General features: G+C 43.7%; 2 protein-coding genes across 4 annotated transcripts; both read left to right on the plus strand.

The window, feature by feature from the left end:
- Positions 1-46,882: 46,882 nt before the first annotated feature.
- On the plus strand, positions 46,883-64,409 carry pnp4a (purine nucleoside phosphorylase 4a). The gene is made up of 6 exons (XM_072277372.1): positions 46,883-46,983; positions 49,871-50,034; positions 52,939-53,042; positions 55,866-56,041; positions 58,835-59,025; positions 62,779-64,409. Exons 1-6 carry the CDS (start codon positions 46,958-46,960, stop codon positions 63,015-63,017), a joined length of 900 nt encoding a protein of 299 aa, XP_072133473.1. The 5' UTR covers positions 46,883-46,957; the 3' UTR covers positions 63,018-64,409.
- Positions 64,410-87,602: 23,193 nt separating this feature from the next.
- c2h20orf96 (chromosome 2 C20orf96 homolog) lies at positions 87,603-120,550 on the plus strand. 3 transcript variants are annotated; one of them, XM_072277396.1, is made up of 11 exons: positions 87,603-87,660; positions 97,824-97,897; positions 99,665-99,827; positions 100,397-100,518; positions 102,381-102,539; positions 103,048-103,147; positions 104,890-105,047; positions 106,135-106,236; positions 109,749-109,835; positions 111,023-111,141; positions 120,366-120,550. In XM_072277396.1, exons 2-11 carry the CDS (start codon positions 97,838-97,840, stop codon positions 120,424-120,426), a joined length of 1,131 nt encoding a protein of 376 aa, XP_072133497.1. In that variant the 5' UTR covers positions 87,603-87,660; positions 97,824-97,837; the 3' UTR covers positions 120,427-120,550. The 3 variants fall into 3 exon arrangements, with proteins under 3 accessions (XP_072133497.1, XP_072133506.1, XP_072133488.1); XM_072277405.1 differs by lacking the exon at positions 104,890-105,047 and adding an exon at positions 104,119-104,207 and having other exon boundaries at positions 87,610-87,700; XM_072277387.1 differs by having other exon boundaries at positions 87,610-87,700.
- The last annotated feature ends 1,346 nt before the right edge of the window (positions 120,551-121,896 follow it).

Raw genomic sequence — 121,896 nt, forward strand, 5'->3', positions numbered from 1 at the left:
GGTCTTTGCACGGTGATGATATGTCTTGGCAAATTTGTCTACAGAAGTGGTTTGCCACTGCCTTCTTCTGGGCAGTTTCTTTGCAAGACAGGTGACCGCAGCCATTATCAATACTCTTCCGAGATCGTCTCTGGTGTCAGTGGTCGCATAACCAGGATTTGTGATATGCACCAGCTGTTCATACGACCATCCACCACCTCTCCCATGACTTCATGTGACCCTGATCAGGGGGTTAAGCAGGTGCTCCACGTTGTCCAAGGGTGACCTGAAGGCTAGTGGAGGGAAGGAGTGCCTTACACTTTCTTTAAAGATCGCATGAATGAACTACAATTGTTCATCCCAGTTTGGCAAAAGAATAAATCAGGGAAGGCAGTGCACCCGTGGCTAACAAGGGAAATTAGGGATAGTATCAATTCCAAAGAAGAAGCAATATACAAATTAGCCAGAAAAAGTGGCTCACCCGAGGACTGGGAGAAAGTCAGAGTCCAGCAGAGGAGGACAAAGGGCTTATTAGGAAAGGGAAAAAAGATTATGAGAGAAAACTGGCAGGGAACATAAAAATTGACTGTAAAAGTTTTTATAGATATGTGAAAAGAAAAAGATTGGTTAAGACAAATATAGGTCCCCTACAGACAGAAACAGGTGAATTGATTATGGGGAGCAAGGACATGGCAGACCAATTGAATAAATACTTTGGTTCTGTCTTCACTAAGGAGGACATAAATAATCTTCCGGAAATAGTAGGGGACAGAGGGTCCAGTGAGATGGAGGAACTGAGGGAAATACATGTTAGTAGGGAAGTGGTATTAGGTAAATTGAAGGGATTGAAGGCAGATAAATCCCCAGGGCCAGATGGTCTGCATCCCAGAGTGCTTAAGGAAGTAGCCCAAGAAATAGTGGATGCATTAGTGATAATTTTTCAAAACTCTTTAAATTCTGGACTAGTTCCTGAGGATTGGAGGGTGGCTAATGTAACTCCACTTTTTAAAAAAGAAGGGAGAGAGAAACCGGGGAATTATAGACCCGTTAGCCTAACATCGGTGGTGAGGAAAATGTTAGAGTCAGTCATCAAAGATGTGATAACAGCACATTCAGAAAGCAGTGAAATCATTGGACAAAGTCAGCATGGATTTGTGAAAGGAAAATCACATCTGACGAATCTCATAAAATTTTTTGAGGATGTAACTAGTAGAGTGGATAGGGGAGAACCAGTGGATGTGGTATATTTGGATTTTCAAAAGGCTTTTGACAAGGTCCCACACAGGAGATTAGTGTGCAAACTTAAAGCACACGGTATTGGGGGTAAGGTATTGATGTGGATAGAGAATTGGTTGGCAGACAGGAAGCAAAGAGTGGGAATAAACTGGACCTTTTCAGAATGGCAGGCAGTAACTAGCGAGGTACCGCAAGGCTCAGTGCTGGGACCCCAGTTGTTTACAATATATATTAATGACTTAGATGAGGGAATTAAATGCAGCATCTCCAAGTTTGCGGATGACGCGAAGCTGGGTGGCAGTGTTAACTGTGAGGAGGACGCTAAGAGGATGCAGGGTGACTTGGATAGGTTGGGTGAGTGGGAAAATTCATAGCAGATGCAACTTAATGTGGATAAATGTGAGGTTATCCACTTTGGCGGCAAAAACAGGGAAACAGATTATTATTTGAATGGTGGCCGATTAGGAAAAGGGGAGGTGCAACGAGACCTGGGTGTCATTATACACCAGTCATTGAAAGTGGGCATGCAGGTACAGCAGGTGGTGAAAAAGGCGAATGGTATGCTGGCATTCATAGCAAGAGGATTCGAGTACAGGAGCAGGGAGGTACTACTGCAGTTGTACAAGGCTTTGGTGAGACAACACCTGGAGTATTGTGTGCAGTTTTGGTTCCCTAATCTGAGGAAAGACATCCTTGCCATAGAGGGAGTACAAAGAAGGTTCACCAGATTGATTCCTGGGATGGCAGGACTTGCATATGATGAAAGATTGGATCAACTAGGCTTATACTCGTTGGAATTTAGAAGATTGAGGGAGGATCTTATTGAAATGTATAAAATCCTAAAGGGATTGGACAGGCTAGATGCAGGAAGATTGTTCCCGATGTTGGGGAAGTCCAGAACGAGGGGTCACAGTTTGAGGATAAAGGGGAAGCCTTTTAGGACCGAGATTAGGAAAAACTTCTTCACACAGAGAGTGGTGAATCTGTGGAATTCTCTTGCACATGAAACAATTGAGGCCAGTTCATTGGCTATATTTAAGAGGGAGTTAGATATGGCCCTTGTGGCTAAAGGAATCAGGGGTATGGAGGGAAGACTGGTACAGGGTTCTGAGTTGGATGATCAGCCATGATCATACTGAATGGCGGTGCAGGCTCGAAGGGCCGAATGGCCTACTCCTGCACCTATTTTCTATGTTTCTATGTTTCTTTGGTGGAGACGTATCTCCACTCCACCACCCAATGGCATTGTATGGCATTTTTCCAACAACAAGGTGACCAGACTGAACACAATACTCCATATGGGAAATTGTTAACTAATCTGCAACAATATTCTACAAGACCCGTGGATTCTGTTAGCAAGTGTCAGGAGCAGGGATTAAAACTTCAACCTCTTGGCAGATGTTGGACCATTGCCACAGAGTTAACACTTGGCATATGGTAACTTGTGAAAATGAGTTTAGTTCATGAGCCACTGGATGCAAAAGGGAAAAACTGATAGATTGTTCAGAAAAATGAACTGAACAGTGATGTTCTTCAGAGGGAGGAAAAGTCTGCCCTCTCTGGTCGGATCTCATCTCCTTGCTTATTGTTTATTTTTATTTGCTTATTTATTTATTTATTCATCGGAATGGAACAGAACCTATTGGCCCTTTGAACCATGCCGCCCAACAATACCCTGATTTAACCTTCGCCTAATCACAGGACAATTTACAATGACCAATTAATCTACTAACTGGTACACCTTTGGACCATGGGAGGAAACCAGAGCACCCAGAGGAAACCCATGCAGTCACAAAGAGAGGGTACAAACTCCTTCCAGCCAGTGGTGGAAATTGATCTCCCCGTTCAGGTATTTGTATTACTTATTTACAATTTTTTTTGTTTATATTTGCACAATTTGTCTTCCTTTGCCCATTGGTTGTCAGTGTTTTTTTCTGTGTAGTTTTTCATTGATTCATTGACGTTCTGTGAATGCCCACAATAAATTGAGTCACAGGGTAGTAGATAGTGCAACATCTTTTGATAATATATTTACATGAACATGGAACTTTTGCATTCGGTCTAAGATATCCAGAATTTTATAAACACAAGAGATTCTGCTGTTGCTGGAGATCCAGAGCAAGACACACAAAATGCTGGAGGAACTCAGCAGGTCAGGCAGCATCTATGAAGAGGAATAAACTGTCTATGCTTTGGGCTGAGGCACCTAATTATGAATTATAAAAAGATATAGGAGCAGAATTCAGTCATTTGGCCCATCGAGTCTGCTCTGTCATTTCATTATGGCTGATCTTATTTTCCTCTCAGCCCCATTCTCCTGCCTTCTGCCCATATCCCTTCATGCCCTGACCAATCAAGAATCTATCAATCTTTGCCTTAAATATACATAAAAATTTGGTCTGCACAGCTACCCATGGCAAAAAATTCCACAGATTCACCACTCTCTGGCTGAAGAAATTCCTCATCTCCTTTCTGAAAGGACACTCCTCTGTTCTGAGGCTGTGTCCTCTAGTCTTAGACTCTCCCACCTTAGGAAACTTCCTCTCCACATTCACTCTATCAAGGCTTTTCTCCATTCAAGAAGTTTCAAAGAAGTCACCCCTTGCACTTCTGAATTCTAGTGAATACAGGCCCAGAGCCATCAATTGCTCTCATATGACAAGCTATTCAATCCTAGAATCATTTTCATGAACCTCCTTTGAACCCTCTCCAGTTTCAGCAGATACTTTCTAAGATAAGGGGCCCAAAACTTACACAATGCTCCAAGTGCTTTATGAAGTCTCAACATTACACCTTGCTTTTATATTCTAGTCCTCTTGGAATGAATGCCAACATTGCATTTGTCTTCCTCACCACAGGCTCAACCAGCAAATTAGCCTTTAAGGAATCCTGCACAAGGACTCCCAAATCCATTTGTACCTCAGTTTTTTGTACTTTCTCTCCATTTAGGGAATAGTCAACCCTTTCATTTCTTCTAACAAAGTGCATGACCATACACTTCCCGACACTGTATTCCATCTACCATTTCTTTGCTCATTCATCTAATCTGTCTTAAGCCCTTCTGTGGCTTCTCTACTTCCTCAGAACTACCTGTCTCTCCACCTATTTTCATATTATCTGCAAGCTTTGCAACAAAGCCATCAATTCCATCATCCAAATCATTGACATATAACGTAAAAAGAATCAGACCCAACACAGGCCCTGTGGAACAGATCTAGTCACTGGCAACCATCGAGAAAAGGTTCCCTTTATTCCCACTCTTTGCCTCCTGACAATCAACCACTGCCCTTTCTCCTACCTCTCAACTTTCTTGAAGAGTGGAAAGACATTTTCAAATTTCTAGTCTTCCGGAACCATTCCAGGATCTAGTGATTCTTGTAAAATCATTACTAATGCCTCCACAATCTTTTCTGCACCTCTTTCAGGACACTGGGGTGTACACCATCTGGTCCAGGTGACTTATCCACCTTCAGGCCTTTCAGTTTCCCAAGAACCTTCTCTCTAGTGATGGTAACTTCACACATATCATACCCCCTGACATCTGGAGTTTCCACCATATTGCTAGTGCTTCCACAGTGAAGACTGATGCAAAATACTTATTCAGTTCGTCACCATTTTCTTGTCCCCCATTACTACCTCTCCAGCATAATTTTCCAGCGGACCGGTATCCACGCTCGCCTCTCTTTTACTCTTTATGTCTTCTCCATGGATTGTCACCTTGTCGTGGTGGAGAAGCTTGTGTGGTCCTGTGATCCCGAGAGCTATGCCATCTGGAGCTATGCTTCTGGTAGGGTCACCCATGGCGGTAAGGTCAAGGGTGAGGTCCCTGACAAAGAACAATCCAACCAAGTCCTCAATGGTGGAACAGGCGGACGCAGTTACTTTGAACTCAACGGCTGTGAAGGCGAATGAAGGCTGCAACAAATCCATCAGCTCCAGTTGTCGTGGTTTCCATGCCATTGGAATCAGTTGGTTGATTTGTGAAGTATCGTGTGCTTCTTGAAGTGCAACATCAAGTACACGTTAAACAAATACACACACAGGCGTCTTCGCTCTGTGGGCCACTTCAGAACGAAGACCACCATCCTCGCCCTCGAGGGATAGCCACAACGACGACGACTCTTTATGTATCTGAAGAAACCTTTCGTATCTTCTTTAATATTATTAGCTTGATTATTTTCGTATTCGATCTTTACCTTCTTGCCACATTTTTAATTGCTTTCTGTTGTTCTTTACAAGCTTCCCAATCCTCTATCTTCCCTCCAATTTTTGCTCTATTATATGCTCTCTCCTTGATTTTATGTTGACTTTGATTTTTCTTCTTAGCCATAGTTGTGTCCACTTTCGTCCAAAATACTTCTTCCTCTTTGGGATATGTATATCCTGTGGCTTCAAAATTGCTTCCAGAAATTCCAGCCATTGCTGCTCTGCCATCATCCCTGCCCATGTTCTTTTCCAGTCATTCTAGCCAACTCCTTCCTTATGCCCCTGTAATTCCAAAAATCAGAGGTGCAGAGAGACGTGGGAGTCCTCATACAAGACCCCCAGAAGATTAATTAACAGGTTGAGAATGTAGTAAAGAAGGCAAATGCAATGTTGGCATTTATTTCAAGGGGAATAGTATATAAAAGCAACGAGATAATGTTGAGCCTTTATAAGACTTATTTTCCATCTGGCATAATTTGTATTTTGGTGTTTGATTGTTGTGGTTTTTGTATTGCTATATTTACGCTCTATTCTTGGTTGGGGCGGCTGTAACGAAACCCAATTTCCCTCGGGATTAATAAAGTATATCTATCTATCTATCTATTTCCCTTTACTCCATTATAATACCAATACCTCTGACTTTAGCTTCTCCTTCTCAAATTTCAGGATGAATTTAATCATATTATGATCACTCTCCCTTAAGGGTTCTTTTACCTTTAGACTTCTTATCAATTCTGGTTCATTGCACAACACTCAATCCAGGATAACAAATGTCACTCCACTCCATAAGAAGGGAGGAAGGCAAAAGAAAGAAAATTATAGGACAGTTAGCCTAACCTCAGTGGTTGGGAAAGTGTTGGAGTCTATTATTAAGGATGAGAGGGAACTTGATGATGGTGAGGACAATATGAGTGAGGTTGATGTTCTGGAGCATGCTGATATTAAGGGAGAGGAGGTATTGGAGTTGTTAAAACACATTAGGACAGATAAGTCCCCGGGGCCTGACGGAATATTCCCCAGGCTGCTCCACGAGGTGAGAGAAGAGATTGCTGAGCCTCTGGCTAGGAGCTTTATGTCCTCGTTGTCCACGGGAATGGTACCGGAGGATTGGAGGGAGGCGAATGTTGTTCCCTTGTTCAAAAAAGATTGTAGGGATAGTCAGGGTAATTATAGACCAGTGAGCCTTACGTCAGTGGTGGGAAAGCTGTTGGAAAAGATTCTTAGAGATAGGATCTATAGGCATTTAGAGAATCATGGTCTGATCAGGGACAGTCAGCATGGCTTTGTGAAGGGCAGATCGTGTCTAACAGGCCTGATAGAGTTCCTTGAGGAGGTGACCAGGTATATAGATGAGGGTAGTGCAGTGGATGTGATTTATATGGATTTTAGTAAGGCATTTGACAAGGTTCCACATGGTAGGCTTATTCAGAAAGTTAGAAGGCATGGGATCCAGGGAAGTTTGGCCAGGTGATTCAGAATTGGCTTGCCTGCAGAAGGCAGAGGGTGGTGGTGGAGGGAGTACATTCAGCTTGGAGGATTGTGACCAGTGGTGTCCCACAAGGATCTGTTCTGGGACCTCTACTTTTCATGATTTTTATTAACAACCTGGATGTGGGGGTAGAAGGGTGGGTTGGCAAGTTTGCAGATGACACAAAGGCTGGTGGTGTTGTGGATAGTGTGGAGGATTGTCGAAGATTGCAGAAAGACATTGATAGGATGCAGAAGTGGGCTGAGAAGTGGCAGATGGAGTTCAACCCAGAGAAGTGTGAGGTGGTACACTTTGGAAGGACAAACTCCAAGGCAGAGTACAAAGTAAATGGCAGGATACTTGGTAGTGTGGAGGAGCAGAGAGATCTCGGGGTATATGTCCACAGATCCCTGAAAGTTGCCTCACAGGTGGATAGGGTAGTTAAGAAAGCTTATGGGGTGTTAGCTTTCATAAGTCGAGGGATAGAGTTTAAGAGTCGCGATGTAATGATGAAGCTCTATAAAACTCTGGTTAGGCCACACTTGGAGTATTGTGTCCCGTTCTGGTCACCTCACTATAGGAAGGATGTGGAAGCATTGGAAAGGGTACAGGGGAGATTTACCAGGATTCTGCCTGGTTTAGAAAGTATGGATTATGATCAGAGATTAAGGGAGCTAGGGCTTTACTCTTTGGAGAGAAGGAGGATGAGAGGAGACATGATAGAGGTGTACAAGATACTAAGAGGAATAGATAGAGTGGACAGCCAGCACCTCTTCCCCAGGGCACCACTGCTCAATACAAGAGGACATGGCTTTAAGGTAAGGGGTGGGAAGTTCAAGGGGGATATTAGAGGAGGGTTTTTTACTCAGAGAGTGGTTGGTGCGTGGAATGCACTGCCTGAGTCAGTGGTGGAGGCAGATACACTAGTGAAGTTTAAGAGACTACTAGACAGGTATATGGAGGAATCTAAGGTGGGGGCTTATATGGGAGGCAGAGTTTGAGGGTCGGCACAACATTGTGGGCCGAAGGGCCTGTACTGTGCTGTATTATTCTATGTTCTATGTTCTATGAAGTTTCGGGGTACTTGGAAACAAATGATAAAATAATTCAATAGTAGCACGGTTTCGGTAAAGGGAAATCTTGCCTGATAAATCTGTTAGAGTTCTTTGCGAAAGTAACAAGTAGGGTGGACAACGGAGAGATAGTGGATGCCATTTACTTGAATTTTTAGAAGGCATTTGGTAAGTTGCTACACATAAGGCTGCTTAACAAGATAAAATCCTATTGTGTTACAGGAAGTATACTGGCATGGATAGCAGAATGACTGGCAGGCAGGAGGCAGTGAGTGGAATAAAAGGGCCTTTTCTGGTTGGCTTCCAGTCGTGTTCCTCAGGGGTCAGTATTGGGGCTGCTACCTTTCACTTTGTGGCAAAGTTTGCAGATGATATGAAGATAGGTGGGGGTAGAAGTGCTAAGAAAGCAACGAGATTTCAGCAGGACCTAGACAAATTAGAAGAATGGACAAAAAAAATGGCAGCTGAAATACAGTGTTGGGAAATGTCTGATAATGCATTTTGGTAAATGGAACAATAGAGCGGACTGTTTTCTAAATGGGGAGAAGTTTCAAAAATCAGAGGTGCAGAGGGACGTGGAAGTCCTCATACAAGACCCCCAGAAGATTAATTAACAGGTTGAGAATGTAGTAAAGAAGGCAAATGCAATGTTGGCATTTATTTCGAGGGGAATAGTATATAAAAGCAATGAGATAATGTTGAGCCTTTATGAGACACGGGTCAGGGCAGCACTTGGATTATTGTCAACAGTTTGGGACGCCTTATCTCAGAAAGGATGTGTTGTCATTGGAGAGAGTCCAGAGGAGGTTCACGAGGATGATTCTGGGAATGAAGGGGGTAACATGTGGGGAACGTTTGGCAGCTTTTGGCCTGTTCTCACTGGAATTTAGAAGAATGTGTGGGGATCTCATTGAAACCTATCGAATGTTGAAGGGACTGGATAAGGCGGATGTGGAGAGGATGTTTCCTATGGTGGAGTTTCCAGAACTAGACAGCACAGCCTCAAAATTGAGGGGTAACCTTTTAGACAAGAGGTAAGAAGGAATTTTTTTTTAGCCAGAGAGTGGTAAATCTGTGGAATGATTTGCCACAGACTGCAGTGGAGATCAAGTCCATAGGTATATTTAAGGCAGAAGTTGATCGTTTCCTGATGGGTCAGGGCTTTAAAGGGTATGGCGAGAAGGCAGGTATAAGGTGTTGAGTGGGATCCAGGATCATTCATGATGGAATAGCGGAGAAGACTCAATGGGCTGAATAGCCCGATTCTGCTCTTATGTCTTATGGTCCTATGATCCCACAAAAAGAGCATTCAACTATCCTACCTGGAATCTTTACTATCCTAGTTGAGCAGATACAAAGAAGGGAAGGGAAAAAAACTTAACCGAGAGCTTTTCTTTTGCTTTCTCTGACTGAAGCCTGTCTTCGCAGAAGCTTCAAAGAGCTAAAGCCTCAAGATCACCACTCTGCCTGTCTACTCAGATGATGGCCGCTTGCACTTGCTCCTGCCTTCCTTTAATTTCTCTTGCTAATCAATCCCAAACGTCAGTTGGTTGCTGGTCAAAGCTCTTTTTCGCTGTACCGACCCGCTGCTGTCTTTTGTATTCAGGCAGTGGACCTGATTGAAGTCCCTTCCTCTCCAAACTTCTGATGCCTGGATTGGCTGCTGATCAAAGCTCTATTATACTTTTAAATTTTTTATAGTTTTATTAACTTCATTAAAGTCCATATTCCAAAGAAAATTGTCCTTATCTATTTAATCTTTTCACACAGCTAAAGTCCAGATTAAGCTTCAAATTCCATATTGTCATGGTTCCATTTTGTACTTATGATTTCAAGTGTGTTAAGAGATAATTATTTCATCATCATGGACTAGGATTATAGTTATATAACTGTTATAGCACAATTATTCAGCCCATGAAGTCTGTGTCTGCTGTGTGGAAAGCAATCCAGTCAGTCCCATTTCCTCATTCTTTTCCCATAACCCTGTGAAGAATTCCCTCTCCAGTTTCATTCCGATTCTGGAATGTTTCTATTTCCAGAATCCACATAGGAAGTGAGTTCTAGATCATAAATCCATCTTGGGAATTATTTTTCCCTCCTATCTCCCTACTAACACTTACTTAAGCCCATCACCCCTCTCGGGACATCAGCCACCGACAGCAGCTCACCGGAGTCCTCTGTTCTGGGACAGCCTTTCAAACTGTCCCCAGGTGTAGCCCACCTTCCTCTCCCAGGGACGAGATCTTTGGAGCTTCTGTCGGCATGTGTATAGCTCTGGGTTTTTACAGGATGTTATGTTACTTCTGTTTAAACGTACTGTGGGTTAACAGTAAAGAGTCATATTCTGGAAGAACTAGAGAACTTTTTACAGTAATAAACAAACACATCTTAACCCAGCCACGTGCTGGAACATTCTGGCAATCCCGCGCATGCTCAGTGCTCTGTCCAATCATGTACTGGCACATCATTGCACGTGATATCACCACGCAGGATGTGGTTGCTAGCCCCAGGCCCAAACCCCCTCCTTTCACAGCTGGTCTTCGGAACATCCATGGCACACTTCCCCTTATTAATGGATTAGATAATTTACTTACATTTCTGAGTTTATTACTTGGGTATTGAGAAAACTCACATACTACCTGGCACAACGATCTCACTGTTATGAGGCTTTTGAATGGACCTGTTCTACACTATCGATAAAGATAAAGGTTAGCATCATTTGTCGCACCTACATCGGAACAAACAATGAAATCCGCAATATTTGCATCAACGACCAGCCCAGTCCGAGGATGTGCTGGTGGCAGCCACAAACAACTCCATGTTTCCAAAACCAACATATCATGCCCACACTTAGACCATAAGACATAGGAGCAGAATTAGGCCATTTGGCCCATCGATCCTGCTCCACTATTCAGTCATGGCTGATCCTTTTTTCCCCTCCTCAGCCTCACTCCCCGGCATTCTTCCCTTAACCTTTGATGCCACATCCAATCAAGAACCTATCAAGCTCTGCCTGAAGTGCACGCAACAACCTGGCCTCCACAGCTGCCTGTGGTAACAAATGCCGCAAGTTCACCACCCTCTCCACATCTCTGTTTTAAATGAACGCACTTCTATCCAGAGGCTGTGCCCTCTTGTCCTATAGTCCCCCACCATGGGAACATCCTTTCCACATCTACTCTGTCTAGGCCTTTTAATGTTCAAAATGTTTCAATGAGATCCCCTCTCATCTTTCTAAATTCCAGCGAGTGCAGACCCAGAGACATCAAATATTCCTCGTATGATAACCCTCTCGTTCCCAGTGTCAGCCTTGAGAACCTCCTCTGAACCCTCTCCAATGCCAGGGCATCTTTTCTTAGATGAGGAGCTCAAAACTGTTCACAATACTCAAGGTGAGGCTCACAAGTGCCTTATAAAGCCTCAGCCTCACATCCCTGCTCTTATATTCTAGACCCCTTGAAATGAATGCTAACATTGCATTTGCCTTCCTCACATTCAATTCAACCTGCAAGATAATCTTTAGGGTGTTCTGCACAAGGACTCCCAAGTTCCTTTGCATTTCAGATTTTTGGATTGTTTCCTCATTTAGAAAATAGTCCGCACATTAACTTCTACTACTAAAGTGCATGACCAGCATTTTCTAAGCTTGTATTTAATTTGCCACTCTCTTGCCTATTCTCCTAATCTGTCTAAGTCCTTCTACAGTCTACCTGTTTCTTCAACACTACCTGCCCCTCCACTAATCTTCATATCATCTGCAAACTTGGCAACAAAGCCATCCATTCCATCATCTAAATCATTTATATACAGCAGAAAAAGAAGTGGTCCCAACACCAACCCCTGAGGAACACCACTAGTCACTGGCAGCCAACCAGAAAAGGATCCTGTTATTCCTGCTCGCTGCCTCCTACCAATCAGCCAGTGCTCTAACCAAGCCAGAGACTTCCTTGTAATACGTAGGGTTCTTAACCTGGGAAGCAGCCTCAAGTGTGGCACCTTATGAAATGCCTTTTGAAAATCCAAATATACAATATCCACTGCATCCCCTTTATCTATCCTACTTGTAATCTCAAAGAATTGCAACAGGTTCATCAGGCAAGATTCCCTTAAGGAAGCCATGCTGACTTTGTCCTACCTTGTCCTGTGTCACCAAGAACTCCTTAACCTCATCCTTAACAATTGACTCCAACATCTTCCCAACCACAGAGGTCAGGCCAACTGATCTATAATTCCCTTTCTGCTGCCTTTCTCCCTTCTTAAAGAGTGGAGTGACATTTGCAATTTTCCAGTCTTCTGGCAACATGCCGGAGTCCAATGATTTTTGAAAGATCATTACTAATGCCTCCACAATCTCTAGCACTACCTCTTTCAGAACCCTAGGGTGCAGCTCATCTGGTCCAGGTGACTTATATACAGTTATGGTCTTTCAGCTTTCTGAGCACCTTCTCCCTTGTAATAGTAACTACACTTACTGTTCTTCCCGCACGCCCTTCAACATCTGGCACACTGCTAGTGTCTTCCACAGTGAAGACAGATGCAAAATACTCATTGAGCTAATCTGCCATATCCTTGCCTCCATTGTTATCTCTCCGGCTTCATTATCTAGCGTTCCTATATCCACTCTCATCTCTCTTTTATTTTTTATATACCTGAAAAAGCCTTTACTATCCACTTCGATATTGTTTGCTAGCTTGCTTTCATATTTCATTTTTTCCCCTCCTAATAATTCTTTTAGTTGCTCTCCATAGATTTTTAAAAGCTTCCCAATCCTCTGTCTTCCTGCTAAATTTTGCTTTGTTGTATGCCCTCTCTTTTGCTTTCACATTAGCTTTGACTGCCCTTGTCAGCCACAGTTGAACTATTTTCCCATTTGAGTATTTCTTCACTTTTGGAATACATCCATCCTGCACCTTCCTCATTTTTCCCAGAAACTGACATCATTGCTACTCTGCTGTCATCCCTGCCAGCATTTCCTTCCAATCTAGTCCACCATACCACTATACCATTTTAATTTGATACCACTATAATTTTCTCATACCATGATAATTTTCTTCACTCCACTGAAGTACTGTGAGGTCACTCTTTCTTTCTATCAAATTTTATTTTGGATATCGTGATTACCACCTCCTCAGGGTTCTTTTACCTTAAACTCCCTCATCAACTCCAGTTCATTACATTGAGTATAGGAATAGAGTGAGGTGGAGGATTACTATGTGGCTGAGGGATTGGAGCAGGGGCAGGGATGCAGATTCCTGGATCATTGGGACCTCTTTTGGGGCAGCCGTGTCCTGTACACAAAGGATGGGTTGCACTTGAATCCCAGGGGGACCAATATCCTGGCAGGGAGGTTTGATAAGGCTATTGGAGCTTAAACTAGGATTACTGGGGGGTGGAAACCAAACTTAAGAGACGGAGGAAGGGACTGTTGGCTCACGAATAGAGAAAGCTTGGAGACAGTGCGAGAGGGAGGATAGGCAGGTGAAAGAGAAGGGATGCGCTCAGACCGATGGTTTGAGATGTGTCTATTTTAATGCAAGAAACATCATGAACAAAGCGGATGAACTTAGAGTGTGGATCAGTACTTGGAGCTACGATATTGTGGCCATGACAGACTTGGATGGCTCAGGGGCAACAATGGTTAATTAGAATGCCAGAAAGGACAGGGAGGGAGGCAAAAGAGGTGGGGGCGTGGCACTGCATATCAGAGATCGTGTCATGGCTGCAGAAAAGGAGGAAGACAGCAAGGGATTGTCTACTGATTCTCTGTGGGTAGAAGTTAGAAACAGGAAGGGGTCAATAACTCTACTGGGTGTTTTTTATAGACCACCCAAAAGTAACAGGGACATCGAGGAGCAGATAGGGAGACAGATTCTGGAACGGTGTAATAATAACAAGGTTGACGTCATGGGAGATTTTAATTTCCCAAATATTGATTGGCATCTCCCTATTTGCAAGGGGTTTAGATGGGGTGGAGTTTGTTACATGTGTTCAGGAAGGTTTCTTGACACAATATGTAGCTAAGCCTCAAGAGGAGAGGCTGTACTTGATCTGGTATTGGGAAATGAACCTGGTCAGGTGTCGGGTCTCTCAGTGAGAGAGCATTTTGGAGATAGTGATCACAATTCTATCTCCTTTACCATAGCATTGGAGAGAGATAGAAACAGACAAGTCAGGAAAACGTTTAATTGGAGTAAGGGGAAATATGAAACTATCAGGCAGGAATTTGGAAGCATAAATTGGGAACAGATGTTCTCAGAAACGTACGGCAGAGATGTGGCAAATGTTTAGGGGATATTTGCGTGGCATTCTGCATAGGTACGTTTCAATGAGACAGGAAAAGGATGGTAGGGTACAGGAACAATGATGTACAAAGGCTGTTGAAAATCTAGTCAAGAAGAAAAGAAAAGCTTATGAAAGGTACAAAAAACTAGGTAACGATAGAGATCTAGAAGATTATGAGGCTAGCAGGAAGGCACTTAAGAATGAAATTAGGAGAGCCAGAAGGGGCCATGAGAATGCCTGGGTGAGCAGGATTAAGGAAAACTTCAAGGCATTCTATAAGTATGCGAAGAGCAAGAGGATAAGATGTGAGAGAATAGGACCAATCAAGTGTGACAGTGGAAAAGTGTGTATGGAACCAGAGGAGATAGCAGAGTTTCTTAATGAATACTGTGCTTCAGTATTTACTATGGAAAAGCATCCTGGCGATTGTAGGGATGACTTACAGCGGATTGAAAAGCTTGAGCATATAGACATTAAGGAAGAGCATGTGCTGGAGCTTTTGGAAAGCATCAAGTTGCATAAGTATCGGGGACCAGATGAGATGTACCCCAGGCTACTGTGAGAGGCGAGGGAGGAGATTGCTGAGCCTCTGGCGATGATCTTTGCATCAATGGGGATGGGAGAGGTTCCAGAGGATTGGAGGGTTGCAGATGTTGTTCCCTTATTCGAGAAAGGGAGTAGAGATAGCCCAGGAAATTATAGACCAGTGACTCTTACTTCAGTGGTTGCTAAGTTGATGGAAAAGATCCTGAGAAGCAGGATTTATGAACATTTGAGGAGGCATAATATGATTAGGAATAGTCAGCATGGCTTTGTCAAAGGCAGGTCGTGCCTTACGAGGCTGACGGAATTTTTTAAGGATATGACTAAACACACTGACGAAGGTAGAGCAGTAGATGTATTTTATATGGATTTCAGCAAGGCATTTGATAAGGTACCCCATGCAAGGCTTATTGAGAAAGTAAAGAGGAATGGGATCCAAGGAGACCTTGCTTTGTGGATCCAGAACTGGCTTGCCCACAGAAGGCAAAGAGTGGTTGTAGACGGGTCATATTCTGCATGGAGGTCAGTGACCAGTGATGTGCCTCAGGGATCTGTTCTGGGACCCCTTCTCTTCATGATTTTTATAAATGACCTGGATGAGGAAGTGGAGGGACGGGTTAGTAAATTTGCTGATGACACAAAGTTTGGGGGTGTTGTGAATAGTGTGGAGGGCTATCAGAGGTTACAGCAAAACTGGGCTGAGAAGCAGCAGATGGAGTTCAACACACATTAGTGTGAGGTGGTTCATTTTGGTAGGTCAAATATGATGGCAGAATATAGACTCTTGGCAGTGTGAAGGATCAGAGGGATCTTGGGGTCTGAGTTCATAGGATACTCAAAGCTGCTGTGCAGGTTGGCTCTGTGGTTAAGAAAGCATACGTTGCATTGGCCTCAATCAATCATGGGATTGAGTTTAAGAGCCGAGAGGTAATATTCCAGCTAAATAGGACCCTGGTCAGGCCCCACTTGGAGTACTGTGCTCAATTCTGGTCGCCTCACTATAGGAAGGATGTGGAAACAATAGAAAGGGTGCAGGGGAGATTTACAGGGATGCTGCCTGGATTGGGGAGCATGTTTTATGAGAATAGGCTGAGTGAATTTGGCCTTTTCTCCTTGGAGCGACGGAGGATGAGAGGTGACCTGATAGAGGTGTATACGATGATGAGAGGCAATTGATCATGTGAATAGTCAGAGGCTTTTTCCCAGGGCTGTAATGGCTAGCACGAGAAGGTACAGAGGAGATGTCAGGGGTAAGTTTTTTTTACGCAGAGAGTGGTGAATGTGTTGAATGGGCTCATAACACGCTGGAGGAACTCAGCAGGTCAGGCTGCGTCCGTGGAAAAGATCGGTCGATGTTTTGGGCCGGAACCCTTCATCAGGACTGAAGAGGGAGGGGGCAGAGACCCTATAAAGAAGGTGAGGGGAGGATGGGAAGGAGAAGGCTGGTAGGTTCCAGGTGAAAAACCAGTAAGGGGAAAGATAAAGGGGTGGGGGAAGGGAAGCAGGGAGGTGATAGGCAGGAAAGGTGAAGAAAGAATAGGGGAAAACACAATGGGTAGTAGAAGGAGGCGGAACCATGGGGGAGGTGATAGGCAGCTGGGGGAGGGGGCAGAGTGACATAGGGATAGGGGAAGGGAGAGGTAGGGAATTACCGGAAGTTGGAGAATTCTATGTTCATAGCAAGGGGCTGGAGACTACCTAGAGGGTATATGAGGTGTTGCTCCTCCAACCTGAGTTTAGCCTCATCATGGCAGTAGAGGAGGCCATGTATGGACATACCTGAATGGGAATGGGAAGCCTAGTTGAAGTGGGTGGCTACCGGGAGATCCTGTCTGTTGTGGCGGATGGAGCGCAGATGTTCGACGAAGCGGTCCCCCAATCTGCGTTGGGTTTCACTGATGTAGAGGAGGCCGCACCGGGAGCACCAGATGCAATAGATGACCCCAACAGACTCACAAGTGAAGTGTTGTCTCACCTGGAAGGACTGTTTGGGGCTCTTAATGGTGGCAAGAGAGGAGGTGTAGGGACAGGTGTAGCACTTACGCTTACAGGGGTAAGTGCCGGGTGGGAGATCAGTGGGGATGGATGTGTGGACCAGGGAGTCGCGGAGGGACCGATCCCTGCGGAAAGCAGAGAGAGGTGGAGAGGGAAAGATGTGCTTAGTGGTAGGGTCCTGTTGAAGGTGGCAGAAGTTGTGGAGGATAATGTGCTGGATCCAGAGGCTGGTGATATGGTAGGTGAGGACAAGGGGAACTCTGTCCCTGTTGTGGTGGCGGGAGGATGGGGTGAGAGCCAAAGTGCAGGAAATGGAGGAGATGCGGGTGAGGGCATCATTGATGACAGCAGAAGGGAAACCACGATCAACTTCGGCTCTCACCCCATCCTCCCGCCACCACAACAGGAACAGAGTTCCCCTTGTCCTCACCTACCACCCCACCAGCCTCCGGATCCAGCACATTATCCTCCGCAACTTCCGCCACCTTCAACAGGACCCTACTACTAAGCACATCTTTCCCTCTCCACCTCTCTCCGCTTTCCGCAGGGATCGGTCCCTCCGCGACTCCCTGGTCCACACGTCCATCCCCACTGATCTCCCACCCGGCACTTATCCCTGTAAGCGCAAGTGCTACACCTGTCCCTATACCTCCTCTCTTGCCACCATTCAGGGCCCCAAACAGTCCTTCCAAGTGAGGCAACACTTCACTTGTGCGTCTCTTGGGGTCATCTATTGCATCTGGTGCTCCCGGTGCGGCCTCTACATCGATGAAACCCGACGCAGATTGGGGGACCGCTTCGTCAAGCACTTCCGCTCCATCCGCCACAACAGACAGGATCTCCCAGTAGCCACCCACTTCAACTCTGCTTCCCACTCCCATTCATATATGTCCATACATGGCCTCCTCTACTGCCATGATGAGGCTAAACTCAGGTTGGAGAAGCAACACCTCATATACCGTCTAGGTAGTCTCCAGCCCCTTGCTATGAACTTAGAATTCTCCAACTTCCGGTAATTTCCTACCTCTCCCTTCCCCATTTCACTTTGCCCCCTCCCCCAGCTGCCTATCACCTCCACCATGGTTCCGCCTCCTTCTACTACCCATTGTGTTTTCCCCTATTCCTTCTTCACCTTTCCTGCCTATCCCCTCCCTGCTTCCCCTCCCCCACCACCTGATCTTTCCCCTTACTGGTTTTTCACCTGGAACCTACCAGCCTTCTCCTTCCCACCCTCCCCCCACCTTCTTTATAGGGCCTCTGCCCCTTCCCCCTACAGTCCTGACAAAGGGTTCCAGCCCGAAACGTTGACTGATCGTTTCCACGGATGCTGCCTGACCTGCTGAGTTCCTCCAGCATGTTGTGAGTGTTGCTTTGACCCCAGCATCTGCAGATTATTTTGTGTTTGCGTTGAATGGGCTGCCAACGACGGTGGTGAAGGCAGATACAATAGGGTCTTTAAGAGACTCCCGGATAGGTACATGAAGCTTTGAAAAATAGAGGGCTATGGATAACTCTAGGTAATTTCTAAAGTAAGTATATGTCCGGCACAACACTGTGGGCCGAAGGACCTGTATTGTGCTGTAGGTTTTCTACGTTTCTGTGTTTCTATTACATAACACCTAATCCAGTATAGGTGATATCCTCATTGGCTCAACGACAAACTGCTCTAAAAGCCATCTTGTAGGCATTCAACAAACTCGTTCTCTTGAGATCGATTTCCAGCCTGATTTTCCCAATCAACCTGCATGTTGAAATCTCCCATGACTATCATAACATTGCCCTTTTGACACACCTTTTCTGTTTCCCATTGTAATCTGTGGTTCACCTCCCAGCTACTGTTGGGAGGCCTGTATATATCTTCCATCAGGGTCCTTTTACCCTTGCAGTTTCTTAACTCAACCCACAAGGATACAATATCTTCTGATCCTATGTCACATCTTTCTACTAATTTGATGCCATTCTTTACCAGCAGAGCCACACCACTCCCTCTGCCGACCTTCCTATCCCTCCAATATAACGTGTAACCTTGGACATTCAGCTCCCAACTACAACCATCCTTCAGCCATGATTCAGTGATGGCCACAACATCATACTTGGCAATCTGTAATCGTGCAAAAAAGATCATCCACCTTATTTCTTACACTCTGTGCAGTGTGATATAACACTTTGAGCACTGTATTTGCTACCCTTTTTGATGTTGCATCCCTAATGCACTGATACTCACCTTGCTGGCTGTGATTATGTCCTCTCATCTGCCCTGCCCTTCCTGATAGTCTGACTGCAGGCTATCTTTGCTTTTTTACCATCTGTCCTATCCTGAGTCACTTCACTCTGGTTCCCACCATCTTAATTTACCCCCCCCCCCCACCAAAACAGCTCTAACAAGCCTGCCCACAAGGATATTGGTCCCCCTTGGGTTCAGGTGGAGCCCATCCCTTTTGTACAGGTCATACCTCCTCCAGAAGAGATCTCAATGATCCAAGAACCTGAAGCCATTCCCCTTGCCCTAGCTTCTCAGCAACACGGTTTTCTGCCTAATCATCCTGTTTGGACCCGTACTGATGTTTGGCACAGGTAGCAATCCAGAAATTTCTACCCTGGAGGTCCTGCTTCTCAGCTTTCTCCCTAGCACTCTAAATTCTCTCTTCAGGACCTCTTTGCTTTTCCAAGACATCTGGCTGCTCTCCCTTCCCCTCCAAATGTTGTGGACACAATCTGAGACATCCCTGACCCTGGCACCAGGGGGGCATTATACCATGTGGGTGTTCCATTCACGTCCACAGAATCTCCAGTCTGTCCCTCTGACTATTGAGTCCCCTGTCACTACTGCTCCCCTCTTCTCCCCCTTTCCCCTCTGCACTACAAACCTCTGCTCAGTGCCAGTAACCTAGTCTCCATGGCATTCCCCTGGGAGGTCATCCCCCATAAGAATATCCAAAACTGTGTACTTATTATTGAGGGGAATGGCCACAGAGATGCCCTGTGCTAACTGCCTGTTCACATTTCCACATCTCCTGACAGTCACCCAGCTACTTGCCTTTGCAACTTCGGGGTGACTACTTCCCTGTAACTCTGATTGATTATCTCCTCACTCTCCCGTACAAGCTGAAGGTCATCCAGCTGCTGCTCCAGATCCCTAACATGGTCTTCAAGGAGCTGCAGCTGGATGTACCATGCAAATGTAGTTCCCTGGGAGACCCCGCGTCTCCCAGGACTCCATCTCCATGAAGAACACACAACAGCCATTTACTATACCAGGTACAGTAAGAGAGAAAATAAAGGGAAATTTTACAGAAACTTACCCAAAGCCAACACCTCTTCCGAGCCAAAGCTTCCTTTGAGCCAAAGTTTGACACTCCTTCTCTCACACCACTGGCCTACTCCCAACAATGATGACCACAGCAATGGCCGCCCCGCTTGTCCCTTTTGTACCTTTATTTCATTTGGTGTGCTCTGCTCCCGCTGCCGATTTAAAAATAAATCAAATGATGGAAACACTCATCCTTACCCTAACCCGTACGTCTTCGGAAGCTGGGAGGAAACCAAAGCATCCAGAGAAAACCCACATGGTCATGGGGAGAACGTACTAACTCCTTACAGACAGCGGAGGAAATTGAGCCCCGATGGATTAGCGTGGGTACTGTAAGGTGTCGCACTAATCTCTATTCAATCTACTCGGCATGGCCTTGGACTTTATTTGTCTACTCGCTCTGAAACTGCAACACTATATTCTGCATTTTTACTTTTTGAAACACTTGGATATATTTCTCCATGTGTCTGAAGGGCACATAAACAGAAATATCTCATTACACATGACAATAATAAACCAATTACCAATGATCAGCTTTGGCTCCAATCTCTGCAAAGATTTACACCTCTAAACAGGAACAGTTTACCTTCCCCCAGGCTATGAGACTTCAGAACACATTGTTTATGACAGAGTCATTAGCAGCAATGCTGTTGTATATTTAACTATATGTTGTATCTGCACTTTCTGTCAACTTTTATATCTGCAGAATTTTTTTTATCTGTTAGTATTATTGCCCCTGAGGAACGTTGTTTAACTCAGCAGTATACATGTAACTTCTGGTTTGGTCGCCGGCCGCTCGACCACGCTTGGAGAGATTTGGCAGGGGGCGGGCCCCCGGCACTTGGCTGGGGGCCGTGGTTGAGTGATCGTCAATTTGGGCCGGCTCCCCCAGCGGATTTAGTCTGGTGAGGAGGGTGTGAGGACACCCAGCAGGACCTGCCAAAGGGTGGATGAGCTCCTTGTGAGCCAACGGCCATCTTCCGTGGAAGAGATTACAGCCTCACCATGTATCTACGAATCGTATGCTATGCACCTAGTTAGAAGAGACCTGATGAACTTGGGCGCTGCACCGTGTACCTGGACCTGCCCAAGGCCTCCACCTAAGGAAGGGCTGAGCTCGAAGAAGCGGCCGCAGCTGGATGCCGACATGGCCTCGGGCTGGAGTTCGGCGGGGGCAGCGGCGGGCAGTGCCAAGGCGGCCAGCGAGAACAAACTAGAGGAGAGGCTGCACTCGGTGCTGTTGCAAGATTGAAGAAGATGGAGGTGCATAGCCGCCAACCCCAGATTCGGGACGGCACCCACTGACTGACTGACTGATGCACGTGTACAGGAAATTAACTTGAAGATTGTTACCATAGATGCTACCTGATTTTATGAGTTCCTCCAGCATTTTGTGTGTGTTGCAGAAGATTGTGGGCTCTATTCTTCTCTGAGAGATGAGTGCCTGATCAAGGTTGAGATTCCATAACACCATAAGACATAGGAGCAGAAACAGGCTATTCAGCCCATCAATTCCACTCTACCATTCCATCACGGCTGATTTATTATCCCTCTCAACCCCATTCTCCTTCCTTCTCCTCATAACCTTTGACACCCTGACTAATCAAGAAACTATCACCCTCCATTTTAAATGTATCCCATGACCTAGCCCTTCCAGCTGTTTGTGGCAATGAGTTCCACCGATTGACCACTTTCTGGCTAAAGAAATTCCCCCCATACAAAAGGTTCAAAGGTCCAATTTAATATCAGAGAAATATATACAGTATACATCCTGAAATGCTTTTCCTTCACAAACATCCACGAAAACAGAGGAGTGCCCCAAAGAATGAACTGCAGTTAAATGCTAGAACCCCAAAGTCCCTCCCAGCCCCCCCCCATGCTTAAGCGGCAGCGAGCAACAATCCCCCCTCCCCCACCGGCAAAAAAAAGCATCAGCCCCCCCCCACCAAGCACTCAAGCATGAGCAAAGCAACAGCAAAGACACAGACTTGCAGTTACCCAAAGACTTTGCATTTCACCCCGTATTCGACATACAACATTTCTGTTCTAAATGGGTGTTCCTCTATTCTGAGGCTGTGCCCTCTAGTCCTAGACTCCCCCACCATTGGAAACATCTACTCCATATCCACTCTATTTAGGCCTTCCAATATTCTAGAGGTTTCAATGAGATCAACCCAAATCCTTATAAACTCCAGTGAGTACAGGCCCAGAACCATTAAACGCTCCTCATACATTAACCCTTTCAATCCTGGAATCATTATTTCATATATATAATATTTAATATATTACAGCTCCTCCTGCACAATCAGGTTGATATAGAAGATCTAACATTGATACTTGGAGCAGGAACAGATCTGTTCTCCCCAGAGAGCTGATTAATGTTCCTACAACCAACAAATTATCCACTCATTAACACCTTGCTGTGTATAATTTAGCAGCCACGTTTTGTGGATTACACACAAGACTACAATTCACAACACTCCATGTCTAATGAGTGTTCTAAATTGTCAAGAGCCTGTGAAGCCATGATGTATTTTCCCTTCAAACAAGGATCCAGGATCAAAATTATTCACCATATACACCTACAGCCCTATGCAATACTCTTAGGCGCGCGCGTGTGCGCGCGCACACACAAACACACACACATACACACACACACACACACACACACACACACACACACACACACACACAAACAGTATATAGCTAGGGTGCTGTAGACTTTAACACAGTACTGTATTTGTCAACCTGGAACAGAGAGCGAGTTTGCAAATCTGGTGGGAGCAAAGGATGTTTGGAATGGGGAGGGGTGTGGGACAGGTGGCAGAGAAGGGATGCCAGGGGCAGGAGGTGTGGCACAGGTACAGACACACCTATCCCTAGGACACCAGACAAGGTCATTTGATTCCAAACAACTGGCTATTGATCATTACAGAATGTCTCTCTGGTGCTTTCCTCTCCCTTTGCCTTTTCTCAACCATGATTCCCCTCTCCCTATCCCCTTCCCACTCTCAGTCCACAATAGAGACCCATTCCAGAATGAGGTTTATCATCACTCATGTATGCCATGAAATTGTTTTTTTTGTGTGGCAGCAGTACAGTGCAATGCATAAAATTAATACAGTACTGTGGAAAAGTCTCAGGCATCCTAACTACATAGACAGTATGTGCCCAAGACTTTTGCACATGTCATGAATGTGTGGTATTGTGTTGGTCAGAGCGTGACATCCAACAGAAACATTCAACAATGATAAAGAATAAAGAATTATATAAAATAAAGTTAGAGGTTAAAGGATGGACATAGAACAAAATGTGCGTAAAATGTAAGCACCAGCATTATAAAAGGTGTTTTAAAGTGTTTACAATGCAGTGCATTAAATAATGGAGAAAGCTCAAAGTAAATTTATTGTCAAACTGTAGAGGTGTGCTACACACAGCGCTAGAATAGCCACATGGAGTCGGTGAGTTAGAGTTGCGATGAAAGAGATTTATTCAGACTTCGCGGCCTGCTTTAAAGCCTTCCCGTTCCCGCCCTCCCTGGGGCGGGACTGCTGTGGGGAATGCATATTCCCAGACCCTTTCCGTGCGCTGAGTTTTCCCCCTGCCGGTGAAGATGGCCTGGCGCCCTTTTTGGGGCCGGCCCTCTGCCTGCGCGCGCTGTTGTGAGCCGGTTCGTGTGTGCCAGAAAGTGGGTCGCCACATAACCCCCCCACAAGAACCAGCGATACCTCCCCCAATGTCCACAGTCTGGATTGGCCTCTGTTTGGGAGGTCTGCCCCTGCGCCGCGGTGCCTGAGCCTGGACCGGCTACGCCAAGTCCACATGGGCCGGTTTGAGTCGGTCCACCGTGAAAACCTCCTCTCTCCCCCCGATGTCCAGCATGAACATGGACCTGTTGTTCCTGATCACCTTAAACGGTCCCTCGTAGGGCCACTGTAGCGGTGCCCGGCGTCCGCCCCGTCGTACAAAAAGAAACTTACAGTTCTGCAGGTCTTTGGGTACGCAGGTCGGGCTCTGTCCGTGCTGTGAAGTGGGGATGGGGGCCAGATTACCGAGCCTCTCCCGTAGTCTGTCCAGGACTGCTGTGGGTTCTTCCTCTTGCCCCCTTGGGGCTGGTATGAACTCTCCTGGGACGACCAGGGGTGCGCCATACACCAACTCAGCCGACGAGGTGTGCAGATCCTCTTTGGACGCCGTGCGGATTCCGAGCAGGACCCAGGGAAGCTCGTCCACCCAGTTAGGTCCTTTCAGGCGGACCATGAGAGCCGATTTCAGATGACGATGGAAACACTCCACTAGTCCGTTCAACTGTGGGTGGTAGGCAGTTGTGTGGTGTAACTGAGATCCTAAAAGGTTGGCCATAGCTGACCACAGGCTGGAGGTGAACTGGGCGCCCCTGTCGGAGGTAATGTGCGCCGGTACCCTGAAGCGTGCTACCCAGGTTGCGATCAGTGCTCGGACGCAGGATTCGGAGGTGGTGTCGGTGAGCGGGACTGCCTCTGGCCATCTGGTGAACTGGTCTATCATAGTTAGGAGGTACCACGCTCCTCGCGACACTGGCAGGGACCCCACGATATCCACATGGATGTGGTCGAACCTCCGGCGGGTGGGTTCGAACTGCTGCGGCTGAGCCTTGGTATACCGCTGCACCTTGGCCGTTTGGCACTGCATGCACGTTTTGGCCTATTCACTGACCTGTTTACGCAGTCCATGCCACACGAATCTGTTGGTGACCAGCCGGACGGTTGTCCTGATGGAGGGGTGCGCTAAGTTGTGAATGGACTCGAAAACCCGCCGGCACCAGGCTGCTGGGACGACGGGGCGGGGTTGGCCGGTAGTTGCGTCACACAGTAGGGTCCTCTCACCTGGGCCTACAGGGAGCTCTTGGAGCTGCAAACCGGAGCCTGCAGTTCTATAACTGGGGATCTCAGCGTCTCCCTGCTGTGCCTCTGCCAGCGCTGCATAGTCCACCCCCTGGGACAGGGCCTGTATGGTCGGTCTGAAAAGTGCGCCTGCCACAACGTTGTCCTTTCCCGAGACATGCCGGATGTCCGTCGTGTACTCGGAGACGTAGGACAGATGTCGCTGCTGGCGGGACGACCAGGGGTCGGACACATTCGTGAACGCAAAGGTAAGCGGTTTGTGGTCTGTGAACACAGTGAAGGGCCTACCTTCTAAGAAGTACCTGAAATGCCGGATTGCCAGGTATAGTGCCAATAGCTCCTGGTCGAAAGCACTGTATTTGAGTTCGGGTGGTCGTAGGTGTTTGCTGAAGAACGCCAGGGGTTGCCAGCGGCCCTCGATGAGTTGTTCCAGCACTCCACCGACTGCTGTGTTGGATGCGTCCACCGTGAGGGCAGTAGGAACGTCCGTTCTGGGGTGCACTAGCATCGTGGCGTTTGCCAAGGCTTCTTTGATTTTAACGAAAGCAGCTGCGGCCTCTTCGTCCCAGGTAATGTCCTTGCCCTTACCCGACATCAGAGTGAAGAGGGGGCGCATGGTTCAGGCTGCTGAGGGGAGGAAACGGTGGTAGAAATTCACCATACCCACGAGTTCCTGCAGGCCTTTGATTGTGTTGGGTCAGGGGAAGTTGCGGACTGCGTCTACCTTGGCGGGCAGCGGGGTTGCCCCGTCTTTAATAATCCTGTGGCCCAGGAAGTCAATGGTGTCGAATCTGAACTGGCATTTGGCTGGGTTGATTGTAAGGCCGAATTCGCTCAGGCGGGAGTAGAGCTGGTGGAGGTGGGACAGATGCTCCTGCCGACTACTGCTGGCTATGAGGATGTCGTCCAAATAGATGAATGCAAAGTCCAGGTCACGTCCCACTGCGTCCATTAGCCACTGGAATGTCCGTGCGGCATTCTTTAGGCTGAACGGCATTCGGAGGAATTCGAAAAGTCCGAACGGGGTGGTAAGTGCTGTTTTGGGGATGTAGTCCGGATGTACTGGGATTTGATGGTATCCCCGGACGAGGTCTACCTTGTAAAAGATCCTTGCGCCGTGTAGGTTTGCTGCGAAGTCTTGAATGTGCGGCACAGGGTAGCGGTCTGGCGTTGTAGCCTCCTTCAGTCTGCGGTAGTCACCGCATGGTCTCCAGCCCCCGTTGCCTTGGGCACCACGTGAAGGGGGGAGGCCCATGGGCTGTCGGACCGTCGTATGATCCCCAATTCCTCCATCTTCTTGAACTCCTCCTTCGCCAGTCGGAGCTTGTCCGGGGAAAGCCTTCGAGCACGGGAGTGGAGGGGTGGTCCCTGGGTCGGGATGTGGTGCTGTACTCCGTGTCTGGGCATGGCTGCCGTGAACTGCGGTGTCAGTACTGATGGGAAATCTGCCAGGACCCTGGTGAATTCATCGTCGGACAGCGTGATGGAGTCCAGGTGTGGGACTGGCAACTGTGTTTCACCCAGGGAGAACGTTTGAAAAGTCTTGGCGTGGACTAGTCACTTCCCTTGCAGGTCAACCAGCAGGCTGTGAGCTCACAGAAAATCCGCCCCCAGGAGTGGTTGGGCCACGGCGGCCAGTGTGAAGTCCCACGTGAACTGGCTGGAGCTGAACTGTAGCCGCGTCGTGCGGGTGCCGTAGGTTCATATTGTGCTGCCATTTGCGGCCCTCAGGGTGGGTCCCGGTTCTCTGTTGCGGGTGTCGTAACTCGTTGGAGGTAAGACGCTGATTTCCGCTCCGGTGTTGACCAAAAAGCGGCGTCCCGACTGCTTGTCCCAGACGTACAGGAGGCTGTCCTGATGGCCATCTGCCGTAGCCATCAGCGGCAGCTGGCCCTGGCATTTCCCGGGAATTTGCAGGGTGGTCTGCAGCGGCAGGCCTCTGTGCCCCACCGCTGGTGGTAGAAACACCATTGTTCGTTGGGCTCCTCACTCCCGTCGCCGGGTTTTGTAGGCTCTGCTGCCGGGCCTGGTCTGGTTTGTTGTTGGGCACGCGGCTTGGTGATCTTTGCGACGGATGCCCCTCTCTCTTTCCTGGCATTCCACAGCACATCTGCCCAGGCTGCCACCTCCTGGGGGTTGCTGAAATCTGTGTCGGACAGCAGCAGGCATATGTCCTCGGGCAGTTGCTCTAGGAACGCCTGCTCAAACATGAGGCAGGGTTTGTGTCCTTCAGCCAGGGCCAGCATCTCGTTCATTAATGCTGACAGCGGCCTGTCTCCCAAACCATTCAAGTGCATGAAGCGGCGTGCTCGCTCGCGCCATGAGAGTCCGAAAGTCCTTATGAGCAGGGCTTTGAATGCTGTGTATTTGCCGTCCTCCGGGGCCGACTGTATAAACTCCTCAACTTGTGCAGCAGTCTCCTGGTCGACTGAGCTCAGCACGTAGTAGTAGCGAGTGGACTCCAAGGTTATCTGCCGAATGTGGAATTGTGCTTCTGCTTGTTCGAACCATAATTGGGGTCGCAGCGTCCAGAAGCTTGGCAGTTTTAATGAAACTGCGTGAACAGATGCAGCGTCGGTCATCTCTGGTCCAAGTATCGTTTGGGCCGTCGGGGTCACCAATTGTAGCGGTGTGCTACACACAGCGCTAGGATAACCACACGGAGTCGGTGAGTTAGAGTTGCAATGAAAGAGATTTATTCAGACTTCGCGGCCCGCTTTAAAGCCTTCCCGTTCCCGCCCTCCCTGGGGCGGGACTGCTGTGGGGAATGCATATTCCCAGACCCTTTCCACGCGCAGGATTTTCCCCCTGCTGGTGAAGATGGCCTGGCGCCCTTTTTGGGGCCGGCCCTCTGCCTGCGCGCGCTGTTTCGTGAGCCGGTTCGTGTGCGCTGGAAAGTGGGTCGCCACAAAACTACATATATGTCACCATATATACTACCTTGAGAGTCTTCTTCTTGCAGACATTCACAGAAGTAATAAATACAATAGAATCTACAAAAAGCAAGGACTTGACAAACAACTAATATGCAAAAGATTAAAAAGATTGGCTGGCGAGTGGTTTAGGACCGGACGTTGAGTGGAGTATCACTCAAACACTCTGTAAAGCTGAAATAATCCCTGCAGAGCTATGAGATAACATTGCAGCTCTATAAAACTCTGATTAGACCACTCATGGAATGAGCTCAGTTCTGGCCCTCTCATTATAGGAAGGATGTGGAAGCTTTAGAGAGGATGCAGAGGAGATTTATCAGGACGTAGCCTGGATTAGAGAGCACGTCTTATGAGGATATGCTGAGAAAGCTAAGGCTTTTCCCTTTTGCGTGAAGGGAGAGTAGAGGTGACGATAAATGTGCATAAGATATTAAGAGGCATAGATAAAGTGGACAGAAACTTTTCCCAGGGCAGAAATGACTGATATGAGGGGGCATAATTTGAAGGTGATTGGAGGAAGGTATAGGGTGATACTAGAGGTAGGTTTCATACACAGAGAGTGGTGGATGCATGAACTTGCTGCCAGGGGTGGTGGTAGAGGCAGATACATTAGAGACTCTTACACAGGCATATGGATAATAGAAAAATGGAGGGCTATGTAGGAGGGAAGGGTAAGATTAAACATAGAGCATGGTAAAATGTCGGAACAGCACTGTGGGCTGAAGGGCCTGTATTTGCTGTACTGTTTTATGTCCTGAAATAAAACTATTTGGTTTCTGACATGTGTACTCAGAAATAATTGCCAGTCTTATACAGATCTGCAATCCCATTTCAATTTCCGTTGCCATTCAAAAGCAGTTCAGAAATGAGAAAACTACAGTACAGAAACAACCCTTCAGCCTCCCTAGTCTGTGCCAAGCTATTAATCTGCCTAGTCCCACTGATCTTCACCTGGACCATTGCCCACCATACCCCTACTATTCATGTACCTATCCAAATTTCTCTTAAATGTTGAAATCAATCCCGCATCCACCACTTCCACTGGCAGCTTGTTCCACACTCCCACCATCTTCTGAATGAAGAAATTTCCCCTCAGGTTTCCCCTAACATTTCACCTTTCACCCTTAACCCATGACCTCTAGTTCGAGTCTCACCTCAATGTCAGTGGGAAGTGGATACAGTATTGTGGTAGTATAGCAGCCCGACCTCTACCTTGCAGATGCCAGGTGCCATTTCTCAGATGCCTCCTCCTACCTACCTCTTGAAGAGGACCCCATTCCTGACCATCAGAAAACTGTCTCTGTCTTCATCACTGACCTCATCAACTCTGGAGAACTCCCATCCACTGCCACCAAACTCATAGTTCCCTCACCCTGCACTGCTTGCTTCTGCCTCCTACCCAAGAGCCACAAACTTGACTGTCCGGGTAGGCCCATTGTCTTTTCTTGCTCCTGCCCCACTGAACTCATGTCCTCACACATCGACTCCATTCCATCCTCTTTGGTTCAGTCCCTTCCCACCTGCGTCCCTGACATTCCTCACACTCTCAATCTCCGCAGTAACTTTCAATTTTTCTACTTCCCATTTTTCTATTTTCTATTTATGATTCATAATTCAAATTTTTAATATTTACTATCGATTCGTAATCCAGGGAGCGGGAAGTGCAGAATCAAATATCGCTGTGATGATTGTACGTTCTAGTATCAATTGTTTGGCGACAATAAAGTAAAGTATAATTCCCTGGCTCTGACTGCCTCATTTTCGTCATGGATGCCCAGTCCCTACACACTTCTATCCCCCATCAAGAAGGCCTTAAAGTTCTTCGCTTCTTTCTCAATAAAAGAACCGACCAGTTCCCTTCCACCACCCACCCTCCTCCATCTGGCAATTCTGATACTCACCCTCAACAATTTTTCCTTCAGCTCCTCACACTTTCTTCAGACTTTGGGGGTAGCCATGGGCACCCACATGGGCCCCAGCTTTGCCTGCCTTTTCGTTGACTACGTAGAACAGTCCATCTTCCAAGTCTTTCCTAATAATGCTCCCCAACTCTTCCTCTGCTACATTGACGACTGTATTGGTGCTGTTTCATGCACCCATACAGACATGTCATTCCATGGCCTCCTCTTGTGTCAAGATGAGACCACCCTCAGGGCAGAGAAACGACACAATATATTCCATCTCCAACCTGATGGCATGAATATTGACTTCTCCTTCCAGTTAAAAAAAATTCCCTCCCCCTCCACTCTTCTATTTCCAACTCTGGCCGCTTAACTCTTCTCACCCGCCCATTACCTCCCATTGGTTACTCTCCTCCTTCTCTTTGTCCTATGGTCTGCCCTCCTCTCCAATTTGATTCCTTCTTCTCCAGCCCCTTTATCTTTCCCACTCACCTGGCTTCACCTGTCACCTTCCCATCCCCCCACCTTTTTACTCATGTGTCTTCCCCCTTCCTTTCCAGTCCTGCCAAGGCGTCGCGGCGGAAACATTCACTGTTTACTCTTTTCCATAGATGCTACCTGACCTGCTGAGCTCCTCCAGCATTTTTTGTGTGCTATCTCAGTGGAAGAAGCTTTCTTGCATTTCCCCTCTCTAAGTTTTAAAGAAAATATGAATGGAAAGGAAATGATGCACTGTTCACCGAGATTGAGCACATCTTCAGGAGGTGATGCTTCAAGGAAGCAGCATCCATCATCAGGGATTCCCCCCACCACCACCCAGAACACGCTCTCTTATCTCTGCTGCCATCAGGAAGAAGGTACAAGAGCATCAGGTTCACCACCAGGTTCAGGAACAGTTATTACCCTTCAATCATCAAGCTCTTGAACCTATGGAGTCACTTTCAAAGACTCTATAACTCATGTTCTCAGTATTTATTTATTTATTTATTTGTTTATTATTTATTTATCAGCTCAGGCTGGTAAAAGATGAGGTACAGGTGTAGCCAAAGACACTCAAATCTCAATTGCAAGGACCTTTCAGTCTATTCTAGTGGTGTTTTCCACTGAGGCTTTCTGGAGATTCGCACATATATTACTATGTAGGCCTAATTGTTTAATAGTATTGTGTAGTGACTTCGGGATGATAATAGTTGTAGATATTACAGTAGCCCTGGTTATGTTCCATAGTCTTCCAATTTCCTCTTTTAGTTTAGCATATTTCTAATGTTTTTGCTTATTGATTTCTGTATGTTATATGTGTTTGGAATGACTAGACCTATTAAGTAAGTTGTTTTTGCTTGTTTATCCTGTAATATTATATCCTGACAGTTATTATGTATTTTCCTATCTGTAATAACAGATTGGTTGTAATGTAATATGTAGTACTCTGACTCCAAAAATTTGATCAGGCTTGTATTTATAGTAAAATATGGTGTCTGTTATGAGGTTATACTTTAAAGCAAGATTATGGTGAATGATGTTTGCCACTTGATTGTGCCTGTGTCTGTAATCAGATTGAGTTAAACTGCTGCAGGATCCTGGAATGTGTTGGATTGGTTCTGGTTTCTCTTATTTACTGCATTTATCATCTTGAATTTGTTGGTCTTTCATTATGTATTTTTGATAATTTTTTGTGTTCACCACTTGGCCCTGTATTGCCGGAAGGAACTCTTCTGTTTCCGGGAGAGGTCTCCAACCCTGAGCCAGGCATTTGACACTTCCTTGTCGACATCTAATTGGCTCAGATTGTGGGGGTGTCTTCCATGGAGGGTCACCTTTGGTTAATTTTTTCCTTCTGTAGTGATAATTTATTCATTTTTCTGGGTTGTGCTTTCATTTAAGTTTAGTGGTGTGTGCTTCTTATCAGAATTTCATAAGCTTGCATGAAGTGCTGAATCCTGTTTTCATTGATGAAAGCATATGCTTAGAAATTTTATCTGAACGTTGTGTAATTTTTTTATGTTTGTTATTCCTCATCCTCCTGTTCTCCGTAATGTTAACCCACGTGCATTCGAGTTAATATAAGGTTTTCTAAAATTTGTCATTTCAGATTTTATCTTTCTTTGTTTCTGGACCAAGATATTATGCCAAAATGTTACATTAATATGGGTATAGCAAAAGTGTTTATTGCCTTTGTTATATTTTTACTATCGAGCTCTGTTAGATTTTCTTAAACTTTGAAGTAAATTCTGTTGAGTTTTCCCTTTATCGCACTATGATCTATTTTCTTTCCTTATTGATATCCCAGATACTTATATGTTTCATATTCATCCATGGGTTGTATTGTATCTTGCTGCTCTGTTTTATATTCTACGGGTTCTGTTTCACCTTTCTTTATGTTAAATGTTCTGCACTTACCTAGTTCAAAGTTCATGTCTGTCTTTCAAAGATTGTTCTCCTATTTGAATGAATTGTTTTGGCTTTACTGATGAAGGAGCATATAATTTCAAATTATCCATGTATACGTGGTGTGTCAAGGTATATTTCATTTTTGGTTGTTTCTGATTTGATACCCTATTTGCATCCCTATTTGGTAAATTAGAGAGCAGGTTTAAAGCTAGACAAACCATAGTGGGCTCAGAGAGTTGCACTGGAAAATACCTCAGTTTATCTTGATAACACTTTTTTGGTTGTTACTAGATAGGGTGATTATAGTACACCAATGCTTCATCAGATATTGCAGGAATTTCACAAGTACTGGGTGTAGTTTATATATATTAAGAAATTCTATTAACCAGGAGTGTGGACAGAATCAAATGCTTTTTGGTAGTCAATATAACAACATGAAAGATTCCTGCTTTTCTACCGGACTTGATTTAGAATTATAGAATCTATTGTCAGTTTTTCTTTACATCCTTTCATACCCTTATACATCCTTTCTGCTCTTCTGTAAGTATATCATTATTATTGAAGTGAGTGTGGTTATTAGCTACAAGATACACAATGTTGCAATTTCACAGAGAGTTTGTAAACAAGTAATAAGGCGATATTTTGATGGATTATTTGTGATTTCTCCTTTAGGTAAGAGATATATTTTCCCTTCTGTCAAACATTCAGGCATTCTTGCAGCACTTTTAAGAATAGTATTGTGCTATCGGTTTTCTATGTTCTATGTTCTAATGTTGCTGATATCTATTAATAGGTATGGATGGATGAAAGTAAGTTAGTTTTTTATACCAATAATAATGAATATTATTACCGCTGGTACTTTTCCAGTTATGGGTAGTTTTTATAACCTCTTTTAGCATATCCATTGTAACTTTGTGTTTCCTTGTACCTACTGTGAATACCTGCAAGAAAATGGATCTCAGAGTAATATATGGTGACATATATGTACTTTGATAAACTTAGATAAAGTGTTCAACTTTGAACTTTTGAAGTCAACTCACTTGACTAGATTACAGACTATGTCAGCAGATGTTTTCCTAACACCAGTTTAGAAACTGAAGCCTATCTTTCAGTATGGAAATGGAAACGAATCACAGATTATGCACAACCAGCAAAAGCAAGCAGGTATTGGAAAGATGCTTGTTTCACAGATTATTCTATTGCTGCCTAAGAGATTTTAAAGGGAGGATGATAATGAGAATTAAAAGTTTATATTATCTTTTGTTGAGTGTTAGATTTTTTTTTAAAGCATTTCTTACTTCCTGATCCATCTGTTGTTTCTAATTACCAGGGAGTTAATTAGAGGTCCTTAACTTGGTCATCGCTCTGAATGAAGAGACTTTTCCTCTAGTTAAATTTGGGAAGACAGCGAGGTGGCACGGTAGCATTGCTTTACAGTCCCAGCCGGTGATCAGGCGATCGGGGTTTGAGTCCTGCCACTGTCTGTAAAGAGTTTGTACGTTCTGCTCGTGACTGGCTGGGTTTCCTCTCGATGTCCCAGATTCCTCGCACATTCTAAACACTTATGGTGAGGAATAGTGAATTGTGAGCATGCTATGTTGGAGTCAGAAGCATGGTGATACTTTTCAACTGTCCAATGAACAGTTATTACCCCACAAACATCAAGCTCTTAAACAAAAGGGGATAATCACTTTTCCCATCATTGAGATGTTCCTACAACCAATGATCTCACTTCAAGGACTCTTTATCTCATTATCTCATGTTCTCATTATTTATTGCTATTTATTTATGTTTGCATTTGCACACTTTGTTGTCTTCTGCACCCTGGTTCATCTTTCATTGGTCCTGTTGTAGTTACTATTTGATAGATTTGCTGAGTATGCCCGCAGCAAAATGAATCTCAGGGTTCTATATGGTGACATATATGTACTTCAATAATAAAACTTACTTTGAACTTTGTGGGCAATCCTCATGATTTGATTTGACACCAACAACACATTTCACTGTACGTTTTGATTTACATTTGACAAATAAAGTTAATCTTTATATTTATCTTAATCCCCTTTAGAAGCCTTGAACATCAGTCTCCACCTCAAAGACCACCTGAAATCACCCTGCTGAATCAGACCATGACGAGCTTTCCACCAGGACAACATACATCCCAACATCGCCTCTGTCTCAGTTCCCCCACTGTGTACCAGTTCTCCCCATCCTTCTGTTCTCGAGCTTTATTTAATTTCTTGCCAGGAACAGTAGCATAGCGTTAGCTTAGCACTTTACAGTGCCAAAGATCAGACTTCAATACCTGTGGCTGTCTGTAAAGAGCTTGTGTGTTCTCTCATGCATTTTCGCTGAGTGCTCTGGTTCCCTCCCACATTCCAAAGACATTCGGGTTAGGGTTAGTAAATTGCGTGCATGCTATGCTGATGTTGGATGCATGGTGACACTTGTAGGCTCATTGAGGCGAATGATGCACTTCACTGTAGGTTTTGATGCTTCAATACACACGTGACATGTAAAGCTGAACTATTTAATCTTCTCTTTACTTGGACATGCATGGCTTTATCACTGGGATTAGCAAATACTTCTGGCAGGAAAAACCTGAACCATTTCTCTCAGAGGACCAGCAACCCCCCACCACAAGACAAATGAGAATGCCTTAGAGGACGTACCGACAGACTGGGGCACAAGGAGCAGCTGTACAGTGTAGCTGTGCAGCATTGTCAGCTTGTGTGGGGAAGGACTGATAGACTTGAGGTCACAGGGACAGGCGAGGGAACACACAACGGCCTCCACGCCACAGGGGGACCTAGCCACAGGGACAGTTTGGGAAACACACAACAGCCTCCACGCCACAGGGGGACCTAGCCACAGGAACAGGCGAGGGAACACCCAACAGCCTCCACGTCACAGGGGGACCTAGTCACAGGGACAGGCAAGGGAACACCCAACCTCCACGTCACAGGGGGACCTAGTCATAGGGACAGGAGAGGGATCACACAACAGCCTCCACGCCACAGGGGGACCTAGCCACCCATCATCCCTACTGCCCCACTGAAGCCTCCTCCAAAGGCAATGCTGTTGTTTTGCAAGCTGGTGGCTGGCTTGGTTCATCCATTCTCCTTGTGGCTGCTCACACAAATTCATTTTGTAACACTGATACATAAATACGTAGAACACTACAGCACAGTACAGGCCCTACGGCCTTCGACCTTTTAACCTACTCTAAGATTAATCCAGCCCTTCCCTTCTGCATAGCCTTCATTTCTCTGTCATCTATTTGCCTCTCTAAGGGTCTCTTAAATGCTGCTAATATATCCGCCTCTGCCACCAACCGTGACAGTATGTCCATTATTGAGATACGGCGTGGAGTAGGCCTTTCCGGCCCAGCAATCCCCTCATTTAAACCCAGCCTAAACATGGGACAATTTACAATGAACAATTAACCTACCAACTTGTACCTTTTTGGACTGTCGGAGGAAACCCACGCAGTCACGAGGCGAGCGTACAAACCTTTTACAGGCAGCAGTGGGAATTGAACCCGGTCACTGGTGCTAACCGCTACGCTACCCTGGAGAATTGAATCCCAGTCGGTGAACACAGATATTGTAAAGCGTGGTCCTAACTGCTACTCTCTCGTGTCACATGTAGAATTATCACCATCTCTGGGGGAATTTGCTGGTCCTCTGAGAGAAATGGTTCAGGTTTTTCCTGCCAGAAGTATTTGCTAATCCCAGTGATAAAGCCATGCATGTCCAAGTAAAGAGAAGATTAAATAGTTCAGCTTTACATGTCACGTGTGTATTGAAGCATCAAAACCTACAGTGAAGTGCATTTCATCACTGATTCTTGCCCCCCCAAATGAATCATTTCCATAAATTAAAACTAAAATTATTATACATTCCTAAACTAAAACTAAAATTGTTATACATTCCTGAACTGTGGAATTTGGTACTTAAAACTATATGGGATGCAGTTGACACCTCTAAATGGCAGAACATAACCTATTTATTTAACCTTTCTTTTAACTAGCATCTTTTTCTCTTTTATTTTGATGTTAGTTTTATTTTTATTTTTTATTTTGTTTTCATGTTTGCACTTTATCCTGCTGTAAAGCACTTTGAACTACGTCGTGCTTGATAACTAAGTTATTATTATTAAACTTCAAAGTTCAAAATAAATTTTATTATCGAAGTCCATATACGTCACCATGTACAACCCTAAGATTCGTTCTCCTTCGGGCATAATCAGCAACCCTATAGAATAGTAACTGTAACGGGATCAATGAAAGATCAACCAGAGGGCAGAAGGCAACAAACTGTGCGAATACAAATATAAACAAATAGCAATAATTAATGATTACAAGAAATAACGAGAGAAAGAGTCCTTAAAATGAGATCACTGGTTGTGGGAACATTTCAATGATGGGGCAAGTGAGTGTAATTATCCCCCTTTATTCAAGCACCTGATGGTTGAGGGGTAGTAACTGTTCTTGAACCCGGTGGTGTGAATCCTGAGGCACCTGGAGAGCATTCTGACAGGCTGCATCACTGTCTGGTGTGGAGGGGCTACTGCACAGGACCAAAAGATGCTGCAGAAGGTTATAAATCTAGTCAGCTCCATCTTGGGGACTAGCTTACAAAGTACCCAGGACATCTTTAGGGAGCGGTGTCTCAGAAAGGCAGTGTTCTTTATTAAGGACCTCCAGCACGCAGGGCATGCCCTTTTCTCACTGTTACCATCAGGTAGAAGGTACAGTAGCATGAAGGCACACACTCAGTGATTCAGGAACAGCTTCTTCCCCTCTACCATCAGATTCCTAAATGGACATTGAAGTTTTGGACACTACCTCACTTTTTTTTTAATATACAGTATTTCTGTTTTTGCATTTTTTTTACTCTATTCAATCTCATGTAATTGGTTTACTTGTTTATTTATTATTATTACATTTTATTTTATTTATTATTATTTTTTCTCTCTCTGCTAGATTATGTATTGCATTGAACTGCTGCTGCTAAGTTAACATGCCGGTGATAATAAACGTGATTCTGATTCTATACCTTCTACCTGATGGCAGCAGTGAGAATCAAGCACGGCCTGAGTGGTGGGGGTCCCCGATGGTGGATGCTGCTTTCCTGTGACAACATTTTGTGTAGATGTTCTCAATGGTGGGGAGGACTTTACCTGTGATGGACTGGGCTGCATCCACTACTTTTTGTAGGGTTTTCCATTCAAGGGCATTGGTGTGTCCATACCAGGCTGTGATGCAGCCAGTCAATATACTCTACACTAGGGGTCGCCAACCGGTCGATCTTTGAGACTTCCCCAGCAGATCCCGAAGAAAAATCAAAAATAAATACACAAATACTGTTGTAATGTGAGCATTATAAAAGTAATACTAATTAGGATAATGGTAATATAGCAATATTTTCACTCAAAAGCTGTTTGTAAAGAGAGATTGTTTCCAGGTTGCGGGGGTTTAGTTCCGTTCTTTCTGCCCAGTGCGCATGGGTGTAGTTCCCCCGCCATGCACCGCGTTTTCAGCATAGCCTGTGCTGCATCAAAGTGACCAATCAGGCAAGATAAGAGTACAGACTGTCACAAACATCAATATACAGCAGTGTCCCCAACCTCTGGGCCGCGAAGCATGCAGAGGTGCAGCGGTAGTCGGGATGCACACAGCACATCTTTAAGAAAAAAAGCCGAAATAAACAAGCTAATTAATTAGGTGCTGCCTGGCACGTAAATGTCGGCTCAGATCAGAGGCAACGCAATTGGCAATCGCTCGTGATATCCTGATAGCATGGCGGAGGCTCCAAGAAAGAAGGCGAAAACGTACAAATTCCATCCAGAATGGGAAGAGGAATTTCTATTTGCCTTGGTGAAAGACAAGTGTGTTTGTATGTTGTGCCACCAAACACAAGCACTGACTAAAAGAGGGAATCTGGAGCAGCACCGCAACACCAACCACCAGGAATTTAAAGACACCTAACCCCCCAAAGAGCACAATTCATGCCTGGAAAGTTGAGCTGAAATTGGGGTTGAAGGCCCAGCAATCATTTTCCACAAAACATGCTGCTCAAAATAAGGCTGCTATTGAAGCATCATTTCCTGTAAGTCACCTTTTGGCTAAACACAAGAAGCCTTTTACAGATGGCGATTTATTCAAGGAAGCAATGGTCGTTACCACAGAGACTGTTTTTAATGACTGTAAAAACAAAAACGGCATCACAACCGCAATACATAATATACCGCTTGGCCCTGCAACAGTGACAAGGAGGGGAGAGTCATTGTCAGAGGACATGAATATATTTCACTACAGTTCGATGAATCCCTGGAGGTAATACAAACAGCTCAACATGTTGCATTTGTCAAAATGGCTTTCCAGGATTTTACAACAAGGGAGGACTTCCTCACTCTTTTGCAATTAGAGAGAACGAGAGGTGGGGATATTTACAATGAGTTTAAAAAATATGTCCATGAAAATGACATCCCCATTCATAAACTAATGGCAGTTACTACTGATGGGGCCCAGCAATGCGCAGTGTGCACGTTTTTTTTAATAGCACTAAAAGTCAGTGCCTACTTCAGGTCAACTTATCTATGTGAAATTGCATTTTCTCAGATGAAAATTATTAAATCTAAGTACAGGAGCTGACTTACTGACAGACACCTCACTAGGGTTGCCAACGTTCTCACTCCCAAATAAGGGACAAAAGTAGCATTCAAATCCCAGGACGTTTGTGTTTACCCCGAGAAAGACTAACATGACCATCAAGCCTTGCGTGGGCACCTGTGTGCGCATGCATGTACGTGCCGATTTTTTAACCCCACAAATCAGTTTTGGCTTAATCTTCATTATTTCTACTTTATATAGGCTGTGTATTTATCATATCATTCCTGCTTTTACTATATGTTAGTGTTATTTTAGGTTTTATGTGTTATTTGGTATGATTTGGTAGGTTATTTTTTCAGGTCTGGGAACGCTCAAAATTTTTTTCCATATAAATTAATGGTAATTGCTTCTTCGGCGTAAAGCACTTCGGCACGAACGGTTTCATAGGAACGTTCTACCTTAGCAGGGGAAATACAGGACAGTTGGCAACCCTACACCTCACAGACTGTCTCAGACTGGCTGTCTGTAGTTATAAGCCAAGTTTCAGGGAACTAGCAGAAAGTATTCAGCCCCAGTCATCGCACTGAGTGCAACAGTCAATTTTTATTCATTTATTTTTTGTGTTGAAATAAAATTAAATAATGAAACTTAGAATTAAAGGTGTGAAGTATTGTAATATTCTTAAAGAAAGATAGCTATGGCCTTTTTGATGTGCTAGTTACAGTGTTTTCTTGTTTGAACTAATTTGAAAGGTTGAGAGAAGTATTTTGTGTAAATCAAATACAATTCACTCAAATAAAAGGCCTCAAATTGGAAGTACAATCTGAGCTGTTTTTTCTCTAAATGATTTAGTAGGTAGATCTTGCCTTTCACTGAGGTCGAGGTAGGGGATCTTGGGCTTAAAAAGGTTGGTGACCACTACTCTACACTACACATCTGTAGAAGTTAGTCAACATTTTAGATGTTATGCTGAATCTCTGCAAATTCCTGAGGAAGTAGAGGTGTTGCCGTACTTTCTTTGATATTGCACTTACGTGCTGGGCCCAGGACTATTACGATTATTATAAAAGTAATGCTACATTTCTCAAAGGGTTAACTGTGTGGTTATCAGTGACCAGATGCAAAACTAATGATCACAAACATTCTTCAAAATCTCTGCAATCACGAGAAGGAAGCGAAATGCCGCTAATTAGTGGATTCAAGACTGTCTTGTGACCTAAGTTTAACTGATGGATTTATTAAGTTAGTTCAGCTCTTGGCATGGGTCATGTGAGTCTAAATGACTTCATTTAATGACTAAATGACTTCAGTTATGCAGCCTGGTCAATTACATCAAGTGCTTGATGGCTCTGGGCCTGTACTCGCTGGAATTTAGAAGAATGAGAGAGGATCTCATTGAAACCTACCAAATATTGAAATCTTTTTATTCTGGAATCTTCCCCCTTCCTAACCAGTCCTGAAGAAGGGTCTCAGCCCAAAATGTCGACTGTACTCTTTTCCATAGATGCTGCCTTACCTGCTGCGTTCCTCCGGCATTGTGTGTGTGAGGAGGAATTTCTGTTCCGTTGTGTTCTGTGTTGTTCTGTCGAGCATTAGTGCCAGAATGTGTGTTGAGACTTGCAGGCTACTCCAGCATACCCTTCAATGTGGTGATTAATGCAAACGAGGTATTTCACTGTATGTTAACATGTGCCCGTGATAAATACACCTGAATCTGAATCTGAATTTCTTTAGCTAGACGGTGGTGAATCTGTGGAATTCATTGCCATGTTTGGCTGCAGAGGCCAAGTCACTGAGAATAGTTAAAGCCTCTCGTTATAGCTAACACTCTCTAATCCAGACAGCTGGTAAACCTCTTAACCCTCTCCAAAGCCTCTACATCCTTCCTGAGGGGGACGAGGGGGACCAGAACTACACACAATATTCAAAATGCAGATGAACTAAAGTTGCTGGTTCTTGATTAGTCAGGGCGTCAAAAGACACAGGGGGAAGCCAGGAAAATGGGGTTAAGAGGGAAAATAAGTCAGTCATCATCGGTTGGTAGAGCAGACTCGGCTGGCTGAATGGACTAATTCTGTTCCAATGTCCAATGATTTTGTGGCCTAACACTCCTCAGGAAAGATACAAAGCTTTGGGTAGATGCATAGGTTTTACTAGAATATACTGAGCACAGTATGTAGCGGCTGCCACTGCCTCTGTGTAGCTGAGTGTGCTGGTTCAAGTTCAAGTTTAATTGTCATTCAATCACACACGAATACAGCCAAACGAAGCAGCGTTACTCTGGGGCCAAGGCGCAAAAATCAGTACCAACTTGCACAATCATACACAGCACAAGGCAAATACAGCACATATAAGAAATATAGTCCAAGTCCCTGAGTCCATAAATGCTGCAGCAGTCTGCAGTCGACACATCACATCTCATGCCAAGTGAACAATGAAGGGCAGCACCAACTCCAGCGTGTATGTCATGTCGCACCATCTCCAGAACTCCCGCGAAGCATACCAACTCTGTCGCCTCTCTCCTGTGCAGTTGTAAACAGCAACACCATGGCTTCAAAGTTCAAAGTATATTTATTATCAAAGTATTTATAGTAGATACAACTTTGAGATTCTTCTCCTTACAGGCACCCATAAAACAAGAAACCCAATAGATCCCATGAAATAAAGAAGACCATCAAACACCCAATTATTAGGGAAAAAAATTGGCTTGAGGCCTAATCCTCACTATGAGCGAGTCCACACAGCCACCCCACCCCACCCCTCACGCTGTCTGCCATTAAATCAGTGAATCAGACTTGCAGCATTCCACGTTAACGATGTCCAACAGGGTTTTGCAATCACAAGGAAAGTGACTAAGGCAATCCCTTGCTGTCAGACTGCACAACTCCTTCACGCTCCCACTCCAACACCTCACTGACGCAGGCAGCAGCATGATCCGTATCTAGTCCAGCTCCTTGATTTACTCCACCAACGAGCAACTCGCTGATGGGGTAAACCTGCAGTACTTTAACTTCTTAATGTCCAGTAGATTCTTCTGATCAGAATCAGAATATGTCATGGGCATAGGTTGTGAAATTTGTTAACTTAGCAGCAGCAGTACATGATAACATAGAAAGAAAAAAATAAATGAATCAATTACAGTATATGTAAATTAAACAATTAAATTAAAAATAGTGCAAAACAGAAATAATAAAAGTAAGGTAGTGGTCATGCACTCAATGTCCACTTAGGAATCTGATGGCAGAGGGGAAGAAGCTGTTCCTGAATCACTGAGTGTGTGTCTTCAGGCTTCTGTGCCTCCTTCCTGACGGTAACATTGAGAACAGGGCATGCCCTGGGTGATAAGGGTCCTGAATGATGAACGCTGCCTTTCCGAGGCACAGCTCTTTGAAGATGTTGTGGAAACTACCGCGGCTAGTACCCAGGGTGGAGCTAACTAATTTTACAACTTTCTGTAGTGTCTTTTGATCCTGTGCAGTAGCAGCCCCCAGGGCCCCACACCAGACAGGGATGCAGCCTGTCAGAATGCTCGCCACTGTACAGCTGTAGAAGTTTTTGAGCATCTTAAGTGGCAAATGAAATCTCCTCAAACTCCTAATGAAATATAGCCTCCTAATGAAACATGGATGCCCGTAAAAGACGATAACAGCTTTGATTTGGCTCATAGAAGTCTCAGCATCTGAACGCCAACATCTTACTGGAGGTTACTGGGACTGCTTCAGATCAGGCAACTGGTTAAACCCACAGATCACCCTCTCAAACAGGCTCATTCTATTCTGCTGTCACAAGCATCTTTACAGAAAATCTTTCCTACCAAATGCAATAAGCATATAGTTCATCTCTGTGCGACAGGCGAGCACACATCATAGTACAATAGTCTCTGTTTTATTATTTTGTACGTTATTATTGCATATTGGTAAATTATTATTGTATGTACTACTATTCAGTACTTTATTATTCATTAATATTATTATTATATTAATTATTATTGCAAAGTGTGTTTTTCAATGTGTTGCTGTAACAAAATAATTTCCCACTCAGGATCAATAAAGTACTTATTATTGTTAGATCAGCCTTGACAGTCAGTGAGCCAGTGACCCCGGTCGCTCAGGCTATTAACACAGCCGGTGAGATCGGGAATACTGCAAGCACCGGGGCAAGTAAAGTTTGACAGTATTGATCTAAATTATGAATTATGAAACATAGTACAGTGCAGAGCAGGAACACGCCATTTGGCCCACATTATCTGTGCAGAGCATGATGCCAAATTAATCTAATCCCTTCAGCCTGCACCTGACTCCCAACCCACCATCCTGTGCATATCCATGTGCCCATCTAAAAGACTTTAAAATGTGACTGTCACATCTGCTTCCATCACTACCCTGGAAGCACAGGGCAGGTCAGTAGGCTGAGAGTAAGCTGCAGTGATGACTGGCTTTGCATCTTACGTAAAACTTCAGTTCTGAAGCTATTTGCTTACTTTTATTGTTTTCACGATTTGTTTTTTATCCCCCTCTGTCTGCACATTGGATGTTTGACGGTCTTTTTTTTCCCTCCATAAGGGTTCTATTTGATTTTTGTTTTGTCGCTGCCTTTAAGGAGACGAATCTTAGGGTTGTACATACTTTGGTAATAAATGCATCTTGAACTTTGAGCTTTGAATTAGAATGCTTTCCTTTATTTAACTGAATAAAAAAAGTGAACTTAATCTGTTATATGTACAATAAACATTGAAGCATAGAGTGAAATATGTCATTTTGCATCAACAACCAGTGAAGTCCAAGGATTGTGCTGGGGGCAGCCCACAAGTGTCTCCACACTTCCAACGCCAACACAGCATGCTCGCAACTCACTGACCCTAACCCTGACCTTGGGAGGAAACCAGAAGAAGCACACTCGGTCACAGGGAAAACGTACAAACTTCTTACAGTCAGCAGCAGGAATTAAACCCCAATCGATGATGGCTCACACTGTAAACGGCTGCATTAGCTGCTACGCTAGCGTGGGCCTATGTGTTAGTGCTGAAACAGCATTTAGATCTCTATATACAATTCTGATCAGCATATTACAGGAGAGATACGATTACACTGGAGAGTGCAGAGGAAATAATTCCGGGATTGAAAGGCTTGTCATACAAGGAACATTTGATGACTCTGCCTGTACACACTAGAATTCAGAAGAATGACGGGTGACTTCATTGAAACCTATCAAATGTTGAAAAGCCTCAATAGAATGGATGTGGAGAGGATGTTTCCTGTCGTGGAGAGTCTAAGTCCAGAGGACACAGCCTCAGAATAGAGGGGCTTCTATACAGAACAGAGATGTGGAAGAAATTCTTTAGCCAGAGAGTGGTGCCTCTGTGGAATTTGTTGCCAGAGGAGGCTACGGAGGCCACATCATTGAGTATATTTAAGGCAGAGGTTGATAGATTCTTGGTTGGTCAAGGCATGAAGGGATATGGGGAGAAGGCAGGAGATTGGGGCTGAGAGAGAAAATTGATCATCCATGATGAAATGGCGGAGCAGATTCAAGAGGCTAAATGACCTAATTCTGATCCTTTATCTTATGGATTTATGATCTAGTGAAAACCTGCTTGTCAGCAACACACAAAATGCTGTTGAAACTCTACAAATTCAGGGAGCATCTATATCAGGAACAAAAGGTCGACATTGTGTGTGAAGAGCAATAAAGGGTACACTGGTCTATAGAATGGCACATAAACACAATTTGTCACTGGATCTCTGTACATGTGATGGTTATAAACCAATTACCAATTTGGGCTTGAACATCTGCAGAGATTTACACCTCTGAACTGCAAGATCGTGGGGTCTCAGCCCGGTACATTGACTGTTTATTCCTTTCCATAGATGCTGCCTGTCTTTTCGAGATCTTCCAGAATTTTGTGTGTGTTGCTCAAGATCCAACATCTTGTATTGAGGATATTGCCAGATCTGGAAATAGTTAGTAATGAGGAAGGATTGGATCATCTTCTTTGGGACTGTGGAGACCGAAGTGTTGTAGAAAATGATGAGGGAGCCGGACAAAGTAAGTAAGAAGGGTTGCTTCCTTCAGCAGAGCAGTCAAAATCCAGGAGGTATGGATTTATTGTTAGGAAAGATGGAAAAAGATGATTTCTTAAAATTCTGAAATTGTTGAGGGTTCGGGATATAGTCACTTTGGTCAGGCAAGCTTCACTGCACAGGATCATTAAAAGCTGCAGAGGATTGTGGAGTCAGCCAGATCCTTCATGGGCACTAGCCTCCTGATCATCGAGGACATCCTCGATAGGCAATGCCTCAAGAAGGTGGCATCCTTCATTAAGGATCCTCACCATCCGGGACATGGCCTCTATTCGTGCTAGCAGCAGGGAGGAGGTACAGGAGCCTGAAGAGCCGCAGTCGGAGTTTTAGGAACAGCTTTTTCTCCTCCGCCATCAGAACTGAACTCAGGACACTGCCACCGTAACAGTGTTATGCTAGCCATTACGTTGCAGTGCCATCCACAGCATTGCTGAGTTTTGAATTACCTTTTTATTCCCTTTTGGAATTAAAAAAGAATTCTAAAAAAGCACTTGCTGGCATTGGTTTAAGGTGAGAGGGTAAAGAGTCCAAAAATACCCAAGGGACAGGATGTGTTCCAGATATTATCAATACTCCTCAGAGATTGTCTGCCTGGTGTCAGTGGTCGCATAACCAAGACTTGTGATGTGCATCAGCTGCTCATCCGACCATCCACCACCAGCTCCCACGGCTTGCTCCTCCATTGGTAGAGACATATCTTCCCTGCCACCCTTATTCGGTACAGGAGATATCTAATAAGGTGGCCACTGAATGTAAATGGAGGAAGACTGAGAGATTTGGAGGAACGGAAACATAGGAACATAGAAAATAGGTGCAGGAGTAGGCCATTTGGCCCTTCGAGCCTGCACCGCCATTCAGTATGATCATGGCTGATCATCCAACTCAGAACCCTATACCTGCCTTCTCTCCACACCCCTGATCCCTTTAGCCACAAGGGCCTTATCTAACTCCTTCTTAAATATAGCCAATGAACTGGCCTCAACTGTTTCCTGTGGCAGAGAATTCCACAGATTCACCACTCTCTGTGTGTAGAAGCTTTTCCTCATCTCAGTCCTAAAAGACTTCCCCTTTATCCTCAAACTGTGACCCCGCGTTCTGGACTTCCCCAACATCAGGAGCAATCTTCCTACCTCTAGCCTGTCCAATCCCTTTAGAATTTTATACGTTTCAATAAGATCCCTCCTCAATCTTCCAAATTCCAGAGAGTATAAGCCTAGCCGATCCAGTCATTCATCATATGAAAGTCCTGTCAACCCAGGAATCAATATGGTGAACTTTCTTTGTACTCCCTCTATGGCAAGAATGTATTTCCTCAGATTAGGGGACCAAAACTGCACACAATACTCCAGGTGTGGTCTCACCAAGGCCTTGTACAACTACAGTAGTACCCTTCAACCATCAGGCTCTTGAACCAAAGTGGATAACTTTACTCAACTTCACTCGCCCCCTTCACTGAACTGTTTCCACAAAGAATAGACTTACTTTCAAGGACTCTTCATCTTATGTTCTCAATACTTATTGCCTATTTATTTATATTATTGGTTCTTCTTTTTGTATTGACAAAGTTTGTTGTCTTCTGCACTCTGGCTGATGCTTTAGCTGGGCAGTCTTTCATTGATTCTGTTATTATTCTATAGAGTATAATCATAAAAGATGAATCTCAGGGTTGTATATAGTGACATATATGTACTTTGATAATAAAATTTACTTTGAACTTTGAACTTCAGAGAGTGAACAATCTTTTCTATTTGAGGCCATTTTTGGAAGCATCACATGCACTTAATTCATGACTTGGCTGAAACTCTTTCTGGCAGGGGGAGGAAGATTTATTGCATCTAACCATTAACATGTCTAACTAAACCATTTTAATCATATATTTACATCAGCTTGTTTGAGCCAATCACTTGGTGTCATGCTTGAATGCCAATTGGAAGCCACTGTTTCCTTTAAATGCTAATTGACGGCCTGTACGAGGGGTCACACAGTGAACACTGCGCTCATTTAGTGAACTAACTGAGGGAAATGTTCCTGTAAGGAAGCAAAGGAGACGACGTGAGATTTGATATGATGCATTCTGTAGATGTCATTTGGTAAGATGTCTTTTTACTTAGTTTCTGGGGCTGCAGGAACGTATCGATGGTCTGAACAGCTGGACAAACAACTGGCAAATAGAATTTAATGAAAAAAATTGTAAAACATTTCTTTTTGTCAAGATATAGCAAAGCAAAAGACTAGAAAACAAATAGGAGGAAATAGATTTTTGGAGAAACAGAAACACCAATAGATAAAGGGATTAAGACTGGTTAGGTGGTTGAAAAGGGAGGTGGTTGAAAAGGGAATGTGATGTTGTTCTTTATTAGTTGAGACACAGAATCTAAGATTGGGGAAATTATGATAGAACTCTGTACAACGCTAGTCAAGAGATCTCAATTTAAGTTTCAATGGTGTGTTGACAAAAATTGGTAACATCACTGATTGTCAAGTGTAGCTGGTTAAATTCTGTGCTGTTGGAGATGGTCTTGGGTTATTTACCACTTAGTAGCCTGTTCCCTGTAAACAACATGAATTCTGCAGATGTTGGAAATTCAAGCAACACACATCAAAGTTGCTGGTGAACGCAGCAGGCCAGGCAGCATCTCTAGGAAGAGGTGCAGTCGACGTTTCAGGCCGAGACCCTTCGTCAGGACTAACTGAAGGAAGAGTGAGTAAGGGATTTGAAAGTTGGAGGGGGGCCCCTCGACTGCACCTCTTCCTAGAGATGCTGCCTGGCCTGCTGCGTTCACCAGCAACTTTGATGTGTGTAGCCTGTTCCCTGTATTGTGTACGACTGCCATCACTGTGAAGTTCATTATTGCTGAAGTATGTTTAGAGTTTATCTGACCACTACCTGTGGGATTGTTTTTTTGAAGACATTGAACAGGAAATTCGAATCAGTATATAATAAGGAAGAAATACTTCTGGAGTCACAACGCAGGAGCACGTGTTTGAGACTATAATAGATAAAGAGGACGCATTGAACTTTTTACATTTTATTTTGTTTGCTTGTTTATCTGTTTGTTTGTTTGTTTGTTTATTTATGTATTTATTTAGCAATACGACGTGGAATAGGCCCTTCTAGCCACACTTTTCCAACAACCCCCGATAACCCCAATTAACCCTAAACACGGAACAATTTACAATGTTCAGTTAGCCTACATCTTTAGACTGTGGAAGAACACCGGCAGACCAGGAGAACCCAAGCAATCCACAGGGACTTCTTAAAGATGGCACCAGAGTTAAACTCTGAAATGGCCTGAGCTCGAATAGCGTGACGCTAACCACTACGCATTCATGGAGCCCAATTTATTTAGAGACACAGCATAGTAACAGGCCTTTCCTGTCCAACGCACCCGTGCCGAACAATTACACCCATGTGACCCATTAACCTGCTCACCCGTAGATAGGAAACGGGAGCACCCGGAGGAAGCCCACGCGGTCCCGGGAAGAAAGTACAAACTCCTTACAGGCAGCAGCGGAACTGAACTCAGGACACTGCCACCAGAACAGTGCTATGCTGGCCACCACGTTGCAGTGCCATCCACAGAATTGCTGAGTTTTGAATTACCTTCTCATTCCCTTTTGGAATTAAAAGAGAATTCTAAAAAAGCACTTGCTGGCATTGGTTTAAGGTGAGAGGGTAAAGAATCCAAAAGGACCCGAGGGACAGGGTGTGTTCTGGATATGGAATGGCCTACCAGAAGAAGTAGATGTTCTAAGGACATTTAAAAGACCAACATACAAAATGCTGGAGGAACTTCGCAGGTTAGCCGGCATCTGTGGAAGAAAATGGATTGTTGACAATCACCAGGGACACACTAATCTGGCTATCATCAGGGAAGAGGTACAGGAGCCTGAAGGCACACACTCAAGGATTCAGGAATAGCATCTTCTCCTCTGTCATCTGAATTCTGAACAGACATTGAACCCATGAATAGAAGCTCAGCATTCTTTGTTTTCCTTTTTTTGCATTACATATCTAATTCTATATATATATATCTACTGGGGTGGCAGGTTGGAGATAAGTCTCTACCAAAGGAGGTGTAAGGCATTCATTCCCTCTGTTAGTCTGCAGGTCATATTTGGGCAAGATGTAGCACCTGCCTAGCCCTCCTCCCACCCCACCCCAACCAGGGTCACGTGAAGCTATGGGAGGAGGTGGTGGATGGTCGTATGAGCAACTGGTGCATATCACAAGTCCTGGTTGTGCGACCACTGATGCCAGGCAGACAATCTCTGAAGAGTATTGATAACGGTTGGTGTTGTGGTAGTTAGCCACTCCCACATGGGGAAGAGTTCACATATTGTACAAGCAGCGTTATCAATAAAGTTTAGTTGAATAGCCTGCATGCTGCCATGGAGACGTGTGCTCTCTATGCTCTCCCTCATAACGAACGCAACAGCTGGGATCACCTGTCTTATAAAGACACTGCCCAGAAGAAGAAGGCAATGGCAAACCACTTCTGTAGAAAAATCTGCCAGGAACAATCATGGTCTTGAGACCATGATCAACTGTCATTTCAGTTCAAGCACCTTCAGTTGGACTCACATTGACTTTCCAATTCCTTCTGTAGATGCTGCCCGACCTGCTGAGTTCCTCCAGCACTTTGTGAGTTTCTCCCGATTCCAGTAACTGCAGTCCTTATGTTAGCATTGAAAAAGCATTTGGACGGGTTCAGAGGGATATAGGGCAAACACAGGCGAATAAGACTTGGTGATATGGGCATCTTGGCTGGCATGGGAAGTTGGGCCAAACTGTACAGTATTATTCTATGACAGTAAATTGAATCTATTAGCTGGTCTGGATGAGAATGTGAGGGAAGTATAACAGAATTTAAGAGGCTCTGACACTACTCATTTACTTTGTCTCATATAATAATTTTACGTCTTTGCACAATATTACGTTGTGTTTGCCTTTGATGACTGTGCGGATTGTTTCAGTTATGAGACGTATCTGGAGACAGCAGAATGGTTGCTATCAAGGATCAGACGCCGACCAAAGGTTGCGATAATCTGCGGCTCTGGACTGGGAATGCTTGCTAAGACACTCAACGATCACGAGACCTTCAAGTACCATGATATTCCCAACTTCCCTAAAAGCACAGGTAGGGAACATTGGAGGCCCATTCACAGGTTTGCTAAAAGTATTCAAAAACATTTTCAAGATCTTGAGTTTATTTATTTATCTAGTTTATTCGTTTGTTTTTTTTGGTGCAATTTTTGTCTTCGCACAGTTTGTTGTCTTTTGCACACTGCTTGTTTGTCCATCTTGTTGTGTACAGTCCTTCATTAATTCTATTGTGCTTCTTTGTATATACTATGAATGCCCACAAGAAAATGAATCTTAGAATGGTATGCGGTGAAATATATGTACTTTAGCAATGAAACTACTTTGAACTTTGATTGTGCAAGTAAACACAGAATCTGTGGCAACAGAGCAAGTAATTAAAGAAGATTTAAAGATAATTTCAAAAGAGCTACCAATGAGAGGAGGCCATATTATTTTCACCATGATTCAATATTACATAGAAAATGCTTCCAAAAATGTTGATAGAGATATTTTAACTTTCAAAATGGAATGGATAATTCACTTTAAAAGGCCAGACAGTGGAAGACCAAGAGAAGAGAGATGAACAAAGAGCTAGCACTGATATGATGGGCCAAATGGTCTCTATATACTATAATTAATGATTCATTAGAAGATAGAACAGTACAATACAGGCCCTATGGCCCACAATGTTGTGCTGAACTAATTAAGCTAATGATGCCTAATTAAATTAATCCCTTCTGCCTGCAAATAATCCACATCGCCATCATCACCACCTTCCATTCTCTGCACATTGATGTGACCATCAAAGAGCCCCTCGAATGTTCCAAACATATCTGCCTCCACCACCACTCCTGGCAGCACATTCCAAGCCTCAACCACAATCTGTGTATTTAAAAAACAAGCTTGCTCTGCACGTCTCCTTTACCCCTCTCATGTTAATTGCCATGACCTCTAGTATTAAACATTTCAACTTTAGGAAAAGAAAGACTTATTATCTATTCTATCTGTGTCCTTCATAATTTTATAAATCTCTGTCAGATCTCCCCACCCCGCCAAATTCTACTGATTCAGAGAAAGTAACCCAGTTTCTCCAGCCTTTCCTTATAGCACATGCTCTTTAATCTACACAGTATCCAAGGACTAGATAGGGTGGATGTGGAGAGGATGTTTCCTTCAGTGGGGGTATCCAGAACTAGAGGGTACGGGCTCAAAACTGAGGGCCGATCCTTTAGAACAGAGGTAAGGAGATTTTTCTTTTAGCCAGTGAGTAGTGAATCTGTGGAATGCTCTGGCACAGACTACAGTGGAGGCCAAGTCCATGGGTATATTTAAGGCAGATGTTGTTCACATCCTGATCGGTCAGGGCATCAAAGGATATGGTGAGAAGACAGGTTTATGGGGTTGAGTGGGATCCAGGATCAGCCATGATGGAATGGTGGACTAGACTCGATGGGCTGAATGGCCTAATTCTGCTCCTAGGTCTTTTGGTCTTATGGTCTTAAGGATTAAATGCAATGTCCAGTGCAGCCCTAACCGGAGATTTATAAAGCTGCAACATAACTTCCCGATTCTTGAACTCAGTGCCTTAATTACTATAGGCAAGCATGCCGTATGCCTTCTTTACCGTCCTATCAGCTTGCATGGCCACATTCAGAGACCTATGACCCCAGGATCCCTCAGTACATCAGCATTGTTAAATTATTAACTGTGTACCTTAATTCCTAATTCCTGATTTTTTTTTTATTGAAATGTTTAACCCAGATTGATGAAAAACATTATTCCAGGTAAGTTAGCCAGGGAGAACTAATTACGGTACAATTTTGTACAGTTGTTGGAAGTTGACTGCTTTTCCAGGAATGACAGGGACCAATTTGTGTGGAGGATTCAAAGTCAAAGTCAAGTTTATCGCCATCTGCATGAGTACATGTCTGCACAGGGGCAATAAGAACCTTAACTGCAGCAGCAGCACGGATGCTCTGCATCATATAAGCAGGATTCATCAGAGAAGTATAAATGATACACTTTTTTTTACAAGGAACAACACAATTAGAAGTCTATTTTAATGCAAGATGTTCAAAATGGTCATAGTGTTGCTAAACTGTCGTGATTCAGTCCAGTGAATCCATGCACATTTTAAGTTGGGACACGAGTTGGGAAGTTACGGGCTTTACTTCTCCCCTTAGGTTAAAATCAAAGAGGGGTTAGGATTGCTAAAATGCTGGAAGAGCTTTAAAACAAGGGTGAACATTTTTAAATCAAGCTGACATTAACACTGGGATGATGGATAAAGGGGCCTCTGTGTGGGAAGGCAGCATAGCAGTTAGCATAATGCTTTATCTGTAAGGAGTTTGGGCGTTCTCCCATGAATGTGTGGGTTTCCTCTGGGTACTCTGGTTTCCTCCCACATTCCAAAGATGTACGGGTTAGGGTTAAAGGTTGTGGACATGCTATGTTGGCGGCTGAAACACGGCAACACTTGCGTCGTGTCCCCAGCACATCCTCATATTGTGTTGTTTGATGACATAAATGATGCATTTCGCTGTACTTTTGGATGTTCAATGTACATGTGACAGATACGTAAAGCTAATCTTTAACTTTTTACAAGTAAGGGCAAGGGAGAATCAGTTTTAGATGAGCTCAAGTTTACAAAGAACAAAGATTAATGAGTAAATTGGTTTATTATTGTCACATGCACCAAGGTACAGTGAAACACTTGTCTCACATGCTGTCCATACAGATTATTTTATTACAACGGTGCATTGAGGTAGTAAAGAGAAAACAATAACAGAATGCAAAATGAAGTATTACATTCACAGAGAAAGTGTAGTACAGGCAGATAATGAGGAGCAAGGTCAAAATGAGGTAGATTATGAAGTCAAGAGTTCATCGTGTCATAGGACAGAACTCTTCAGCATTGGAAATTGTCATGACTACTGATGATTGATCTTTGTTCGTTCAGTGAAAGGACATGCGAGCCAACTTGTATTCGGAGAGCTGAAGGGGAAGACTTGTGTCTGCATGCAAGGGCGTTTCCATATGTATGAAGGATACTCACTCACAAAGGTAAAGGCAACATCCCATTCCTGTCGCGGGACAATGTGCACCTTGCAATAGATAATGATAAACACCAGCACATCAGTTTAAGTGGCCACCACTGCAGTAGGATGCAAATCTGGTATGTCTGGTATGGAGGAGCTACTACAAAGGACCGAAAGAAGCTGCAGAAGGTTGTAAATCTAGTCAGCTCCATCTTGGGTACTAGCCTACAAAGTACACAGGACATCTTCAGGGAATGGTGTCTCAGAAAGGCAGCGTGCATTATCAAGGACCTCCAGCACGCAGGGCATGCCCTTTTCTCACTGTTACCATCAGGTAGGAGGTACAGAAGCCTGAAGGCACACACTCAGCAATTCAGGAACAGCTCCTTCCTCTCTGCCATCTGATTCCTAAATGGACATTGAATCCTTGGACACCCCCTCACTTTTTTAATATATATTATTGCTATTTTTTGCACATTTTTAAAAATCAATTCACTATACATATACTGTAATTGATTTACTTGTTTATTTTTTTTTAAATTTTTTTTTCTTGGCGCATGGCCAGGTGGTTAAGGTGTTGGTCCAGTGATCTGAAGGTCGCTAGTTCAAGCCTCAGCTGAGGCGGCATGTTGCGTCCTTGAGCAAGGCACTTAACCACACATTGCTCTGCAATGACACCGGTGCTAAGCTGTATCGGCCCTAGTGCCCTTCCCTTGGACAACATCGATGGTGTGGAGAGGGGAGACTTGCAGCATGGGCAACTGCCGGTCTTCCATACAACCTTGCCCAGGCCTGCGCCCTGGAAACCTTCCAAGTCACAAATCCATGGTCTCACGAGACTAACAGATGCCTATTAATTTTTTTCTCTTCTAGATTATATATTGCACTGAACTGCTGCTGCTAAGTTAACAAATTTCACATCACATACTGGTGATAATAAACCTGATTCTGTTTCTGATGGTGGGTCCATGGACTGTGCTGCTAGGGGTGGTGGTCGAGGCAGATACATTAGGGACATCTAAGAGTCTCACATGGATGACAGAAAAATGGAGGCCTATGTGTGAGGGAAGGGTTAGACTTATTTTAGAGCAGGTTAAAAGGTCAGCACAACATCACAGGCTGAAGGACCTGTACTGTGCTGTACTATGTTCTATGTTAGAAAACAGATAAGGAGGAATCTCCTTAGACAGAGGCTGATGAATTTATTACCACAGATAGCAGTGGAGGCCAAGTCACAGAGTATATTTAAAACAGTGGTTGATAAGGTCTTGATTAGTCAGGGGGTCCAACGTTACGAGGAGAAGGCAGAAGAATGGGGTTGAGAGGGATAATAAATCAGCCATGATGGAATGGGGCAGCAGACTTGATGGGCCAAATAGCCTAATTCTATTCCTATGTCTATGTTCCACATTCTAAGTTCTAAAGGAAATCTTGCATGCCGTTGGTAGTTGTTGCTATATTTCACAATACAGAATGTAATCAGATATCTCAAAGGATTTTAAAATGGATGAAATACGTTTGGAAGTTGGGAATTTCTCTGGCCTGTGCCTCTTGCTGATAGCAAGATCTTACAAACAGCAACATGATTGTGATTGGATGCTATGCTAACAAGATACATTAGTTTGGTATGACAACTGCTCTGCCCAAGACTGCAGAGAGTGCTGAACACAGCTCTGCTCTACACGCAAACCAACGTCCCCTCCACCAACTCTGTCTATACTTCTTGCTGCCCTTTCTGAAAGATGATAAAGATAGAAAACATAGAAAATATAAACAAAGATATAAACAAAGCTGAGTTTTATTTGTCATATGTACATCAAAACATCGAAACATACAGTGAAGTGCATCAAATCAAATCAGCAAGGACTGTGCTGAGGGCAACCTGCATGAGTCACCATGCTTGTGGCACCAACATAGCAAGCTTACACCTTGGACAGATGGCATGGTGGTGTAGTTGTTAGCACAACGCTTTACAGTACAGGCAACCCGGGTTCAATTCCTGCTGGCCTGTAAGGAGATTGTACGTTCTCCCCGTGACCGCATGGGTTTCCTCCGGGTGCTCCAGTTTCCTCCCACAATCCGAAGACGTACCAGCTGGTAGGTCATTGTAAATTGCCCTGTGATTGGGCTAGGAAGGCTCTATTCCATGCTGTATCTCAGTCAATCAATCAATCAATCAATAACCCTACCTTTATGTCTTTAGAATATGGGAGGAAACCGGAGCACCCAGAGGAAACCCACGCAGTCACGGGGAGAACGTACAAACTCCTTACAGACAGTGGCAAGAATTGAACCCCAATCTTACAGCTGGCACCGTAAAGCATTACGCTAACCACTTCGCCATTGTGCCACCCTCTAGAATAGTATTAATGTGGAGCAAACAAACAAAATGCTGGAGGAGCTCAGCAGATCAGGCAGCATCTGTGGAGGCAAAGGGATAGAAGACGTTTTGGGTGGAGACCCTGCATCAGGACTCGACCCAAAACATCTATAAGACCAGGTGTTCCCCAACCGTTTTTTTACACCATGGACCCCTACCATTAACTGAGGGGGTCTAGGCTGGGAACCCCTGCCTTGACGTGGGAGCAGAATTAGGCCATTTAGCCCATTAAGTCTGCTCCACCGTTCCATCATGGCTGATATATCATCCCTCTGAACCCTATTCTCCTGCCTTCTCTCTATAAACCTTTGACGCCCTTACAACACCCCTAATATTACCATTGCTTTGCCTCCACCGATGCTGCTCGACCTGCTGAATTCCCCCAGGAGTTATTTTTGTTCCCAGTCTCAGCCTCTGCAGTCTCGTGCTCTACCATTAATGTGTACTTTTGCTCCTGTTTTCCCCAAGGTGACTTTCCCAGTGCGTGTGTTCCAACTACTGGGTGTGGAAGTTCTGATTGTGACCAATGCCGCTGGATCGCTAGCAGATGACTACAGCACCGGAGACCTCATGATCATCAAGGATCACATTAATATGCCAGGCCTGGCAGGGCAACATCCTCTCCGAGGCCCCAACGATGAGCGGTACATAAACCACTCCCCCCTCCCCAATCAAAGCCTTTACATTGGCCCTTCCTCCCTTTCAACTTTCCAATGAAATCAATACCAAGAAATTGTAAAAGTATTGTCAAGTTTTATCCCAATCTAAAAAACCACGTGAAATACTCAGTCAGTAAGGCAGCATATGTGGAGAGAGAAACAGAACATAGAGTAGTACAGCAAAGTACAGGCCCTTTGGCCCACAATATTGTGCCAACCTTTCAGCTTACTCCAACATCAATCTAACCCTTCCCTCCCACATAACCCTCCATTTTTCTATCATCCATGTGCCTATCTAAGAGTCTCTTAAATGTTATTAATGTCTCTGCCTCTGTCACCACCCCGGCAGTGTGTTCCACACACTACCAGGCTCTGTGTAGAAAACATACCTGACATCCCTGCTATACTTTCCTCCAATCACATTAAAAGTATACCATTGCTACCCTGGGAGAAGGCCCTGACTTCATCTATCTTGTAGACATCTATCAAACCACCTCGCATCCTCCTGTTACTCAGAAGAGAAAAACCAGTCACTCCTCAACTCTCTGTTGGACTATCATAACACACAAAAACACCTCTTTGTCCAAGCATTCAAGTTCAAATACATAGAGGCCCTCTGTTGATTAAGACTGACCATGGATGTTTCATCCCAGCTGTCTATGGACAGTACAATGTGGAGAGCAAGCTGTTGCCCATGTTGCAGAGTCCAACACTCCCCACAGCTGATGAATCCAAAGGAATGGCAGAGACCGATATAGTTTGGCATCAGTGGCATTGCAGGAGTTGCCAGTCAACGCTGAACTCAATGCAGGACTGCCTTAGAACTCCAGCTCTGGATTTTTCCCTTGGGGTTTACTCCCGAAGCCTTCTCCATGAGTGGGTGTAGCTGCAAGGCAGCGGACGTTTGAGACCAGAGTTTTCCTTCTCCTAGATGAGCTGCCAAACATGGCTGACGAGCCCCAACTGTACAAAGCGACTGGTTTTAAGGTGCTAGTAACCCGTCTTTGCCCCTTCTCCTGTCAGTGGAAATGGTTCCACTGGGCTTCGTAGCTAAACCACACTTGAAGGCCAGGAGCTGGACTTGGTTGTCAGAGGCTATTTGAGATGCACAACATTGGGAGTTTTTAATAGGTAGTGGGAGCTTGTCCCCATTACCACCCTCTCCACCACTATGACAACCTAGTTCATATTCAAGTTCGAGTTTATTGTCATCTGACTGTACGTATATACAACCAAACAAAATAGTGTTCCTTAGGACCACAGTGCACCCACAAAACATATCGCACACAGCACATACAATAAGATATTACCATAAATAAATTAATAAAATTTAATTCAAAATGCATGTAGTAATGCACAGAACACGTAAACAGTGCTCAGCTCACTGTCCTAGTGATGAGACCTCGGTAGCGGCAAGGCAATCATTAGTTTCACAGCCTGGGGGAAGAAGCTGTTACCCAGTCTGGCAGTCTTAGTCCTGATGTGCCTGTACTACCTCTCTGACAGTAGTGGATCAAAGAGGTTGTGGGGTGGGTGGTAAGGATCCTCAACAATGCCTCAGGCCCTCTGTCTATAATAATCCCGGTAAATGTCACAAATAGGGGGTAGGGATCTTCTCAGTGGTTTTTACTGTCCTCTGTAGCGGCTTGAGGTCCAACGCCTTGCAGCTTTCGTACCACACAATGATGCAGCCAGACAGGACATTCTCAATGACACTCCTGTAGATCATTGTCAGAATGGAAGCAGGGAGCCTTGCACTCCTCAGTCTCCTCAGAAAGTGGAGATTTTGTTGTGTCTTCTTGACAGATGAGGAGGTGTTGTGCGTCCAGGTTAGATCATCTGTTATGTGTACACCAAGGAACTTTGTGCTCTTCACTCTCTGCACGGCAGAGCCATTCAAGCTCTAAAGCCCCAAATATGGTCACCTGTCATGAAATATGTTGTTTTGTGGCAGCAGTCCCATGTAATACATAAAAATTACCGCAAATTACAGTAAAAAAAAAGCAATAAATAAATAAAACCAAACAACATAGTGGCTGAGGGAAAGGAGCTATTCCTAATCTGTTGAGTGTCCGACCTCCGGCTCCTCTGGTAGCAATGAGAAGAGAGCATGTCCAGGATGGTGAGGGTCTTTAATGATGGACGCTGCCTTCCTGAGGCAGCATCTTTTGACAATGTCCATGATGGTGGGGAGGGGTGTGCTGTGATGGAGATGGATGAGTATAGAAAGCTCTGTAGCTTTCTTCGATCCTGTGCATTGGAGCCTCTTGCTACACGGTGATATAACCAGTCAGAATGCGCTCTGCAGTACATCATAAAAATTTGCAAGAGTCTTTAGTGAGATACCAAATCACCTCAGCCTCCCAATGAAACATAGCCACCGCTCTCTGCAGTACATCTGCAGAAATTTACTAGTCTTTGTTGACACCAAATCACCTCAAACTCCTAATGAAACATAGCCACTGACATGCCTTTTTGGTGATGTCATCAATACCTTGGGCCCAGGATAGAACTTCCTAGGTCTTGGTGCCCAGGAACTTTTAGCTGCTCACCATTTCACTGTTGACCCCTTGATGGGACTGGTGTGTATGTTCTCCAGATCTCCTCTTCCTGAAGTCCACAATCATACAGATCAAAGTATTACACCGTGCATTGAGGTCGTACAAGGTAACCCAATAACATATCTGCACAGAATACCATTTCATCTAATGATCATCTTCGCACAGAAGAGAAGAGAAGAAAAAACTGATGAAATAACCAAAGTAATCTTGCCTGTAGGTTTGGATGCCGTTTCCTCTCCATGTCCAACGCATATGACAGAGCTCTGGGCAAGCTGGCCCTGGACATAAGCACTGAGCTGAACTGCAGCAACATTATGCATGAAGGTGTTTACTGCATGGCTGGAGGCCCCAGCTTCGAGACAACTGCTGAGGCACACCTTCTTCACAGGCTCGGAGCTGATGCTGTGGGTACGACCTTTCAGACAAATCTCTATGCATTTCAACATTAGCAGGGTACAGTGTAGAACAAAGACTTGCATTGACATAACACTGTCCATCCTATCCACACAATTTTGAGTACAGAGAAAGTGGGTGTTTTTAATGAGGGGACCCATCCTGCACCACAAATCTCCAGAATATATGCTAAAGAGAAATGGGACCTGGGATGGAAGGAGTGCTGACTTAGCACGTGCACTTGGGTATAAACAGCTCGAACACCATTTTATACTGGAGTTTGGCCAAGCTCACTATCTTTTGCAGAATATGCCATTGAACTGAATTGTTAAGTTCAGCCTCAGTTTTATAAGTGAACTGAGATTACCAGTTCTCACATCCAACTGGACAGTGAGATCAGAGAATCTTGAACTTCAGTCACCTACCCACAGGAGAGGTATCTATAAGATTGAAAGAGTACAGAGAAACTTTACAAGGATGTTGCTGGGATTTGAGCACCTCAGTCATTGGGAAAGTTTGAAAAGGACGGACCTTATTCCCCCGAGCCCAGGAGAGTGAGGTGAGATTTGATAGAAGTATACAAATTATGAGCAGTATAGATAGGGTAAATGTACGCAAACTTTTTTCACTGAGGTTGGGTGAGACTAGACCTAGAAGTCATAGGTTAAGCATTAAAGGTGAAATATTTAAGGGAAACCCGAGGGGGAACTTCTTCATTCACAGGGCGTCGAGAGTGTGGAATGAACTTCCAGTAAAAGTGCTGGATACGGGTTTGATTTCAACACTTCAGGGAAGTTTGGATAAGCACCTGGATGGGAGGGGTCTGAAGGGTTATGATCCAGGTGACAGTCGATGGGACTAGGCAGAATCATTCCTGCTCGCCACATCATAGGAGGAATGTGAGTCCTTTGGAGGGGGTACAGGGAAGTTTCTACGGGTTGGAGGGCATGTCTTATGAAGAAAGGTTGAGCAAGTTAGAGCTTTTCTCTTTGAAGTGAAGAAGCATGAGAGGTGACTTGACGGGGATGTATGGGGTAATGAGAGGCATTAATGGAGTGGATGGCCAGCACCTTTTTCCCAGGGTGTAAATTGCTAATATTGGAGAGCATAATTTTAAGTGATTGGAGGAAAACATGAAGGGGTATGTCAGAGATAGGCTGTTTTATACAGAGAGTGGTGAATGTGTGGAACGTGCTTCCTGTGGTGGTGGTAGAGATAGGGACATTTGGGACACTCTTAGGTGCATGGATAAAAGATAATTGAAGGGCTATGCAGAAGAGAAGTGGTAGATTGTTTGAAAGGTCAGCTCAGCATCATGGGCTAAAGAGCCTGACACACACAAAATGCTGGAGAAGCTCAGCAGGCCAGGCAGCATCTATGGAAAAGGGTGCAGTTGACGTTATGGGTGTGTGTTGCTCGGATTTCAAGAATCTGCAGATTTCCTCTTGTTTCTGGCCAAAGAGCCTGTACTATTAGACATTATTTGTTCTCACCTGCATTTCCAAGTAGCTGTTTGCATGTGACAGTGACCACACCCTCTACACTGCATTGACAGGCGGCCTAACCAGGTGAGGGTAGCCAGTGGGCTTCATACCCTGGTGAGATAGGGACATGCCTGTCCCAGCTTGTGAAGTCAGCTCTGGCAGACTGGGCGGATGAGATCTACAGTGAGATTCAATGGCTATGAAGGTGGTACTGCGACGCTCCGTGGAGAGCGAAGGGCACGACAAGGCACAGAGGACGTCATGGTCATCATCCCCTGCAACCAGGGAAGACCCCAGTTTGTGACAGTTGTTCGTACCACTGGACCTGGACTTCTGAGTCGAGAGAGTGGAACTGCAAAGGCTTTTCCACTTTAAAAATTCTCCCGCACAGATTTCCTGTTAGCGTCAGACAGGACAGCCACCAATGCCAGAGCATACATTCAGAAACAAGAACCGCCATAGTGGGACTGCTGTTGAGATGAAGGGTTAAGTGAAAACTCAGTCCATCTCTAGTGGTTCTTGATTCTGATGTCAAAATTCCATGGCAGAAGTATGTTTGTGAAAACTTTGACTTACGTACTGTTCATACAGATTAGATCACTCCACAGTGCCTTGAGGTGGAACAGAGTAAAACAATAACAATGCAGAATAAAGTGTAACAGCTGCAGAGGAAGCACAGAGCAGCTAAACAAAAAGGTGCAAGATCATAGCAAGGGGTTTCCTACACTGTAACAATCCCAATGTTTCAATACTAATTGTTTGGCTGTAAAGCATATTCAGATACAATCTGCAAAAGAAGATATATTGTTACGGTTGTCTGTCGTGCCTGATGATGTGCGAGATAATTTTTAAAGTGGAAAAACCATTGCACTGGGGCAGTTTCACTCTCTCGATCTCAGGAGTCTGGGCCCAGTGGTACGAGCAAGCATCACAAACTGGAGCCTTCCCTGGTTGCAGTGGATGACCATGACGTCTTCTGTGGCTTGTCATGCCCTTCGCTCTCCATGCAGTACCGCCTTCCTGGCCGTCATCCAGTCCCTCAGGTCTGACTTCGTGCACGGAGACAGGCATGTCTCTCTCTCACCGGGCTATAAGGCCTCCAGTGACCCTCACCTTGTTTAGCCAGCCTGTTGAAGTGTTTTACTGGGGTGTGGTCACTGTCGTATGCAAACAGCTACTTGGAGCCACAAGTGAGAGCTGAGTGTCTGGTGGGGACCAAAGGTGAGTGAGCTGCCCCAGAATGGACAGGACATGCCCCTTCACCAGAGGTGCTACCCCTCCCTCGACACTCCATGATTTACTACATAAATGGAAAAACAGCAGCAAAAGCTGACAATTCTCAGCAGGTTAGGCAATATTTGAGGATAGAACAGCAGACATAGCTTAAAGTCAGAACATAGAACAGTTCAGCGCAAAACAGGCCCTTTGGTCCTCAATGTTGTGCCAGCCCTTTAACCTACTTGAAGGTCAACCTAACCCTCCCCTCCTCCAGAGCTCTCCATTTTCCTATCATCCATGTGCCTGTCTAAAGTTTCTGAAATGCCCCTAGAGTATCAGCCTCTCCCACCACCCCGACAGGGTGTTCTCCTCACCCACCACTCTCTGTGTGAAAAAAACAACTATCTCCAATGTTCCCTCTATTTTTTTTTACTGCTGCGCAGCCTAACCATTGCTCTGAGCAGGAAAGTTTACACAGCCTGAATACTGCGTAGTACAGGAAATGTTTTGTTATGTAATATATGTACTATGAATATTTAGAACAAAAATTGAAAATTTACATACTTTTGATTTTATTTATTAATTGAAGAGTATAATGAAACAGTCCAACAAAGAAAATCTTTCATATTTCATAAGCTTTTTTTCCAGCTGCATCCAATTTCTGCGGTGCAGCAACAAAGGCTATGTGTATGGGAGCATTTCAGTTACTGTACAGTCATGCACCCCAAAGGGAACAGGGCCTACCTTTGACATCCCCCCATATACTTTCCTCCAATCACCTTAAAACTATGCATTCTCATATTAGCAATTTATGCTCTGGAGAAAAAATGTCTCTGGCTGTCCACTCCATCTATTCCTCTTATCATCTTGTACATCTAAACCAGCACTGTGGTTAGTAGGTTATCTGGTCATTGTAAATTGTCCCGCGATTAGACTGAGATTAAATCGGGGGTTGCTGGAAGACTGTACACCTAAATAAATTAATTAGTTCATAGAAATGTACCTGTTCTCATCCAAGGGTCTCTCTAACCTTCTGTAAGTCACAATGTGTTCTTGCACCTCACAGGAATGAGCACCGTTCCCGAGGTCACTGTGGCGAGACACTGTGGCCTGCGAGTGTTCGGACTCTCTCTGATCACCAACACCATTACAAGGGAGTATAACAACGTTGAAGTGGTGGACCATGATGATGTCCTGAGTATCGGCAAAATGAGGACAGGCGTGGTGCAGAGCCTGATAACGGAGCTGGTGGGTCGCCTGGAGCTGACATCCACTAGAACGCAGGGCATACAAGACAGAACGTAGAACATTACAGCACAGTACAGGCCCTTTGGCCCACCTTTTAACCCACCAACCCTTCCCTTCTACATGTAGGGGGTTTCAATTTTTATGTTACTGCGGAGGCTAATTAAAATGGCGTCTTTGTTATGTTAATCTGGGGAATGCGGCTTTGTTGTCTTAAACACTGAGAAAGTTTGCGCTAGCAGCTTATTGTGGTTTAGAGGGTGATAAGAGGGTGCTATTAACCAATTGGGATAGTTGTTATGGTTTTGGTGTATTTGAAGATACTGTTTGCGAGGGGGTTTTGGGGGCAGAAGGTGGGAGAGCGAGACAGAGGATGGACGAGGTGCTGTGAGTCCGCTAACGGGGTCGGACCCCGAGCGGGGCGTTCAGCGAGGAGACTGAGACGGACTCGTGTGGAGCGTCTGGTCGACCACCATTGTTGGTCCCAGGTGGCCGGTCGAGGTGGTCCGAGGGGTGTCGCAGGGTGAAGAAGAAGGTCCTTGAGCTCCAACGGGTTTTTGTGCACGAAGAGATTGGACTTTGATAAGTGTGGCGCCTTTTATTTTCCTTTTATATTTTATTCTCTTTTAATTATATAGTTCTAGTAATATCTATAAACTGTAAATCATTTAATTGTATCTGGTGTATTGTCTGTTATTTGGGCGGGGTGGGGTACCTCACACAGCATCCACACAAACTAATTACCAGTTTGGCGGGGCCGAGGCTGTTTCCCTGGACGACAGCGAGCCGAGCGACCCTGAGGCTGGCCAGGGGGGCTACACACATAATACTCCATTTTCTATCATCCATGTGCCTATCAAAGAGTTTCTTAGATACCCCTAATGTATCTGCCTCTACCACCACCCCCGGGAGGGTGTTCCGCACACCCACCACTCTCTCACACTATACTTTGCCCCAATCATCTTAAAATCATGCTTCCTGGTATTAGCCATTTCCACCCCGGAAAAAAGTCCACTCAATCTGTGTCTTTTGTACACATCTATCAGATCACCTCTCATCCTCCTTCGCTCGAAAGGAGCTCGCTCAACCTATCCTCATTAGACATCCTGGGAAAGCAGATACAGTAACACTCCTACAGTTCAGAATCGGACCATTGAGAAACCCCGATCCTTCAATGGCTAGCTTATCAAATAAAGACGGAGGTTAACTTTAACTGTCACATGTATATCAAAGCATACAGTGAAATGCAGCCTCTGGGTTAAAGATCAACACAACGCGAATCTGCCACCTCACTGCCGGCTCCCCATGCTTCCTTCAAACAGTGCTCCGTTTCCTATGCTCCCTTTAACCTTTCACCAGGAAATTACCGTGTGATACAATGTAGTCTTGATAAAAGGTTCATGAAAACTTGTTAGCAGATACTTCTCTTTATCTGCAACGTCGCAGTCTGGCACTAAAAGTCCCAAGTGTGCTGAATTATCGGAATTTTACTGTACACTGTAGTTTTTGCAACAAAATATATTTACTTGTAACTGAAACAAAAATGTTACTGTTGCATTTTGGCAGCTGTCTGCGCAGCTCCTTAAAACTACAAATAAATCTACTACAAACCAATTATTTGTTCACCTGTTAATTTGACAGAATCAGGTTTAATTTTCATTGCCACACATGGCTGTGGAGTCCACGCCTTTATGTTTGTTTGTTTGTTTTTCTAACTACCTATCTATTTATTTACTGAGATACAGCATGCAATAGAACCTTCCAGCCCTATGAGCCACGGTGCACAGCAACCCACCAATTTAACGCTCAACAAATCACAGGACAATTCACAATGACCAATCAACCTACCAACCAGTATGTCTTTGGACTGTAGGAGGAAACTGGAGCACCAGAAGGAAACCTATGGGGAGAACATACAAATTCCATAAGAACATAAGATATAGGCAGAATTAGGCCATTTGGTCTTTCAAGTCCACTCCACCATTTCATCATGGTTGATCCAATATTCCGCTCAGCCCAATCTCCTTTCTTCTACCCGTATTCCTTCATAACCAATCAAGAATCTATCAACCTCTGCCTTAAGTATACATAAAGACACACAAAATGCTGGTGGAACACAGCAGGCCAGGCAGTATCTATAGGAAGAGGTACAGTCGACGTTCCCAATCATTTCAGATCTCCCCCTTCCCCTCCCTCTCTAAAATTTCTTACTATCTCTTCTTTCAGTTAGTCCTGACGAAGGGTGTTGGCCCGAAACATCGACTGTACCACTTCCTATAGATGCTGCCTGACCTGCTGCGTTCCACCAGCATTTTGTGTGTATTGCTTGAATTTACAGCATCTGCAGATTACCTCGTGTTTGCATTTTTAAATATACATAAAGACTTGGCCTCCATAGTTGCCTGTGGCAAAGCATTCCACAGATTCACCACTCTCTGGCTAAGGAAATTTCCCCTCACCTCTGATCTAAAAGGATGCCCTTCTACTCTGGTCTGAGACTCTCCCACTGTGGGAAACATTCTCTCCACATCCACTCTATTAAGGCCTTTCACCATTCAATAGGTTTCAATGAGGTCACTCCTCATCATTCTGAATTCTAGTGAATACAGGCCCAGAGCCATCAGACGCACATATAACATAAAAAGAATCGGTTCCAACACACACCCCTGTGGAACACCACTAGTCACCGACAGCCAGACAGAAAAGGCTCCCTTTATTCCCACTCTTTGCTTCCTGCCGATCAGCCACTGCTTTATCCATGCTAGAATCTTTCCTGTAATACCATGGGCTCATAGCTTGTTAAGCAGCTTCATATGTGGCACCTTGTCGGAAGCCTTCTGAAAATCCAAGTACACAATATCAACCGATTCTCCTTTGTCCATCCTGCTTGTTATTTCTTCAAAGAATTCCAACAGATTTCTCTGGCAAGATTTTCCCTTGAGGAAAACATGCTGACTACAACCTATTTTATCATGTGCCTCCAAATACCACGAGACCTCATCCTTAATAATCAATCACTAAGATCAGACTAACTGGCCTATAGTTTCCTTTCTTCTGCCTCTCTCTTGGAGTGACATTTACAATTTTCCAACCTTCTAGAACCATTTCAGAATCCAGCGATTCTTGAAAGATCATTACTAATGCCTCCACAATTTCTCCAGCCACCTCTTTCAGAACCCTGGTGTGTTCACTATCTGGTCCACGTGACATCTAACTTCAGACCTTTCAGCTTCCCAAAAACTTTCTCCCTAGTAATGGTAACTTCACATACTTTCTGACCCCTGACACCGGAACTTCCACCATACTGCTAATGTCTTCCACAGTGAAGACTGATGCAAAATATTTACTTAGTTCATCCGCCATTTCATTGTCCCCCCATTACTACCTCTCCAGTACCATTTTCCACTGGTCCAATATCCACTCTTGCCTCTCTTTCACACTTTATTTATCGGAAGAAACTTTTGATGTCCTTTTCACATATTATTGGCTAGCTTACCTTCGTATTCCATCTTACCCTTCTCAATGACTTTTTAGTTACCTTCTGCTGGTTTTTAAAAACTTCCCACTAATTTTTGCTCTATTACATGCCTTCCCTTTGGCTTTTATGTTGGCTTTGACTTCTCCTGTTAGCCACAGTTGTGTCATCTTTTTCTTAGAACACTTCTTCCTCTTTTGTATGTATACAGCCTGTGCCTTCTGAATTGCTTCCACAAAATTCCAGCCATTGCTGCTCCACCGTCATCCCTGCCAGAGTTCTCTTCCAATCAATTCTGGCCAGCTCCCCTCTCATGTCTCTGTAATTCCCATTACTCCACTGTAATACTGATACTTTGGATTTTAGGTTCGCCTTCTCAGATTTCAGGGTGAGTTCAATCATATTATGATCATTTTCACCTAAAGGTTCTTTTACCTTAAGCTCTCCAATAATTTCTGGTTCATTGCAAAACACTTAATCCAAAATAGCTGATCATCTCGTGGGCTCAACCACCAGCTGCTCTAAAAAGCCATTTCATAGGCATTCTAGAAATACCCCCCTTTTTTTGTCTCCTGATTTTCCCCATCTACCTGCATATTGAAATCCTCCATGGTTATCACAACATCGCCCTTTTGGCATGCATTTTCTATCTCCCGTTGCAATTTGTAAGCAATATCCTTACTACTGTTTGAGGGTCTGCATACTACTCCCATCAAGGTCTTTCTACCCTCACAGTTCCTTAGCTCTATCTACAATGATTCAGCACCTTCCAACCTTATGTCACTTCTTTTAATGATTTGATTTCATTTTTTACCAACAGAGCAACGCTGTCCCCCTCTGCCTTCCTACCTATCCTTTCGATACATTGTGTATCCTTGGACACTAAGCTCTCGGCTATAACCTTTCAGCTATGATTCTGTGATGCCAGCAACATCATACCTATCAATATGCAACTGCACTGCAAGTTCATCTACCTTATTCCGTATACTGCACGCATTCAGATACAACACATTCAGATACTGCGCACATTCAGATACAACACATTCTGATACAACACATTCAGATACAACACATTCAGATACAACACATTCTGATACAACACATTCAGATACAACACATTCAGATACAACACATTCTGATACAACACATTCAGATACAACACCTTCAGTCCTGTATTCACCCTTTTTGATTTTGTCGCAGCATGATCAAACTTTTGGTTCCTAACTGTGTCTGATGTCTTACCAATATCTGTCTCCACAACCTCTCCCCTAACTGTTCTGGCACTCTGGTTCCCATCCCCCTGCAACTCTAGTTTAAATCCCACCGTGCAGCATTAACAAACCTTCCCACTAGGATACTAGTCCCCCTCCAGTTCAGGTGCAAACTGTCCCTTCTGTACAGGTCCCACCTTCCCTGGAAGAGAGACCTTCCATTTGTATGAGTAAATCTTCTTCTTACACCAACTCCTTAGCCATATATTAAACTGCATAATCTTCCCAGTTCTAGCCTCACTAGCACATGCAATGGATAGCAATCCTGAGGTCACAACCCTGGAGGTCCTGCCCTTTAACTTAGCATCCAACTCCCTGAACTCCCAATACGGAACTTTGTCACTCATCCTACCGATGTCATTGGTACCTACATGGACCACGATTTCTGGCTGGTCACCCTCCCATTTAAGAATGGTGAGAACTCAATCCAAGAGATCCCGAACGCTGGGATCCAGGAGGCAACGTGCCCTCCGGGAATTACATTCTCACCCACAGACCCTTCTGTACATTCCCCTAACTAATGAATCCCCTATCCCCCTTCCTTTCCAAGTCACAGAGGCAGACTTGACCACAGTGACTCTCCTCTGTTAGGTCATTCCCCCCAACCATATCCCAAATGATATACCTGTTGTTGAGGGGAATGGCCACAGGAGTACTCTGCAATGACTCCTTAACCCCTTTCCCCTTCCTGACTGACACAGTTTCCTGTGTCCTGCACCTTGAGTGTAACTACCTCTCTGTATGTCCTATCTATCACCCCTTCAGCCTCCCAAGAAATCTAGATTTCATCCATTTCCAGCTCCAACTCCTTAAAATGTGTCTTGTTAGAAGCTGCAGCTGGATGCACTTCTTGGAGTCATAGTCATCAGGAACACTGGAGGTCTCTCAGCCTTCCCACATCTTGCAAGAGGAGCATTTTACTGTCCTGCCTGATATCCTTACTGTCCCTAGCTGAGCAGATATAAAGAAGAGAACAAAAAAAATTAAGCTTTTCTTTCCTTTGCTTTCTCTGAATGAAGCCACTTTTTGTGGAAGCTTCGAAGAGCTAAAGCCTCTGGCTCTGCCTGCTCAGACGATGGCCGCTGCGCTGGCCGCTGCGCTTGCCCCTGCCTTCCTTTGATTTGCTCTTGCTAATCAATCCCAGTAGCCGATTGGCCACTGGTCAAAGCTCTATTATTCTGCTGCGACCTGCTGCTGCCTTTTATCCTCAGGCATAGGACCTGATTGAAACTCCTTACAGGCAGTTGTTGGGAATTGAACCCAGGTCACCTGTACTGTATAGTGCTGCACTACCATGCCACCCCAAACAATATTTAAGGCAGAGGTTGATAGATTCTTGATTTTGGCACATTAGCAGCAGACCAATTGATTCATAATTCATGAGCATGAGCAAATAAAAGTAAAGCAGGGTCAAAGCAGAGAGGCCATTGTGTGAGTGGACCAGTGTAGGAGTGGGAACTTCAGGCTTTGGCGAAGAGTCACAGGTAAGTAGCAAGTAAGGCTTTTGTAGTGGTTGAACAAAAAGTCATTAAATTACAGCTAATTAAATAAAGGTATGATGCAGGATCAGGTGATGTGCTGTAGCTGCATGATGTGGGAGCTGGTGGACCCCATTATGGTTCCTGGTGACCACATCTGCAGCAAGTGTTGGCTGCTCAAGGAACTCAGGCACTGAGTTGATGACCTGAAATCTGAACATCAAACACTGCGACACATCAGGGAGGGGGAGAATTACCTGGATTCTCTGTTTCATGGGGTAGTCACACCCATTTGATTAGCTCCCTCAAACTTGGTCTATAGTTGGGGACAAGAGGGTGTGATTGTGAGTGAGGTGGGTAGTGGCATCCGAGAGACAGTGCCGGGGCAGCCTCAGCCTGTGAGCTTGTCCAACAGGGCGGAGATTTTTGCTCCCTGTGTGGATGACAGTCGGGATGTAGGAAGGATTTACAACCTAGCTGTGGCACCGTAGTTCAGGGAGACATCCAAGAGGAGAGAAAGAAGAGAAATGTAGTGGTAATTGGGGATAGTATAGTCAGGGGAATAGACAGATCTCTGTCACGAGGATAGAGCATTTCCGAAGGCTGTGTTGCCTGCCTGGTGCCCGGGTTCGGGACATCTGATCTGACCTGCAGAGGAATTTACAGTGGGAGGGGAAAGATCCAGTTGTCGTGGTCTATGTGGGTACCAACGACATAGCTAGAATGAGGAAAGAGGTTCTGCTGAGGGAACTTGAGCAGTGAGAGAATAAATTAAAAAGCAGAACCAAAAAGGTGGCAATCTCTGCATTACTACCTGAGCCACGTGCAAATTGGCAAAGGGCCAGGAAGATTAGAGAGTTAAATGCATGGCTGAAGGATTGGTGTAGGAGAAGTGGGTTTGAATTCATGGGAAATTGGCACCAGTATTGGGGAAGGAGGGAGCTGTACCAAGGGGACGGGCTCCACCTGAACTGTGATGGGACCTGGATCCTGGCGAATCACATAACTAGGGCTGTGGATAGGGCTTTAAACTAAATAGTAGGGGGGTGGGTTCAACAGATTGGAGAAGTATGGATAAAGTAAAAAAAAAGTGTGGATAAAGATAAAGAAATACAAAAGATAAAGAGAAAAGTAAGAGTGGAGTGAAGAAAAGTCAAGTACAAAAGAGTAAAAGATTACAAGATCTTAAAAGCACGATGAGTGTAAGGGGACTTTTTTCTGAATGCTCTTAGTATTCGAAATAAGGTCAGTGAACTTGTCACTCAAATCAGTACAAAGAGGTATGATTTAGTGGACTTTACAGAGACAAGGCTGCAGGGTGGACAGGATTGGGAATTAAATATCCAAGGGTATCAGGTAATATGGAAGGATAGGTGGGGAGATAAGGGAGGTGGGGTAGCGCTCTTAATTAAAAATGAGATCAGGGTGATAGTGAGAGAAAACATAAGATCTAAGGAACAGAATGCTGAATCCATCTGGGTAGAGACTACAATAGTAAAGGGAAAAAAAAATCACTGGTGGGAGTTGTCTATATCACCGCGGTTCGGACATGGCCCAAATGCAGGGTGAGAGACACTGAAGCAGGTCGATAGTTCACATATCTTAATACGAACAGTGTTAAAAGGAAAATGAAACAATAAACACTAGGCCAAACAGGACCGTTAACTAAAACTCTCAAAGGAAAATGAAGCCTACACTGTAGCTGAAAAGAACAAAACATTAAACGAATACCGTTAGTCTTCAGAGCTTGTTGATTTGAAAGTCCAATATCTCAGGAAAGGCCGAATACAAAACAGCAGCGAAGCGTTGCTATGCTCTGTCCAAGTCTCGACAAGCACTACGACGACAAGAATGGGGTTAAATACTATCACGATTAAATAATAATTACCTGACACGTGCAAATTCACAAGCGCAATTGCCATACCTACTGCATCACTGAATCCGTGGTTGTGACAGTCTATCAGCCACCGAATAATAACATTACAGTGGCACAGCCAATAAACAGGGAAATATCTGAGGCATGTAAGAATGGGACAGCAGTTATCATGGGGGACTTTAACTTGCACATAGATTGGGTGAATCAAGTTCATCGAGGCAGTCTTGAGGAGGACTTCATAGAATGCATCTGTGATGGCTTTCTTGAACGGCATGCTACTGAGTCTATAGGGGAATGTGTTATCTTAGATCTGGTCCTGTGCAGTAAGACAGGTAAAGTTAGTGATCTTGTAGTTAGGGATCCTCTTGGAAAGCGTAATCACAGAATGACTGAATTTCTCATACAAATGGAGGGTGCAATGGTGTGATTTAAAACCAGTGTATTATGCCTAAACAATGGAGACTACATCAGGATGAGGGCGGATTCGGCTAATATAGACAGGGAACATAGGCTATATGGTGGGACATGGGCTATATTGAGGAACAGTGGAAGACTTTCAAAGAAAATTTTTACAGTGCTCAACAAAAGTATATTCCTGTTAAAAGCAAGGACAGTAAAGGTGGGGAGAGCCAGTCTTGGATAACTCAGGAAATAAAAGCTCATGCATACAAAGTCACCAAGAGTAGTGGGAAACTGAAAGATTGGGAAAAGTTTAAAAATCAACAAAGAACCACTAAGTGAGCAATAAAGAAAGGGAAGCTAGATTATGAAAATAAACTAGGACAAAATATAAAAACAGATAGTAAAAGTTTTTATAATTATATAAAGCAGAAAAGGATGGCTAAAGTGAATATAGGTCCCTTGGAGGACAAGAAGGGGGGTTGATATTGGGTAATGAGGAAATGGCAGAGGCTTTGAATTACCATTTTGGTCTTCACGGTGGAGGACACATCTAACATGCCAAAGAGAGATGCTATGGATGCATAGAAACATAGAAACATAGAAAACCTACAACACAATACAGGCCCTTCGGCCCACTGAGTTCTGCCGAACATATCCCTACCTTAGAAATTACTAGGCTTACCTATAGCCCTCTATTTTACTAAGCTCCATGTACCTATCTAAAAGTCTCTTAAAAGACCCTATCGTATCCGCCTCCACCACCGTTGCCAGCAGCCCATTCCACGCACTCACCACTCTCTGAGTAAAAAACTTACCCCTGACATCTCCTCTGTACCTACTCCCAAACACCTTAAACCTGTGTCCTCCTGTGGCAACCATTTCAGCCCTGGGAAATTGCCTCTGACTATCCACACAATCAATGCCTCTCATCATCTCATACACCTCTATCAGGTCACCTCTCATCCTCCATCGCTCCAATAAGAAAAGGCTGAGTTCACTCAACCTATTCTCATAAGGCATGCTCCCCAATCCAGGCAACATCCTTGTAAATCTCCTCTGCACCCTTTCTATGGGTTCCACATCCTTCCTGTAGTGAGGCGAACAGAACTGAGCACAGTACTCCAAGTGAGGTCTGACCAGGGTCCTACATAGCTGCAACATTACCTCTCGGCTCCTAATCTCAATCCCACTATTAATGAAGGCCAATACCATACACCTTCTTAACCACAGAGTCAATCTGTGCAGCTGTCATGGTCGGGATCAGGGTCCCTTTAAATTTACCTTGTTTATGTTACGATCCGGACCATTGATTCCCTGTTTTCCTGCGTCCCTCGACTTTGGTGATTAGAGGCAATTAACGCTTGGCTGTACCGGTAGTTTATAGTCTCCGGCTTTCAGCTGTTCGGTGCGGGAGTGTCTGCAAAGTCACCAAAGGTACGGCGTGCCAATGTCATCTGGCCGGAGCAAGCCTAGTCTCCGCTCGAAGCGAGTGCCAGTAATTCGCCTTTCCTCACCGGAGCAACCCTGTCCAGTTACCTCGCCGAAACGAGCCTGCAAAGATTCCTCATCAGGGTGAATCCGTCAGTTAACCCACCAGAGGGAATCAAGAACCGCTGTCTACTGTTCCCGGGCCGAGTCGAGAGCTCGGCACTACCCGGAGGCTCCAAGCACCACGTCCTGGCTCCGGCGGCATCCAAGTACCACGTCTACATCCTGGCTCCGGTGGCGTCCAAGTACCATGTCCAAGTCCTGTCTCCGGCGGCATCCAAGTACCACGTCCATGTCCTGGGTCTGGTGGCATTCAAGTACCACGTCCACGTCCTGGGTCTGGCGGCGTTCAAGTTCCATGTCAAGTCCTGGCCCTGGCGGCGTTGAAGTACCATGTCAAGTCCTGACCCTGGTGGCTTCCAGTTCTGAGTATAGTCCTGGCCCTGGTGGTCTGTGATTCCTGTCCTACCCCCTTGTCTGAATCCCTTCTCTGCCCCTCTCGCCTCTAGCCCTCGTCTGCAGCCCCTGCCTGCACTTTGGTCTAGTTCCATCACCGGAGCTAGATAGGTACTGTCTGGTGTTCATTTGTGTTGGTCTTGTTTTGTCTTGTCCTCGCCTCCGTGGGGTAAGTCAGGCCATCTTGCCGTTGCCCCGCGGGGAGTCATGTCTTGTCCTGTCCTCGCCTCCGTGGGGTAAGTCAGGCCATCTTGCTGTTGCCCCACGGGGGGGGTCATGTCTTGTCGTGTCTTGTCCTCGCCTCCGTGGGGTAAGTCAGGCTGTCTTGCCGTTGCCCCGCGGAGGGTCATGAGTCCCGGCCCTATATCCTGTACCCAAGGAGGGTCCCGGCTCTCTGTTCTGTGTGTGAGTCCTGGCCCTATGTCCTGTACCCAAGGAGGGGTCCCGACTCTGTGTTCTGTGTATGTGTCCATGGTTCCATGTACCTGCTCTCCCGAGACTGAGGCTCTGTTTTCCATGTTCCTCCTCTCCTTAGCCCATGTCATGTCCATGCCTGGTTCTGGGCTCGGAGTCCATACCCTAGCCTCCTCATGTCTCCTCTAGCTCTGCGAGCTGATTCTGAGTCCAAGCTCAGACCCTTGGCCCCAGCCTAGTCATAGTCCTGAGTCCTTATCCTGTTCCCTATTCCTGCTTTACAATAATCTATCACACAATAAACTAAACCTAAGTAACCTCGCAAGATGTGTCTTGCATTTGGGTCCACCCTTGCTCCCAATGCCCCCGCCAGTGTGACAGCAGCTACTTTGAGTGTCCTATGGACTCAGACCCCATGATCCCTCTGATCCTCCACACTGCCAAGAGTCTTACCATTAATACTATATTCTGCCATCATATTTGATGCGATAGGAAGTGAGGACTTCAATACAGTAGCTATCACTAAAGAGGTAGTGCTGAGCAAACTTGTGGACCTGAAGATAGATAAGTCCCCTGGTCCTGATGGAATGCATTCCATGGTACTGAAAGAAGTGGCAGAAGTTATAGTAGAGGCTTTATCAGAATCAGGCATATTTTCACCGGCATGTGATGGGAAATTTGTTAACTTAAGAGCAGCAGTTCAATGCCATACATAATCTAGCAGAGAAGAAAATAATAAATAAAATAAAAATAATTATTATAATAAATAAATGAATCAATTACAGTATACGTATATTGAATAGATTTAAAAAACCTGCAAAAAACAGAAATACTGTATATTTTAAAAAGTGAGGTAGTGTCCAAGGGTTCAATGTCCATTTATGAAACGGATGGCAGAGGGGAAGAAGCTGTTCCTGAATCGCTGAGTGTGTGCCTTCAGGCTTCTGTATCTCCTACCTGATGGTAACAGTGAGAAAAAGGTATGCTGTGGGTGCTGGATTTACCAGAATTCTCAGGACTCTGGGCAGGTTCCTGCAGACTGGAAGACATCGAATGTCATGCCACTGTTTAAAAAAGGATGTAGGCAAAAGGCAGGTAACTATAGGCCAGTTAGTTTAACACATATAGTTGGGAAAATGCTTGAAACTATCATTAAAGAAGTAATAGCAAGGCATCTGGAAAGAAATGGATCCATCAGGCAGAACCAGCATGGATTCAGCAAAGGCAGGTCCTGTTTGACAAACTTGCTGGAGTTCTTTGAGGATATAATGAGCACAATGGATAGAGGGAAACAAATGGATGTTATTTATTTGGATTTCCAGAAGGCACTCAATAAGGTGCCACATAAAAGACTTATCCATAAGATAAGAATGCATAGAGTTAGGGGTGATGTACTAGCATGGATAAAGTATTGGTTAACTAATAGAAAGCAGAGAGTTGAGATACATGGGTGTTACTCTGGTTGGCAATCAGTGGTGAGCGGTGTGCCGCAGGGGTCGGTGCTGGGCCCGCAACTGTTCACAATATACATTAACAATCTGGAAGAGGGGACTGAGTGTACTGTATCTAAGTTTACTGATGGTATTAAATTGAGTGGAAAAGCAAATTGTGCAGAAGATATGGAGAGTCTGCAGAGAGATATAGATAAGTTAAGTGAGTGGGCAAAGGTCTGGCAGGTGGAGTACAATGTTGGTAAATGTGAGGTCATCCACTTTGGAAAGAAAAATGAAAGAGCAGATTATTATTTAAATGATAAAAAATTGCAGCATGCTGCTGTGCAGAGGGACTTGAGAATGCTTGTGCATGAATCACAAAAGGTGAAGCTATCAAAAAGGCAAATGGAATGTTGGCCTTCATTGCTAGAGGGGTTGAATTTAAAAGCAGGGAGGTTATGTGTTGCAACTGTATAGGGTACTGGAGAGGCCACACCTGGAGTACTGCGTACTACTTGAAGAAGGATATACTGGCTTTAGAGACAATGCAGAGGAGGTTCACCAGGTGGATTCCAAAGATGAGAGGTTTAGACTATGAGGAGAGATTGAGTCGCCTGGGACTGTACTCACTGGAATGCAGAAGAATCAGAGGAGATCTTATAGAAACATATAAAATTATGAAAGGGATAGATGAAGCAGGAAAGTTGTTTCCATTGGTAGGTGAGACTAGAACTAGGGGATATAGCCCCAAGAGTCTAGGGAGTAGATTTAGGATAGAGATGAGGAGGAACTGCTTTCCCCAGAGGGTGGTGAATCTGTGGAATTTTCTGCCCAATGAAATATATTTAAGAGAAGGTTGGATAGGTTTTTGCATAGTAGGGGAAATAAGGGTTAAGACAAGTAGGTGGAGATGAGTCGATGGCAAGATCAGCCATGATCTTATTGAATGGCAGAGCAGGCTCAACAGGCCAGATGGCCTAATCCTGTTCCTATTTCTTATGTTCTTATGTGGTCAGGTTACGAAGGGATATGGGAAGAAGGCAAGAGATTGGGGCTGAGAGGAAATATGTATCTGCCATGATGAAATGATGGAGCAAACTCAATGGGCCAAATGGGGAGTAAGGGGAGGCCGTGGCTGACAAGGGAAGTAATGGACAGTATAAAAATAAAAGAGAAGAAGTATAACGTAGCAAAGACAAGTGGGAAGCCGGAGGATTGGGAAACTTTTAAAGAGCAACAGAAGGTAACTAAAAAGGCAATACGTGGAGAAAAAATGAGGTACGAAGGTAAACTAGCCAAGAATATAAAGGAGGATAGTAAAAGCTTCTTTAGGTATGTGAAAAGGAAAAAAATAGTTAAGACCAAAATTGGGCCCTTGAAAACTGAAGGGGGTGAAGTTATTATGGGAACAAGGAAATGGCAGACGAGTTGAACAGGTATTTTGGATCTGTCTTCACTAGGGAAGACACAAGCAATCTCCCAGATGTAATAGTGGCCAAAGGACCTAGGGTAATGGATGAACTGAAGGAAATTTATATTAGGCAGGAAATGGTGTTGGATTGGCTGTTGGGTCTGAAGGCTGATAAGTCCCCGGGACCTGATGGTCTGCATCCCAGGGTACTTAAGGAGGTGGCTTTAGAAATCGTGGACACATTGGTAATCATTTTCCAATGTTCTATAGATTCAGGATCAGTTCCTGTGGATTGGAGGGTGTCTAACGTTGTCCCTCTCTTCAAGAAGGGAGGAAGAGAGAAAACAGGGAATTATAGACCAGTTAGCCTGACGTCGGTGGTGGGAAAGATGCTGGAGTCAATTATAAAAGATGAAATTACGACACATCTGGATAGTAGTAACAGGATTGGTCCGAGTCAGCATGGATTTACGAAGGGGAAATCGTGCTAATCTTCTGGAATTTTTTGAGGATGTAACTATGAAAATGGACAAGGGAGAGCCAGTGGATGTAGTGTACCTGGACTTTCAGAAAGCCTTTGATAAAGTCCCACATAGGAGATTAGTGGACAAAATTAGGGCACATGGTATTGGGGGCAGAGTACTGACATGGATTGAAAATTGGCTGGCTGACAGAAAACAAAGAGTAGCAATTAATGGGTCCCTTTCGGAATGGCAGGCGGTGACCAGTGGGGTACCGCAGGGTTCAGTGCTGGGACAGCAGCTGTTTACAATATATATTAATGATTTAGATGAGGGAATTAAAAGTAACATTAGCAAATTTGCCGATGACACAAAGCTGGGTGGCAGTGTGAAATGTGAGGAGGATGTTATGAGAATGCAGGGTGACTTGGACAGGCTAGGTGAGTGGGCAGATGCATGGCAGATGCAGTTTAATGTGGGTAAATGTGAGGTTATCCACTTTGGTGGTAAGAACGGGAAGGCAGATTATTATCTAAATGGAGTCAAGTTAGGAAAAGGGAAAGCACAACGAGATCTAGGTGTTCTTGTACATCAGTCACTGAAAGCAAGCATGCAAGTACAGCAGGCAGTGAAGAAAGCTAATGGCATGCTGGCCTTCAAAACAAGGGGAATTGAGTATGAGAGCAAAGAGGTCCTTCTGCAGCTGTACAGGGCCCTGGTGAGACCACACCTGGAGTATTGTGTGCAGTTTTGGTCTCCAAATTTGAGGAAGGACATTCTTGTTATTGAGGGAGTGCAGCGTAGGTTCACAAGGTTAATTCCCGGGATGGCGGGACTGTCATATGTTGAAAGATTGGAGCCACTGGGCTTGTATACTCTGGAATTTAGAAGGCTAAGAGGGGATCTTATTGAAACATATAAGATTATTAAGGGATTGGACACACTGCAGGCAGGAAGCATGTTCCTGCTGATGGGTGAGTCCATTTCCAGAGGCCACAGTTTAAGAATTAGGGGTAGGCCATTTAGAACGGAGTTGAGGAAAAACTTTTTCACCCAGAGAGTGGTGGATATATGGAATGCTCTGCCCCAGAAGGCTGTGGAGGCCAAGTCTCTGGATGCTTTCAAAAAAGAGATGGATAGAGCTCTTAAAGATAGCAGAATCAAAGGTTATGGGGATAAGGCAGGAACTGGATACTGATAGTGGATGATCAGCCATGATCACAGTGAATGGCGGTGCTGGCTCGAAGGGCCAAATGGCCTACTCCTGCACCTATTGTCTATTGTCTATTGTCTATTAAATGACCTGATTCTACTCCTACATCTTATGGTCTTAACATCACTGGAAAATGTCATGAAATTTGCTACTATGCGGCAGCAATACATTGTAATACATGATAAAAGATGTAAATCACAATAGGTATACATATCAAATAAGCAGTGCAAAAAGATGAAAAATACTTCAGTAGTGTTTATGAATGAACTGTCAATTCAAAAATCAGATGGCAGATGGGAAGAAGCTGTTCCTAAAAAATAGAATGTGTTCTTCAAGCTCCTGTACCTCCTCGCTGATGGTAGGAATGGGAAGAGGACATGTCCTGCGTGGTGGAGGATCTTAATTATGGATGTTGCCTTTTGAGGCATCGCCTTTTGAAGGTGTCTTAGATGCTGGGAAGGCTAGTGTCCATGAAGGAGCTGGCTGAGATTACAACTTTCTGCGGCTTCTTCTGATCCTATGCAATAACCCTTTTATACCAGATGGTGATGCATCCAGTTAGAATGTTCTCCACAAATATCTGTAGAAATTTGCGATTATCTTTGGTGACGTACCAATTCTCCTCAAACTCCTAATAAGGAGGCAGACACACTAGTGAAATTTAAGAGACTGCTAGACAGGTATACGGAGGAATTTAAGGTGGGGGGTTATATGAGAGGTAGGGTTTGAGGGTCGGCACAACATTGTGGGCTGAAGGGCCTGTACTGTGCTGTACTATTCTATGTTCTATGTTCTAAAATATAACCACTGTTGTGCCTTCTTTGTAATTGTATCAAGATGTTGGGCCCAGGATAGATCATCAGAGATGTTGACACCCAGAAACTTGAAACTGCTCACTCTTTCCACTACTGATCCCATGATGAGGATTTATGTGTGTTGCCTCGCCTTCCCCTTCCTGAAGTCCACACTCAATTCCTCGGTCTTACTGATATTGAGTGCAAGCTTATTGCTGCAACACCACTCAACCAGCTGATTTATCCTGCCAACTCGTCACCATCTGAAATCCTGCCAACAATAACAATAAACAAACAAGGGAAAATCTGCAGATGCTGGAACTCCGAGCAACACATGCAAGATGCCTGCGGCCAGGCAGCATCTTGGAAAATAGTACAGTCGATGTTTTGGCAGGAAGGTCATTTTGGTCCAGTCGACCGTTTCGGTCCAAAACGTCAACTGTACTCTTTTCCCAGATGCTGCCTGGCCTGCTGAGTTCCTCCAGCATTTTGTTGTGTGTGTTCCTGCCAAGAATAGTTGCGTTGTCATTCAGGCTGTGCCTAACCATACATTCGTGGGCACAGAGAGAGTGGAACAGTGGGATAAGTTCACATCCTTATGGTGTGCCAGTGTTGGGTGTCAGTGAGGAGATGTTATTTCTGATCTGCACAGGCTGTGGCCTCCCGGTGAGGAAGTTAAGGATCCGATTGCAGGAGGAGGCATAGAGGTCCAGGTTTTGGAGCTTGTTGATTAGAACTGACTGTACGATGCTGTGGAACGCTCTGCTGTAGTCAATAACAAGCAGCCTGACGTAAGTATTACTATTGTCCAGGTGATCCAAGGCTGAATTGAGAGCTGGTGAGACTGTGTAGACTAATGTGATACTGGGCAAATTGCAGGGGAAAGACATCCTTGCTTGACCAGGAGTTGACTCTAGTCATGACAACCTCTCAAAACACTCATCTCCATACACACAAAATGCTGGAGAAACTCAGCAGGCCAGGCAAGATCTACGGGAAAGGATAAATGGTGGATGTTTCAGGCCAGGACCCTTCATCAGGACTGGAGAAAAAAAGATAGGGAGTCAGAGTAAGGAGGTGGGTGGAGGGGAGGAGGAAATACAAGGTAGTAGGTTATAAGTGAAACTGGGAGACCTGGGAGAAGTGAAAAAAAGAGCTGGGAAGTCGATTAGTGAAAGGGCTGGAGAAGGGGAATCTGATAGGAGAGGACTGAGGGCCAATATATTTCTGCATTGTGTGTGTGTTGCGTGGATTTCCAGCGTCTACAGATTTTTTCTTGTTTGTCATGACAGTAGACCTGAGTGCCACTAGGTGATAGTCATTGAGGTAGCTCAGCCTGCTCTTCTTGGACACTGGTGTGATTGTTGATCTTTTGGAGCAGGTGGGAACTGCAGCAGTGAGAGATTGAATGCAACCCATAATGCAGGGGTCTCCAACCTTTTTTGCACTGCAGACCAGTTTAATATTGACAATATTCTTGCGGACCAGCCGACGCGGGGGGGGGGTGTTAATCACGACCAAAATATAGGTGATAAGTCAACTATAGGTCACTTATAAGTGGCTAATACACTCAATTTTGTTTCTAAAAGGGGTTTATCTAACGAATTTAATATTAAACACACAGCGCATATTTTCCTCGTATGAACATATAAAACCATTGCAACACACCAATATCGCTGAATCAGTGGGAGCCCTGGGCTTGTTTCCCTGCAACAGGACGGTCCCATCAAGGGGTGATGGGAGATAGCGATACTCGAAGGGGGTTCCTTATGTCCAGTCTATTCCGCAATTTAGATTTCGCTGCATTCATTGCAGAAAACTCCACTTCACAGAGATATGATGTCGGAAATGGAAGCAACGTTTTCAGTGCTTTCGTGGCTATCTCAGGACATTCAGCCTTGACTTTGATCCAGAATGCCAGCAGAGATGTATGTCAAACATACAGTACTTTTCAGCCCACCATCATTTGCAAGCTCGAAGAATTGATCTTCTTCCCGCGCTGACATGGATGAGCGTGCGCAATGACCTCATGTGCGTTCAAATTCAACAGGGCGTGACAGGGAATGAGGAAAGGTGCAGCTGACTCATATCGTTTCATATCGCCAAATCATATTGTTTCCTTGCGGCCCGGTAGCACATGCTTTGCAGCCCGGTGGTTGGGGACCACTGCCATAATAACCATGGTTGTGTGAATAGGTGACTGTTAGCTTATTGAAGAGCAACTGCAGCAACACACTCAGCGAGTCAGTGGCGTTTCAGGGCGAGACACTCCACAAGGACTGAAAGATATAAGGGAAGGGAAGAGAGACAAGGATCTCGACCCCATATTTAGACTGTCCATTTTCCTAAATAGATGCTCCTAACCCACTGAGTTCAAAGTCAAAGAACGTAAATGTCGCTTTGAGATTCGTTTTCTTCCCAGACATACAATAGAATTTATGAAAAACTGTACACAGAGAATGACAATGAATGTGCAAAAGAAGACAAAGTTCCTCTTGCTTTTTGGGCAAAAGTTCTTGCGGAGGTCTTGTGGGGGTGTATGGGGTGTCAGGGAGGGGTAGCACCACTGGTGAGGGAATATATCACGTCCTTTTCAAGGCGGTTAGCCCACCTTTGGTCCCCACCTGGCACTCAGCTCTCACCTGTGGCTCCTTGTAGCTGTTTGCATGCGACAGCGGCCACACCCCGGGCAACGGCTTCGACAAGCCGGCTAAACCAGGTGAGGGTAGCCGACGGGTCTCGAACCCTCGGTGAGATAGGGAGTTGTTTATCCCAGCATGTGAAGACAGACTCCGGCGGATTGAGTGGACAAGACCAATGGAAGATCCAACAGTCAAGAAGACGGTCTCTGTAAGTGTCGTGGAATGTATAGAGCAGGACAAGACACAGAAGTTGTCCTGGTCATCCACTACACCTAGTCCCATCTCCAGCCGTCTCGACTCTGTCTTGCCACTGGATCCAGATGGGAATTGGGAAGAGAGAGTGAGGCTGACGCTGCGCAACTCTCCCTCACTTAAATCCAAATCATGCGCTAGTCTCGACACCATCAATGGTGTCAATGCCTTCATTGACGACGACGATGGATGAACATGTATGGGGTCTCAGAAACACCTTCGGATTGACTCTGGATGAAAGCCTGAGATTAAAACGGACGTAACAACAATGAAATCCTGGAGAAATCAGCTGTTTCCCTCAAACACCGGGAGTCGAGGAAAACAGTCAAAAGAAATGACACAAGGTATGTGGAACGCGCGGCCAGGGAGTCCAATCGGCTGAGCTGTAGCTCTTGGCTGGCTGGTTAGGTGGATTGAGTGGGTGGGGACTTCGGTGTGGAGGAGCCTACTAGTTTGGAAAGGGTTAGCTTGTAGCCTATGGCTGCAAAAGGGAGGGGGGTTGAGATTAAAGGGGGAGGGCAGGAGACTGTGGAATACTCCAGAAGTAAGGGTAGCCAAAAAAGGGGTGCATCAAGTGAAAGACCTGAAGTAATGGGGGACAACAAATTGAGGAAAATCGGTGAATTGGAGGAATTTATAGTTATGTATAAAATTAAAGGTCAGAAGAAAGGAGAAGGAGGATTTAGAGCCGTTAATCCTTTGAAAGTGGCAGCAGCATTAGAGAACCAAATAGGTAAAGGATTCCAGGCCAAGACTTTGTCCAATGGATTGCTGAAAATTTGTTACAAAGACATTGACCAATATAACAGTGCTAAAATGGTGGGAAAATTGGTTGTGAAAGTGGAGTGTATTACTCTGAAAGAAAGGAAGGGAGTTAAGGGGATAGTGTATGGTATTTGGTCTGGCATGACTGAAATGGAAATTTTGGACAATATTAAAGGTGGTCAAGTGATTGAAGCCAAACGATTAAAATCGAGAGAAGGTGGTAATTGGGATTCCCCTGTTCTTCTGGTTTTTGCAGGTGATGTTCTTCCAACTAGAGTCTATCTTGGGTGCATGTCTTATCAAGTTAGAGAATACATTAGGCCTCCCTTACTGTTATAATTGCCAGAGATTTGGACATGTTGCTGGTTCATGTCGAGGTAAAAGAAGATGTATGAAATGTGGAGAGGATTATGATATTAAAGCATGTAAGGCAGCGGTGCCTAAATGCAGTAACTGTGGAGGGGACCATATAGCGGCGTTCAGAGGATGTGAGTGTTTTAGTAAGGCAAAGCAGATTCAGGATGTTAGTATCCAACAAAAAATATCATATGCTGAAGCAGTGAAGAAAGTTGATAGAGAGCAAAGGATAAGTAAAGAAAAGATTGGAATGATGGGGAGTCAGTTCATTCCAAGTTCTCTAACTATGGTTCCTTCAGGCATGTTGTTGATGACTAAAGAGTCTTTTTTGGCGTTTGTTGTTGATGTACTGGTTGGGGCTAAAACTACAGCCAAGAGGTCGGATATGATAAAAGTAGTTGTTGGAGCTGCAGAGAGATTCCTTGATATAAAACAGATTTCGCCGGAAAAATTACATGAGTATATGACAGACAAACAATCACTGAATACTTCCCAGTTGTTGGGATCAGAGAGCACGGAGGAGCTTTATGTGGATGGAGAGGCCAATAATCAGTATTTCAATGTTTTTAATATTACAATGGAATGCAAGAAGTTTATCTGCAAATGGTCAAGAATTAATAAGATTTTTTGGAACTTTTAAAAACAAGCCTGATTTGATATGTATACAGAAGACATGGTTAAAACCTCATTTAGATTTCATGATCCCCGGATATGATAGTTTGAGAGCAGACAGAACAGGTAAATCTGGTGGAGGGTGTGCAACTTTCATAAAAACAGGACTCCAGTTTAGAAGACTTGATATTAAATCTAACATTGAAATTGTGGCTGTGGAGGTTTGGAGCTCTCGTGGTCAAATAACTTTGATTAACTTTTATAATCAAGGTAATATGATGTTATCAGATTTGGATGAAATTATGAATAAGATAAGATCCCCAGTAATCTGGGTTGGAGATTTCAATGCCCATAATCCTGTATGGGGTAACGAAAGTAAAGATAGTAATGGAGCGGTAATAGAGGAGTTTCTAGATAAATACAACATGGTACTGCTAAATGACGGAAGGCCTACAAGATTTAATATTGTAAAGAATATGTGTAGTCACTTAGACTTATCTATCACTTCCTCAAACTTAGCTAGGGTTGGGGAATGGGATGTTATGGACAGATACACACGAGGAAGTGATCACTATCCTATATTATGTAGATTTGGTAGAAATTTGATAGTAGAAGTTGAGGAGAAGTCTGCTAGGTATAATTTTTCTTTGGCCCATTGGGACAAGTACCAGGAGAAAGCTGTGGATATAATAGAAGAGATTGATAGCGAGGGCTCCATAGATGATTGGAATGAATCCCTCTGTTCTATAATTCATAAAGTTGCTCAGTTGACTATTCCGCTACGGAATGTACTTAAGGCTCAAGCAATAGTTCCATGGTGGAATAAAAATTGTGATATAGCAGTAAGAAACAGAAATAGAGATTACAGGAAATTAAGAAAGTACCCAGTGTTAGATAATGTTATGGAGTATAAAAAGAAAAGAGCAGTAGCAAGGAGAGTAATTAAAAATGCAAAGAGGGATAGTTGGAGAAGATTTTGTGGAACCCTGGGCCCTGAGACACCTATAAAGCAGCTATGGATGATCATTCACAGAATCTCAAGGATGTATAGGAAACCATCTATCCCAGCTTTGCTGGAAGGAGATATTGAAGCTGTAACCAATAAGGAAAAGGCTGATATGTTTGTAGAGGTGTTCCAAGCGTTACACAGTTCTGGAGAGTTAGGTGATTTGAGAAAGGAAATTATGTTGAAGGAAAGTTGGAAATTGGACAGGAGTTTGGATGATAATAGCTCCATAAATTTGTTTTTCTCCCTTCAGGAATTGCAGGAAGCTGTCCAATCAGGTTCAAACACTTCTCCTGGTAGGGATGGACTGTGTTATGAATTGTTTAAGCATTTAGATGACTCTGTATTAATAGAAATTCTAGCATTGTTTAATTCAGTGTGGAAAGAAGGAAAATTACCAGTAGAATGGAAGCATGCGGTGGTAGTTCCAGTTTTAAAGCCAGGCAAGGACGCCTCTAGTCCTAGTTCATATCGGCCTATAGCTTTAACGTCAGTGCTTTGTAAAACTATGGAACAGACCTGTTTATTTTTTGGAAAATAAGGGACATTTTGCTGCCTATCAAAATGGTTTTAGAACTGGAAGATCAACAATGGAATCTGTTGCCCTTTTAGATCATGACATTAAAAAAGCATTTCAAAATAGAGAAGTGATGCTAAGTGTATTTCTAGATATTGAAAGAGCATATGACTCACTATGGAAGGATGGCTTATTAATTAAACTCTGTGATGTGGGAACTAGAGGTAGAATGTTTAATTGGATCAAAGATTTCCTTAAGGAAAGGACAATTCAAGTAAGAATAGGCTGAACAAGCTCCAAGTCAGTTTAAATAGGTAATGGTACCCCTCAAGGAAGTGTCATTAGTCCAGTTCTTTTTAATGTCATGCTAAATGATATCTTTGATCAGGTAGGGACAGGATTTGGCAAATCATTGTTTGCAGACGATGGTGCAATCTGGAAAAGAGGAAGAAGCATCAAGTACATATTAAGGCAGGTACAAAAGGCTTTAATATCAGTTGAAAACTGGGCTAATAAATGGGGTTTCAGGATTTCTGCTTCTAAGTCCAAATACATGATTTTTGGCTTTAGAAGAAAGAATCCTGATTGCGAATTGTGCCTATATGATTCTCCACTAGTAAGAGTCAAGGTATTCAAGTTTTTAGGTGTCTGGTTTGATGAAAGACTTACTTGGAGGGTTCATATAGATAAAACAATTGGAAAGTGTGAGAAAGTTTTAAATGTTATGAGAAGTATTGCTGGATGCGACTGGGGAGCAGGGCGGGAAACTATGTGCTTAATATATCTAGCTATGATTAGATCAGTTACAGATTATGGTTGTATTGTTAATGGTTCCGCTGCTACGGCAGTGCTTGGAAAACTAGACACCGTGCAGTCCAAAGCACTTAGACTCTGTTGTGGAGGTTTTAGAGCAACATCAGTCCTGGCATTATGTGTGGAGGTGGGAGAAGTGCCTCTGCATTTAAGACGAATTCAGTTGTGCCTGCAGTATTGGGTAAAACTAAATGGATTCAATCACACCTGTCCATCAAAGTGTCTTTTGCAGGGGAAGTCGGAGCACCAAAGTAAAATTAAAAGATACCCATTTTTAGATTTGGTTAATAACTGGGCTGTGAAATTGAAACTGACTGAAGAAGACATAGTTGGCCAAATTTGCCTGCCACCCGTCCCTTTTTGGCTCTTTCCAGAACCAGAAGTAGGCCTGTTCCTCCTTTTTCAGCTTAAAGGAAGCAGTGTAATTTCATCAGCGTTGATCACAAATGAATATTTAAATAATAAATGGGGATCTTATATGAAGATTTTTACTGATGGCTCAGTGGACCCAGAGAGCAGTAGGGCAGAATTTGGGATGTATGTGTCTCAACTTGGAGTTAGGATTGGTCACCGGGTTTCCGACGGTGTGTCTGTCTTTGCAACAGAATTATTAGCAATCCTCTGGGCCTTATGGTGGATAGAAGACTCTCGACCACGTAGGGTTATCATCTGTTTGGATTCTGCTGCTGCCTTAGAGTCTATAAAAGGGAGTAAATCAAAAGCTCGTCCTGACATAGTTATTGAGATTCTCTTAGTGTTGTTTAGAGTAGGGAAGATGGGTTGTGCAGTTACATTTTCATGGATACCTGGGTATGCTGGGGTGGAGGGAAATGAAATTGTGGATGGCATTGCAAAGTCTTCCTTACAGAACAGGCAAATAGAAATTAGAGTTCCCCTGGGCAGAGCAGAATTGAGAAGTAGGATTTAAAAAGGTATAGCAAAGAAGTGGCAGGAGGATTGGAAAAATGAATTAAGGGCCAGGCATTATTTTTCTAGTCACCCACTAGTTAAAAAGGTCTCAGACTGCTACCTTTTAAGTCCTAGAGATATGGTGAAATTTACAAGACTTAGGTTGGGGCATTGTGGGCTAAACTATTATTTAAAGATGCATGTAATAGGAAAGCATCCTACTGGATTATGTGACTGTGGTAGTCCAGAGACAGTCCAGCATGTTTTGCTGAGCTGTAATCGATACAAATTGAAAGAAGCATGTTGTTCAAGAGGCTATCTGGCTTAAATTTATTTTGGTTTTCTATCAATCTTTGTTTGGCCATCAAGAGAATCAGCATCTGATTGAAGAGTATTATTCAATTTATACGTGAGACTAGGTTGTATTCGAGAATTTGAGTTCCTTTAAGTTCTATAATTAATCATACTTCCGGCGCAGGGATGCAATACGCCCAGATGCGTCTAAACAGCCGGAGAAAGAAATAGGAGACGAAGAATGGGGAATGCGCACGCGCACGGAGCCGGCACAGTGTCGCCGGCGCACATGCGCATTGATGTGTGGGGACCGGCAGCACATCCGTAGGTGTGTCATGGTGTTCCGCAGCCCCTGTGCCAACAGGTGAGCAGTCGCTGATCCGTGGAGCTGTGGTTGGGAACTGGTGAGTGATTCGGGGCGGGAGCTGTCGGTGGAGTGGTGTTAGCACACTAAGAAGCAGGTCTTTGCTGGAAGAGCGAGGGAAGGGATGTTGCTGCCACCTCCAGGCCCGCTGGGGTTACCGTGGCAACAGACAACAATGGTTCTTGGTTCTTGATCCTCCAAAATATTCCGCATGGAACTTAAACTGGAGGTGGCGGAAGGTGGGCTTTTGAAGAAGAAAATGGTGTCAGAGTGGAGAGACACAGGCGGCCATTCCTGATGTGTCCGTCCGTCCGTATCTGTGTTAAAAAATACTCAGCCCATTTCTATCAACACACATCAAAGTTGCTGGTGAACGCAGCAGGCCAGGCAGCATCTCTAGGAAGAGGTACAGTCGACGTTTCAGGCCGAGACCCTTCGTCAGGACCATTTCTATTATATTTTCCCCTTCTTACCTTAAATGCATGTCCATTTCCAGCATCTGCAGAATTCCTGTTGTTTCCTTTAGTGTTTGATTAATTCCTACTGTCTACCCTATCTCTGCTTCTCATAATTTTGAGATCTTCTGTCAGATCTTCCGATAGCCTCTGGGGAGAACACCCTGTCTGTCCAATCTATCTTTAGAGCTGGTTCCCTCAAGTTGTTGAGAATCACTGCCACCCATCCAACAATCTCTTTGACTCAGTACTGTCAGGAAGGAGGTACAGGAGCATCAGGACTAGGTCTGCCAGAGTTTCTTCCCTCAGGCTGTGATATCCTGCCACCCCTAAGGTCTTGTCCATGGAACAGAGAGCTTTTACTGTGCAGGAGTTGTGTGTTTTATTTTTAAACTGAGGGTGACTTATGTAAAGTTCATAAGACATAGGAGCAGAATTAGGCCATTTAGCCTATCGAGTCTGCTCCACCATTCAATCATGGCTATCCTTTTTTTCCCTCCTCAGTCCCACTCCCCCAGACTTCTCCCTGTAACTTTTGATGCTGTGTCCAATCAAGAATCTAACAAGTTCTGCTTTAAATATACCTAACGACCTGGCCTCCACAGCTGCCTGTGGTAACAAATTTCACAAATTCACCACCCTCTGGCTAAAGAAATTTCTCTGCATCTCTGAATTAAATGGACGCTCCTATCCTGAGGCTGTGCCCTCCTGTTCTAGGCTCCCCAACCATGGGAAACTTCCTTTCCACATTTACTTTCAAACATTCACATACTTTCAATGAGATCCCCCCCTCATTCTTCTGAATTCCAGTGAGTACAGGCCCAGAGCCATCAAACGTTCCTCATATGATAAGCCTTTTATTCCTGGAATCATCCTTGTGAACCTCCTCGAAACCCTGAAATTAAACACATCTTTTCTTAGATAAAGAACCTGAAACTGTTCACAATACTCAAGGTGAGGCCTCACCACTGTCTTATAAAACCTCAGAATCATATTCCTGCTTTTGTTTTCTAGACCTCTTGAAATGAATGCTAACATTGCATTACCCACCTTCAGCACTGACTCTTCCTGCAAGTTAACCTTCAGGGTGGTCTGCACAAGGACACCCAAGTCCCTTTGCATCTCAGATTTTTGGATTTTCTCCCCATTTAGAAAATAGTCCACACATCTATTTCCACTACCAAAGTGCATAACCATGCATTTTCCAACATTATATTTCATTTGCCACTCTCTTGCCCATTCTCCTAATCTTTGTTTAAGTCCTTCTGCATCCTACCTGTTTCCTCAACACTACCTGCCCCTCCATCAATCTTCATGTCATCTGCACACTCGGCAACAAAGCCATCTATTCCAGCATCTAAATTATTGATATACAGTATAAAAAGTGGTTCCTACACTGACCCCTGCGGAACACCAGTAGTCACTGACAGCCATCCAGAAAAGGATCCTTTTATTCCCACTTGCTGCCTCCTACCAATCAGCCAATACTCTAACCATGCCAGTGACTTTCCTAAAATACCATGGGCTCTTAACTTGGTAAGCAGCCTCATGTGTGGCATCTTGTCAAAGGCCTTCTGAAAGTCAAAATGTACGACATCCACTGCATCCCCTTTATCTATCTTGCCTGTAATCTCCTCAAAGAATTCCAACAGGTTCATGAGGCAAGATTTTCCCTGAAGGAAACCATGCTGACTTGGTCCTATCTTGCACTGTGTCACTAGGTACTCCGTAACCTCATCCTTAACAATTAACTCCAACATCTTCCCAACCACTGAAGTCAGGCTAACAGGTCTATAATTTCCTTTCTGCTGCCTTCCTCCTCTCTTAAAGAGTGGAGTGACATTTGCAATTTTCTAGTCCTCTGGCTCCATGCCAGAATCCAATGATTATTACTAATGCCTCCACAATCTCTATCGCAACCTCTTTCGGAACCCCTAGGTGCAGTTTATCTGGTCTGGGTGACCTGGGTCTTATAGCTTTTTGAGCGCCTTCTCCCTTGTTAATAGTAACTGCACTCACTTCACTTTCTTCACACCCTTCAACATCTGACACACTGCTAGTGTCTGCCACAGTGACGACTAGTGCAAAATACTTATTTAGTTCATCAGCCATCTCCTTGTCCCCGATTATTATTTCTCCAGCCTCGTCTTCTAGCAGACCAAAATCCACACTCATCTTTCTTTTATTTTTTTACATACTTGAAGAAACTTTTCTATCCACTTTGATACTGTTTGCTAGCTTGTTTTCATATTTCATCTTTTCCCTCCTAATGATTCTTTTAATTGCTCCCTGTAGGTTTTTAAAAGCTTCCCAATCCTCTATCTTCCTGCTAATTTTTGCTTTGTTTTATGCCCTCTCTTTTGCTTTTACATTAGCTTTGACCTCCTTGTCAACCACAATTGTACTATTTTGCCATTTGAGTATTTCTTCATTTTTGGAATACATCTATCCTGCACCTTTCTTATTTTTCCCAGAAACTCAAGTCATTGCTGCTCTGCTGACATCCCTGCCAGCATCTCCTTCCAATTTACTTTGGCCAACTCCTCTCATACCACTATAATTTTCTTGCTCCTTTGAAACACTGCTACATAACACTTTGCTTTCTCCCTATCAAATTTCAATTTGAACTCAATCATATTGTGATCACTGCTTCCTAAGGGATTTTTTTTAAACCTTATGCTCCCTAATCGCCTCCGTTTCATTACATGACTCATAATCCAGTATAACTGATCCCCTCAGGCTCAACAACAAACTGTTCTAAAAAGTCATCTCATAGGCATTCAACAAACACACTCTTGAGATGCATTACCAACCTGATTTTCCCAATCAACCTGCATTTTAAAATCTCCCATGACTAGATTAGATTAGATTAGATTGTGAGGACACTCAGTCCTCGTTTATTGTCATTTAGAAATGCATGCGTGCATTAAGAAATAATACAATGTTCCTCCGGAGTGATATCACAAAAAAAAGGACAAACCAAAGACTAACACTGACAAGACCACATAATTATAACATATAGTTACAGCAGTGCAAAACAATACCATAATTTGATAAAGAGCAGATAAATTAACACCTGAGTGTGGCTTCATAGAAAACATAGAAAATAGGTGCAAGAGTAGGCCATTCGGCCCTTCGAGCCTGCACCGCCATTCAGTATGATCATGGCTAATCATCCAACTCAGAACCCTGTACCAGCCTTCCCTCCATACCCCTTGATCCCTTTAGCCACAAGGGCCATATCTAACTCCCTCTTAAATATAGCCAATGAACTGGCCTCAACTGTTTCCTGTGGCAGGGAATTCTACAGATTCACCACTCTCTGTGTGAAGAAGTTTTTCCTAATCTCGGTCCTAAAAGGCTTCCCCTTTATCCTCAAGCTGTGACCCCTCGTTCTGGACTTCCCCAACATCGGGAACAATCTTCCTGCATCTAGCCTGTCCAATCCCTTTAGAATTTTATACGTTTCAATCAGGTCCCCCCTCAACCTTCTAAATTCCAACAAGTATAAGCCTAGTTCATCCAGTCTTTCATCATATGAAAGTCCTGCCATCCCAGGAATCAATCTGGTGAACCTTCTTTGTACTCCCTCTATGGCAAGGATGTCTTTCCTCAGATTAGGGGACCAAAACTGCACACAATACTCCAGGTGTGGTCTCACCAAGGCCTTGTACAACTGCAGTAGTACCTCCCTGCTCCTGTACTCGAATCCTCTTGCTATAAATGCCAGCATACCATTCGCCTTTTTCACCTCCTGCTGTACCTTCATGCCCACTTTCAATGACTGGTGTATAATGACACCCAGGTCTTGTTGCACCTCCCCTTTTCCTAATTGGCCACCATTCAGATAATAATCTGTTTTCCTGTTTTTGCCACCAAAGTGGATAACTTCACATTTATCCACATTAAATTGCACCTGCCATGAATTTGCCCACTCACCTAACCTATCCAAGTCACCCTGCATCCTCTTAGCATCCTCCTCACAGCTAACACTGCCGCCCAGCTTTGTGTCATCTGCAAAATTGGAGAAGCTGCATTTAATTCCCTCATCTAAGTCATCAATATATATTGTAAACAACTGGGGTCCCAGCACTGAGCCTTGCAGTACCCCACTAGTCACTGCCTGCCATTCTGAAAAGGTCCAGTTTATTACCACTCTTTGCTTCCTGTCTGCCAACCAATTCTCTATCCACATCAATACCTTACCCCCAATACCGTGTGCTTTAAGTTTGCACACTAATCTCCTGTGTGGGACCTTGTCAAAAGCCTTTTGAAAATCCAAATATACCACATCCACTGGTTCTCCCCTATCCACTCTACTAGTTACATCCTCAAAAAATTCTATGAGATTCGTCAGTCATGATTTTCCTTTCACAAATCCATGCTGACTTTGTCCGATGATTTCACCGCTTTCCAAATGTGCTCTTATCACATCTTTGATAACTGACTCTAGCATTTTACCCACCACCGATGTTAGGCTAACCGGTCTATAATTCCCTGGTTTCTCTCTCCCTCCTTTCTTAAAAAGTGGGGTTACATTAACCACCCTCCAATCCTCAGGAACTAGTCCAGAATCTAAAGAGTTTTGAAAAATTATCACTAATGCATCCACTATTTCTTGGGCTACTTCCTTAAGCACTCTGGGATGCAGACCATCTGGCCCTGGGGATTTATCTGCCTTTAATCCTTTCAATTTACCTAACACCACTTCCCTACTAACATGTATTTCCCTCAGTTCCTCCATCTCACTGGACCCTCTGTCCCCTACTATTTCTGGAAGATTATTTATGTCCTTCTTAGTGAAGACAGAACCAAAGTAATTATTCAATTGGTCTGCCATGTCCTTGCTCCCCATAATCAATTCATCTGTTTCTGTCTGTAGGGGACCTACATTTGTCTTAACCAATCTTTTTCTTTTCACATATCTATAAAAGCTTTTACAGTCAGTTTTTATGTTCCCTGCCAGTTTTCTGTCATAATCTTTTTTTCCCTTCCTAATTAAGCCCTTTGTCCTCCTCTGCTGAAATCTGAATTTCTCCCAGTCCTCAGGTGAGCCACTTTTTCTGGCTAATTTGTATGCTTCTTCTTTGGAATTGATACTATCCCTAATTTCCCTTGTCAGCCACGGGTGCACTACCTTCCTTGATTTATTCTTTTGCCAAACTGGGATGAACACTTTTTGTAGTTCATCCATGCAATCTTTAAATGCTTGCCATTGCATATCCACCGTCAACCCTCTAAGTGTCATTTGCCAGTCTATCTTAGCTAATTCACGTCTCATACCTTCAAAGTTACCCTTCTTTAAGTTCAGAACCTTTGTTTCTGAATTAACTATGTCACTCTCCATCTTAATGAAGAATTCCACCATATTATGGTCACTCTTACCCAAGGGGCCTCTCACGACAAGATTGCTAATCAACCCTTCCTCATTGCTCAATACCCAGTCTAGAATAGCCTGCTCTCTAGTTGGTTCCTCGACATGTTGGTTCAAAAAACCATCCCGCATACATTCCAAGAAATCCTCTTCCTCAGCACCCTTACCAATTTGGTTCACCCAATCTACATGTAGATTGAAGTCACCCATTATAACTGCTGTTCTTTTATTGCACACATTTCTAATTTACTGTTTAATACGATCCCCAACTACTACTGTTAGGTGGCCTGTACACCACTCCCACCAGCGTTTTCTGCCCCTTAGTGTTATGCAGCTCTACCCATATCGATTCCACATCCTCCCGGCTTATGTCCTTCCTTTCTATTGCCTTAATCTCCTCTCTAACCAGCAACGCCACCCCACCTCCTTTTCTTTCATGCCTATCCCTCCTGAATATTGAATATCCCTGAATGTTGAGCTCCCATCCTTGGTCATCCTGGAGCCATGTCTCTCTGATCCCAACTATATCATATTCATTAATAACAATCTTTACAGTAGAGGAGGCTGTGGATAGACATATCAGAATGGGAATGGGATGTGGAATTAAAATGTGTGGCCACTGGGAGATCCTGCTTTCTCTGGCAGACAGAGCGTAGGTGTTCAGCGAAATGATCTCCCAGTCTGGTTGGAGGAACAACACCTTATATTCCCTCTGGGTAGCCTCCAACCTGATGGCATGAACATTGACTTCTCAAACTTCTGCTAATACCTCACCTCCCCCTCGTACCTCATCCGTTATTTATTTATATACACACATTCTTTCTCTCTCTCTCCTTTTTCTCCCTCTGTCCCTCTCACTATACCCCTTGCCCATCCTCTGGGTTTTTCCCCCCTCCCCCTTTTCTTTCTCCCTGGGCCTCCTGTCCCATGATCCTCTCATATCCCTTTTGCCAATCAACTATCCAGCTCTTGGCTCCATCCCTCCCCCTCCTGTCTTCTCCTATCATTTTGGATCTACCCCTCCCCCTCCCACTTTCAAATCTCTTACTAGCTCTTCTTTCAGTTCGTCCTGACGAAGGGTCTCAGCCCGAAACGTCAACTGTACCTCTTCCTAGAGATGCTGCCTGGCCTGCTGCGTTCACCAGCAACTTTTTGTGTGTTGCTTGAATTTCCATCATCTGCAGAATTCCACGTGTTTAGTTTAGACAGATTGTGTTTGTCTATTCTTGTGACTTAGATGAAGATCAGACCACATTTTATGAGTAATTAATTCAGAAAATCAGGAAGTTGCAGAGGGTTCACAAAACTTCTCTTGCAATCATACATACAGTCACACACAGCACTTTCTAGTTACAATCCAGAACGTACAGTCACAAAATAATATTAGTGGTATGGCCTGAAGATTGACAGGCTGACATAAAGTATGAAGTGCATGTTTATATAAGACAGTATAATGTTACTGGCACTATTATAATAAAACAAGCATTGTAGTTCTCATACTGTGCAAAAGTTTTAGGCCTATGTATAGCTGGGATGTCTAAGAATTTTACACAGTACTGCATTTGTTAATGTGGAGCGGAGAGCAAGTTTGTAAATCTGGTGGGTGCAAAGGATGCTGGGAATGGCAAGGTGGAGCACTCCGGGAGGGGGATGGGACAGGTGGCAGAGGAGTGCCAGGGTGTGAGGTAGCACGGGTGCATACACACCCAGGCAAGGTCATTTGATTCCAAACAATTAGTTTATTGATCATCACAGAATATCTCTCTGGTGCTTCCTGCTTCCTCCCCCCTCCTTTCCCCTTTTCCCAACCTACCCCCTTCCTACTCTCTGTCCACAATAGAGACCCATATCAGAATCAGGTTTTATCATCACTCACATATATCAGGAGATGTGTTTTTTTTTGTGGTAGCAGTACAGTACAATACATGAAATTACTACGGTACTGTGCAAAAGTCTTAAGCACCTTAGCCATATATATAAGACCATAAGGCAAAGGAGCAGAAGTTGGCCATTCGGCCCATCGAGTCTGCTCCACCATTTTATCATGAGCTGATCCATTCTCCCATTTAGTCCCACTCCCCTGCCTTCTCACCATAACCTTTGATGCCCTGGCTACGCAGATACCTATCAATCTCTGCCTTAAATACATCCAATGACTTGGCCTCCACTGCTGCCCGTGGCAACAAATTCTATAGATTCACCACCCTCTGACTAAAAAAATTTCTTCGCATTTCTGTTCTGAATGGGCGCCCTTCAATCCTTAAGTCATGCCCTCTCGTACTAGACTCCCCCATCATGGGAAACAACTTTGCCACATCCACTCTGTCCATGCCATTCAACGTTCGAAATGTTTCTATGAGGTCTCCCCTCATTCTTCTAAACTCCAAGGAATACAGTCCAAGAGCGGACAAACGTTCCTCATATGTTAACCCTCTCATTCCCGGAATCATTCTAGTGAATCTTCTCTGTACCCTCTCCAACGTCAGCACATCCTTTCTTAAATAAGGAGACCAAAACTGCCCACAGTACTCCAAGTGAGGTCTCACCAGCGCCTTATAGAGCCTCAACATCACATCCCTGCTCCTATACTCTATTCCTCTAGAAATGAACGCTAACATTGCCTTTGCCTTCTTCACCACCGACTGAACCTGGAGGTTAACCTTAAGGGTATCCTGCACGAGGACTCCCAAGTCCTGTTGCATCTCAGAACTTTGAATTCTTTTCCCATTTAAATAATAGTCTGCCCATTTATTCCTTCTACCAAAGCGCATAACCATACACTTCCCAACATTGTACTTCATTTGCCACTTCTCTGCCCATTCTTCCAATCTATCCAAGTCTCTCTGCAGACTCTCTGTTTCCTCAGCACTACTGGCCCCTCCACCTATCTTCGTATCGTCAGCAAACTTAGCCACAAAGCCATCTATTCCATAATCCAAATCGTTGATGTACAATGTAAAAAGAAGTGGCCCCAACACAGACCCCCGTGGAACACCACTGGTAATCAGCAGCCAACCAGAATAGGATCCCTTTATTCCCACTCTCTGTTTCCTGCCAATCAGCCAATGCTCTATCCACGTATGTAACTTCCCCGTAATTCCATGGGCTCTTATCTTGTTAAGTAGCCTCATATGTAGCACCTTGTCAAAGGCCTTCTGAAAATCCAAATATACAACATCCACTGCATCTCCCTTGTCTAGCCTACTTGTAATTTCCTCAAAAAATTGTAATAGGTTTGTCAGGCAGGATTTTCCTTTAAGGAATCCATGCTGAGTTCTGCCTATCTTGTCATATGCCTCCAGGTACTCTGTACCCTCATCCTTGACAATCGACTCCAACAACTTCCCAACCACAATGTCAAGCTAACAGGTCTATAATTTCCCTTTTGCTTCCTTGCCCCCTAAATAGCGGAGTGACACTTGCAATCTTCCAGTCCTCCGGAACCATGCCAGAATCTATCAACTTTTGAAAGATCATCGCAAATGCCTCTGCAATCTCCACAGCTACTTCCTTCAGAACACGAGGGTGCATTCCATCTGGTCCGGGAGATTTATCTACCTTTAGCCTATTCAGCTTCCTGAGTACTCTCTCTGTCATAATTGTGACTGCACACACTTCTCTTCCCTGCCACCCTTGAGTGTCCGGTATACTGCTGATGTCTTCCTCAGTGAAGACTGATGCAAAATACTCGTTCAGTTCCTCCGCCATCTCCTTATCTCCCATTACAATTTCTACAGCATCATATTCTATGGGTCTTATATCTACTCTCACCTGTCTTTTTCTCTTTATGTACTTGAAAAAGCTTTTAGTATCCTCTTTGATATTATTTGCTAGCTTCCTTTCATAGTTAATCTTTTCCTTCTTAGTTTCCTTTTGTAAGCTTTTAAAAACTTCCCAATCCTCTGTCTTCCCACTAATTTTTGCTTCCTTGTATGCCCTCTGCTTTAACTTTGACTTTGACTTCTCTTGTCAACCACGGTTGCATCCTTTTTCCATTCGAAAATTTCTTTTTTGGAATATACCTGTCTTGTGCCTAAGACTTTTACACAGTACTGTAAATCTAAAAGATCAGCAGATGCATTTTTTTATGTCTAGAAAATTCTTAATTCAAAGCAGAGACTAAAAAGAAATGAGGTAGAGGACATTGGAGTGAACTTTTGCCTCCAGTATACTGCCCCAGACTTTTCCAGGTGTTAGTATTGTTTATGTCAGTGGAACAATAAGTGACCCAGAGGGAAAAATTTAATAACAATGAAGGGTGAGTTAGCTCTTCTATAGAATCTCTGCTAACACATTTTGTATTATAATTTTATAATTTGTTGTGTTATTCACAGGACCCTGAAAGGTGATGGCGACAATGGAAGACTGCAGTATTGTGAAGTCCTTAGAAAAGAAATTTAGTATGACTGTAAGTACTGGACCAAAAGTGTTGCAATTTGTTGACCTATTTTAAATTTCAGAATCATAGGTTACAGCACCAAAGAGTCTTCTAGTTGGTACAATGAACTCTTAGGTCCAATATTAGTAAAACATTTGCATTATCAAGGTTTTCAAGCCTGTTGCAATACCTAGCTAGTACTAGTTTAAATAAGTGAAATACAAATTCCAGATAAATTTAATTATTGGGAAACAGCGTGGAATAAGCCCTTCCAGCTTTTCGAGCCATGCTGCCCAGCAATCCCTGATTAACCCTAGCCTAATCAAGGGGCAATTTACCTACTAACTGATGCATCTTTGAACTGTGCGAGGAAACTTGAGTGCCCAGAGAAAACCTGTGCATTTCATCGGGAGGACATACAGATTCCTTACAGACATTCTATTTTCACACCATTCTCTGTAAACTCCATAGACTGCTTGTGAAAATCCCAAAAGATCAGCAGTTCCTGAGATATTCAAGCTACCCTGCCTGGCACCAAAAATCAAAGTCACTCAGGTCACATTTCTTCCCTATGCTGATGTTTGCTGTGAACAACAACTGATTAAATATTTAGTTTAACGAGCAAGTGTACGTGCATACCTAATTTGGTGGTCACTGAGTACAATAGCATAGTAACTTCTCCAGTCAACCTGGTGAGTTTAAAAGGAACAGGAAACACCTGGGCCCCCATGAGTTTAAAGGGAGCACTGCAAACAGAAGCTGGAAAGTTTTAAACTGGCAAAAATCATACCAGGGTATTGGATAATGAGGAATTAGTATACAAATGAGTGATCTAGATTCCAAACAATCAAATATTGGATTTTCAGAGCTTCCTGTAGTTGAGCTCTGATTATTGAAGCCATCCATTCAGACCTTTAAATCCCAAACGTGAAACTTAGATAAATAACACACTCAAAATGCTCGAGGAACTTTGAGTCAGGCAGTGTCTATGGACGGGAATAAACAGTTGACATTTTGGGCCGAGACCCTTCCATCAAGCACATTTGCTCTGCTGTAAAAGGCATGGCCTTCTTCACTGCCATGATAAGGCCAAGCTTAGGTTGGAGGTGCAACATCTCGTGTTCCATATGGGCAGCCTCTGGTGATTATGAAATTCAGATAGCCAATTTGTCATCAATTCCTTCACCACTTCTCATAAAAGTTGTGCTTTTTGAAGTCATGGTATTTGTGTGGGATACATTGACTATAAAGAGGTATCAGCATTGAAGCTGTGTAAACTATTTTTTGTTATGCTATAAAATTATAAAGACCTACTTGATATTCCTTTGTGGGGATCTAGTTTATAATCATCCAAGAGCAAATCACTAATCGACCTACAGAAATTCCATGTATTTCACTTTCAGAACAATTTGAATAGTTAAACTAATCCTTAAACTACTGAGGACATCCTCTGTAGTGATACAGCATTCCAGTCCATTGACACTGCATTCATGTGGCTACCCATTTTATCTAGTCACACACTGGAGTGTGGTTTGAACCACCTAGCTTGTATGTGAACTGTGGAAGTTAATTGTTTTGAATTACATCTGTCAGTACTTTGATTGCATGCAAGAAAGCAAATCTCAGGATTGTATATGGTGACATGTACAGTACTGTGCAAAGGTCTTAGGTGTGTGTGTGTGTGTATATGTGTATATATATATATATATATAATATGATGCCTAAGACTTTTGCACAGTACTGTATGTAGATTTGGATAATACATTTACTTTGAATTTTGATTTATATCTTCCTTAGGATTATGTTCAATGGGAGAGGACAGACAGACTCAGAGAGGGACACAGTAAGCAAACTCCATCACTTCCACCTATCAAGTGGCTACCAGAAGCTCTAGGGAATCACTGGAAGATTGTGAAGAAGGGCAAGGGGAAAACAACACAACAGCAAATAAAGTGGGAAGGTATTTTGAATCCTTAGTCTGAAATCAGTCTATGGAAGTTTCATTCTCCCTATCCTAACCACTTTGATCACTTTTTCCACCCGCTTAGAGAACTTCCCCGATGAGCGCACTCATTTATTGTGGAGCAGCTCATTTGAAAACTGCTACAGCTTCAGCTTTGGGGCAGGCAGTAACTATACGATCCTGTAAAATAGTGGTCACTAGCCAGTGACATGGCTATCTGGATTTGAGTGGAGCCAGAAAAAATATATTTTACCACAGATAATTGATGTGATGCTGCCATGATAATAGATTCTTTGTTAGCTGCTGTTCTGAGTTAAGTGGTTGTACAAAAATATGAAGGTATTCAAGTTGTCTCATATTTCCAACTGCATTGGATTTTCATTGCTTTTTGAGCAACATCATAGACACTTCAATGTATTCTGCATGCTAGTATTTAGCACCCATTGTTCTTGTCCACTCCTGCCATTGAGGAGGGATATGTTTGAAACTCATTCATTTAAAAGAAAGGATTGACACTAAATTATCAGACCTAATGCCTGTAGTCTCAAAGCTTTGATCTTTTTCAGCTCGGCTGTGTGCTGAGAAGTTCTGTTCAAAGAAATGCAATTATACATGGCATACAAGAGAAAAAATAAGTGCAGATAATGCCTGCTACATGGAACTAAAAGAAAAAATCAAAATTCTTAAGGTAATTATTAATTTTCATAATGCTGTATTTCTGTATACACTGGAAGTGAAAGGCAGTATTGCAGACCACTTTTTATTTTATATACTGAATCAGTATGTATGTCTGCATTTCTGAGCGACACTGAAGTAAGCAGTCAGCGGAAGTCTTGACCTGGCTTTTACCCCCTTCCTTTCCAGTCCTGATGAAGGGTTTTGGCATGAAACGTTGACTGTTTATTCCCCTCCATAGATGGTGCCTGACCTGAGTTCCTCCAGCATCTTGTGTTTGTTATCAGTCAGTAGAAGGTGTGCCCATTGAAGAAAAGGTGTCCTCATAAGATAGAGATTCTGCAAATGTTGGAAATCTGGAGCAACTCATGCAAAATGCTGGAGCAAGACAAGTAGCATCTATGGAGAGGGATAAACAGTCAGTGACTTGATCTGAGACACTTCATCAAGACTGATGAAGGGTATTGGTTCTAAGCATCCTTCTAAGATATTGCATTAACTCCTCTGCTGAGTACCCTCCAATAAGTTGCACACACGGCCATTACATGATCATGTGTCTTGGCAGGATACTACACCGTGGAGTACAATGGATTCCTCCTGTGCTGGATGAGATTTTATACACCTACAACACCACCTAGACCAGAGTTGCAGTTCTGACTAATCTTGCTTCTTCTGACACAGCCCACTGATGCCAGTCACCATCAAATAATGTGGTGATTCCCAAAATTTTCCTACATTGTGTGGCTTATCTACTCCGTAGATGAACATTAAAACAATTAGTAAACTAAGTGATTTTTAATATCCATTCAAAGTTTATTCCTTTAAGCCTAACTTGTACTTGAACAGAAATACTAATGTAAAGTTGAGTTACTCATATGTACAATTCCTGATTAACCCCATTCTCTGGCAGTTTGTCCCACATGTGCACCATTATTTGTGTGGAAAAATTTACTTCTCAAGTTCCTATTAAAATTTCCCCTGTCCTTTAGCTCTTGATTCTTCAACCTTGGCAGGAGGGGTGTGGTAGGGAACAACTGTGCAGTCACCCTATCCATGCCCCTCATGATTTTATACATAATTTTAGATCACCCCTCAGTCCCTTACACTCCATGAAATAAAGTCTTAACCTGTCCTACCCTTTCACCAAGATTATGATTCAATGCCATGTTTTCTAGCATTATCATCATATCCATAGATTCTCTTAATACTTGGCATTCTGCCAATGTCTGTTTAGACATTATAAAACATAATGACTGACTCTCTGCAGTCTTCCAAGATAGAAAATTTCAGATTCACCACCCCCTGAGTTGAGAATTTTTCCTCATCTCAGTCATAAACAGCCTCATTTAAATCTATACTCAAGCTGTTCTCTTTGCCCCAGACTCTTCAGTCCAGGGAAATATCCACCAATATCTATCCTGTCAAGTCCTTCAACATTTTTACAGCTATCCATTAGATCTCCTCTCAGCCAATTAAACTTTGAGTGGCATGGGACTGTATTCTTGAAGCAGACATCATCCCAAGACAGACTGGTGAATCTAGCCCCATTCCACGAAAATAAGATGAAGCATCTGCACACCTCGAAGAATGTGATTATAGATCAGCACTGGCAGGTTCCTGTAAGCACACAGGCTGCCAATTCTCATGGCTGGCAATGTTACATTGCTCAGACCAAACACTAGGCTTAAAACCAAAAATATTTGAGGATATGTTAAGTGTTTTAAAGGGCAGGCTTGCAGTTTTGCTTAGAGCTCACAAGGTAAAAGTCTTAGTGTTAAAGAATCTTGTTGCTGATTGTCTCTTGTCTACTTCTTCCCTTGAGCATCCAGTTGCTAGTACAAGAGTCTCTTTATGTTTAACCATGCTGCTTAATAGTATTTAATAACAGCAAAAAAGAAGCAGGTGGATGAATACAAGGAGTATAACGGAAACCTCCTGGATATTAACATGAAGCTGATAGAGAAATTGAAGGAGTTGGAAGAAAATGCCATGGCGGAATCCAGAACCGTCCTGATTCAGTACAATAAGTTTAGGGTACGTATCTACTTTATGAAAAGTCTAGGAACAGTTGAAAGCAGATAACTTGGTACTTGCTTCTAAATGTTATACACAATTTTAGATCATCCTTCAGTACTTTGCACTCCGTGAAAGGGAGTTGCTAGCCTGGACCCCTTACTTAATGGTATTGGTCCACGGCATATAAAAGGTTGGGAACCCTTGTGTTAAAGATATCTGAAGGCAAATTAAGAGCCTTGAAAACCAAAGTACAAAAGTGATGTAAGGAATTAAACAGTTGGCACCTGAGGTCAAGGTGCTGTCAATAGGTGTGATCTTCAAAGTAGAAGAATCATCTAACTTGGGACGGTGCAGTAAACCAAAATCCACAGGTTATTTTTATGTCCAGAATCCTTCCAATATTTTGCAGAATAAGAACTTGGACTACTGTACAACAGGAACCTAAATGGAGAAGAGTATGAGTGTGGCTGATGGCTTTGTTCACTTCTGATGTCACACTGCTAATCTCTTTCTTTTTGTATGTAAGAAAGGAATTTCTGGTGTAGGTGAATGGAAACAACAGGAGATTGAAGCAGCAAAAGATGATCTCAAAGACACTGAAAAAACAGTGAAACAAAAATCTGAAGGTCAGTCACAAACTTGTGTGTATTCATTGTGGCTCAGAAATCTGCTCCATTAATTTTAATGGCAGTTACAGCTATTCAATGTGTTTGGCAATAACAACCAGGGATCCAGGGATGAATTACTAAGTGATAACTTTGAATCCCCGCAACAGTAGCATATTATTTAAAACCTGGAGGTAATAAACATTTAACAACTTTTGCATTTCGAGATTCTTGGAAAGTTTATCTAGAGCAGCGTTTCTCAACCTTTTTTATGCCATCGAGCCTTACCATTAACGAGGGAGTCCCTAGACCCCAGGTTGGGAACCCCTGATCTAAAGAAAACTATTTTGTTTTTTTTTTAATGTTGCAATCAAGTTGTATCAATGCATAATGGGTAGACTCCCAGATTCTTCAAAGAACCTGACATAATAGTTTACAGAACTGTATTTCTTGCATGCCAAGGTAAATCTTAAGTTTGGTAACCATAGTAACCACAAAACTGGTATAAATACCCATCTGGTTCACTAATGTTGTTAAGTGGCCAAATCAGAATCAGGTTTAATATCACTGACATAAAGTATGTCATGAACTTTGTTTTGCAGAAGGAGTACAGTGCAATACTTTTTTAAAAAACTATAAATTACAATAAAAATATTTAAAAAAAAATAAACTATATTGTGCAAAAAAGGGAGCAAAAATAGTAAGGTAGAATACGAGGGGTGATTGATAAGTTCATGGCCTAAGGTAGACGGAGTCAATTTTTAAAAAAACAAGCACATTTATTTTTCAACATAGTCCCCTCCTACATTTACACACTTAGTCCAGTGGTCGTGGAGCATAAGGATCCCTTCTTGGACCTCCAGAAAGTGGTCCACAGCAGGGGTAATTGATAAGTTCGTGGCCTAGGGTTTCGTTACATGCCAGTGCAGTTCAACTCTTTGAGTGATTATGCAGAAAGTTTGAAGTTAATAACTCATCTCCTTCAACCTTAGGCCACGAACTTATCAGTCACCCTGCGGACATGGGTTCATTGTACATTCAGAGATCTGATGGCAGAGGAGAAGAAGCTGTTCCTAAACATGTGAGTATGTGTCTTCAGGCTCCTGTACCTGCCCTTTGGTTCAAAGTACATGTATGTCATCATATACTACCCCGAGATTCATTTTCTTGTCGGCATTCATAGTAACTACAAAGAAGCACAATAGAATCAATGAAAAACTGCGCACAGCAAAGACAGGCAAGCAACCAAGCAGCAAAAGGCAACAAACTGTGCAAATATAAAAAGAGAAAATAAATAAGTAAGCAATAAATATCAAGAATGTGGGCTATAGAGTCTTTGAAAGTGAGCTCATCCCTGCACCAGTGCTCTGCATAGATATGCTCAATGGTGGGGTTCTTTACTGGTGATGGACTGGACTGTATCCACTACTTTTTGTAGGCTTTTTCATTCAAGTAATAAGGAGAGATCTCGTCCTTTGTGATTGGGGTCCTTAATGATTGATACCAGCTTTCTGAGGTGTTACCTTTTGAAAATGGCCTCAATGCTAGAGAAGCCAGTGTCCTAGCCTACCATTCTTCCTTCCATCTATGACTCCACACACACCAATGTGATTGACTCTAAACCGCTTCCATAGCTCCAAGACAATGAGGGTGCTACTGACATCTACGTTCCATGAATGAAAATTATTTTTAAAACAACATGGATAAGTTAACATTGCAAAACCTACACTAGCAAATCAATTGTGATCTCTTTATTTTCAAAGAGTTGTATTCTCAAGTTGAAGAAGTTAACACAAGGATTCGGAATGCACAAGCTGAACTTCATATGTTGAAAGAATTCAGAGACAAAGAGCTCCTGATATTTGCTTTGAAAATAACACAGCTGGAGAAAGAGATCAAGCAGCTCACACAAAAACATCAAGTAGGTTGTCATTCCTGCAACCTTTACCTCCTGTATCTAATAAAGTGGTCACTGAGTTTACGTCCGTGGTCTTCTGCACACCACTGTTGTAACACATGGTTATTTGAGTTACTGTTGTCTTCCTGTCAGCTTGCACCAATCTGGCCATTCTCCTCAGACCTCTCCCATTAACAAGGCATTTTTGCCCATGGAATTGCTGCTCACTGGATGTCTTTTGTTTTTCACACAATCCTTTGTAAATTGTAGAGATGATTGTGCGTGAAAATCCCAAGAGATCAGTTTCTGTGATACTCAAATTACCCTTTCTGATGCCAACAATCATTCCACTGTCAAAGTTAGAGATCACATTGCTCCACCATTCTGATATTTGGTCTAAACAACCACTGAACCTCTTGACCATGTCTGCATGCTTTTTTGCACTGAATTGCTGCCACATGATTGGCTGATGAGATATTTGCATTAACAAGCAGGTGTACAGGTGTTCCTAATCAAGTGGTCGCTAAGTATATATGCACTTCCTAAAGGAGAGATTTAAAAGATGCTCAAAATAAGAAACCTCTATAGCGTAAACAATGGATAATCGACTCTTGCAGGAGAACTGGTAACCAGAAAATCAAGATTTGAAGCAATTGATGAAAGATTAGAGCTATTGTAAGCAGTAAGCTATTGTGGACTGTTGTGCATAGAAATTTGTTTCAAGCTACATTTTCCCAGGCTGCTATGCAAACCATTCCCCTCTCTGTCACCAAAGCCATCTCAACAAAAAACAACTAAATCTGAGCCTCAACCTCAATGGAGACCACAGCTCAGCGCCATCTTGACTGGAGGCATCCAAGACTTTTAGAACTTGAAACTTTTTTCTGAAGAATGTGTTATCAATAATGCTGATGATGTACAACACCTGGTTTATTTACATTCGGTGTGCTGTAGGAAGTCTGCTGCCCAAATCTAGTCTGGCATGGCACCATGGGGGATTTATTCTTTGAAGTGATCAAGGAAAATTAATGATAGACAATAAATACTGGTCTTCACATTGGCATCCCTATTGGTGTCTTAAAAGCATAATGCTTCTTCGATTATCAAACAGGATGAACTGGTGGATGTGGAGGAAATTACACTGGCACATAAGAGAAGAATGGAAAATACGCTCAAAGAGAAGGAGCAGGAGGTATTTCATAAAATCGCTAAGGTTAGTAACTAATAATAACTCTGGATATCTTCCCACAACCCCCACCATATGCTGGCCGGTGGTGTAGTAGCATCTGTATTGTACTTCAGGGCAACTGGCCCCGGGTTCAAATTCAGTCGCCTCCTTGCACGCTTTCTATCTGTATTGGGTTGCGCTTCAAGCTGGCAACTTGGTCTCGTTTTTAAAAAAACACAGACAAATGCTAAAGAAATGGCAAGGTTGCTTTCTGATGGAGAGGAACAACAACAAATAACCCTTCCCATAAAAAAATGAAATGCACTGTTCAGACCAAGGATCAGTGAATAAAATAACAGAAAACAATTGTTTCCCCTTCCTCCTTCTCTCTTTAAGACTTAACATTGTTTAATGTCATTTCTTGTACACAAGTTTAAGGAGATCAAAATAATTGTTACTCCAGATCCAATACAGCACAAGGAAAACACAAAAGGTAACAAACACAATAATAATACAAAAAAACACACAAATATAAATACATAAATTAACTTGTATGCATAAATTGATTATATGTCCAGAAAGTTAATTTAGGCGGCATATTTGGTGACTAATGAGAAATAATAAAGTAGTGGTGAAGTTCCTGGGTGGAGCTGTTGATCAATTTTACTGCTTGGGAAAGTAACTTTTTTAAGTCAGTGGTCCTAGCATGTATGCAGTGTAACCTCCTCCCTGATGGGAATGGGACCAACAGTCCATGAGTAGGGTGGGTGGGATCCTTCATGATGTTACTGGCCCCTTTTCCAGCACTTTTCTATATATATGTCCTTGATGGTGGTCTCTCTTCTTCCATTCCCCACTCTGGCTCCCTTCTTACTACTTCTATTCTTCTCAGCTGCCCATCTCCTCCCTCTGGTGTCTGTCCACCTTCCCTTTCTCCCATGGGCCACCCTCTTCCCCTACCAGATTCCTCCTCCTCCTCCCATTGTCATGAAATTTGTTTTTTGCAGCAGCTGTACAGTGCAATGCATAAAATTACTAGAATACCGTGCAAAAGTCTTAGGCACCCTAGCTATATATGTGTGCCTAACAACCTTACATAGTACTGTACTTGTAGTTTCTTCAATTTAGTATGATGTGTTGTCGTATCACGTTGTAACCTCCTCAACACTGAGGATACTGAAGTCAGATTGGGTAACTGGTTTCTAAAATGCGTAAATTCAGTTTACAAATGTGATTCTAAATTTACAGTGCCACGTGGGTTCTCTTTCTGGCTACTCCTTCACCCTTTCCCATCCTACCCTCTTGCATCTTTCCAAAGAAGTTCAAGGCATAACACCTTAACTGGATCTTAAATTGAATCTAACAGCTTCACGTGGTGATTTTGCAAATTTATTTTTACAAGTTGTGTTTCCTTATTTGTACCATTAATAACTTCATTTACATTATCAACCCTTTTGGTACCTCAGGGCAGAGGAACATCACTTCATATTTTGTCTGGATAGCCTCTAACCTGATGGCATAAATATCAATTTCTCCTTCCCATAAAAAAAATTACCCCCCACCTTTCTATTCCCCACGCTGGTGTCCTACCTCTTTCCACCTGCCTATCACCTCCCCCTGGTGCCTCTCCTTTCCTTCTCTCCTATCAATTACTTCCCCTCATGCCCTTTACCTTTCACACCTGCCCGGCTTCATCTAAGACATTCAAGCTACCCTCCTTCCTCTCCCCCCACCCCACCTTCTTATTCTGGCATTTTCCCCTTCCTTCCTAGACCTTAAGAAGGGTCTCGGCACCAAATGTCCACTATTTGTTCACTTCCATAGATGCTGACTGACCTGCTGAGTTCCTCCAGCATTTTGTGTGTGTGCTTTGGTTTTCTAACATTCAGCAGAATCTTTTGTTATCTAATCCCTCTTGAATTCTGTCCTAGCACAAACCTCCCCTTTTTTTTGGCCCTGCCCATTCTGTTTTGCCTGTACTTCATTACGTTTTGCCAGTTCAAAGAAAAACTATTAATCCAAATCTTTAACATACTTTCTCCACAGATGGTGTCAGACCTACTGAGCACTTCTGGTATTTTCTCTTTTGCTGTTCAGGTTTCCAGCATCCAACTTAACTGGTTTTTGTTCCTTTTTAAGATTTTTGTTTTCCACCAAATCCCAAGAGCCACCTCCACAAGTTAATTGCTCTTTCCTTCCAACAGACTTTCTTAGTGCTGTGGTGTATGAAATTGTCTTCGTTCTTGAGCAGAGTTATGATGCTCAAATTGAGCTGCCAGTTTTCTATTGTCAAATTTGTATTTAAAGGATCCAGTTTGGATTAACTGCCACTAGATGTCAGTGGTGTTTCAAATTCAATTACGTGGAACGTAGAACAGTCCAGCCCAGTACAGGCCCTTCTACCCATGATGTTGTACCGACCTTTTAACCTGCTCCAACGCCATAAAAGTTTACATTTTTCAGAGTTAGGTTTAATATCACCGGCATATATTGTGAAATTTGTTAACTTTGCGGCAGCAGTACAATGCAATATTTGATAATATAGGGGAAAAAGATCTGTGGATTGCAGTATGTGAATAGTGAGGTAGTGTTCTTGGTTTCAATGTCCATTCAGAAATCAGATGGCAGAGGAAAAGAAGCTGTTCTTAAGTTGCTGAGTGTGTGCCTTCAAGTTTCTGAACCTCCTTCCTGTTGGTAACATTGAGAAGAGCGCATGTCCTGGGTGGGGGGGGGGGGGCGGGTCCTTAATGATGGATGTCACCTTCCTAAGGCAATCCCCTAGAAGATGTCTTTGATACTACGTAGGCTAGTGCCCATGATGGAGCTGACTAATTTTATAACTCTGCAACTTATTTCAATCCTGTGCAGTAGCCCATAGTTACTCGACAGTGATCCAGCCAGTCAGAATGCTCTCCACGGTACATCTATAGAAATTTTGGATTGTTTTAGGTGATATTCCAAATCTTAAACTCCTAATGAAGTATAGCCGCCGTATTGCCTTCTTTATAGCTGCATCAATGTGGACACTGTTACCACGGGCAATGCCCATTTTTCATTCTCCATCACCCTGAATAGCTGTGCAAAGGTTTTAATGACCAAAGAATTTTTTTATATACAACTAACTTTATGAAGTAAAACACGACCTCTTTAAAGGAATATTATGTGGAATTTGACATTGTGTGTGGTCCGGTTGAGAGTCAACTGAACCAATATGAAATTTGAGCCAGTTATTGACTAAGGTGGATAAGAACAGAAGTTTCTTTTTTTTTCTCATGGACATCAGGGAATCAGTTCAAGTTTTTTTATTAATGACTGTCTGACTACTTGGGCCTCATCCTGCCTGCTTTCTCATTCTCATTTATCTCTGTTATAAAGAGCTTTAATCCTCAAGTCAGTACTTTGGGATTTGAGCAAACATTCTCTGCATTAGTAACCAAGTCTCCCAGTGATGTGATATCACCATTACAACAGTCCATCTTAACTTCAGCCATAGTGCAGTTTTGTAACGTTGGCAATTAGTGAATATGTTTTTAATATTTATTGCTTTATAATAACAGAAGCAAATCAATTTCCTGCCTTCGGGATTTCAAGAGGTAATGCTTCACAATGCGTTGATGAAGAAGGAAATAGAAATTCACATTGAGGTAGGTGCTGTGGGACTGTAATACTTGAATAACCTCTGTACTGTGAAAATGCATATGAATGGGACCGGTTCTGACTTTACTGCATTAGTATGATCTACCTCCATCCACTAGAAGGGACAAAGATGGCAACACCGTGCAACACAGATGTGCTTTGGGGACTGTTCTATTCAATGCCATCTGTGTGCTACAGAAATGCCCACTAAACAAAGCATGATGCGCAGATCAGGTTGGACGATTCAAGATTTCACTGAGTTCAAAGTTCAAAGTAAATTTGTTCTCAAAGTACATATATGAATCAACGATTCAGGAGTAGCTTCTTCCCCTCTGCCATCCAATATCTGAATGGGCATTGAACCCATTAACACTATCTGACTACTTTTTTATTTCTGTTTTTGCACTATGTATTTAATTTGACTATTTAAAAAATATATGTAATAAAATGTGTGTGTGTATATATTATACACACCCACGTATGTGTACATCTATATGTGTGTATGTGTATACACACACACGAAAGGAACAAAAAACAAACAAAATAAGTAATAAATATTGAGAAAATGAGATGAAGAGTTCATATGAGTCCATATGATGAATCCATATGTTGTTGGAGCAATTCAGAGTTGAGGTGAATGAAGTTGGGTTGATGGCAAAGCCATGAGAGAGAGAATTGAAAGCAAAGGTAAGGATCATTAAATCAATTTTCTGTCCAGACATTGAAATGATGAGAGTATTGGTGATGAATTCAGTCTCTAAGTGTAATTGAGGGGCAAAGCACAAAAAATTGCCTGAGTACAGTCAAGGGTGTGGAGCTATGATTCAGGTACAGGCTGACCATCTTTAGAATCAGAATCAGATGTATTATCACTGATATGTCATGATATTTGTTGTTTTGCAGCAGTAGTACGGTGCAATATATTAAAACATTACTATAAGTTACAATAAGAAATATAAAAGTAAATTAGAATTGCAAAAAGGGAGGTTGTGTTCATGGACTGTTCTGAAATCTGATGTGGGGAGTGGGGGAAAATGTCCCTAAAACATTGAGTGCAGCTTTTTTTTTTTTTGCAGGACATGACTTCAGATTTGCTGTTTTTAGGTGGATTGAGCTTGTATTGAATTGTCTTTATATTTAAGAGCATAAGACCATTTAAACCAGTTTTAAGGTTGTAATGTTCTTTAATGTGCAGCTGAATAAAAATATGGAAAAGAATAATTTGGACCTACAGCGGAATCTGTTACACCTACTGAAATCAAGAAAGGATGGCAGAGAGGAAATCTTCACAGATGTTTTCCAAAATCAGCCAAAGTATGTATCTTTACTGGATGGGAGTTTGAATGTAAATTATACAGGAGAGTTATCCGTTTGTTTTGTATGTGTTGTGCCATATGACATGGGCGATCATGGTCTTTCTATGACCATGATTGTTCCTGGCAGATTATTCTACAGAAGTGGTTTGCCATTGTCTTCTGGGCAGTGTCTTTACAAGACAGGTGACCCCAGCCGTTATCAATACTCTTCAGAGGTTGTCTGCCTGGCATCAGAGGTCGCATAACTAAAGGGTTCAAAGGTTCATTTTATTGTCAAAGTACGCATGTACAAAACTCTGATATTCATCTTTTCCAAATAGCCAAGAAATACAGAAAGAACATGGGTGTGTTGAAAGAAAAGACGTCAACTCCCCCTTCCCCACGCACGAAAAAGAAACAAAACTTGCACACCCCAACCCTCCCCACCCCCAACCTTCCCTTGCAGAAAAAAACGGCGCCAATAGCATCAAATTCCCTATCACCCCCCCCGCTGAAAATCAGCAACAATAGCATCAAATCTCCAACCACCTCCCCCGCAGAGAGAAACAGCGACAATAGCATCAAAAGCCTGACCCACTCATTGGCAGAAGAGAACAGCAACAATAGTGTTGAAACCCCTTACCCTCCCATACAAAAAAATGAACAGGTCACCCTCCTGCCAGTTGACCACAAGGTAGAAAACACCGAACAACTGAAGGAGACCAATATAAAGTACAGTCCAATAATCACATCAATCTCAGAATGTTGAAAACGTCTTTCCCTCAGCATACAATCACACAAACTCAGTCCTTCTGTGAAGAGCGACCACCACGACGGATACGACCACCAACGACCTGGCTGCAGACTGGCTGATGGCCTCAGTTGAGAGTGATCCCTGACTCCCTCCATTCACCTCAAAGCTTCAATCTTCCTCGACTCTTGGAAATGGAGTCGTTCATGACCCCGCCTCTGGTCTTTTCCACAAGTCAGCTCATGTTCTCGGTCCTTTTCAGGACCCCATCTCTGATCTTCACCTCGAGGCAGCTCTCCAGAGCGCTAGGTCATTTGATCCCATTCCGAACTGCATGTCACAGATTCTTAACTGTTTTTGTGACAAAAAGAACAAGCAGAAAGTGTAGAAAAACTAGGACTTGTGATGTACACCAGCTTCTCATGTGACCAGCTGTTCCTATGGCTTCATGTAACCTTGATTGTGGTGTTGGTAAGCAGGTGCTACACCTTGCCCAAGGATAACCTGCAGGCTAGTGGAGGGCCTCCTTTGGTTGAGGTGTACCTCCACTCCGTCACCCAGGAGTGTTATTAGGGTACTGAATTGAACCCTCCCGTACAGCATAAAGCAGATGAAAGTACAGAACATAATTATAAAATAGGGAAAATATTCTCAAGCTTCCCTGATACTTCAGCACTTGTGCCTGGTCTGATGCTGCCTCACAGAAACTAGGGGAAACCCCCATCTGCTTGTCAAGCTTGTAGAGTTCAGCCAGAGCTAAGCCAGGGCTACTCCAATCAGTCTCTGACCTAGGGCTGGCTAGTACATTTGGAGTTGAATGGAGGGGTTTGGGTATACCGTTCTATTGTTGTCAAATGTACCAACATACAGTGAAAAGCTTATCTTGCACACTCTTTATACGGATCAAATTACACAGTGCATTGAGCTAGAATAAAGTAAACAATAATGCAGAACAAAGTGGAAAAGCTACTGAAAGAGTGCAGTGCACTTATATGGTGAAAATTTTTATCGTTTACCATTTTATGGTAAATAATAAAATTCAAGATCATACCAAGGTACATTGTGAGGCCCAAAGCTCATCTTATCATTAAAGAGATCTGATAACAGTGGGATAGAAGCTGACCTTGAGCCTGGTGGTATGTGCTTTCAGGCCTTTGTATCTTCTGCCCAATGAGAGGGTGGAGAAAGAGAGATTTTGCAGAGTGGGCAGGGTCTTTGATTATGCTGGTTGCCTTAATGGGGCAACAGGAAGTGTAGGCTGTTTGCTGTGATGTGCTTAGCTTTGTCCACAGCTCTCTGCAGTTTCTTGCAGTCACATGCAGAACAGATGCCACACGAAGCTGTGATGCATCCAGACAGAATGCTTTCTATAGTGCATCAAAAAAAAATCAGCGAGAGCTGAGGGAGGCTTTAGTGGCAAAATTTCTTTAGCCTGCTGATGAAGTAGAGGCATTAGTGAGCGTTCTTGGTCGTAGCATCAATGTGGTTGGACCAGGACAGACTATTGGTAATCTAATTGCCAATAAGAGAAGGACACCAACACCCCGCCCCCCCCCACCCCATGGGCATCAGGAAAGGTTGCAGCTGTGGGATCTATAAACAAGATCCTTATAAAGATCAATAACTCTATGATCACCAGTTAAATAATTCCAATCCATCTGTAAAGATGTTGTACCGTCTTTCCATGACCGCGTGAGTTTCCTCCAGGTGCTCTGGTTTCCTCCCACATTCCAAAAACATACAAGTCAGTTGGTTAATCAATCGTTGTAAATTGTCCTGTGATTAGAAAAGGAAAGGTATATTGCATCCGGAGTTTCTCTGGTTAGCAGATGATTCCCCTCCACGTCTTTCTGACGTAGTGAGGATTCACGTACGAGGCAAGTTACAGCAGTGGTTTGCCGTTGCCTTCTGCCGGGTGAGTTTCCAAAGAGATCATCAGCTCGTAACCCAACACGGATGGAAAGCGTGCGGGGAGCCGGCTGGCTAGATTCAAACCCGGGACCTTTTGTCCCGAAGTCTGACGCTGATGCCACTATGCCACCAGCTGGGTCCCTGTGATTAGGCTAGGAGTTAAATAGGTGGTTTGCTGGGCAGCATGGCTCTTTGGACCGGAAGAGCCTGTTCCTCACTGTATCTCTAAATAAATTACAATTAACTGGATTCTGTAACACCCTTCAGATTGCATTTGTGTAGCAGTTATTTCCATCGTAAAGTTTCCTTAACAAAATGTTATACCAGACAAGATGGGGTATGAGGAACAGAGAAATCTTGGAAAAGAGAGACAGATTTATGGAGGGAGTTTGACTTTAATGCATAGGTAGCTAAAGGCATGGACACCAATCATAGGGCAGTTGGATTTGAAGACGTGCATTTGACACAAAAGTCTCAAAGCAGACTGAGGGTTCTCCACTCAACACACACAAAATGCTAGAGGAACTCAGCAGGCCAAGCATCTATGGAAAAAAAAAGTACAGTTGACGTTTTGGGCCAAAACCCTTTGGCAGGACTGTAGGAAAAGCTGAGGAGTAGATTTGGGGGGGGGGGGTGCGGCGCGGAGAGAGAAACAGCAGGTGATAGGTGAAACTTGGAGGGGGAGGGATGAAGGAAAGAGCTGGGAAGTTGATTGGTGAAAGAGACAGAAGGCTATGGAAGAAAGAAAAAGGGACGAGGAGCATCAGAGGGAGGCGATGGACGGGCAAGGAGATAAGGTGAGATGGGAAATGGTGAAGGGGGAAGGGGTTGTGAGGTGCATTACCGTAAGTTTGGGAAATCTATGTTCATGCCATCAGATTGGAGGCTACCCAAAGGAAATATAAGGAGTTGTTCCTCCAACCTAAGTGTGGCCTCATCACAACAGTGGAGGAGGCCATGGATAGACATATCTGAATGGGAATGGGAAGTGGAATTAAAATGAGCAGCCATTGGGAGATCCCACTTGTTTTGGCGAACAGAGTGTAGATGCTCGGTGAAGCGATCTCCTAGCCTATGTTGGGTTTCACCGACATACAGGAGGCCACACTGGGAGCAGCAAACACAGTAAATGACCCCAACAGACTCACAGGTGAAGTGTTGCCTCACCTGGAAGGACTGTTTAGGGCCCTGAATGGTAGTGAGGTACGAGGTGCAGGGGACCATTCAGACCTACACCTCTGTCCCTCACCATTTCCCTTCCTTGAAGTTATTCTGTACTTTACCCTAAAAAGTGTTATCCGTACTTTAACCTCTTATTTTTTATATATTTTTTAATAATTGTTGAATATTATTGTTGGTTCTTGCTGCATGTCACGCCCTGACCAACACACCACAGCAAATTCTTAATATATGTGTAAGGTGAATAAAGTTGATGTCTGATTCTGTAATACATGTTTATGCAACAATATGGTATGTCCAATTCTCTATCGTCTCTTCTATACAACAGGGACGATACATTACCAAAGAAGAGTCATACTGCACAGCACATAAACAGGCTCTTTGGCCCATCAAGTCTATGCTTTCCTGTTACTCTGCCTAGTCCCATTGACCTGCAACTGCATTATAGTCCTCCATATCCCTCATATCCAATGTACTTATCGAAACTTCTCTTAAATGTTGCAGTTGACCCACAACTGACTCACTACCACACTCTCACTACTCTCTGAGTGAAGAAGTCCCTCTCAAGTTCCTCTTAAATATTTTACCCTTCACCCTTACCCTATGACCTCTAGTTCTCGTTTCACCCATTCTGAGGGAAAAGGGCCCGCTTCCATTCACATCATCTATTCCCCTCATCATTTTGTATACCTTCTCATTAACCTATGCTCCAGGGAATAAAATTAAACTTATTCACCCTTCCCCTAGAACTGAAGGGCTCAAGCCCCCTCAACATCTTTGTAAATTATATACAATCTTTTAAGATAATTGATTTCTTTCTTGTAGGTAGATGATCAGAACTGCACACAATGTTCTAAATTTGGCCTTTTACTTAATCTTATTGCATGGCGGAATGGAGGTACATCTCTACCAAAGGAGATGCAAGGCACACCTTCTCTCCACTGGCCTGCAGATCACTCTTGGGCAAGGTGTAGCACGTGCTTAGCCCCCCAATCAGGGTTGCATGAAGCTATGGGAGTAGGTGGTGGATGGCCGTATGAGCAGCCGGGACATATCACAAGTCCAGGTTGTGCGACCATTGATGCCAGGCAGACAATCTCTGAAGAGTATTGATAATAGCTGAGGTCACCTGTCTTGTAAAGACACTGTCCAGAAGAAGGCAAAGGCAAACCACTTCTGTAGAAAAATTTGCCAAGAACAATCATGGTCATTGAAAGACAATGATTGCCTATGTCATATGACATACTTTATACTTTATTGTTGCCAAGCAATTGGTACTAGAACGTACAATCATCACAGCGATATTTGATTCTGCGCTTCACACTCCCTGGATTACAAACATTAAATATTATAAATATTAAAAATAGTTAAAATTAGTAAATATTAAAAAATTAAATTATAAATCATAAATAGAAAATAGAAAACTGGGAAGGTCCGGATATTTGGAGGGTACGGCCCAGATCCGGGTGAGGATCCGTTCAGCAGTCTTATCACAGTTGGAAAGAAGCTGTTCCCAAATCTGGCCGTATGAGTCTTCAAGCTCCTGAGCCTTCTCCCGGAGGGAAGAGGGACGAAAAGTGTGTTGGCTGGGTGGATCGTGTCCTTGATTATCCTGGCAGCACTGCTCCGACAGTGTGCGGTGTAAAGTGAGTCTACGGACAAAAGATTGGTTTGTGTGATGTGTTGCGCCGTGTTCACGATCTTCTGCAGCTTCTTTCGGTCTTGGACAGGACAACTTCCATACCAGGTTGTGATGCACCCTAGAAGAATGCTTTCTACAGTGCATCTATAAAAATTAGTGAGGATTTTAGGGGACAGGCCAAATTTCTTTAGTTTTCTCAGGAAGTAAAGGCGCTGTTGGGCCTTCTTGGCAGTGAACTCTGCTTGGTTGGACCAAGTCAGGTCATTTGTGATATTGACCCCGAGGAACTTAAAGCTTTTGACCTGTTCCACTTGCGCACCACCGCTGTAAATTGGGTCGTGCGGTCCGCTACTCCTTCTGAAGTCAACAACCAATTCCTTCGTCTTGCTGGCATTGAGGGATAGTTTATTGTCTTCGCACCATGCCACCAGGTTCTTAATTTCCTCTCGGTACTCAAACTCATCACTACCCGAGATACGGCCTACAATTGTTGTGTCATCAGCAAACCTATATATTGAGTTTGATGGAAACTTGGCTACACAATCATGGGTGTACAGTGAGTACAGCAGGGGGCTGAGTACACAGCCTTGTGGGGCACCGGTGCTCAGAGTGATTGTAGAGGAGAGCTTGTCCCCTATTTTTACAACCTGGGTCCTGTCTGTGAGGAAGTTGAAGATCCAGCTGCAGATCTGAGTGCTAAGGCCCAGGTTCCGGAGCTTAGGAATCAGTTTATTTGGAATGATGGTATTAAAGGCAGAGCTGTAGTCAATGAAAAGGAGCCTTACGTATGCGTCTTTATTCTCCAGGTGTTCGAGGGAGGAATGGCACATAACAAACAAATGGTTTAATCATGATGTAACCAGTAGTGGTGATGCTACCACATATTGCTATTCCTCTGTTGTTGAGTCTGAACAGCAGCATTTTGTGTGATCTAGTTGTAAAGCACAGGTGTTAATAGGTAAGGAGTTCTTGAGTTTTCACCCACCAGTAATTCAGCAGTTAATTCATGTACCGTGTTGGAGAAGTACAAGACTTGGAGGTAATGTTCGGTGCAAACCCTTATTTCCTTTACCAGTGATAATTATTAGGTGAGGGGGATATTTTCACTAGTCGAATTAATGCAGTGCATTTTGGAAATGATCCATTCAGTAGTGAATATGAAGGGAGTGAATGTTTGAGTGCTGATTAAGATTAAGAACTAGGAGCATGAATAAGTCATTTAGACCTTCAAGGCTACTTGACTATTCATTTTGACTGATCTGCTTCAAAACTATTTTCCACGATATTCCCATGTCACAGAGCCACAGGGTGGCACAGCACAGAAACAGGCCCTTTGGCCCATCTAATCCCTGTGGAACTGTTATGCTGCTATCCCCAGGTCCAACCCTCCTCCTTTCACAGCCGGGCTTGGCACCGTCCATGGTGGAGTTCAGTCTTATTTTACTTGGTGTTTTTTTTTGAGTTGAGTTCATCCAAGCAAACATCCATTGAATCATGTATAAACACAATGAAAATCTAACGATGCTGGTGTGTGTAGTGAGTTAGGGGTGCTTGACTTTTGCTCTAAGGTCAGTGGTGGATATAACCTGTCACTGGATATCTGTCCTTCTTTGCAACAAGCACCAACCTGCCATACTCAGACTGAATCATCCCACAACATTCATCTACACCTCAACAAAAAGAGGAAATGAGTAATATGTCTCTCTAGTGTGTTGTGAGGGCAACACCTGATTAAAGTGTGCTTTGGGTTATTGCTGCTTGCTGACAGACAACCCATATAAAGAAAGCTCGAGCCTAAAAGAAAATTGTGCGGTGCTTGCAATTTTCTGCTAAATTTAGTCCTACTACTAAATATAGCATATAAATAGCAGCTGTCACAGAATACAGCCAGTCTTCTGCTGCCTTCTTTTGGTGTTTAGTCATAAGAATTACATACATTTTATTAAAATAATATGTTGCACCTTATTTAAGCACGGTCCATGTTGACATTAATTATTCAAAACAGTCTTTCATTTATCCAACCACCAGTCATTCCAAAGTTTATCACAAACTTTTTGAAGTGTAGCTCATATTTAAATGGGAGTACTCAAGGCAGCCTATTTGAACATAGCAAGCTCCCACAACTCACACACTAAATGACAAGATTGGACAGTTGGTTGAGTTGACGAGAGCACTGGGGAGAATCCCTGCCAATTCAATACAAAGTGGAGAACCCTTTAGAATCTTGCAGCACTACACCACAGAAGAAGGCCCTTCAACCCATCTAGTCTATGCTGAACTATTCTACCTATTCCCATCCACACCCACCCTAAGTTACATTGTACACTGGAAGAGGTCCGTACCCCTTTCATCCATGTACTTATCCAAACCTCTCTTAAATATTGCGGTTGAACCTGCATTCACCTGTTTTGCCAGCAGCTTGTTTCACCCTCTGAATGAAGAAGTTCCCCTTAAATATTTAATCTTTTACCTTAAAACTATGACCCCCTAGTTCTAGTTTCACCCAAACTCAAAGGAAAAAGCCACTTGCATTTGCCCTATCTATACACCTCTTTACGGTCTCCCCTCATTCTCCTACACTGCAGGGAACAAAGTCCAAACCTATTCAGTCTTTCCTTGTAACTCAGGTCTTCAAGACCCAACAACATCCTTGTAAATTTTCTCTGCACTCTTTCTTTCAATCATATTGATACCTTTCCTGTAGGTAGGTGACCGGAACTGCAAAAACTCCAAATCTGGTCTCACAGATGTCTTGTACAACTTCAACATAGCATCCCAACTCCTGTACTCAATCCTTTGATTTATGAAGGCCAACGTGGCAAAAGCTCTCATTATGACCCTATCTATCTGTGATACCACTTTCTAGGAATCATGGATCTATATTCCCAGATTCCTTTATTCTACAGTACTCTTCAATGTTCTACAGTTCATTTTGCTTAGCAGTGAAGTATGAGCTGAGATTAGATGGGAAATTTTGTGATGATTATGAACAAAGTACATTGGAAAGAAAAAATGCAGTGGATTCTGGTTAATTGGGCCATCAGTTAACCGAGGCAGCCACTTATTTGGGATAACTCTTAAAGAACAAAAATTAATCGAGAAAATAGCTGGGATCTCCTTCATTTATTTAGGACACTGTCACTTAATTGGGACAGAAGATTGTTACCAAAGTTTCTAACTAGTGTCAGTCACATGCACTAATATGGCTGTTAAACACTGCACCATGCTTAGAGTTTTTAAATAGTATGAATTGTGTGTGTTTGTGTTCAAAAAGTAGTGATTTTTGTCACTGATAGTTGGCAAGAAATAAGCAGTAAGACAATTCAGAGGTGTTTTGCTCAGTGTGGTTTCAAGCATTCAGGCTTGGAGATGCCAGGAGCAGCAGGGGGAGCGCTGCCACAAGGAAGCAGCATCCGTCATCAAAGAGCCCCACCATCCCAACCATGCTCTCTTCTCACCACTACTATTGGGCAGGAGGCATAGAAGCCTTGCATTTCATGGCACCAGGTTCAGCAACAGCTATTACTCTACAACCAATCAAGCTCCTGAACCTGTCAGTCAGAAATTACATTTCTTTTTTCCTGTAAATGCCTACAAGAAATTGAATCTCAGTGTAGTATATGGTACACACTTTGGTGATAAATTTGCTTTGAAATTTGAATTTGGTTCACCCAGTATTCCCTGAGATAGTTAAGAAAGGTATTGTCATGGATGTGGTGTTGCTGTAATAATGACAACTCCCATTTCCTTTGCCTTACAGGTGCACACCAGACACAGAAATTGTGTTGGATATCCCAAGGGAAGAGTGTCTTCCTATTTAATGCCAGACCTTCTGATGAAAATGACCTAGACAGAAATAGCCTTTTTGTTTATCTGACTTTATGACATGAAACACTTCTAATTGGCATCATCTGGATGTATAAAATGTACAGAGATTCTGATAAAGGCTAAACAACAAATAAAACCTATTTGTAAACTAATCTGTGTGTCTTAATTTCAGTTCATGCAATAAGTATTTAAAATAGGGATCCCTTCACTATTTAACATAAATCCCTTCACTACACACTTTTGTTCCTCTCTGTTCTTCCTTGGCAATACTTTCTCACTAAGGGCTTGTACATTTGAAGAAAAGAAAGAAAGATCATCTTTATTTGTCACACGTACATTCTCTTATTCTCTTACCTTGCTTTGTGGATCCAAAATTGGCTTGACCACAGAAGACAAAGGATGGTTGTAGATGGTTCGTATTCTGCATGGAGGCCGGAGACCAGTGTTCCGTAGGGATCTGTTCTGGGACCCTTTGAGTGATTTTCATTAATGACCTGGGTGAAGAAGTAGAAGGGTGGGTTAGTATATTTGCTGGTGACACAAAGGTTGGGAGTGTTGTGGATAGTCTGGAGGGCTGTCAGAGGTTACAGCGGGACATTGATAAGATGCAGAACTGGGCTAAGAAGTGGCAGATGGAGTTCAACCCAGATAAGTGTGAAGTGGTTCATTTTGGTAGGTCATATTTGAAGACAGAGTATAATATAAATGGTAAGACTCTTGGCAGTGTGGAGGATCTGAGAGATCTTGGAGTCCATGTCCATAAGACATAGCCCTTCGGAGCGAGATGGGATGTGAAATGTTAAGAGGCCTTTCAGTCGCTGAAGGTGCTGCTGACGAAAACACCTGTGATGGTTTTGCAAACCCCCAATTGCCATATGTATTGCATACAGACAACAGCCGAGAGGGCTTGGGGGCATTCTACATCAGGATCAGGGCACAGGGTTGAAGCCTGTCACTTTTGTCAGCCAGAGTCAGTCACCCTCCGAGTGAAACTACCCCACACACAAATTAGAGTTTCTGACATTGAAATGAGCTGTGGTGGATAAATTAAGTGATTATCTATATGGTGTCAAGGTCGATGTGAGGACTGACAACAATTCATTGACTTATATCCTGACCCTGGTGAAATTGGATGCCACAGGCCATCGTTGGTTGGCAGCGTTGTCTGCCTATGATTTCAGTCTGAAGTACCGGCCGGGAGCTGGAACATGGATGCTGATGCGTTGCCCCGACATGTGCATGAAGGACTGGAAATGGATGGAGAGTGGGAGAGCATTCCTGCACCTGGAGTTAAAGCAATGTGCCAGTTTTCTAAGATGGGGAAATCAGAGACAAGGCCTGGGCACGATCGAGCAGTGGATCATTTGGGAGATTCTGGTTGTACCATTCCCCAACCTTACTGCAACCTGACCCCTCTGAGTACAAAGCAGGTGCCGGCATTGCATCCTGGGGAAGTGGCCGCC

Source organism: Mobula birostris, chromosome 2 (assembly GCF_030028105.1).
Source record: "Mobula birostris isolate sMobBir1 chromosome 2, sMobBir1.hap1, whole genome shotgun sequence".
In the NCBI taxonomy this organism is placed as follows: domain Eukaryota; kingdom Metazoa; phylum Chordata; class Chondrichthyes; order Myliobatiformes; family Myliobatidae; genus Mobula; species Mobula birostris.

Bases quoted from the DNA above. Each gene is read 5' to 3' on its own strand.
- pnp4a (XM_072277372.1), top strand. From the start codon at position 46,958: ATGATGCATTCTGTAGATGTCATTTG. The intron at 50,035-52,938 runs GTAGGGAACATT...TTGTTCGTTCAG, and splicing joins CAACTTCCCTAAAAGCACAG to TGAAAGGACATGCGAGCCAA. The intron at 53,043-55,865 runs GTAAAGGCAACA...GTTTTCCCCAAG, and splicing joins AAGGATACTCACTCACAAAG to GTGACTTTCCCAGTGCGTGT.
- c2h20orf96 (XM_072277396.1), top strand. From the start codon at position 97,838: ATGGCGACAATGGAAGACTGCAGTATTGTGAAGTCCTTAGAAAAGAAA. The intron at 99,828-100,396 runs GTATTTTGAATC...GATCTTTTTCAG, and splicing joins ACAGCAAATAAAGTGGGAAG to CTCGGCTGTGTGCTGAGAAG. The intron at 106,237-109,748 runs GTTAGTAACTAA...TTATAATAACAG, and splicing joins TATTTCATAAAATCGCTAAG to AAGCAAATCAATTTCCTGCC.